Source organism: Corylus avellana, chromosome ca1 (genome assembly GCF_901000735.1).
Source record: "Corylus avellana chromosome ca1, CavTom2PMs-1.0".
Taxonomy (NCBI): Eukaryota; Viridiplantae; Streptophyta; class Magnoliopsida; order Fagales; family Betulaceae; genus Corylus; species Corylus avellana.
Window position 1 is genome coordinate 32,763,921 of NC_081541.1, and position 140,226 is coordinate 32,904,146.

General features: G+C 36.1%; 24 protein-coding genes, 1 non-coding gene and 1 pseudogene across 28 annotated transcripts in view; 14 read left to right on the plus strand and 12 right to left on the minus strand.

Moving 5' to 3' along the window:
• Nucleotides 1–278, plus strand: part of LOC132170192 (putative F-box protein At3g10240) — a 1,292-nt pseudogene extending 1,014 nt beyond the window's left edge.
• A 6,297-nt stretch (nucleotides 279–6,575) lies between these two features.
• On the minus strand, nucleotides 6,576–10,965 carry LOC132181906 (isoeugenol synthase 1-like). The gene is made up of 5 exons (XM_059595135.1): nucleotides 10,777–10,965; nucleotides 10,524–10,658; nucleotides 7,690–7,921; nucleotides 7,130–7,333; nucleotides 6,576–6,772 (listed from the first exon to the last, which is right to left on the minus strand). Exons 1-5 carry the CDS (start codon nucleotides 10,963–10,965, stop codon nucleotides 6,576–6,578), a joined length of 957 nt encoding a protein of 318 aa, XP_059451118.1.
• Nucleotides 10,966–25,125: 14,160 nt separating this feature from the next.
• Nucleotides 25,126–25,445, plus strand: LOC132182007 (auxin-responsive protein SAUR21-like). Its single transcript, XM_059595224.1, has one exon. It carries the CDS (start codon nucleotides 25,126–25,128, stop codon nucleotides 25,426–25,428), a length of 303 nt encoding a protein of 100 aa, XP_059451207.1. The 3' UTR covers nucleotides 25,429–25,445.
• Nucleotides 25,446–28,786: 3,341 nt separating this feature from the next.
• Nucleotides 28,787–29,226, minus strand: LOC132167913 (auxin-responsive protein SAUR21-like). Its single transcript, XM_059578958.1, has one exon. The coding sequence runs from the start codon at nucleotides 29,159–29,161 to the stop codon at nucleotides 28,856–28,858; it is 306 nt and encodes a 101-aa protein (XP_059434941.1). The 5' UTR covers nucleotides 29,162–29,226; the 3' UTR covers nucleotides 28,787–28,855.
• A 786-nt stretch (nucleotides 29,227–30,012) lies between these two features.
• LOC132167916 (auxin-responsive protein SAUR23-like) lies at nucleotides 30,013–30,330 on the plus strand. Its single transcript, XM_059578961.1, has one exon. It carries the CDS (start codon nucleotides 30,025–30,027, stop codon nucleotides 30,328–30,330), a length of 306 nt encoding a protein of 101 aa, XP_059434944.1. The 5' UTR covers nucleotides 30,013–30,024.
• A 2,269-nt stretch (nucleotides 30,331–32,599) lies between these two features.
• On the plus strand, nucleotides 32,600–32,976 carry LOC132167914 (auxin-responsive protein SAUR23-like). The gene has a single exon (XM_059578959.1). The coding sequence runs from the start codon at nucleotides 32,658–32,660 to the stop codon at nucleotides 32,961–32,963; it is 306 nt and encodes a 101-aa protein (XP_059434942.1). The 5' UTR covers nucleotides 32,600–32,657; the 3' UTR covers nucleotides 32,964–32,976.
• A 5,254-nt stretch (nucleotides 32,977–38,230) lies between these two features.
• LOC132167919 (auxin-responsive protein SAUR24-like) lies at nucleotides 38,231–38,873 on the minus strand. The gene has a single exon (XM_059578964.1). It carries the CDS (start codon nucleotides 38,871–38,873, stop codon nucleotides 38,571–38,573), a length of 303 nt encoding a protein of 100 aa, XP_059434947.1. The 3' UTR covers nucleotides 38,231–38,570.
• A 133-nt stretch (nucleotides 38,874–39,006) lies between these two features.
• On the plus strand, nucleotides 39,007–40,409 carry LOC132170201 (auxin-responsive protein SAUR23-like). The gene is made up of 2 exons (XM_059581092.1): nucleotides 39,007–39,129; nucleotides 40,098–40,409. Exons 1-2 carry the CDS (start codon nucleotides 39,007–39,009, stop codon nucleotides 40,407–40,409), a joined length of 435 nt encoding a protein of 144 aa, XP_059437075.1.
• Nucleotides 40,410–42,509: 2,100 nt separating this feature from the next.
• Nucleotides 42,510–43,027, minus strand: LOC132167912 (auxin-responsive protein SAUR21-like). The gene has a single exon (XM_059578957.1). The coding sequence runs from the start codon at nucleotides 42,893–42,895 to the stop codon at nucleotides 42,590–42,592; it is 306 nt and encodes a 101-aa protein (XP_059434940.1). The 5' UTR covers nucleotides 42,896–43,027; the 3' UTR covers nucleotides 42,510–42,589.
• A 708-nt stretch (nucleotides 43,028–43,735) lies between these two features.
• Nucleotides 43,736–44,233, plus strand: LOC132167910 (auxin-responsive protein SAUR24-like). Its single transcript, XM_059578955.1, has one exon. It carries the CDS (start codon nucleotides 43,824–43,826, stop codon nucleotides 44,127–44,129), a length of 306 nt encoding a protein of 101 aa, XP_059434938.1. The 5' UTR covers nucleotides 43,736–43,823; the 3' UTR covers nucleotides 44,130–44,233.
• A 3,184-nt stretch (nucleotides 44,234–47,417) lies between these two features.
• Nucleotides 47,418–48,074, minus strand: LOC132167918 (auxin-responsive protein SAUR24-like). Its single transcript, XM_059578963.1, has one exon. It carries the CDS (start codon nucleotides 48,072–48,074, stop codon nucleotides 47,772–47,774), a length of 303 nt encoding a protein of 100 aa, XP_059434946.1. The 3' UTR covers nucleotides 47,418–47,771.
• A 7,928-nt stretch (nucleotides 48,075–56,002) lies between these two features.
• LOC132167911 (auxin-responsive protein SAUR21-like) lies at nucleotides 56,003–56,424 on the minus strand. Its single transcript, XM_059578956.1, has one exon. It carries the CDS (start codon nucleotides 56,360–56,362, stop codon nucleotides 56,057–56,059), a length of 306 nt encoding a protein of 101 aa, XP_059434939.1. The 5' UTR covers nucleotides 56,363–56,424; the 3' UTR covers nucleotides 56,003–56,056.
• An 801-nt stretch (nucleotides 56,425–57,225) lies between these two features.
• LOC132167909 (auxin-responsive protein SAUR23-like) lies at nucleotides 57,226–57,674 on the plus strand. Its single transcript, XM_059578954.1, has one exon. It carries the CDS (start codon nucleotides 57,297–57,299, stop codon nucleotides 57,600–57,602), a length of 306 nt encoding a protein of 101 aa, XP_059434937.1. The 5' UTR covers nucleotides 57,226–57,296; the 3' UTR covers nucleotides 57,603–57,674.
• A 2,300-nt stretch (nucleotides 57,675–59,974) lies between these two features.
• LOC132167917 (auxin-responsive protein SAUR21-like) lies at nucleotides 59,975–60,768 on the minus strand. The gene has a single exon (XM_059578962.1). The coding sequence runs from the start codon at nucleotides 60,637–60,639 to the stop codon at nucleotides 60,337–60,339; it is 303 nt and encodes a 100-aa protein (XP_059434945.1). The 5' UTR covers nucleotides 60,640–60,768; the 3' UTR covers nucleotides 59,975–60,336.
• Nucleotides 60,769–66,589: 5,821 nt separating this feature from the next.
• On the minus strand, nucleotides 66,590–67,381 carry LOC132167920 (auxin-responsive protein SAUR21-like). Its single transcript, XM_059578965.1, has one exon. It carries the CDS (start codon nucleotides 67,297–67,299, stop codon nucleotides 67,018–67,020), a length of 282 nt encoding a protein of 93 aa, XP_059434948.1. The 5' UTR covers nucleotides 67,300–67,381; the 3' UTR covers nucleotides 66,590–67,017.
• Nucleotides 67,382–68,961: 1,580 nt separating this feature from the next.
• On the plus strand, nucleotides 68,962–69,376 carry LOC132167915 (auxin-responsive protein SAUR23-like). Its single transcript, XM_059578960.1, has one exon. It carries the CDS (start codon nucleotides 68,996–68,998, stop codon nucleotides 69,299–69,301), a length of 306 nt encoding a protein of 101 aa, XP_059434943.1. The 5' UTR covers nucleotides 68,962–68,995; the 3' UTR covers nucleotides 69,302–69,376.
• A 3,731-nt stretch (nucleotides 69,377–73,107) lies between these two features.
• LOC132167906 (DNA-directed RNA polymerase V subunit 7-like) lies at nucleotides 73,108–75,134 on the plus strand. 2 transcript variants are annotated; one of them, XM_059578951.1, is made up of 3 exons: nucleotides 73,195–73,209; nucleotides 73,274–73,350; nucleotides 74,269–75,134. In XM_059578951.1, exon 3 carries the CDS (start codon nucleotides 74,285–74,287, stop codon nucleotides 74,810–74,812), a length of 528 nt encoding a protein of 175 aa, XP_059434934.1. In that variant the 5' UTR covers nucleotides 73,195–73,209; nucleotides 73,274–73,350; nucleotides 74,269–74,284; the 3' UTR covers nucleotides 74,813–75,134. The 2 variants fall into 2 exon arrangements, with proteins under 2 accessions (XP_059434933.1, XP_059434934.1); XM_059578950.1 differs by having other exon boundaries at nucleotides 73,108–73,354.
• An 843-nt stretch (nucleotides 75,135–75,977) lies between these two features.
• Nucleotides 75,978–78,202, plus strand: LOC132167904 (pentatricopeptide repeat-containing protein At2g13600-like). The gene has a single exon (XM_059578946.1). The coding sequence runs from the start codon at nucleotides 76,003–76,005 to the stop codon at nucleotides 77,437–77,439; it is 1,437 nt and encodes a 478-aa protein (XP_059434929.1). The 5' UTR covers nucleotides 75,978–76,002; the 3' UTR covers nucleotides 77,440–78,202.
• Nucleotides 78,203–79,530: 1,328 nt separating this feature from the next.
• On the plus strand, nucleotides 79,531–83,224 carry LOC132167905 (transcription initiation factor TFIID subunit 14b-like). Of its 3 annotated transcripts, none has more exons than XM_059578947.1 (6): nucleotides 79,531–79,749; nucleotides 80,115–80,203; nucleotides 80,311–80,532; nucleotides 81,228–81,415; nucleotides 81,497–81,618; nucleotides 82,896–83,224. In XM_059578947.1, the coding sequence occupies exons 1-6, from the start codon at nucleotides 79,636–79,638 to the stop codon at nucleotides 82,983–82,985; spliced, it is 825 nt and encodes a 274-aa protein (XP_059434930.1). In that variant the 5' UTR covers nucleotides 79,531–79,635; the 3' UTR covers nucleotides 82,986–83,224. The 3 variants fall into 3 exon arrangements, with proteins under 3 accessions (XP_059434930.1, XP_059434931.1, XP_059434932.1); XM_059578948.1 differs by having other exon boundaries at nucleotides 81,503–81,618; XM_059578949.1 differs by lacking the exon at nucleotides 80,115–80,203 and having other exon boundaries at nucleotides 80,318–80,532.
• An 8,405-nt stretch (nucleotides 83,225–91,629) lies between these two features.
• Nucleotides 91,630–92,335, plus strand: LOC132167908 (protein SMALL AUXIN UP-REGULATED RNA 12-like). Its single transcript, XM_059578953.1, has one exon. It carries the CDS (start codon nucleotides 91,708–91,710, stop codon nucleotides 92,020–92,022), a length of 315 nt encoding a protein of 104 aa, XP_059434936.1. The 5' UTR covers nucleotides 91,630–91,707; the 3' UTR covers nucleotides 92,023–92,335.
• A 15,079-nt stretch (nucleotides 92,336–107,414) lies between these two features.
• On the minus strand, nucleotides 107,415–108,058 carry LOC132167907 (indole-3-acetic acid-induced protein ARG7-like). Its single transcript, XM_059578952.1, has one exon. It carries the CDS (start codon nucleotides 107,975–107,977, stop codon nucleotides 107,543–107,545), a length of 435 nt encoding a protein of 144 aa, XP_059434935.1. The 5' UTR covers nucleotides 107,978–108,058; the 3' UTR covers nucleotides 107,415–107,542.
• A 4,067-nt stretch (nucleotides 108,059–112,125) lies between these two features.
• Nucleotides 112,126–115,521, plus strand: LOC132162378 (probable ribosome-binding factor A, chloroplastic). The gene is made up of 4 exons (XM_059572616.1): nucleotides 112,126–112,663; nucleotides 113,584–113,757; nucleotides 114,282–114,491; nucleotides 115,143–115,521. The coding sequence occupies exons 1-3, from the start codon at nucleotides 112,319–112,321 to the stop codon at nucleotides 114,426–114,428; spliced, it is 666 nt and encodes a 221-aa protein (XP_059428599.1). The 5' UTR covers nucleotides 112,126–112,318; the 3' UTR covers nucleotides 114,429–114,491; nucleotides 115,143–115,521.
• Nucleotides 115,522–123,619: 8,098 nt separating this feature from the next.
• Nucleotides 123,620–125,865, plus strand: LOC132174721 (amidophosphoribosyltransferase, chloroplastic). Its single transcript, XM_059586373.1, has one exon. The coding sequence runs from the start codon at nucleotides 123,731–123,733 to the stop codon at nucleotides 125,474–125,476; it is 1,746 nt and encodes a 581-aa protein (XP_059442356.1). The 5' UTR covers nucleotides 123,620–123,730; the 3' UTR covers nucleotides 125,477–125,865.
• Nucleotides 125,866–128,117: 2,252 nt separating this feature from the next.
• LOC132174712 (tRNA-dihydrouridine(47) synthase [NAD(P)(+)]-like) lies at nucleotides 128,118–134,761 on the minus strand. Its single transcript, XM_059586361.1, has 10 exons — nucleotides 134,413–134,761; nucleotides 134,069–134,185; nucleotides 133,701–133,937; nucleotides 132,707–132,932; nucleotides 132,317–132,573; nucleotides 131,560–131,832; nucleotides 130,972–131,253; nucleotides 130,714–130,834; nucleotides 130,322–130,491; nucleotides 128,118–128,535 (listed from the first exon to the last, which is right to left on the minus strand). Exons 1-10 carry the CDS (start codon nucleotides 134,671–134,673, stop codon nucleotides 128,437–128,439), a joined length of 2,043 nt encoding a protein of 680 aa, XP_059442344.1. The 5' UTR covers nucleotides 134,674–134,761; the 3' UTR covers nucleotides 128,118–128,436.
• A 67-nt stretch (nucleotides 134,762–134,828) lies between these two features.
• TRNAL-CAA (transfer RNA leucine (anticodon CAA)) lies at nucleotides 134,829–134,912 on the minus strand. The gene has a single exon. It is a non-coding gene; the product is annotated as a tRNA-Leu (tRNA).
• Nucleotides 134,913–138,487: 3,575 nt separating this feature from the next.
• LOC132185736 (bZIP transcription factor 29) overlaps nucleotides 138,488–140,226 on the minus strand; it is a 4,266-nt gene continuing 2,527 nt past the window's right edge. Inside the window, exon 5 of the mRNA XM_059599515.1 lies at nucleotides 138,488–139,063. Coding sequence (XP_059455498.1) covers nucleotides 138,813–139,063 — 251 coding nt within the window. The 3' untranslated portion in view covers nucleotides 138,488–138,812. The remainder of the gene's footprint in view (nucleotides 139,064–140,226) is intronic.

Here is a 140,226-nt window from a genome sequence, read left to right on the forward strand (position 1 = left end):
GGATCTTGGAGGGGTTGGGTGAATCTTGGACAAAGCAACATAGTATCACAATGGGTTGCGTATTGGATATGGTTCCACTTTTGAGCTTAAGAATTAAAAAAGATATGATTTTCAAGAGGGACGAAGACGAATGGTTTTATGCTTATGACTTCCAGCTCCAAGTGATGAGAAAAATTGAGATAGAAAAGGGTTTTGTGCCATTGTCAAGTTCACTTCTACCTCATGTCAATAGCCTTGTTTCTTGGAGCAGGGAGAGTCGCCAGGATGTGTGTGATTGATCTGTTCTTCAATTGGTACAAAACTAGCAAAGTGATGCCATGTACTCATGCATAGGTGGTTGGAATGTAGTCTACCAATCTATTGTAGCTAACTTGATGCATATATTACATATATATGGTAGTATCTTTCTTTTGCGCAACTGCTCCTTAATTTCTGCTTGATTCCAGTACCTTTTCTTTTTCCTCTCCAAACTATCTTCTTCATTGGCAGGAGTTATTGTTAGACATGTGACTTGAAATCAAGTTTGTAGTGGGCCCCATTGTCTTTTATTCCTCTCAGGTGTTGGAGATTCCTTTTATGAGTGGTATTCGGAAATCTTTTTGGAAGTTGGACTCTTGTGTTGACCGACTTAGTTATTGAAGTCCCATGTGGACTTGGTTTCCGTGATATACTTTGAAGAGGAGAAGATCTACTTGTAGTAGGATTCTTTAACCGACTTAGTGCTCTTATATAAAGGAGCAACCCTTGAGTTTTTTGAAGTGTGCCAAAAACGTGAAGCACCAAAAGAGGGGAGAAAAACGTAAGTGCAATAGACACAACATAGGAGAGAATTTGAGAGGGATCAAAGTGTGTGCAAGGGTAGCAAGGGTGTTTTTCTTCTTAGTGGTTTTTGGGGGAGCCAAAAACGAGTGATTAGAAGAAAATGTGCTGCAAAGTGAGAGAAGAAAATAGAGATAAGCCGCCATCTGTTCCAGCAAAAGAAAAGTTTGTACATCTGTCTTTTGTATTCTATTTTAAGAATAATCTCTCTTGTGTGATAGTGAGATTTGGGTGTATTGGGGCTTTGGAATCTGAGTGATTTTCTTTCTACTATTTTTGTACTCCATTTTTTTATAGTGGATTTTCTTCGGGTCATCTTCGCCAGTGGATGTAGACTTGTTAAGCCGAACCACTTAAATTTTTGTGTCGTGTGTGATTGCTTATCTTTGTTATTCTGCATTCTTCTTATTTTTCGCATCTCACGGGTTTTGGGAAATATGATTAATTTCCTAACAACTGATATCAAAGTTTTTGGTTCGAGTGAGAGCAATGGCATGTAAAGAAGAAAATATGGGAATCGAGAAATTCGACGGCAAAGATTTTGGGTATTGGAAGGTACAAATTAAAGATATTCTTTATGGGAAGAATCTTCATCAACCTATTTTGGAAGAATAACCTGACGACATGTATGATAGCGAATGGGCTCTGCTTGATCGTAAAGCCCTAGCAGTTATCAGGTTATCACTGTCAAAATCAGTTGCACACAACTTTATAAAGTAGAAGACCACAGTAGGTCTAATGGCGGTTTTGTCAAGCATGAATGAGAAGCTGTCGGCTAACAAAAAGGTGCATCTGATGAAGAAATTGTTCAACCTAAAAATGACGGAAGGGGCTTCGGTGGCACATCATCTCAATGAGTTCAACACCATCACAAATCAATTGTCTTCGGTGGAACTTGATTTTGATGATGAGGTTCGCGCGTTGATCGTCTTGGCATCTTTACCAAATAGCTGGGAAGCAGTGAGGATGGCTGTGAGTAACTCTGTAGGAAAGAGTAAACTAAGCTATGAAGACATCAGAGATTTGATTCTCAGTGAAGAGGTTCGCAGAAGAGATGTAGGTGAAGCCTCTTGTTTTGGTGCTGCTTTAAACCTCGAAACTCGGGGTAGAGGACAAGACAGAAATTCCAGTCAAGGTAGATCAAATTCCAGAAAAGGGAGAAGCAAATCCAGATTTGGACAACAACCTGAGTGTTGGAATTGTGGCAAGACTGGCCACTACAAGAAGAATTGCAGGGAACTGCAAAAGGAGACTACGAATGATTATGCAACCGTAGTGACAGAAGAAATATATGATGCCCTACTTCTCTCTGTTGATAGTCCCCTTGATTCTTGGGTCTTAGACTCAGGAGTATCTTTTCATACGACAGCGATCCATAAAATTCTCGAGAACTATGTTGGTGGAGATTTTGGGAAAGTGTATTTGGCTGATGGATTGGCACTAGATATTGTGGGCATAGGCAATGTTCGCATTAGAGTTCACAGTGACTCAGTATGAAAGCTACAAAAGGTCAGGCATGTTCCGGAGCTGAAGAATAGTCTAATTTCAGTGGGACAGCTTGATGAGGAAGGGCATTCAATTCATTTCCACGATGGAAAGTGGAAGGTCAGCAAGGGAGCTAGGATTTTGGCTCGTGGTCATAAGACGGGTACTCTCTATATGACCATGAACAGCAAGGATACAATTGTTGTTGCACATACGGGTGCTGAATCAAAACTATGGCACCTAAGGCTTGGGCACATGAGCGAGAAAGAGATGAAGGTACTTATGTCAAAGGGGAAACTACCAGAGTTGAAGTCAGTTGAGTCTGATTTGTGTGAAGGTTGCATCCTAGGGAAGCAGAAGAAGGTGAGTTTCGCCGAAGTTGGCAAAGCACCTAAGCTTGGAAAGGTGGAGCTAGTACACACGGATTTGTGGGGTCCCGCACCAGTGGCATCTCTTGGAGGCTCGCAGTATTACATCACATTTATTGATGACTCAAGCAGGAAGGTATGGGTTTATTTCTTAAAAAGTAAATTTGATGTATTTGAGACTTTTAAGAAATGGAAGGCCATGGTTGAGACTGAAACTGGCTTGAAGCTCAAGCGTTTGAGATCAGACAATAGAGGAGAATACGAAGACAGTGGGTTTAAACAGTTTTGCGCAGTGAATGGGATTATGATAAGTGCTAAAATATTCATATTTTCAGCCCTTAACTTGCATGTTTTAATCCTTTGGTTTTGGTTAATTAGGCCATTTTACTTCATTTTTGTATTTTCTTTGCTTTTGTAGGCTTTTGGAAGAAAATGAAGTAAATCTGGAAGATTTGGGCTCAAAGAGAGATTTTTGGAAAAATTGGAGTTTCTGGTAGTGTGATTGATCGCACTGTGATCGATCGCACCTGTGCGCTGGAGAATTCTAGAAGCTGCGGACAGACTCCCTTTCCTTCCATATTAGGGTTTTCCAACTCCCAATTGTAATAGGATTAAAATCCTACGAAATCCCTAGGGTTTACTACTTTTTCAAGGACTTCTAAAGTCTATAAATAGACCTCTTAGCCTCTAGGAATAGTGTGGAGAAAAGAGGCACAAGCTCTGGAAAGGAACTGAAGGCTGAATCAAGAGGAGTTTGGGTTTTTCTTCTCTTCCACCATTTTTATCTTTATTATGTAGTTTATACTTTATTTAGGGCTAGATTGAAGCCCTAGTTATGTTAAATTAATATCTCAATATTGGCGCCTTGTGATGATCATGTTGTGCTATTTAACTTGACTAATACCTGCTTGCATGAATTCCTCATATGTGTATGCCTGATCAACATGTGCATGTGGTATGGACTTGTTAGTTAGATCAATTTGAATGGCCGAGTCCTGGGTTTAACTTAAGTAACAAAAGAATCCACACCGCGATTCTTGGGTTAATCAACATAGGGAACTAGGAGTATGTATCCATGCCCTAGGCCTTGTGTGTTTGTCGATTTCTATAGAACATATGCTTTTCTAAAGAACAACTTAGTATAGACATGCTAAATCCTTTAGGAAAGAAAAGAATTTGAGCATGGACCAAGTGGCCAATTCGTTGCTTAGGAAAATCAATAGCTTAAGGCATTAGAGTTTAACCCTTAGGTTGGCAAACATTAAATATGCATAACTTGATCAAAGTATTGGCATATTGATATACTAGTTTAACATAATTAGTGGTGGATATCATAGCCCTGCCTTTACCTTTACCTTTTCATTTATCTTTTTATTTCATTTTTCTCAATATCAAATCTGTGACAATTTGATATTTTTAATTAATTCTAAATAAAATCACAATCCTCGTGGGATCGATCCTGTACTTGCACCATATACTACTCTGTTGACCTTGTGCACTTGCAGGTAAAACGTACAATTATTTACCTATTAATTTATGTATATTTTTGCACAACAGATTAGAATGGAGAAAACTATCCCGAGAACACCGCAGCAGAATGGCGTGGCTGAGTGCATGAACAAGACTCTCAATGAGCGTGCCAGGAGTTTGAGATTGCATGCTGGGTTACCAAAGACTTTTTGGGCTGATACAGTGAGCACTGCTGCATACCTGATAAACAGGGGGCCTTCCGTTCCCCTGAGCCATATACTACCGGAAGAAGTCTGAAGTGGAAAAGAGGTAAATCTTTCACATCTGAAAGTTTTTGGTTGTACTTTGTATGTCCATGTTGAGTCTGATGCTATGAGTAAACTAGATGGTAAATTTAGTAAGTGTTTATTCATTGGATATGGAGATGAGGCCTTCGGTTATCGATTTTGGGATGATCAAAATTGGAAGAGTATTAGAAGTTAGAATGTGACTTTTAATGAGTGTGCTATGTACAAGGATAGGTCAAGGTGCAGAACCTGAAGTTATAGAGCATGAACCGAAGAAGTTTGAGTTTGTTAACTTAGAAAACCTTTCTGAAAGTACAGTGCAGAAAGAGAAACAATTTGTGGAGGTGGAGCTTGATAAAAAGTGTTCACTCACGGATGAATGTGATGACGGGAAATCTTCAAGAGACTCATAGCACCAGAAAGAATCTTATTCTTTAGCAAGAGGCAAAGAGAAACATGATCGAAAAGCAACAAAGAGGTATGGCTTTGAGGATGTGGTTTCTTTTGCTCTGACAGCTAGTAGTGGAGATCCATCATCTGTTCAGGATGGTATGCCGAAAGAGGTGGAGTCACTACGAAGAGATAAAGTTTGGGAATCGGCAGAATTACCCAAGGGAAAGAACGCTAAAGAGTGCAGATGGGTCTACAGGAAGAAAGAGTCATCAGAGAAAGCTGTATGGTCTATAGGATTGGTAGGAAAGCATGGTGTTATGTTTAAACCAGGTCCTATGCTTAAGTTCAAGAGGCGCTTGGACTTGAGAAACACTTGTGGAGTGTGATTGCCCTTAAGGGCTGAGGCGGAGACAACCGGAGAAGACACGTTTTGCGACTTGATGGGATTCAAGTCAAGGTGGAGATTGTTAGACATGTGACTTGAAATCAAGTTTGGAGTGGGCCCCATTGTCTATTATTCCTCTCAGGTGCTGGAGACTCCTTTTATGAGTGGTATTTGGAAATCCTTTTGGAAGTTGGACTCTTGTGTTGACCGACTTGGTTATTGAAGTCCCATGTGGACTTGGTTTCCGTGATATACTTTGAAGAGGAGAAAATCTACTTGTACTAGGATTTTTTAACCAAATTAGTGCTCTTATATAAAGGAGCAGCCCTTGAGTTTTTTGAAGTGTGCCAAAAATGTGAAGCACCAAAAGAGGGGAGAAAAATGTAAGTGCAATTGACACAACGTGGGAGAGAATTTGAGAGGAATCAAAGTGTGTGCAAGGGCAGCAAGGGTGTTTTTCTTCTTGGTGGTTTTTGGGGGAGCCAAAAACAAGTGATTAGAAGAAAAGGTGCTGCAAAGTGAGAGAAGAAAATAGAGATCAGTCGACATCTGTTCCAGGAAAAGAAGAGTTTGTACATCTATCTTTTATATTCTATTTTAGGAATAATCTCTCTTGTGTGATAGTGAGATTTGAGTGTTTTGGGGCATTGGAATCAAAGTGATTTTCTCTCTACTATTTTTGTACATCATTTTTTGATAGTGGATTTCCTCCAGGTCGTCTTCGCCAGTGGATGTAAGCTAGTTAAGCCGAACCACTTAAATCTTTGTGTCGTGTGTGATTGCTTATCTTTGTTATTCCGCATTCTTCTAATTTTTCGCATCTCAAGGGTCTTGGGAAATAGGATTAATTTCCTAACAGTTATAGCACTAACTTGTATGGATGGTGCCACGACAAGAATTTTTTTTTTTTTTTTTTTATGTACTTGTTTCAAGATTCGGATTTCCTATCAATTTGTTGCTATTTGGATTGCTTAGAAAATCCTTATGGGGCTTACTTGTTCAAACAAGTGGGTGGACAACTCAAGATTTGTTTGGGTAGATGGGCACCATATTAGCTCTTTCACATTTGCCGGGGATGCCCATTTTTTAGCATGGTTTCATATGGGTATGAGAATAAGTAGAACTAATAATGCATGCTTAAAAGAAAAATCTCTGTGTCTCATTGCCACATTGCATTGCGAGGCGATATCACAGATTTAATGGTAGATTTTTTAAAAAAACAAATGGACAAGAGATGTGTAAGAGAATGACACCAAACAATAGGAAATGATAAATTTAATAATTTAATTAATACTTTAACATTGTTCAACATCGAACAACCTCAAGAACTTATTCCTTCTCTCTCTCTTCTTCAAAGCGACTGAAAACTCATCCAAACGCAGCAGCTGCCGGCTTAGGGGGATGAACAAGAAAAATATCAAGAAGTTGATCGACGGTTGTGTATTCGTAATCCGGATATAGCCTTGAAGCCTCCATGTCATCCTCCCTCAATTCAAATACCGTCTGGCCTTTGATAAATACACTGTGAAGGATAGACACCGGTATGTCGTTTGGAGGTGGTATGGCTGCAACAAAGTTCACAAATTAAGTAAGTTTTGATTGATGATCAATAAAGAAAAACAATAATAATTAAGTAAACAAATACAAAGAAAGACATTTTGAAATTGTGAATTTTTTCACGTTTTCAAGTTGTACGTAAGGGGTGCTTTCTAAAAAAGAAAAATACGATTTTAGACATTGAACCACGATTTTACCAAAAGCATTAAATCAAAACTTGATATCACTTCTTTTTTTTTTTTTCTTTTTTTCACAAACAACGTGTTTTAAAATCGCTAAACCAAGCAAACACTTAGTAAAAATATATGTTGGATATGCACAATAAACTTCTTTGATAAGAAACTCTTCTAAGTGTAGATTCTTACTCTCAGAAAGCTTTACTATTTCTTCCTCCAAGACATGAATCCTATTGAAACATCGACCAGTCTTCCTCTCCCAAAGTGATATCAGCTCCAGTTGTGACAAGATGTTTTCTGGGGGCCGATAAATAACAATACGGTTGCATGTTCTAGGGTCAGTAGCCACTTTGATTGTGTACGTAGCAATATCCACTTCATAATTTAGCACCGCTAAATATAACAACAAACATTGCAAAAAATAAATAAATAAATTAGTGCATATAAATAAGAACAAAGTTTTCCTCCTAATTAATTGGAATAAATTTCTCCAATCTAGTCAATATTAACCTAACAATTATATTCTTAGAACATGGGATTATCACATGAAATTTTAATAGGATTAACAAATTACATGCATTTTCACAAGCATTTTAAAAATGCATGGCAGAATCACATGTTTAAAAACAGATATACATTTAATAAATTGCATTGAAACAAGTTTGAAAGAAAACTTTGTTCCACGTAACAATGGATTCATGTACATTTTAAAAATGTTTGGAGAAAGTGAAAGATAGCCATTGACATACCCTTTGCTTCACCACTTCCATATACGACAATGTTGTCGTCTGCTTTCTCATGTGGATGGAGCAAGTAATTAACAAAGTATGAAGCACAGCAATTTGCAGAAACAAATGTGTAAGGAATCCCAGCTGCTTCAACGACCCTCCTAATCTTTCTCTTTTTCTCTAGGAATGCTTCGAAAGGGGGTAAAGGGGTTATCCTGTCTTCTTCAGACCCAAATTCTGATGGAAGGAACCTCTTGGGAAGCCATTAAACAAAAATGTTCAAGATTGTGTGTTTATAGAATTAAATTAATTTCCATCTTAATTTAGTCGATTATTTAATATAAATGGTCAATGATAAATTGTGTTAAAAGCTAAGCTCTAAACATGAGAAAAGAAATGCTCGAATACCGTCGTTTTTTTTTTAGAAAAAATATTTAAAATTTTTGCAATGATTGAGGCATAGATATTTTTGCAAATACCGTTAAATTCACGGACAAACGCCTTAATATTTGCATTTTTTTTGTCCTAAAACAAATGTGGGTATTTTGGAAATTTTAACAACCCCTAGTTAAGAGTTAACAAAAATCCTAACGGAATGGTGACATTGAAATCAATTGAAATATGGATACACTTGTTGTAATATTTGTTACAAACATTCATTTTTTAGTCACTTGAAAATATTTTATCATTTGATATTATCTTCATGAGTTTTTATGATAAATAAAAATCATCTTAAACCATTTTGGTTTATAACCGTTTGTATTTATTACTTGGTTATGAGATAAAACTTTTATGACCGTTTGTATTTATTACTTGGTTATGAGTTAAATAAAAATTAGTTTTAATTGATTTTTATAGTTTTGAATGTTAGTCTTTAACAACTTTTATTATAGTTTGACCATTTGATTATTAACAAATGTTTTACCGTTTTTTGGTGTTATGTCATTAACCCATTGATTTCCTTACGTTTTATAACCGTTTGGAGTTAATATGTTTTATTGCATTTTATAACAAGTTTTATGCTTGGGAGGTTTTTTAACGTTTTGACCGTTTGTTCATTAGATTTCCTTTATGACATACTTTCCAATACTTGTATATATAGATATACTAATACATTGAAGGTAAGAACATATATGAGAGATAGAAGAAAAAAAAAACACTTCTTTTCTATCTAAGGCTAAGGTCATATAGTGTGTTGCAAAACACTTGTTTTATGGCATAAAGCCATATGCTATATTATTGGTTTTTTTTTCTATAAATAATATTCTGAAGTCCTTCACCAACTTTGATAATTGGGTTGTTCTATTACTCTTCGTTATTTGGAAGTGTGTCCTTAACGAAGGTAGACGCTATAGTCTAATCCTGAGAGGTTGCGTGTCAAAGGATCCGATCGCACCGAGTTATACACTCCGGGAAGCACGAATCAACATTTAAGGACAACGTTTTTGCGTGATTCTATAGCACATTGTGAGATCTTTCCATACTCTACTTTTCATCTCTTGTATTTTATTTATTTTATTGTTAATTTTTAGATTGCAATGATTTTATATCAATGAGAATTTGTGCACTATCCAAAATTATTTTCAACAACACTAAATTAAGAGAAACTAAATTTTAGAGGGAACATTGCAAAAGTGGAGATAATTTAGAAGGTTAAGTGCAGTTTTCCCTAAGTTTAATTGTTTAAAGTTAAATACAAAAACAAATAGTAGAATGAGAATTCACACTCATGATCATTACTATTATTTTGATGATAATGATAAATTGTCACTTATTTCAATTAAGCTTAAGTACAAAACTTAGCCTATCAAAACTAGGGTTAGAAGGAAAGTACTTGTGATCACATGTTCTCTCCTGAAACAACTCATCAAACGCTTAGAGAACTGAAATGTAAAGTGCTGAGCAGATAAACAGATATTGCACAATATACAAACATCAATAATCATTAAGAAGCAACCAATATTGGAATATGAAACATAATTCAAAACATAGATATGTTAAATAAAATTGTCTCAAAAATAGCCACAAAATACATCCATGTATAAAAAAAAATTATGTTTCGTAATTAGGGCCGTAAATGAACAAATCCGTTTGACAACCCGTTCATATAAGCTTGACTTGGTTCGTTTAATGAATGAGCCGACCTTAACCACAAAGGTAGGCTCGATTATTAGATAAGCTATATATACTCATATAAACTCAACTCAGTTCGTATAACTTCAGGAAAAAGACTGAAGGCATAATTTGTTGTCTTAAGTCAATTCGAGCTGCACTTGAAACGACAGAAAAAGAATAGAGACAAAATCGGCAGTCGCAAGTGGCAGTTCGAACTACACTTGAAATAGAGTCTTATTCTTACCAGTTTGTTGGTTACAACCAAATTATGTAAGGTGCATATTTTCTATTTCTACTAAATTTAGAAGTTTGTTGCCTTTAAATACATGTTATAGGTAACCTAAGAATGTAGCTTTGTTATATTTTATTAGTTTTTAATAAGGATTACTCAAAGTTTGAGTTTTTCTCCTATTTTCCTCAATTCCTGGATAGAATCCATTTTTTTTAGAAGAGTTGTACTTTGTGTTTTGCTTATCTTTGCAATCCCATCAAGGCCATTACCTTTGTTGATGCAGCTCGTTCGAACGAGCTGGGAACGAGCACTTAGAAGTTAGAACGAGTGTCTCGGTTCTTTAACAAAAATTATACGCTTAAAACTTGTCCAAGTACAATCAATTTCTGCGGTACACCAAATTGTTTTGAGCCACAAATTAGCCAACATAAAATTTAACACAACCAACAACCAACAACCAAAGACATTACAAAAAACAAAATAAACTAATAGATATCAGAGTGGTTACCTTTATATTACCAGCAACTTTGATGGCATCTATGATTTTGAGTTGGCCAAGAACTTGAGGGTATGCCAATGCAGAGATAACTATGTTCACTTCCCGAAGTGCTGATACAATCTTCTCATGCTCCTCTAGTTCTCCCTGCAGTCTCAAATGAACATACAACATATATCTATAGTTTCACTACAACATTTATATATATATATATATATATATATATAGAGAGAGAGAGAGAGAGAGAGAGAGAGAGAGAGAGAACCAGGACAAAGGTAGCTCCCATGGACTGCAACTCCTTGTGAAGCTCAACTTTGGAAGAAGTGGTTCGTGGGGTGATGGGACGAGCATACACAAAAGTTGGATGGCCCAACAACAAGCTGGCCTTGGCCAAGTGGTTCCCAATGTAGCCAGTTCCCCCAAATATAATTATCTTGCTCTTCTCATTCTCCATTTCTTCTCCCCTCTTCTCTTCTTTAGATCTTTTTCTATTAATGCTTATTGCCACTCTCCTCTCCCTCTAGATTGTGCTGTATTTATACTATTAATTCATGTATCACCACCTATACTCTTTTTTGTTTTTTTGTTTTTTTTAATGATATCTTCAGTCATCACAATTATTTGGTTTGAGACTTGAGTGCTATTGGGGTATTATTATGCAACTGCCACGTGAAAAATGAAAAAAATGTTACTACTATTTTCGAAATAAAAGATTTGAAAATTATAATACATGCATTTATAATACATGCATCACCTACTTTTTTTTTTAAAATATCATCACAAACATTTGGTTTGAGTGCTGCTAGGGTACCTTATACTTTATGAGAAATATTTGGGATACCAAATTTTTTACCAATTAAGAGAAATGTAACTGATACTAATAAACGAATTACACATCAGTTTAGTAAGATTTTCTTGGTAAAAAAATTGGTACCCTTAATATTTCTCATAATTTCATTTACAAATTAACTAGCATAACGGTAATAGTCATGTAATAGTTATATTTCATAAAAGATCAATTATTACATAAATTTCTAAAAAATAAAAATAAATAATACTGTAAAAACTGTAATATTCAAGTTCCAATCGAGTAATTGGTTAGTTCAATCCGATTTCATTGACGAACGAATAAGAGTTGAATTGCGGTTCCTACCGTCTAGGTCCCTTTTGTTCAGCTTCAAATGAGTAGGTGTTATTGTGGTCACGCCCAAATAAAACAGTCACAATTGATTTCCTTGGCCTACCATTTTTGCTCAAATAATAATAATAATAATAATAATAAGAAGAAGAAGAAGAAGAAGAGTAGAATAGAAAATATCCGGTTCAAGGTTTAACCAATTGAACCGAACAGTTTGGTGCAAATTTCAAAACAATGAATATACGACCTCATAGTACGTTTGTCTTTTGGGACAAAGGATAACCATAGTTTTATCTTTTACCCTTTAGCCTCTTTAATAACTACTTTCAACATGGCCTCATTTTTACATTAATTATTGTACGGACCCTTTGAATTATTGTCCGGTAGGGATTTTTCTTTAACATATTTCTTGCAATTTTCTTTTTTTTTTTTAAGCTGGGAAAGGGTAGAAAATCTTTGACTGGCATTTTTTTTTTTTTTATATGACATGGGAAAAAAAAATGAATTTGAACTAATGACCTTTATTTCATAAGGGCATTTTTTTTTTTTTTTTTTCAAATGAGGAAAAGGATTACAAATAAGGGTCTTTCTCATTTTTGATCGGAATGAAAGTAAGAATGAGAGACCAATTAAGAATGCTTCCAAACACGAGGTAGGAAGCAGCCCATCTAACTAAATAATGTGTACAAAAATTGACACACTTCGAAATTTTTACAGCTTTCTAAACAGGAAAAGGAAGCAAATTAAGTATAATATCAGCTACTACATAAGCAAAAATTTCAATCTCTAAACATACTTGGATTCTGGATAGCCAGATAGTGTTAATAGCCCTTTAAGGATAAGATTATCAACCCCCTATAAACTGGCTGCATGAGTTGCCAAAAGCCTCACCTACAACAGCATCATGTGTGAAAATCCTTTTTGTAGCAGCATGGATAATATCACCAGCATGATCACTAATCACCTTAATCTTTAGTTGTTCATCAACGTCCTCTATAATTGAGATTCCATCCTATTCTCGCTACTCTTTGTTATTGGACAAGGCCACAAAGGGATGTGGTCCTTGCTGCCTTGTTTTTCTGCTTGGGCAGATGAGCTTCTCTCACATTTTTTTGTAATTTTCCGTTCTCTTTGAATATGAGAATGACAGGAAATTTCCATCCGTTTAATTTTGGTGCTTTCCATGTGGCCAAATAGAGGTCACGTGGAAGTTGCCAACACACACCATTAAGAAACCAACTAAATTATTCAACCGGCCTAGATAGGGATGGTCCAATTTGCATAAGGTCAAATTGGATCAAGTATATTCCGCCAAGTATATGTAGTATTGTAAGGAGGGAAGAGATTCTTCCCACTTCTTGATCCTTTGGTTGCTTCGGTTTAAATGAGAACTAGCTTAGAGCCCGTGCTACGCGCCGGGTTTTTTATTTATTTTGTAATTTACTCAAAAATTCTTTAAAAGATTATCAACAACAATTTTTATTTTCTTCTCTTAATTAACTAATTAGCTACTAAAAATGACAAATGTTCATAAGATCCTTTTAAAACATAGTTTTACTCAATACACATCTAATAAATTTAAAAATTCATAAATTTTAGTTCTTATAAACTGAAACATATTAAATATTTGTTCCCATATATGTAGTTTAAAATGAAATATAAAGGAAAAAAAATTCAAAATAAAAACATAGATTAATCAATTATACAAAATGATTGATTAATCATTATATTCCAACAATGAAACCACTTCTCCTCCACTACACAATCCATTATGGTAAACTTTTGTCTTTCAGGAGTTGAACTTTCTCCTCATAAACAATTTTTTTGAGAAACTTTTCTATTACACTAACAAAAATAAAGAAGTGTTCTAAAATATATGAGCATATTGATATTTGATTACAGTTATGTTTACTAATTTTGTAAACAAAAGAATGTTGGTAGTTTAATTTTTCTTTTTAAAAATGAAAGAGATAAAAAACATTGGCAGGAATATTGACATAATCTAATTATACATCGTACCAAAAATAATGATAGGAAATTTTTTCACTATCATTTCCCTTAATTCAACGTGAAATTTACAAAAGAAAACTAATCAATTTGAAAAAATAATATATCAATTAGTATAAAATTTAAGGGAAAAAAATGGAAGAACATAACCAATTTTTTTTTTTTTTAACAGCCATCCTTCACATATATAAAGTAAATGAAACTAATTTTAAGACATACAGGAAAACAAAGACGAAAAAATCTACACAATGAACATTGACATAATCTAAAAAAGCATCCTACACCGTACCAAAAATAATGATAGGAAACTCTTTCACTATCATTTCCTAATTCAATGTGAAATTTACAAAAGAAAAATATTCAATTTGAATAAATAATATATAAATTAGTAGAAAATTTAAGGGATAACAATGGAAGAACATAAATACATTAAATAAAGATAAAATAAAAAACTAAAAACAAAATTTTAATATAATTGAAAGAATTGTCTTTTTCTACTGTATACGTTTCTCGATTCCAATGAAACCTTAAAAACCAATGTCATCCATTAATTAAGCATGTAAACAGATAAAAAAAATTAAATCACTCAATGAACGACAACATATACAAACTAAAAAATTATCAACCAAAAATAACGATAAGAAACTCTCTCTCATTATTGTTTCTTGAGTTCAATGTAAAATTTACCAAAGAAAAGTAATCATTTGAATAAAAAATAATATATAAATTAGGAAAAAAAAAATAAGGGACAAAGAAAAATGGAAGAACATAAACACCATAAATAAAGATAAAAAAAAATAAAATAAAAAAAAAAGGAAAAAAAATGAAAATACTAATTGAAAATAACTATTCTAGATAAAAAATTAAAAAATAAAATAAAATAAAATAAAAATAAAAACTGTTTTATAATTTTTCATTAAGAAACAACGATTGAAAAATTGAAAAGAACTGTTCTAGAAATATATATATATATATATAACCTGTAGTATAATTTTTCATTGAGAAACAACAATGCAAATCTCTCTCTCTCTCTTGTCTTTTTCTGAATTGATTGTGAAATTTACAAAGGAACATTGAGATATAAATTGAAAGTAAGAGAAGAAAAAAAATTAGAAAAAAATATAAGGGACAAAAACAAAACTGAAAGAACATAAGCACCGAAAATAAAGATAAAAAAAAAAACGAATAAAATGAAAATACTAATATAATTGAAAATAACTATTCTACTATTCATTGAGAATAGTATAATTTTTCATTGAGAAACAACGATTGAAAAATTGAAAAGAACTATTCTTGCAATAAAATAAAATAAAGAAAAGAAATCATTGAGAAACAACGATTAGAAACTCTCTCTACCTCTCTCTTGTAGTCTTGTCTTTTTCCTGATTTGAGTGTAAAATTGACAGGGGAATATTGAAATATAAATAGAAAGCAAGAGAAGAGAAAAAGAAAAATAAACAGAGAGAGAAAGAGAGAATTTGGAAACCTTTTGTTTTCTTCATTAAGACAATTAAATATATTACAAATAAAACTCATACATTTTAATTGTCTCATATTGAGATATAAACATAAAGCAAGAGAAGATAAAAAGAAAATTAAATAAAGAGAGAAAAATAGAGAATTTGAAAACATTTTGTTTTCTTCATTAAGACAATTCAATGCATTACAAATAAAAAATCAAAAAATCGGTTCAAACATAAATTATGGGAGAGAGAAAGATTTAAGACATTTAAGTGGAGATAGAGGGAGAGAGAGAGACCTACAAATTTATGGGGGAGAGAGTTAAGAGAAAAAAATTAAAAAAAAAGTTCAGGACACGTGTCACAATTCTACGCTCTCTTTGAGCCAAAACTCGGCTTTTATATATGATGATGATGAATATATATAATAATATATCTCACATTGAGATATATAACATAAAGGAAGAGAAGATAAAAAGAAAATTAAATAAAGAGAGAGAAATAGAGAATTTGAAAACCTTTTGTTTTCTTTATTAAGACAATTCAATGCATTACAAATAAAAAATTAAAAAATCGGTTCAAACATAAATTATGGGAGAGGGAGAGAGAGAGAGAGATTTAAGACATTTAAATTGAGACAGAGGGAGAGAGAGAGAGAGAGACCTACGGATTTATGGGAGAGAGAGTTAGAACAAAAAAAAAATGAAGTTAGAAGGACACATGTTGCAATTCTAAGCACTCCCTACGTCAAAACTCGGCTTTTATGGGAAAGTGAGAGTTAGCACAATTAATTAAAAATAAATAAATTTAGATATAAAATTATGGGAGAAAGATTTAAGACATTTAAGTGGAAATAGAGGAAGAGAGAGAGAGAGAGACAAAATTATGGGAGAGAGAAATAGTTAAGACACTTAAACCATATAATTAGTTTAGAGAGAGAAAAGAAAAGGTTCAAACATAAAATTATATTTTAAAAAAAACGGCTAAAACATAAATTATGGGAGAGTGAGAGATTATGGGAGAGTGAGAGTTAGCACAATTAATTTAAAAAAAAAAAAAAAGGAATTCAGATATAAAATTATGGGAGAGAGATTTAAGACAATTAAGTGGTGATAGAGGGAGAGAGAGAGAGAGAGAGAGAGAGAGACAAAAAAACGGTTGAAACACAAATTATGGGAGAGAGTTAGCACAATTAATTAAAAAAACGATTGAAACACAAATTATGGGAGAGTGAGAGTTGGCACAATTAATTGTCTTAAACCATAGAATTAGTTTAAGACATTTAAGTGGAGATAAAGGGAGAGAGAGAGAGACAAAAAACCGTTGAAACACAAATTATGGGAGAGTGAGAGTTAGCACAATTAATTAAATGTCTTAAACCATAGAATTAGTTTAAGACATTTAAGTTGAGATAGAGGGAGAGAGAGAGACGTGGGAGATGGAGTTAGGAGGACACGTGTCGCAATTCTAAGCATTCCCTACGTTAAAACTCGGCTTTTATATATATATATATATGATGACAACAATTCATGTAAGTGAGAAGTGAGATCAATGAAGAGGTCTTTGCTGCAGGGAATTGTGAGACCACCCAATGGATGATCAAATCCAAATTCTTCCTCAGCCTTGCCTGGCAACTGTTGGAATGAAGGATGGTTTAGAAGTGATACTGGAACTATGAATCACTTCATTTCGCTCTCTCCAACATATATAGCAAGGTGGCCTTTTGGAACATCTGTAAATGTGGAAGCTGCTCTCTTTGCAAATGAGTTTGATAGGCAGAGAATGTGCTTAGCATGTCTAATACCAGGCAAGCGAATAGCCATTGCTATCTGCCAAGAAAGATGATGAAGATCATAAATGAAAAGGGAGAAGAAAGTAAGGATTTGATAGCAGTGGATGTGAGGACTTGGTTTGGCAAAGGAATGATATGTGTATATATAGATGATTGATGTGTGAAAGTCTCTAAAATGTGCAAGTTATTAAGAGAGAGTGCAGAATAATTGCGCTCGATCGTAGATCGGTCGCAGTTCCAGGAAGTTATCTACATCCTAGTGCGCTCGAACGCCGATCGAGCGCACATCGAGCGCAGTTCCAGAAAAGAGCCTTTTATACACGTGAACAGTATTTCTTTGTTGTAAATGTGTTGGTGATTTGTTATAACCAGTTGGAGTTAGTTGTTAGTAGTTAGAAGACTTGTTAAACTTATAATCAAATGTATAAATACTGCTTCATGTATCTTGAAACAAATTGAGTTGAATATATCAGAGAATTGATTCACTCTCTGTTTTCCACTTGTTCTTGAGTTTTCTTCCTTTTTTTTGCATTCTTTTTGTTACGAATTGCAGACTTTGACAAAACAAATTCCAAACCTCAGTAAAACTCCTATCAGTACACAAACTGGAACTCAACAGGCCAACAAAGACTTTCACTGCAGCAAAGCACCCAACAGAAAAGGCTCCTGTCAAACCCTCAACTAACAGTATCTCTGCACAATACACGCTTGTGCCACCCCATAGCTTTGCACTACAAAACAACATGAAAATTCTAAATACGACTCCAAACGACACCTATTTAAATGTCTAGGTGATTCACAAATATTAAGCGGAATAAGATCTGACCTAACAATCAATAATCAACCAAATACAGATATGTAATGAAAATCAAGAACACAGATATTTGGTTACGAAGAGGAAACCATTTAGAGAACTCTCTAAATGTAAAACCTCTCCGGGGCAGCCAACCCCAAGAAATCAATCCACTATAAGAAGAATAGGGAATACAAGAAGAATTATAAAACCTTTGCAATCTACTCTTCCTTGTACACGACAAGCGACCCACTTGACTTCTACCGCAGTAGCCCTTTCCAGAACATCTGGCACAATTCTTCTATAAGATTTCCTTTCCTCGGAACTCCAATTGGCTTCACGTATTTAATCCCTTCTCAAATAAGCTAGAACAATATCTCTCTCTAAGCTCTCTGATTTTGCTCTCCAAAAATACGTACGTATAAATGTAGCAAAATCGTGTTTAAATAGAAAATAACCCTAATAAGTCAGCCAGGTCCGGACCCTGCAAATCTGAGGCCCGGACAGGCCTCATAAAATGAACTTTCGGGAAATGGGGTCCGGACCCTGCTTCTGGTGGTCCGGACCCCTCCTTCAAAAGACAGTTTCTGGAAATGGGGTCCGGACCCTGCTTCTGGCGGTCCGAACCTCTTCATAAAATTGTTTCTGGAAATCAGGTCCGGACCTGGCTTCTGGCTGTCCGACCGGCCCTTCTAAAATCAATTTTTCTGGACACTTTGAGATGCTTCATTTTCACCAACTTTACATGCAAACTGAATGAGCTAAAACATAACCCAACAAACTCCCCCTTTTGGCCATTCGGGGACAAAAACAATTTTTACATGAAAATGACACATCAAATCAACTCCCCCTTTTTTGTCTCAGAAGGACAAAAGGTCTTCATATTTCCTGAAACACTTCACAAAATACATCAAGGCATATGTGGAACAGGAGTATAGAAATAAAACTCATGATAAAAAAAATGACGTAGAATGCAAGATCATGAACACACATCATTAAAAACTCCCCCTCAACATATGATTCAATAAGCAACAAGAAGCAAAAAAAAAAACAAAAAAACAAAAAAACAAAACATGTTTCTCCCCCTCAAAAGTCAAATGAACACACATGATACACACATCAATGACTCATGTGTTGCACAACGAATATCCCAAACATGCTCCAAATATGCAAAATATATATGAGACTAGAGATGGCAAGAAACTCATATTGCTTAACCCAAGCAAAGAAAAATGTTCCATTCAACCCATGCTTGTGTAGTGTGTGTGTGTGTAAGCTATCCAAAGAGAAAAATTTTCAACTTACAAAATGAGGAGAAAGTTTCACCACCATGAGGTTTTGACAAGTATATCGAATCAAAAGTCAAACCTTATCATACTAGGGCCTAGCCACTCTCATCCTATACATTTCTCTTTGTAATACATTTTGCACAAGTTCGACACAGTGAAATAAATTCCTTTTGGAATATGATCTTTTGATTTTATTTGTTTCACTATCTTGTTTATTTTTCTCTTTGAGAAAGTGTCCTTAAACTTTTGGTGCTTATCACAAAAGAGAAAGCAGGAATTTTTAAGCCCTAGGTTCAACTGGCATATGGTCAATTTGAAAAATATGACTAGTCAAAAACCTCATATGGTTACCTAACAGACCTCACAAATAAAGTGAAACAAAACCTCAATTTAAGCTTAAATGTGCACAAAAGATAAAGCATAGGCAAAATGTACCACATAAGCTCAAGCTTTAGGTAACCACAAACACAAGTCCATTAACACAAATTTTCATCTCATGCATATTAAGAACATTCCAAGGCGCAAGGAATTAAATCCATAAAAAGCAACATGAGAAATTAATAGACTATCTAGGTGCATAAGACAAAAGAAATAAAAGAAAAACAATCAAAGTAACATATTTTTGTTTTTTTGAAATTTTTCACAAAAGAAATGTACATGAACGAAAACAAATGCAAAACAAACAAAAATACAATGCATAAAGAAAAAAAACAACATGCTTGAGTTGAGATTACAACAGGCAATACATGAATGTCCTTTAGCATTAAACTTTCATCACATCTTATAGGTCCTACTACAAAATAATGATTAAGTTTAATAACTACTTCTAGGTCTTCACAAGACATTACACATTCATGAACACTTGATTAGCAAGTAGACAAAAATCTTGGTGGTCCGCACACAACATCTTATCTATAAGCCTTTCAAAGATCATAACAAATGAATTTCTTGAAAAGTCCTTTATGAATATGCCTTATAACAAGAATCTCCACACAAACATGTATACACTCTTCACACAAAAAGTGTAACAAAAAAAAATTGCAATGCATAAACTAGAAAGCGAAAAACAAAAAAAAAATGCAAAGTAAAGAAAAACAACATGCTCTAGGATTTTAAAAAATAAGCAAAACAACAATTCCTAGATATGTTATTTACTCACCTAAATTTAGGTGAGATCACTACCATTCCCCCTCAATGGGTGAATGGTATCGACCTTCCTAACCCAAACCTTCTTAACCCTAGGTACAGATTTGTGACTCTTGTTAAACTCATCTAACCTAGATAACACTCATTTCATCATTATGCATAGCCCCTCAAAACCTTTCCTAGAATATGAATTCTCACTCTTATGCTCACGAGGTCTCAACTTAAAACAGTTAGGTCGAATATGACCAACTTTGCCACTATGATGGCAGGTATGGACAAATTTCGGAGAAGCTTGTCTCATATGAGGAGGGATATACATATACTTAGATCTAGACAAACATGACTCTACACCACCTTTTTCTTTCTTAGGAGCAACCTTTTTATTCCAAGGTCTTTGGGATTTCAACTTAGAACAATTTGGTCTAATATGACCAATAATCCCACAATGGTGGCATGTAGGAATGAACCTTTGAGAAGGTTGGTTCCTTGCAAGGTAAACAAAGTTGGAGTTGCTTCTAGGTAAAAAGTGCTCAACACAAGAGTACTTACCTTTCTTACCCTTCTTACCTCTTGAGGTCGCAGTAGTTGTTTTCTTCTTTTTCTTTAAGACTTCTTTTCCTCTTCTTCTTGAAGAGTGAACAGCAACTAGCTTATCTTTATCCAATGGCTCTTCCAAGTTTTCTGTTTCAACAAAAGCTTTCTTGGAAGAAGAAGCAAGGTTAGAAGAATGAGCAATAATCTTGTCAAAATCAATCCCAGGTTTATCACAAGTAGATTTTTGGGTATGCAAAATTTTGTCAAGATTATCTTTAGAGAATTTTTCCAATAGAGTTTTGGACTCCTTTAATTCATTCTCTAATGACTCAACTTTATTAGCAAGATCATGATTTTCAGATTTCAATGTTTTACACAAATCAAGAGAATCACTCAATTCACCAATTAGCTCATCTTTATCATGTTTAGCCTCTCTGAGTTTCTTTAGATTCTTGGAATTAATAACTTGTAGCTCAGAGAATTTCACAAACAACAAATTATAAGTCTCCTGAAGATCAATTTCATTATCAGAATCATAATCAGAATAATACTGTTTATCAGAAGACATAATAGTTTCAAAACAATCAAGAGTTTGGGACATCTAGAAAGTATATAGGATCACACTCAGGAATTTAATCCTTTGACAGAGTGAACCCGCTCTGATACCAATTGAAAATTCTAAATACGACTCCAAACGACACCTATTTAAATGTCTAGGTGATTCACAAATATTAAGCGGAATAAGATCTGACATAACAATCAATAATCAACCAAATACAGATATGTAATGAAAATCAAGAACACAGATATTTGGTTACGAAGAGGAAACCATTTAGAGAACTCTCTAAATGTAAAACCTCTCCGGGGCAGCCAAACCCAGGAAATCAATCCACTATAAGAAGAATAGGGAATACAAGAAGAATTACAAAACCTTTGCAATCTACTCTTCCTTGTACACGACAAGCGACCCACTTGACTTCTACCGCAGTAGCCCTTTCCAGAACATCTGGCACAATTCTTCTATAAGATTTCCTTTCCTCGGAACTCCAATTGGCTTCACGTATTTAATCCCTTCTCAAATAAGCTAGAACAATATCTCTCTCTAAGCTCTCTGATTTTGCTCTCCAAAAATACGTACGTATAAATGTAGCAAAATCGTGTTTAAATAGAAAATAACCCTAATAAGTCAGCCAGGTCCGGACCCTGCAAATCTGAGGCCCGGACAGGCCTCATAAAATGAACTTTCGGGAAATGGGGTCCGGACCCTGCTTCTGGTGGTCCGGACCCCTCCTTCAAAAGACAGTTTCTGGAAATGGGGTCCGGACCCTGCTTCTGGCGGTCCGAACCTCTTCATAAAATTGTTTCTGGAAATTTGGTCCGGACCTGGCTTCTGGCTGTCCGACCGGCCCTTCTAAAATCAATTTTTCTGGACACTTTGAGATGCTTCATTTTCACCAACTTTACATGCAAACCGAATGAGCCAAAACATAACCCAACACAACAGAACCAGCAATACTTCTTTATTCTGAAGCTCACAACCTTCATCTGCTGCAGAAACATAGCAGAGGAAGAGAAACCAAACCAGAAAAATTCCAACTACTCGAGAAAAGCAAAAAATTCATCTGCCTCCAAACAAACTATCCTACTGGCCCCAGCTGCAACATAATTCTTCATTTTCTCTGCTTCTCAGAAATCTACCATTAGACATGATCCGCATTCTAACATCCCAACTAATTTTCTGAATAAGTTTCTCCTCAGCTTGTATATGATTCCCATGCCTAATGTTATTTCTCTCCTTCCCTAAATTGTAAACAGAAGCACTCAAGCATTATCTGAACAAAACAGCTTTCAACCCTTCACCTTTCCATTCTTTGACTCCTCTCTCTATAATAACTTCCCATTCATTTGAAGGATCATCAATCAAACACTTCCTTCAATTTTCCAACCAAACTCTTTTGCAGAAACTACACTCAAAAAATAAATGACTTCTGTCTTCAATACACCTTCTGCAAGAGCACACTTGAAGAATAAGGAATTTCATTGAAAGGAAGGCTACCTCATTGTGCAACCCAAATAAATTTATTTTCACAACCCCATGCAAAATCTCTTGCACGTACATGTTTCTTGCTCATACCATAGATTCTGAATTAACATATTAACAGATGTTATAATTGGATGTGGTATCAAAGAGATTTAATCTTCATAACTTTAGACAGTACTGTTTTTCAATCAATTAATTAATAAATATTTTGAGATCTACAAGTACTGCGTACAAAAAACAAGGATCCAAAAGAAAATTTATGGAAAGATATAAGTGAACAAGTTAAAATTTTGAAAAGGTCTTAACTTTGTGTTTGGTTTTCCATTAAAAACTATACTTTTTCTAGTTGATTTCATTCAAATTTTCGAGAAGGTTGCTCATTCTTTTCAAGAAGACAAGATTGGAGCAGATAGTAGACAAACCACAAAAATCAATGGCTACATTAGATAGACTATCATCCATAGAAAAACATGTCAAATCAAACAAAATCAAAGGGGTTTGAAATATCACTGAATCTAAAGATCAACAATTTAAACCGAGGAGAATGTGAGAAGAGTGAAAGAGCAATCATTCGATTAGAAAAACTTAGGGTAGGTAGTCAATCCCCATCTCTTCTTCTGCTAAAAAAAATGAAGAATATACATGGATTTACAAAATTGTCACTGCTTGTTTATGTATTACAACAATTCGTGTAAGTGAGAAGTGAGATCAATGAAGAGGTCTTCACTGCAGGGAATTGTGAGACCACCCAATGGATGATCAAATCCAAATTCTTCCTCAGCCTTGCCTAGCAACTGTTGGAATGAAGGATGGTTTAGAAGTGATACTAGAACTATGAATCGCTTCTTTTCGCTCTCTCCAACATATATAGCAAGGTGACCTTTTGGAACATCCATAAATGTGGAAGCTGCTCTCTTTGCAAATGAGTTTGATCGGCGGAGAATGTGCTTAGCATGTATAATACCGAGCAAGCGAATAGCCATTGCTATGTGCCAAGAGAGATGGTGAAGATCACAAATGAAATATATGGGAGAAAAAAAAAAAAAAAAAAGGATTTGATAGCAGAGGATGTGAGGACTTGGTCTGACTAAGGAAAGATATGTGTATATATAGATGATTGGTGTATGAAGCATAACGATGAGATTTTTTTTGAAAGATATTAGCATTTGAAGGATCACATGGACCTGCCTTCCATCTCAACAACATGGTAGTCATAAAGGCTTTATATTTGTTGGAACAAGTTTGGACAAGCCTTTCTTGGAGAACAACCTACAAGGGCGCCAGCATATATGCACTTCTAGTGTAAGAGGTGAGCCAGTCGTACAGATTTTCTCCAATCCTCTTATCTTTGAGTTCAACTGGGGCCCTTTGTAGGTAGTTCTCCCAGAAAAGCATGCCCAAAATGGCTTCCAACTTTTAATGTCTGGATCACTAACAAGTCCTTGATGATGAGTTGGAAGACAGCTCCATGTGAACCTTCAAATGCTTATGTTTCACTGACCAAATAGGCTTCTATGATTGATCATTGTGGGTTAACTGGTACTGGTCCACCAATAGAAACTGCTGCACTGACCAAATAGAATGAAAAAACTTTCTTCAGCAGATACATAGCTCACTGAATTCTCTTCTTCGGTTAAGTTGCATGAGATGTTGGAGTCATCTACAGCATAAAAGGCTAGGGTGGTTAGGTTTTCCTATTCAGTCATCCTTTCAGATTTAGGGCCTACATATTTCCAGTCCAATTCTTCTGCTGTTTGTATTAAGCAACATCTTCACATGAAGTGATAAATTGTTTGTGTAATTTGAGATATACCTGATCTACATATATGTCCCTGCTAGTTTATATTTGCTCCAACATCTCTGTAGTTTGTTCTGTTATGTGACAGGCTGTGATTGATGAATACCAACATATAGATTAGAGCATGAAAATTAATGAAACTTAGAGAGAGGCAAAAGTATATGATCCATCTTGAAAAATGTCCTTTGATGGTACCCAATGTTAGATATATCTCTCTTTAAAACTTACTCCAATTGAGAATGCTGGCCACATAACATTAGAACTTCACAGGAGGATGCTCCTAGCCACATCTCTTAACTTCAAGTGGGGTCCCATGTTGGTTACCCTCCCAGACATAGTTGGACATAAGGTCTTCCTTGAAGTTCTATTCCAACCAGCACCAAGTTCTTGATGATGAGTTGGAAGACAAAAGCATGTGATCCTTCAAATGCCTGTCTTTCACCAATACCCCACAATACTCATACTCACATTTCAGAGATTTTCCCATCCCTCCTTTCATCTATATATAGACAAACATGTTATTCCAACAACCAAATCAAATCCACTTATCTCCACAAGTAAACATTTATCCACCTATTTCTCCAAATCCCTTTTTGAAGGTCAAGCTTTTACAGAAATGGCTATTCGAGTTCCTGCAACTATGCATGTTAAGCAGCTTCTCCGCTGGTCTTTTCTACGCGGCAAAGAAGCAGCTCTCTCAAATAAAATTGTTCCGAAAGGTTGCTTTGCAGTCTATGTTGGTGAGGACCAGAAGAAGCGATTCATTCTACCTATATCATACCTAAATGAGCCTTCATTTCAGAAATTGTTAAATGAGGCCACGGAAGAATTTGGGTTTGATCATCCAATGGGTGGTCTAACAATTCCTTGCATAGAAGACGTCCTTATTGATGTCATGTCTCGCTTAAACAGATTGTGATACATGGCACCGAGATCAATCTGCAAAACAGATTTGTAAACTCAAGCACTTCATCTCTTTCTGGAGAAGGATAGAGTGGGAAAATGTGCACTCGGTTCAGAAAGTTGCTATGCAGAAGGTAGAGCAGTATCTGAAGAACATATCCATTTGCCTTGGACTGTTCAAGCCAAGCAGATTTTCCAGCAGATGTGGAGGGCTCAAGAGGCCACATATGTAAAGGCAATGTGGAGAAGCTCAGCGGAGGTGCTTCATGGTTCCAAGAAAGATGATAGAAAAATTCTTCCTACGTGTGGTTCTCACAAAATTGCCTTTAAGCCTTCAGTGATCTACTTGTAATTTGGGTAGCTCAATAGAAAAAAGAAAGACATGATGATTAGTGTTGAGAACACCATTGACCCAAAAATCCATCTTTTCAATTTTGAATTAAGAGCATTGAGTTCTTTCACAAATCATTGTAAAATTATTTTTCTTTTATAACAAAATTTGGGAATCAAAGCTTTCCATGCAAGTATTTTGCATAGAAGTTCTTTTTTATGTATTGGTTAATCCCTTTGCTCCTTTGTCTCACATTGTGACCACGATAGTTGTTAGAATATTAATTAAATAATTAAATTAATTATTTTTATATTAACGTAAACGTTTGGAATAACTATAATTTAAAAATTAATATTAGGATTGAGAATGTAATTTCCAATATAAAACGCTAACAATTCGATCTAGGCTTACTTTTTTCAAAAACCACATGGTTATATATAATTGAATATAACAGCTTTGTGTCTATTAATGTGTTTTGATTGTGTCATTTGTTTTTTTTCTTTTTGAAAAAGTTTTGTGACGCAACATAAAGGTGAAAATTGTTTTTTTTTTTTTTTTTTTTTTATCAATACTTTGTGTTTCAGTTCTTCGTTAATATTTTTGTTTTGAGAAGAGAAAAAAAGATAGAAGTAAAATTTTTTAACAAATGGAGCCATTAATTCTTATCGTCGTCTTCTTCTTTTACTAATTGAATTCTCATTTTGCCTATTCACAAATACTAATTAACTAAGAGGAACCAACATTAATTTTCTAAAGTATTTGATCCCTTAATTAATGTGTTTTCACTTTCTAATGTTTCAATCTAGTTAAAAGAAGGATCACATGGAGCTGGCTTCCAACTCCATAACATAAGCATTTAATATGTTCGCTGGAAAAAGTTTTGGGCAAGCTTTTCTGGTGAGCAATCAACCTTCAAGGACCCCATTTGAATCAAAGATATGTGGATTTGTTAAAGCACAAGTCATATTGAAGTCAGACACCACATGTGATAATATTGAAGATCAAGATAAAGATGAAACTCTCGAGAGAAGATAAGAGTTAGAATCAAAGACTTAGTTATTGTGATAAGATTGTATTTATCTTGTAGATAACTCATCTGTAGAGAATAATTTAAATCTCTTTAATTCTGTACATGAGTTTGTATATAACTCAACTTCCTTTGATTCTATAAATATGAATGCAGATATCTCAACCAATTACGGTGAGAAAATAATCATCAGAGATATTCTTTAATCTTGTTAGGATTGCAGAGAACTCTCAACGACTGGCTGACCGCTTGCAATGGAGGACAGGTTTAGACATGTAGGCATATCAGCCTATTATTAATTTCTTGGTCAGAATTTACTACTGGGGTCCATATTATTCTACTACATGATAAACCTTTTGGATAAATCAATGATTATATTTATGGATGCTAGAATTAATTGGAACATCTTACCGTTTTGTGATCATTTTCCATTCACAGCAGGAATGAGAAATTTTAAGGAAGGAAAAGCTGTCTCATGTCCCTTGGAGTCGCCTCAACTTGTAGTTTGATGATAAGGTACAGCTCAAGTATTTGGGGTTTATCCGAACATTAGTGTAATATTTGGAATAAATAAAAGATAGAAGAAAATATAAATAATAGGCAAGAAAAATGAAAAATTGAGAAAACTTATTAAAAATTTAGGAAAATTTAGCATTCTCATTTGAAAGAGGAAGATCTCATGTGAACAAGGTGGAGTTCGTTCAAACGAGACAATATCTCATTCGAACGAGCTTGCCACATCAACAAAGTTGAGTGGCAGCACTACTACGTACATTAGCATACTACTTTGAGAAATGTTAAAATTCATTCTCCTAACTATCTATCCCCTATCTCTATATATTTTTTTAAAAAAATTTACTATTGAATATGTAGAACCCACATCTAGCATTTCTCTACTGCTATTAGTGTCATGTCATGCCATGTGTCAATCCAATTGCCACATCAACCACGTCAGTAGATAAAGTCAACATGCCACTTCATTTGTCATGCTAGCATCAAATGGTGTCCAACGCCACATGTCATATCAGAATGGGCCTGCCCAACGTAGGTGGCTCGTGCGGCCACCCCTCACCTCTAGAGGATAGCCCACAAGCAAACCCTAGCAATGATGGGTGGCTTACACCACTTTCACCCAAGGTTTTTTTTTTTTTTTTTTAGTATTTAATAATATAGAGAATTATTATTTCAATATGATGCGGCCAAAAAATGCTGACGTGATTTAATATGCATCACTTACTTGGACGGAAAACACAGGGAAGGACCAATTTGAAATCCACAATGAATTTAAACAATCAAATTCAAATTTTTAAACACTCAGAGAGTGATCGCAAAATGTACGTTTACTCATTAATTTATTGTACATTTACCATTAAAATTTTGTTTTGAACCTCCCCCCAAAAAGTTTTTGTTTTAGTTTTGCCCCCGCTGATGTTTTGGTTCACCCTCTGAGAATAAGGATGAATGTAGGATCATACACACCTAGTACAACTTAGCTTAACTTCATAGGCTGAGATGTGTAATTAACAATGTATACTTACTTTAGATGCACTTAGCTTGTGTAAATTATGGTTTAATTTCATAATAAATATGACTTAAAGCCCAACTATTGTCTTGCATACTTAAAGAAAGTAAAAGGAATTTTCCAATTCTTCAAGATCATTCAATAAAGGCAACGGCAACCTAATGAAGATAGGTTCAATAGAAAACCACATATTTATCTTACTATTCTGACTTGACAATAGCATTCCACCTTTCGATCAAATCTTTGTTAGTGGTGAAATAGAAGTGTAGTTTCTAACATTTCCTTTTTCCACGTTGTGAACGCAAAGTGAGGTGGTCCCCTTTCTCACATTATGGGCGAAAAAATAAAAATAAACACCATCTCTTAATTGGTAACAATCCCCATCTCTTTAATGTTTTATATGAACATAATGCCTCTTAATGTTTTAAAGATAGAAACAAATTGTGAAACTACAATAAATCTGGTTGTAAAATTTTTAATGGGTCACAATTCCCATCTCTTCTGCCAAAAAGAAAGAGAGAATATACATGGATTTACAAAAATTGGCACTGCTTGTTTATGTATTACAACAACTCTTGTAGTCGAGAAGTGAGATCAGTGAAGATGTCTTCGCTGCAGGGGATTGTGAGGCCCCCCATTGGATGATCAAATCCAAATTCTTCCTCAGCCTTGCCTAGCAATTGTTGGAATGAAGAGTGGCTCAGAAATGATACTGGAACAACGAACCGCTTCTTTTGGCCCTCTCCAACATATATAGCAAGGTGGCCTTTTGGAACATCAATAAATGCTGAAGCTGCTTTCTTTGCAAATGAGTTTGATCGGCGGAGAATGTTCTTAGCATTTGTAATACCAGGCAAACGAATGGCCATTGCTATCTATGTATGTTGTTTCTGGGAAAGATAGTGAAGATAAGAAAATAAAAGGGAGGAGAGAAAGTAAGGATTTGAAGACTTGTGTTTGGGTATGGAATGATGTGTTATGTGCATGTATATATAGATATGACTAGCTTGTGAAAGTCTCTGCAATGCGGAGTAGGACATAAGCATTTGAGGATCACATGGACTTGTCTTCCATCTCAACAACATGGTAGTGATTGAGGCTTTATATTTCTTGCAGAACAACCTACAAGGGACCCAATTGAAATCAAAGACATATGGATTGGATAAATCTCTGTACGATTGGCTGACAATACACTAGAAGATGATTACTGGAGATATATGTAGAAAGTGTTTTACAATCCCGATATGTCTTTCATTTCAACTGGGGCCCTTGTGGGTTGTTCACCCAGAAAAGATTGAGCAAAATGTGCTCCAACAGATATATCTCAACCACTGCCAAGTTCTTGGCAATGAGTTGGAGGACAGCTCCATGTGATCCTTCAAATATCCTGCCACCCGCATGTCTCAGCACCACTCACTCCACATTTTACAGACTTCAAATGCTTATCTCCACATGCCAGACGTTGAGAAGTTGCTCCAATCCACTTACATATATCTTTGATTTCAACTGGGGCCCTTTATTGGCTTTTCTCCTGGAAAAGCATACCTAAAATCTCATCCAGCAAGACAAGTCCATGTGATCCTTCAAATGCTTATACATATATATATATATATATATATATATATACATACACATATCATTGCATAGCCAAACCAAGTCCTCTGCTCTCAAATCCTTTACTTTCTTCACCCTTTTCATCTGTGATCTTCACCATCTTTCTGGGCAGATAGCAATGGCCATTCGCTTGCCTGGTGTTAAAAATGCTAAGAACATTCTCCGCCGATCAAACTCATTTGCAAAGAAAGCAGCTTCAGCTTTTATTGATGTTCCAAAAGGCCACGTTGCTATATATGTTGGAGAGAGCCAAAAGAAGCGGTTCGTAGTTCCAGTATCATTTCTGAACCACTCTTCATTTCAAGAACTACTAGGCAAAGCTGAGGAAGAATTTGGATTTGATCATCCAATGGGTGGTCTCACAATCCCCTGCAGTGAAAACATCTTCATTCATCTCACTTCTAGCTTACATGGGTTGTTGTAATATGCAGCACTAAAACAAACAAACGATCTAGCAGTGCCAATTTTTGTAAATTCATGTATATTCTTTCTTTCTTTTTGCCACAAGAGATGGGGATTGTTACCCATTAAAAATTTTACATCCAGATTTATTGCAGTTTCACCATTTGTTTCTATCTTTAAAACAACAAGAGCCATTATTTTCTTATATTGTCATTAGACAGATGGGGAATGTTACCCAGAGAGAGATGGGATTTATTTTTATTTTTTCACGGACAAATTTGCACCCACAATGTGGAAGAGGGGAAGGCTAGAAACCACACTTTTATTTTATGATTATTTTATTATGTTGACGTGACAGTGCCAGTTTGCCAAATTTTTTTTTCTTTTTTTTGGTAATAAGGATTGATAGAAAGGTGGAATGATACCGTTGAATTGGCATAGTAGGATAAATATGTGGTTTCTAACATAATTTGTGAAAAATGGGCACATGTGATAGGTTTAAAAATTTTGGGGAAACATGGGGGCTTGGGGGAAGCCCCCAAAAGCCCCCATGTAGTTCCACCCCTGTGCGTGATCTCTTTTGGGATGGATTCTCATCTCTTTTGTTCTTATGTGCAATCAATAACTTGAACTTCATCCAGTATCGATTATCCAAGCTTTTGCCATTATGCCCTAACTCCCTTCAAAGTAGGGTAGATCACCCACAAAATTGGGAAAATCCCTTACTTTCTTTTAGTATGCAAGACAATAGTTGGGCTTTAAGTCATATTTATTATGAAATTTAACCATAATTTACACAAGCTAAGTACATTTAAAGTGTACATAGTTAATTGTATATCTCAGCCTATGAAGTTAAGCAAAGTTGTACTAGGTGTGCATGATCCTACATTCATCCTTATTCTCAGAGGCTGAACCAGGGGCAAAACTAAGGCAACAACTAAAACAAAAACTTTTTGGGGGAGGTTCAAAACAAAATTTTAATGGTAAATGTAAAATAAATTCATGAGTAAACGTACTTTTGTGATTACTCCCTGAGTGTTTAAAAATTGAATTTAATTGTTTAAATTCGTTGTGGATTTCAAATGGGTCATTCCGTGTGTTATCCGTTCAATTAAGTGATGCATGCTAAATCACGTCAGCATTTTTTTGTCGCATCATATTGAAATAATAATTCTCTATATTATTAAATACTAAAAAAAAAAGAAAAAAACTAAAAAAAATACCTTGGGTAGGAGTGGGGTAAGCCACCCATCACTACTAGGGTTTGCTAGTGGGCCATCATCTAGAGGTGGGGGTGGCCACACGAGCCACCAACATTGGACAGGCCAATCCTGACATGACATGTGGCATCAGACACGCTTTGATGCTAGCATGACAAATGAAGTGACAGGTTGACTTTACGGCTTTCCCTATTGACGTGGTTGATATGGCAATTGGATTGACACATGGCATGACGTGACACTTAAAGCAGTATGCTAATGTGGTAGTGCTGCCACTCAATTTTGTTGATGTGGCAAGCTCGTTCAAACGGGATATTGTCTCGTTTGAACGAACTCCACCATGCTAAATTTTCCTAAATTTTTAATAAGTTTTCTCAAATTTTCATTTTTCTTGCCTATTATTTCTATTTTCTTCTATCTTTTATTTATTCCAAATATTACACTAATGTTCAGATAAACCCCAAATACATGAGCTGTGTCCCTTATCAAACTACAAGTTAAGGCAACTCCAAGGGACATGAGACAGCTTTTCCTTCCTTAAATTTCCTCATTCCTGCTGTGAATGGAAAATGAACACAAGACGGTAAGATGTTCCAATTCTAGCATCCATAAATATAATCATTTATTTATCCAAAAGGTTTATCATGTAGTAGAATAATATGGACCCCAGTAATTAATTCTGACCAATAAATAATCGGCTGCTATTCCTACATGTCTAAACCTGTCCTCCATTGCAAGCGGTCAGCCAGTGGTTCAGAGTTCTCTGCAATCCACATATCTTTGATTCAAATGGGGCCCTTGTAGGTTGATTGCTCACCCAGAAAAGCTTGCCCAAAACTTTTTCCAGCTAACATATTAAATGCTTATGTTATGTCCTTGACAATGGAGTTGGAAGATAGCTTCATGTGATCCTTCAAATGCTTATGTTATGTCTCCAACATATGATCCCCACCCAAATGGCTCTCCACCACACACTCCTCATTTCAGAGACTTCAAATGCTTATATATATACATATACATATCATTGCATGGCCAAACAAAGTCGATCTTCACATCCTCTGCTCTCAAATCCTTTACTTTCTTCACCCTTTTTATCTGTGATCTTCACCATCTTTCTGGGCATATAGCAATGGCTATTCGCTTGCCTGGTGTTATAAATGCTAAGTACATTCTCCGCCGATCAAACTCATTTGCTAAGAGAGCAGCTTCAGCATTTATGGATGTTCCAAAAGGCCACCTTGCTATATATGTTGGAGAGAGCCAAAAGAAGAGATTTGTAGTTCCAGTATCATTTCTGAACCACTCTTCATTTCAAGAATTGTTAGGCAAAGCTGAGGAAGAATTTGGATTTGATCATCCAATGGGTGGTCTCACAATCCCCTGTAGTGAAGACATCTTCATTCATCTCACTTCTCGCTTACATGAGTTGTTGTAATACATAGACAATCAGTGCCAATTTTGTAAATCCATGTATCTTCTTCATTTTTTTAGCAGAAGAAGAGACCCTGAGTTTTTCTAATCCAATGATTGCAGTTTCTCTTACACTCTTCTCACATTCTCCTCAGTTTAATTTTAAGCAAAAAATTAAAATAAAAAAGAAATAAAAGAATAACAAAAAGGTAATGAACCTACTTTTACTTATTCACCGTTAGGGTCCCCATGGGCCATAACGGTGTTGGTCAGGGTCAAATGCATGATGATGATCATGCCAACTATCACGAGAGTGAGCCACTAACTTTAAACAATAATCAGCTGTACGATCCGCATGATGACATCCAATATGTCCGACCCGACTTCGCACCAATCGAGGCGTATGTCATTCCATATATGAATTAAATATTTTACATTTATTGGTTTGTTGTTATTTATTAGTGCATTGATTGTTAATTTTTCGTCATATACATGGTGAATATTTCTTACACTATACACATAAATAATTGTTTGTGTGTTGTATTTCGCAGGTTGATATGAGTACTCGGGGGAAGTCAAAATGACGGTGGGGAGCTTCTTTTGGGTCGAGATCGCACCATGGCCTCACCGACAGTGAGTCGCAGGAAGCTGCTATGCTACTCCAGCAGCAATCAGGGTATTAGAGGGCACAATCTTCTGAGTCGAGATTGCGTCATGGCCTAATGGACAGTGAGTCGCAGGAAGCTGCTATGCTTCTCCAGTAGCAATCAGGGTATCAACCGATACTTCCGGAGCATGTGAAAGGGCAGATACCTGTGAGAGACGATTATGTCTTCGACATTCCCGGCACTTCGGCTGAGATAGCCCATATACTCGCGGAGCAATCCCGTCCGACAGGCCTTACCCAGTTTGGGTATCGATATGAGCCTAGTCCTCGCGACTATGAGGACTCCATGCGTTTGCCATCACCGCCACCCTCATTGACCCAGAGGGGTATATTGCCGCATGGCTTTTTTGATCAGCAGCCATACAGCGGGGCACCTGTGGATGATAGTGAGACACAGGCCACCGAAGACATAGATGATGGGACAGGTGACGCGCACAATGAGCAACACGATGACCCTGCTTGGCCAGTATTGTTTATTGACCAGGTTCACATGATAGGTATGTATGTATGCTATTCCGAACTATAAATATGTACATATTTACGCATGATGGTACATGTAGTTAATTAGTACATAAATTCAAATAATATATGTTTAACTATTTGTGTGTTAATATATACTTCATCATTGCTGATAGAGCAAGTAACTTTGAAGTTTTGACCGTAAATGACTCGCAAAAGTTGTGGGACATTCCTGATGGAAAAAGGGTTGTCATGGAGTATAATAGCGCGTGGCAGCCCGTAGGACAAAGCAGCAAAAAATTTAGACGGATTATGAGCAAGACTTGCAAGATCGGGTCTTTTATCAGGTTATCCAACAACTGGAAGGATGTACCAGAATAAAGTAAGGAGGATTTATTTGAGTCATTGATGGTAAGTGTAGATCAGATGTTCGTAATTTATGATTTGTAGCAGTTGTATATTAAATTTTATAAAACAACAAGCGCTTTAATACCCTAGTTTTTAATTGATGTAGCATTACTTCTACATCATGCCTGGGACGGATATGACGGAAATTAAAAAAGACGCTTTTAGAGACATGGGCGAGAAGCAGAAGCTTTTGAGGCACAAGTTAAGGAAAAAGCTCATGATTCAGAGCGACGACACTCCTGCGACAGTGGTGGCAAGGGTGGGCCAGACCATTTCAAAGTACAACCCCGCAGATGTAGAAATATTGTTGGTGAAATGGTGTGATCCCGCTTATCAAGTAGGTCATGACTTCAAACTATTTATGTTTCGTTAATTGTAACTGTTCGATGGCTTAGCGATTAATAATGTCTACATGTTGTGTTCGTAGGCTTATTGTGCGCACATGAAAGACATACGAGCACAGAATCAAACACCACACTACACTGGCTCGAAGAGCTTTGCAAGGGTCGCACATGAGGACGTACTACTCTAACTTACCATAACTATATATATTTGTCATGTATTGTGCAGTATATATACGAACGTTTAATTGATGGTTTGAATTTATTGCAGGTAATTAGTTCGGGCAAGGCTCCTACGCGAGTGAAGGCATATATCAAGACCCATACAAAGAAAGATGGTAGCTGCCCAAAATCCGGTGGCTGCAGCGAGAATTGTAAGTGGCAGACACCTTGTCATGAATTTTTATTTATGTATTAACTTATTGAGTCTTAACAATTATATATATAACAATGCTCATGTATAGGCACGGATGGAGAAGTTATTGGAAAATGACCCTGCGGAACAGGTAGAAGGGCCCTAGGGGACGATTAGGTGGACACCGAATGACACTTATGCTCTGGCGCATGACAATAAGCCTAAGTATGCGGGCCGTGTTCGAGGGGTCAGTAAGAATATTCTACCTGCAAGCGACACCATCTACTCATACTATACACTGTCCCAAGCACAGTCGCAGAACCGTAGTGGGACAATGGTCTCGCATGAAGAACTTGAAAGAGCCATTGAAGTTGAGAGGGAGAAGCACAAGGAGCAAATGGATGCGAGGCTGGCGCAGCAGAGTGAGGAGATTACTGCGGCGGTGACCGCGCGGGTGACTCAGCAGATGGTTGCTCAGATGGCGGCGTATGAGGCCCGGATTCGCAGCCTTGAGGGGTCGAGACGTATGGGGTCCGAGCCGGAGGTGACAACTATCAGGAATCTATAAGATGCAAATTCCCCAGCCCGAGTGATTGTGAGATCCTCAGTTGATAGCCGATCAGGTAACAATATATTTTTTTATTGTTTCTATTTGATTAACATGGTAATCTTACAAGATGAATATCATTTTAAGGGCTAATAATTTTGTTTGGTAAATAAACTTTGTTTGTATCTAACACAATTGCAATGTAATATGTGTAGATGACGTAAGAGTAGAAGCTGAGAACGATGATCACAATGAAACCCAACACTAGACACCGGCTAGACAGAAGTTTCGTTTGTCAAGACATTATACTCGTCGTTCAGGCACCTCGTGCGTGTATATATATATATATATATATATATATATATATATATATAAACTCAAGATAATCTACTTTGTTATTCCTAGTTGGTTTGGTTGTGATTTGAGCTTTGCATAGTTAATCTTACCATATTTGTTGAAGCCGTCTCATTGAATAAATGTATATGTAGATTATATGTGTTTGTATATAGGTCATGCAAATATGTATGTCGAGGTTGTATATGTGACAATTATTCGATTGTTACATCACTTACTTTGACATTGCTCATCTATTAGGAGTTTAAAATATTATATCACAAATGTCAATTAGTTGATTGATTGTTTGTTTTATATTTTGCAGTTAGTGCGGAGAAGTCGAGAAGACGTATGGGGTCACGATGATGCTCACTCAGCTTTGGTCGGAGTAGTGTTTGTTTAAGGCATATGTTTTTTGTATTTGTATATAACGTTAGTTGTATTGTATTTTACTATTTCCTACGTTGATGTGTATATATACACATTTAGAGTTGGATTATTTGTGGTAATTGGATTGTGGTTATATATTGTTGAATTGATAGATTATTGTTATTATATATCTATTTGATGTTGGATTAGATTATTAGATTGTCATTATATGTAACTCGTATATCAGGTGTTGAGCGAAGAAAATTTTAGTATAATGACCAGAGAAAATTAAAAAAAAAAATAAAAAAAAAAAAAAAAAGAAAAAATCTCTTTCAACTTTAGTAATGTGTCAGATTTTGACACATTACCATTTGGTAACGTGTCAGAATCTGACACGTTACAATTCCTTTGTAACGTGTGATATTCTGACACGTTACCATGTCAGAATCTAACACGTGACAAAAGTGAAATAGTTATGTCCAATTTCACAACCCGTCAGACACGTTATCATAGATAAGTTGCTAAACTTTAGTAACGTGTTAACACCATTTACACGTTACTAATGGTCCATGACCAAAAAAAATGATTCTTGTAGTGAGGTGGGGTTGGTGGGAGACATTAGCATTTGAAGGATCACATGGACCTGTTTTTCTACTCATCATGAAGAACTTGATAGTAATTGAGACTTTGGAAGACGCTGAGCACAAACATTTGCTGGGAGAACAACCTACAAGGGACCCAGTTTAAAGCAAAGACGTGGATTGGAGAACAATTTGAGCCTAATTCGTATCTTTACATCCAGTTTAACCTCAATAAAAACTGGATTCTGGAAAAAGAAAAGTAATCTGTATCAGCAAATACTCTGATTCTATGATATTCTCTTAATTCCCCTTGGTACATTGAGTTTCAGGACAAACCCCCGTGAAGAACACATGAAGTATGTCCTACAAGTACTCATAGCTGGAGCAACCCTACATATCTCAAACAAGTATTGCATTGTAAGTGAAGAAATTATTGCAAACTTTTGGTGCTGACTCCTGCCACAAAAGCTTCTTCTCTTTTTTCCCCATTTTCGTTCATTTTTGTTATGATCTCATAATCTGTTAGGATTGTTGAGAATTTGCTATTTAGTGAAAAGTAAGGAGAAAACTGAGAGAAAACACAGGGAATTCAATTATTAAAAGATGAAGACGGCGATAAGAATTAACGGCTCCATTTGTTAAAATGTTCTACCTCTATCTTTTATTTTCTCTTTTCAAAACAAAAATATTAACAAACAACCAAAATACAAAATACTCATAAGAACACCAAGAAAAAAAAAATCACCTTTATCTTGCATCATAACACTTTTTCAAATAAAAAACAACAGACACCACCAAAACACATCGACAAACAAAGCTGTTATACTCGATTGTTTATATCCGTGTTGTTTTTGAAAAAAGTAAGCCTTGATTGAATTGTTAGTGTTTCATAATGAAAATTACATTCACAATCCAAATGGTTATTGTTAAATCACCAATTATTCCAAAAATTTAAGCTAATAGAAAATAATTAATTTAATTATTTAGATAATATTCTAACAACCATGATAGTTCACGGTTACAATGTGAAACAAAGGAGCTAAGGCATTAACCAGTACATAAAAAAGAACTTCTATGCAAAATATTTGCATGGAAAGCATTGATTCCCAACTTTTGTTGTAAAAGAAAAAGAATTTTACAATGATTCGTGATAGAATACAATGCTCTTAATTCAAAATTGAAAACATTTACTTTTGGGTCAATGGTGTTCTTAACACTACTCATTATCATGTCTTTCATTTCTCTATTGAGCTACCCAGATTACAAGTAAATCACTGAAGGCTTCTCTGCTTGGGATTTTGTGAGATATTTCGGGTATAAAGTTGGAACCATGAAGCATCTCCTCTGAGTTTCTCCACATTGCTATCAAATCTGGGGCCTCTTTCGCTCTCCATATCTGCTGGAAAATCTTCTTGGCCTGAGTAGTCCAAGCAAGGCAAAGGGATATGTTCTTCAGATGCTGCAGTACCTTCTTCCTAGCAACTTTCTCCATCGAGTGTACATTTGCCACCTTATCCTTATCAAGAAAGAGGTAACGTGCATGAGTTTACTAGTCTGTTTTGCTGACACGTATCACAATCTCTTTAAGCGAGAAGTGAGATCAATAAGAACCTCTTCTCTGCAAGGAATTGTTAGACCACCCATTGGATGATCAAACCCAAATTCTTCCGTGGCCTCATTTAACAAGTTCTGAAATGAAGGCTCATTTAGGTATGATATAGGTAGAATGAATCGCTTCTTCTGGTCCTCACCAACATAGACTGCAAAGCAACCCTTTGGAACAATTTTATTTGAGAAAGCTGCTTCTTTGCCGCTTAGAAAAGACCAGCGCAGAAGCTGCTTAACATGCATAATTGCAGGAACTCGAATAGCCATTTCTGTAAAAGCTTGACCTTCAAAAAGGGCTTTGGAGAAATAGGTGGATAAATGTTTACTTGTGGAGATAAGTGGACTTGATTTGGGTGTTGGAATAACATGCATGTGTGTATACATATAGATGAAAGGAGGGATGGGAAAATCTCTGAAATGTGAGTATGAGTATTGTGGGGGCATTGGTGAAAGACAGGCATTGGAAGGATCACATGGCTCTGTCTTCCAACTCATCATAAAGAACTTGGTGCTGGTTGGAATAGTACTTCAAGGAAGACCTTATGTCTAACAAATTCTGGGGTGATAACCAACATGGGACCCCACTTGAAGTTAAGAGATGTGGCTAGGAGAAACCTCCTGTGGAGTTCTAATGTTATGTGGCCAGCATTCTCAATTGGAGTAACTCTTAAAGAGAGAGCTATCTAACATTGGGGACCATCAACGGACTTTTTTTAAGAGGGATCATATGGTTTTGCCTCTCTCTATGTGAAAGGATGATTGAATAGGAAAACCAAACCACTCTAGCATGTTATGTTGTACATGATTCTAACATCTCAATCCAACTTAACCGAATAACAAAATTCAGTGAATTATGTATCTGCAGAAGAAAGTTATGTCATTTTATTTGGTCAGTGCTGTAGTTTCTATTGGTGGACCACTACTAGATAACCCACAATGATCAATTATAGCAGCCTATTTGGTCAGTGAAACATAAGCATTTGAAGGATCACATGGAGATGTCTTCCAACTCATCTTCAAGGACATGTTAGTGATCATGACATTAAAAGTTGGAAGACATTTTGGGCATGCTTTTCTGGGAGAGCAACCTACAAAGGGCCCCAGTTGAAATCAAAGATGAATGGATTTGAGAAAATCTGTACGACTGGCTCACCTCTTACACTAGAAGTGCATATATGCTGGGGCCCTTGTAGGTTGTTCTCCAAGAAAGGATTTGCGCAAACTTGTTCCAAAAATACAAAGCCTCAATCACTACCATGTTGTTGAAATGGAAGACAGGTCCATCTGATCCTTCAAATGCTTATCTCTTGCAACAAAAATCTCACTATTATGCTTCTGCGCCACACTTCACATTTTAGAGACTTTCACATTTCAATCATCTATATATACACATATCATTCCTTAGTCAAATCAAGTCCTCACATCCTCTGCTATCAAATCCTTACTTTCTTCTCTCCTTTCATTTGTGATCTTCACCATCTTTCTTGGCAGATAGGAATGGCTATTCGCTTGCCTGGTATTATACATGCTAAGCACATTCTCTGCCAATCAAACTCATTTGCAAAGAGAGGAGCTTCCACATTTTCGGATGTTCCAAAAGGCCACCTTGCTATATATGTTGGGGAGAGCGAAATGAAGCGATTCATAGTTCCAGTATCACTTCTAAACCATCCTTCATTCCAACTGTTGCTAGGCAAGGCTGAGGAAGAATTTGGATTTGATCATCCATTGGGTGGTCACACAATTCCCTGCAGCGAAGACCTCTTCATTGATCTCACTTCTCACTTACATGAATTGTTGTAATACATAAACAAGCAATGACAATTTTGTAAATCCATGTATATTCTTCATTTTTTTTAGCAGAAGAAGAGATGGGAATTGAATACCTACTCTTAAGTTTTTCTAAGCGAATGATTGCGGTCTCTCTTACACTCTCTCACATTCTCCTCAGCTTAAATTGATCTTTTTAGATTCTGTTATATTTCAAGCCCCTTAGATTTTGTTTGATTTGACTTGTTTTTCTATGGATGATAGTCAATCTATTGTAGGCATTGGAGCTAATCTCAGAAATTGAGGTGCAATCTGTTCTGAAACACAAGTTCGATCTCCTTGAGTTATCAATGAACTCTATAGCATTTAACAGTTACTAATCATAGCTGAGTAATCCATAAGCCTATAGTTTAGCCTTTGGATAAGCCAATAAATAGAATTTGTAAACAACTTCCTAGCACAAAAATTGATAGACACTAATTTCAAATTTGTTATGATTTGGTGTGGTGCAAACCAAAACCTGGCTCAGCTTTGATGATTTCGCCATTTCGTCATAAGAAAGCTGCATAACTTATCCTCCATAGAAAAAAATGCAAAATTAATCTTCTCTGCTGCAATGGTGAAATCTGCTCAAGCAATCAAGGATGTTTTGGCTTATTTTGCTGATATTTTGGGTTTGAAGGCTAACCCAAGTAAGAGTTATGTTCTTTTCTGGTCTGTCTGCTACCGAGAAGGAACTTCTGCTTGATTGTCTTCAAATGAAGGAGGCAAATCTTCCTGTGCCCTACTTGGCGGGGTCCCTCTAATATCCAAAAAATTGTCAGCAGCGGATTGTGGTGTTTTCCTTGAGGAAGTTTCAGCAAACATCAACTCTTGGTTGTTCAAGAAATTAACTTTTGATGGCAGGTTATCTTGTGTACTGATCATCTATTTTTATCCTCCCTAAACAGATTATTAGACTTTTGGAGCAAAAGTTCAACAGATTCCTTTGGTCGGGGACTGATGATGTCAACTCTAGAGAAAGGAAGGTTGGAGCTTGATATGTGTACCTTAGGAGGGAGGTTTGGGAATTAAAAGATCGGAGGATTGGAACAAGGCTTCCACGTAGAGGCACTTTTGGAATCTTTTTGCAAGGGCTAGCTCTTTGTGGGTTGCATCGATGAAAGAGTACTTGCTAAAAGGTAAGAGCTTTTGGCAAGTGAAAATCCCTCAAGTGTGCTATTGGAGTTGGAGGAAACTCTTGAAGTTGCCTAACATTGCTAGACAATTCATTTTGTTTAAGGTTGGGAATGATAGGAGTTTTACTGAGATTTGGAATTTGTTTCCTTTCCTGTGTGGTGTAATGCGGTATAGAAAAGCTGAGAAACTCTGGTTGTCTTGCATACTTATGGAGGTAAGGAATTTTCTCAATTCCTCAAGATCATTCCATAAAGGCTACTGTAACATAACCAAGATAGGTTCAATAGAAAATCTTAAGGGTTTTATAGAAAATGTCGCCAATACAGAGGCTCAAAGGTATAAGAGACGGCAATAACAATGGTGGAGAGCATAATCCTTGTGCTGATGAACATACTCTGAACCACCAGGAATGCTTAGATACCGCTCGGATGTTGGCAACAGCTTTGCTCAATGTTGTGTGCCAAGCATAGAATATGGGAAATCAAAATGAAAAGAGTAGATGCTCATTCCAAGACTTTTGTGGGCATCACTACCCCACTTTGATTCAAGTTAGGGCCCCATAATGGTAGAAACTTGGAAAACCGATATTGGATTATTGTTCAGAGTTATTGGTTGCACAGAAGAACAAAAGAGACAAGGCCTCATGAGTAATGCTAGAAACCACTACTTTATCATACTATGTTATGCGGACTGGCACTGTCACGTTAACATAATAAAATAGTGGTGAAATAGAAGTGTAGTTTCTAACATTCCCTATTTCCACATTGTGAGCACAAAGTGAGGTGGTCTGCTTTCTCACATTATGGGCAAAAAAATAAAAATAAACATCATCTCTTCATAGATAACAATCCCCATCTCTTTGATGTTTTTTATGAACAGAATGGCTCTTAATGTTTTAAAGATAGAAACAAATTGTGAAACTGCAATAAATCTGGTTGTCACATTTATAATGGGTAACAATCCCCATCTCTTCTGCCAAAACGAAAGAGAGAATATACATGGATTTACAAAAATTGGCACTGCTTGTTTATGTACTACAACAACTCTTGTAAGCGAGAAGTGAGATCAGTGAAGATGTCTTCGCTGCAGGGGATTGTGAGGCCCCCCATTGGATGATCAAATCCAAACTCTTCCTCAGCCTTGCCTAGCAATTGTTGGAATGAAGAGTGGTTCAGAAAAGATACCGGAACAACGAACCGCTTCTTATGGCCCTCTCCAACATATATAGCAAGGTGGCCTTTTGGAACATCAATAAATGCTGAAGCTGCTTTCTTTGCAAATGAGTTTGATCGGCGGAGAATGTTCTTAGCATTTGTAATACCAGGCAAGCGAATAGCCATTGCTATCTGCTCAGAAAGATGGTGAAGATTACAGATGAAAAGGGAGAAAAAAGTAAAGGATTTGAAAACAGAGGATGTGAGGACTTGGTTTGGCTATGCAATGATATGCGTATGTATATATAAGCATTTGAGGTCTCTGAACTGAGGAGTGAGTGGTGCAGAGGCATTCGGGTGGGGATCATTTGTTCGAAACATAAGCATTTGAAGGATCACATGGACTTGTCTTCAAACTCATCGTCAAGGACATTAAAAGTTGGAAGACATTTTAGGCATGCTTTTCTAGGTGAACAACCTACAAGGGCCCTAGTTGAAATCAAAGATATATAAGTGGATTGGAGCAACTTCTCAACGTCTGGCATGTGGAGATAAGCATTTGAAGTCTGTGAAATGTGGAGTGAGTGGTGCTGAGGCATGCGGGTGGCAGGATGTTTGAAGGATCACATGGAGCTGTCCTCCAACTCATTGCCAAGAACTTGGCAGTGGTTGAGCTATATCTGTTGGAGCACATTTTGCGCAATCTTTTCTAGGAGAACAACCCACAAGGGCCCCAGTTGAAATCATAGATATATTGGGATTGTAAAACACTTTCAACATATTTGTCAAGTATCCTCTTCTAGTGTATTGTCAGCCAGTCGTACAGAGATTTATCCAATCCATATGTCTTTAATTTCAACTGGGTCCCTTGTACGTTGTTATGCAAGAAATATAAAACCTCAATCACTACCATGTTGTTGAGATGGAAGACAAGTCCATGTGATCCTTCAAATACTTATGTCCTACTCCACATTGCAGAGACAAGCTAGTCATATCTATATATAAATGCACATAACACATCATTGCATACCCAAACACAAGTCTTCAAATCCTCTGCCCCCTTTTAGTTTCTGATCTTCACTATCTTTCCCAGAAACAACATACATATAAAGCAATGGCTATTCGCTTGCCCGGTATTACAAATGCTAAGAACATTCTCCGCGGATCAAACTCATTTGCAAAGAAAGCAACTTCAGCATTTATGGATGTTCCAAAAGGCCACCTTGCTATATATGTTGGAGAGAGCCAAAAGAAGCGGTTTGTCGTTCCAGTATCATTTCTAAACCACTCTTCATTCCAAGAATTGCTAGGCAAGGCTGAGGAAGAATTTGGATTTGATCATCCAATGGGTGGCCTCACAATCCCCTGCAGTGAAGACATCTTCATTCATCTCACTTCTCGCTTACATGAGTTGTTGTAATACATAAACAAGCAGTGCCAATTTTGTAAATCCGTGTATATTCTTCATTTTTTTTAACAGAAGAAGAGATGGGGTTTGACTACCTACCCTGATTTTTTCTAATCGAATGATTGCACTTTCTCTTACACTCTCCTCACATTCTCAGTTTAATTGATTCTGTAATATTTCAAGCCCCTTTGGTTTTGTTTGATTTGGCATGTTTTTCCATGGATATTTGTAAATTCCAGTCAATTTAAATTGGTAAAATATTTTCAGTTAATTGATAAAAAAATTTATGGTCTTAGTGATTGAGAAAAAAATCGTGTCTACATCAGAAGAAACAAAGAATTATGGAAAAAAATGAATTTGTTAAAATTTTTGTTTTTTCTTCTCAAAACAAAAACATTATCAAATAACGCAGAACATGTTTGTGAGTATACCATGACAGCTTGATAAGTGGTATGCTCATTTCGTTTTTCTTGGTTTTTCTAGGATTCAGATATCATACTGATTTAGAGTCATTTCATCAATATTTGTCTTGTGACTTGAATCTTCCAAATTAGCAGTTATACAAAAAATTTAACTAGGTCAAAAGATTATCTGCATATCTTCTGTGTGGCTCTCGTTTATTTTTTCTTTGATACCACATTCAATTATAACATCTGTTCAGAATCAATTGTATGAACAAGAAACATGTGCAAGAGATTTGCATAGGAGGAGTGCAAATAATATTATGCTATGAACAATGACCAAAGTTAAACTTTGAATGATCCTACATGTAGGTAAATTTCTTTGGGTTGCAAAAATGTGGTAGCCTTCATTTGCCTTAAATTCCTTATACCTCATGTGAACAGGAATAAATCATAAATCTCTAGGATAACATAAAAACATTTTACCAATCACGGTAACTACAGACATCTTTAGAGTCTAATTCGGTCCCAGCAACATATTTCTTGTGACTAATCTCAGAAATTGAGTTATCAATTAACTTTATAGCATTTACTAATCAAAGTGGAGTAATCCATAAGCCTACCAACTCATGGGATGGTGACACATCATTTGGAAACCAACTTTTGGAACAATAATATGGAATGTTTATCATTTCTCATAGTTTAGAGCCTTGGAATAAGCCAATAAATAGAATTTTGAAACACCTTCCTAACAAAAAATTGATCGACATTAATTTCAAATTTGTTTATGATTGAGTGTGGTGCAGACACACCTTGCTCAGTTTGATGATTTCTTCATTTGGTTTTAATTGAACTCTGTGTACAATGGAAAAACTTTCTCAATACTTAAAAAAAATGTTCTGATATACCACTGTAGTTTGAAGATGACCTTGACATAAGAAAGCTGCATAGACTATCATCCATAGAAAAACGTGCAAAATTAAATTAAATAAAAGGGCCTAGAAATATCACAGAATCTTAAGAGGATCAATTCAATCTTAAAGGTAATCTCAGTATTACATTTGTTAGGAGAATGTGAAAGAAACTGCAAGAATTGTATTTGTAACATGTTTGGGTAATCAACCCCCCATCACTTCATCTGACTATAATAAATAAAGAATATGCATGGATTTACAAAACTGTCTCTGCTATTTTCTTTTAGTGTCGCGTATCAGAATTCATCTAAGCGAGAAGTGAGATCAATGAAGATGTCTTCACTGCAGGGAATTGTGAGGCCACTCATTGGATGATGGAATCCAAATTCTTCCTCAGCCTTGTTTAACAAATCTTGAAATGAAGGCTGGTTCAAGAATGATATGGGAACTACAAATCGCTTCTTTTCACTCTCTCCAACATATACTGCTAGGTAGCCTTTTGGAACATGTGCAAATGTTGAAGCTGCTTGCTTTGTAAATGAGTTTGATCGGCAGAAATGTGCTTAGCATGCATAATAGCAGGTAAACGAATTGCCATTGCTATCTATCTGTATTATTGCTCAGAAAGATGGTGAAGATCACAAATGAGAACTGAAAAGGGAGAAGAAAGTAAGGATTTGATATCAGAGGATCTGAAGACTTGATCTTGCTGTGAAAGGATTTCTTCAGACTTCATATATATAATTATAGATGAGTGGTGCAGAGGGATCCAGGTGGGGTTGGTGGGAGACATTAGCATTTGAAGGATCACATGGACCTGTTTTTCTACTCATCATGAAGAACTTGATAGTAATTGTGACTTTGGAAGACGCTGAGCACAAACATTTGCTGGGAGAACAACCTACAAGGGACCCAGTTTAAAGCAAAGACGTGGATTGGGGAACAATTTGAGCCTAATTCGTATCTTTACATCCAGTTTAACCTCAATAAAAACATGATACTGGGAAAAGAAAAGTAATCTGTATCAGCAAATACTCTGAGTCTATGATATTCTCTTAATTTGCCTTGGTACATTGAGTTTCAGGACAAACCCCCGTGAAGAGCACATGAAGTATGTCCTACAAGTACTCATAGCTGGAGCAACCCTACATATCTCAAACAAGTATTGCATTGGAAGTGAAGAAATTATTGCAAACTTTTGGTGCTGACTCCTACCACAAAAGCTTCTTCTCTTTTTCCCCCATTTTCGTTCACTTTTGTTATGATCTCATAATCTGTTAGGATTGTTGAGAATTTGCTATTTAGTGAAAAGTAAGGAGAAAATTGAGAGAAAACACAGGGAATTCAATTTAAAAGAAGAAGACGGTGATAAGAATTACCGGCTCCATTTGTTAAAATGTTCTACATCTATCTTTTACTTTCTCTTTTCAAAACAAAAATATTAACAAACAACCAAAACACAAAATACTCATAAGAACACCAAGAAGAAAAAAAAATCACCTTTATCTTGCATCATAACACTTTTTCAAATAAAAAACAACAGACACCACCAAAACACATTGACAAACAAAGCTGTTATACTCAATTGTTTATAACCATGTCGTTTTTGAAAAAAGTAAGCCTTGATTGAATTGTTAGTGTTTCATAATGAAAATTACATTCACAATCCGAATGGTTATTGTTAAATCACAAATTATCCCAAAAATTTAAGCTAATAAAAAATGATTAATTTAATTATTTAGATAATATTCTAACAACCATGATAGTTCACGGTTACAATGTGAAACAAAGGAGCTAAGGCATTAACCAGTACATAAAAAAGAACTTCTATGCAAAATATTTGCATGGAAAGCTTTGATTCCCAACTTTTGATATAAAAGAAAAAGAATTTTACAATGATGTGTGATAGAAGCCAATGCTCTTAATTCAAAATTGAAAACATGGATTTTTGGGTCAATGTTGTTCTCAACACTACTCATTCTCATGTCTTTCATTTCTCTATTGAGCCACCCAGATTACAAGTAGATCACTGAAGGCTTCTCTACATGGGATTTTGTGAGATACTCCGGGTATAAAGTTGGAACCATGAAGCACCTCCTCTGGTTTCTCCACATTGCCTTCAAATCTGGCTCCTCTTGCACTCTCCATATCAGCTGGAAAATCTGCTTGGCCTGAGTAGTCCAAGCAAGGCGAAGGGATATGTTCTTCAGATGCTGCAGGACCTTCTTCTTAACAACTTTCTCAATCGAGTGTACATTTGCCACCTTATCCTTCTCCAGAAAGAGATAAAGTGCATGAGTTTAGAAATCTGTTTTGCTGATTGATCTTGCTGCCATGCATCACAATCTGTTTAAGCGAGAAGTGAGATCAATAAGGACATCTTCTCTGCAAGGAATTGTTAGACCACCCATTGGATGATCAAACCCAAATTCTTCCGAGGCCTCGTTTAACAAGTTCTGAAATGAAGGCTCATTTAGCAATGATATAGGTAGAATGAATCGCTTCTTCTGGTCCTCACCAACATAGACTGAAAAGAACCCTTTCGGAACAATTTTATTTGAGAACGCTGCTTCTTTGCCACTTAGAAAAGACCAGCGGAGAAGCTGCTTAACATGCATAATTGCTGGAACTCGAATAGCCATTTCTTTAAAAGCTTGAACTTCAAAAAGGGCTTTGGAGAAAAAGGTGGATAAATGTTTACTTGTGGAGATAAGTGAACTTGATTTGGGTGTTAGAATAACATGTATGTGTGTATATATAGATGAAAGGAGGGATGGGAAAATCTGTGAAATGTGAGTATGAGTATTGTGGGGTATTGATGAAAGACATTGGCATTTGAAGCATCACATGCTTTTGTCTTCCAACTCATCATCAAGAACTTGGTGCTGGTTGAAATAGTCCAACAATTTATGGGAGGGTAGCCTACATGGGACCCCATTGAAGATAAGAGATGTGGCTAGGAGAAACCTCCTGTGGAGTTCTAATGTTATGTGGCCAGCATCTCAATTGGAGTAAGTCTTAAAGAGAGATTTATCTAACATTGGGGACCATCAAAGGACTTTCTTTAAGAGGGATCATATGGTTTTGCCTCTCTCTATGTGAAAGGATGATTGAATAGGAAAACCAAACCACCCTAGCATGTTATGTTGTAGATGATTCTAACATCTCAATCCAACTTAACCGAATAACAAAACTCAGTGAATTATGTATCTGCTGAAGAAAGTTATGTCATTTTATTTGGTCAGTGCTGTAGTTTCTATTGGTGGACCACCACTAGATAACCCACAATGATCAGTTATAGCAGCCTATTTGGTCAGTGAAACATAAGCATTTGAAGGATCACATGGAAATGTCTTCCAACTCATCGTCAAGGACATGTTAGTGATTGAGACATGAAAAGTTGGAAGACATTTTGGGCATGCTTTTCTGGGAGAGCAACCTACAAAGGGCCCCAGTTGAAATCAAAGATGAATGGATTTGAAAAAATCTGTACGACTGGCTCACCTCTTACACTAGAAGTGCATATATGCTGGGGCCCTTGTAGGTTGTTCTCAAAGAAAGGATTGTGCAAACTTGTTCCAAAAAATACAAAGCCTCAACCACTACCATGTTGTTGAGATGGAAGACGGGTCCATGTGATCCTTCAAATGCTTATCTCTTGCAACAAAAATCTCACTGTTATGCTTCTGCGCCACACTTCACATTTTAGAGACTTTCACATTTCAATCATCTATATATACACATATCATTCCTTAGTCAAATCAAGTCCTCACTGTTAGGTGTGACTTGCCACCCATCACACGTGGGCCCCAATAGTTCTCTACTCCTTTTGGGTTTAGGAGACTTTTGTCCAAGTTTGTTTTGGAGTCGTTCTCCTATGTATAATTGGACTCCTTGTTTGACTTATAGTAAAAGTCCTAAACCAACATGTAAAATGAGAGTTAAGCTTCTATATAAGAAACAAAGCACAAGGTGAATGTGTGTGTGCCAAAAACGTGAAGCACCAAAGGGAGGAGAAAAAAGAGAGAATTTGAGAGAAGGAGATACAAGGGCAGCAAGGGTGTTTTCTTCTTGGTGGTTTTTGGAGGAGCCAAAAACAAGTGATTAGAAGAAAAAGGGTGCTGCAGAGTGAGAGAAGAAAATAGAGATCAGCCGCCATCCGTTCCAGCAAAAGAAGAGTTTGTACATCTGTCTTTTGTATTCTATTTTGGGAATAATCTTTCTTGTGTGATAGTGAGATTTGGGTGTATTGGGGCTTTGGGATCTGAGTGATTTTCTCTCTACTATTCTTGTACTCATCTTTTGACATTGAATTTTCTCTGGGTCGTCTCCGCCAGTGGATGTAGGCTTGTTAAGCCGAACCACTTAAATCTTTGTGTCGTGTGTGATTTGATTGCCTAATCTTTGTTATTCCGCATTCTTCTTATTTTTTCGCATCTCACGGGTCTTGGGAAATAGGATTAATTTCCTAACAACTGGTATCAGAGCTTTTGGTTCGAGTGGGAGCGATGGCAGGTGAAGAAGGAAAGATGGGAATCGAGAAATTCGACGGCAAAGATTTTGGGTTTTGGAAGGTACAGATTGAAGATATTCTTTACGGGAAGGATCTTCATCAACCTCTTTTGGAAGAACAACCTGACGACATGGATGATAGCGAGTGGGCTTTGCTTGATCGTAAAGCCCTAGCAGTTATCAGGTTATCACTGTCAAAATCAGTTGCACACAACGTTGTAAAGGAGAAGACCGCAGCAGATCTAATGAAGGCTTTGTCAAGCATGTATGAGAAGCCATCGGCTAACAACAAGGTGCATCTGATGAAGAAATTGTTCAACCTAAAGATGGCGGAAGGAGCTTCGGTGGCACATCATCTCAATGAGTCCAACACCATCACAAATCAATTGTCCTCGGTGGAAATTAATTTTGATGATGAGGTTCGCGCGTTGATCGTCTTGGCATCTTTGCCCAATAGCTGGGAAGCAGTGAGGATGGCTGTGAGTAACTCTGTAGGAAAGAGTAAACTAAGCTATGAAGACGTCAGGGATTTGATTCTTAATGAAGAGGTTCGCAGAAGAGATGCGGGTGAAGCCTCTTGTTCTGGTGCTGCTTTAAACCTCGAGACTCGGGGCAGAGGACAAGACAGAAACTCTGGTCAAGGCAGATCAAATTCCAGAAAAGGGAGAAGCAAATCTAGATTCAGACAACAACCTGAGTGTTGGAACTGTGGCAAGACTGGCCACTACAAGAAGAATTGCAGGGAACTGCGGAAGGAGACTGAGAATGATTATGCAAACGTAGTGACAGAAGAAGTATATGATGCCCTACTTCTTTCAGTTGACAGTCCCCTTGATTCTTGGGTCTTAGACTCAGGAGTATCTTTTCATACGACAGCGATCCGTGAAATTCTCGAGAACTATATTGGTGGAGATTTCGGGAAGGTGTATTTGGCTGACGGAACGGCGCTCGATGTTGTGGGCTTAGGCGATGTTCGCATTAGAGTTCACCATGACTCGATATGGAAGTTGCAGAAGGTCAGGCATGTTCCGGAACTGAAGAAGAATCTGATCTCAGTGGGACAGCTTGATGAGGAAGGGCATTCAATTCATTTCCACGGTGGAAAGTGGAAGGTCAGCAAGGGAGCCATGATTTTGGCTAATGGTCATAAGATGGGTACTCTCTATATGACGACGAACAACAAGGATACAGTTGCTGTTGCAGATACGGGGGCTGACTCAAAACTATGGCACCTAAGGCTTGGGCACATGAGCAAGAAAGAGATGAAGGTACTTATGTCAAAAGGGAAACTACCGGGGTTAAAGTCAGTTGAGTCTGATTTGTGTGAAGGCTGCATCCTAGGGAAGCAGAAGAAGGTGAGTTTCGCAGAAGTTGGCAAAGCACCTAAGCTTGGAAAGCTGGAGTTGGTACAGACGGATTTGTGGGGTCCCGCACCAATGGCATCTCTTGGAGGCTCACGGTATTACATCACATTTATTGATGACTCAAGCAGGAAGGTATGGGTTTATTTCTTGAAAAGTAAATTTGATGTATTTGAGACTTTTAAGAAATGGAAGGCCATGGTTGAGACTGAAACAGGCTTGAAGCTCAAGCGTTTGAGATCTGACAATGGAGGAGAATACGAAGACAGGGGGTTTAAACAGTTTTGTGCAGTGAATGGGATTAGAATGGAGAAAACTATCCCGGGAACACCACAGCAGAATGGCGTGGCTGAGCGCATAAACCTGATCCTCAATGAGCATGCTCGAAGTATGATGTTGCATACTGGGTTACCAAAGACTTTCTGGGCTGATGCAGTTAGCACTGCTGCATACTTGATAAATAGGGGGTCTTCCGTTCCCTTGAGCCATAGACTACCAGAAGAAGTCTGGAGTGGAAAAGAGGTAAATCTTTCACATCTGAAAGTTTTTGGTTGTGCTTCGTATGTCCATGTTGAGTCTGATGCTATGAGTAAACTAGATGGTAAATCTAGTAAGTGTTTCTTCATTGGATATGGAGATGAGGCCTTTGGTTATCGATTTTGGGATGATCAAAATGGGAAGATCATTAGAAGTCGGAATGTGACTTTTAATGAGTGTGCTATGTACAAGGATGAGTCAAGTGCAGAACCTGAAGTTACAGAGCATGAACCGAAGAAGTCTGAGTTTGTTAACTTAGAATAGCTTTCTGAAAATACAGTGCAGAAAGAGAAACAATTCGTGGAGGTGGAGCTTGATGAACAGTGTTCACTCACGAATGAATGTGATGACAGAGATTCTTCAAGAAACTTACAGCACCGGGAAGAGTCTTATTCTTTAGCAAGAGGCAAAGAGAAACGTGATCGAAAAGCAACAAAGAGGTATGGCTTTGAGGATATGGTTTCTTTTGCTCTAGCAGCTAGTAGTGGAGATCCATCATCTGTTCAAGATGGTATGCTGAAAGAGGTGGAGTTACTACGGAAAGGTAAAGCTTGGGAATCAGCAGGATTACCCAAGGGAAAGAAGGCTAAAGGGTGCATATGGGTCTACAGGAAGAAAGAGTCATCGGATAAAGCTGTACGGTCGACGGGACAAATAGGGAGGCATGGTGTTATGTCTAAATCAGGTCCTACGCTCAAGTTCAAGAGGCGCTTGGACTTGAGGGACACTTGTAGAGTGTGATTGCCCTTGGGGGCTGAGGCGGAGACATCTGGAGGAGACACCTTTTGGTAGACTTGATGGGATTCAAGTCAAGGTGGAGATTGTTAGGTGTGACTTGCCACCCATCACACGTGGGCCCCAATAGTTCTCTACTCCTTTTGGGTTTAGGAGACTTTTGTCCAAGTTTGTTTTGGAGTCGTTCTCCTATGTATAATTGGACTCCTTGTTTGACTTATAGTAAAAGTCTTAAACCAACATGTAAAATGAGAGTTAAGCTTCTATATAAGAAACAAAGCACAAGGTGAATGTGTGTGTGCCAAAAACGTGAAGCACCAAAGGGAGGAGAAAAAAGAGAGAATTTGAGAGAAGGAGATACAAGGGCAGCAAGGGTGTTTTCTTCTTGGTGGTTTTTGGAGGAGCCAAAAACAAGTGATTAGAAGAAAAAGGGTGCTGCAGAGTGAGAGAAGAAAATAGAGATCAGCCGCCATCCGTTCCAACAAAAGAAGAGTTTGTACATCTGTCTTTTGTATTCTATTTTGGGAATAATCTTTCTTGTGTGATAGTGAGATTTGGGTGTATTGGGGCTTTGGGATCTGAGTGATTTTCTCTCTACTATTCTTGTACTCATCTTTTGATATTGAATTTTCTCTGGGTCGTCTCCGCCAGTGGATGTAGGCTTGTTAAGCCGAACCACTATCTTTGTGTCGTGTGTGATTTGATTGCCTAATCTTTGTTATTCCGCATTCTTCTTATTTTTTCGCATCTCATGGGTCTTGGGAAATAGGATTAATTTCCTAACACTCACATCCTCTGCTATCAAATCGTTACTTTCTTCTCTCTTTTCATTTGTGATCTTCACCATCTTTCTTGGCAGATAGCAATGGCTATTCACTTGCCTGGTATTATACATGCTAAGCACATTCTCCGCTGATCAAACTCATTTGCAAAGAGAGCAGCTTCCACATTTTCGGATGTTCCAAAAGGCCACCTTGCTATATATGTTGGAGAGAGCGAAATGAAGCGATTCATAGTTCCAGTATCACTTCTAAACCATCCTTCATTCCAACAGTTGCTAGGCAAGGCTGAGGAAGAATTTGGTTTTGATCATCCATTGGGTGGTCTCACAATTCCCTGCAGCAAAGACCTCTTCATTGATCTCACTTCTCACTTACATGAATTGTTGTAATACATAAACAAGCAGTGACAATTTTGTAAATCCATGAATATTCTTCATTTTTTTTAGCAGAAGAAGAGATGGGGATTGAATACCTACTCTTAAGTTTTTCTAAACGAATGATTGCGGTCTCTCTTACACTCTCTCACATTCTCTCACATTCTCCTCAGCTTTAATTGATCTTTAGATTCTGTGATATTTCAAGCCCCTTTGATTTTGTTTGATTTGACTTGTTTTTCTTTGAATGATAGTCAATCTATTGTAGGCATTGGTTTTCGAGAGTCTAATTTGGTCCACAGTAACATAGTTCTTGTGAATAATTTCCTCACAAGAATATATAGCTAGGGTCCAAGCTAATCTCAGAAATTGAGGTGCATTCTGTTCTGAAATGCAAGTTCGATCTCCTTGAGTTATCAATGAACTATATAGCATTCAACAGTTACTAATCATAGTTGAGTAATGCATAAGCCTATAGTTTAGCCTTTGGATAAGCCATTAAATAGAACTTGGAAACAACTTCCTAGCACAAAAATTGATAGACACTAATTTCAAATTTGTTATGATTTGGTGTGGTGCAAACCAAAACCTGGCTCAGTTTTGATGATTTCGTCATTTCGTCATAAGAAAGCTGCATAACTTATACTCCATAGAAAAAAATTGCAAAATTAATCTTCTCTGCTGCAATGGTGAAATCTGCTCAAGCAATCAAGGATGTTTTGGCTTATTTTGCTGATATTTTGGGTTGGAAGGCTAACCCAAGTAAGAGTTGTGTTCTTTTCTGGCCTGTCTGCTACCGAGAAGGAACTTCTGCTTGATTGTCTTCAAATGAAGGAAGCAAATCTTCCTGTACGCTACTTGGGGGTCCCTCTAATATCCAAAAAATTGTCAGCAGCGGATTGTGGTGTTTTCCTTGAGGAGGTTTCAGCAAACATCAACTCTTGGTTGTCCAAGAAATTAACTTTTGATGGCAGGTTATCTTGTGTACTGATCATCTATTTTTATCCTCCCTAAACAGATTATTAGACTTTTGGGGCAAAAGTTCAACAGATTCCTTTGGTTAGGGACTGATGATGTCAACTCTAGAGAAAGGAAGGTTGGAGCTTGATATGTGTACCCAAGGAGGAGGGAGGTTTGGGAATTAAAAGATTGGAGGATTGGAACAAGGCTTCCATGTTGAGGCACTTTTGGAATCTTTTTGCAAGGGCTAGCTCTTTGTGGGTTGCATGGGTGAAACAGTACTTGCTAAAAGGTAAGAGCTTTTGGCAAGTGAAAATCCCTCAAGTGTGCTTTTGGAGTTGGAGGAAACTCTTGAAGTTGCCTAACAGTGCTAGACAATTCATTTTGTTTAAGGTTGGGAATGATAGGAGTTTTACTGAGATTTGGAATTTGTTTCCTTTCCTGTGTGGTGTAATGCAGTATAGAAAAGCTGAGAAACTCTGGTTGTCTTGCATACTTATGGAGGTAAGGGATTTTCTCAATTCCTCAAGATCATTCCATAAAGGCTACTGTAACAGAACCAAGATAGGTTCAATAGAAAATCTTAAGGGTTCAAGATGACTGCTTTTTATAGAAAATGTCGCCAATAGAGAGGCTCGAAGGTATAAGAGACGGCAATAACAATGGAGGAGAGAAATGTGCTGATGAACATACTCCAAACCACCAGGAATGCTTAGATACCGCTCGGATGTTGGCAACAGCTTTGCTCAATGTTGTGTGCCAAGCATAGAATATGGGAAATCAAAATGAAAAGAGTAGATGCTCATTCTGAGATTTTTGTGGAATTCACTATCCCACTTTGTTGGAAGTTAGGGCCCCATAATGGTAGAAACTTGGAAAACCAATATTGGATGATTGTTCAGAGTTATTGGTTGCACAATAGAACAAAAGAGACGATGCCTCAAAAAAGAGAGCACGAGTGCCCATTTTTTCATGAGTAATGCTAGAAATCGCTGCTTTATCATACTGTGTTATGCAGACTGGCATTGTCACGTCAACATAATAAAGTAGTGGTGAAATAGAAGTGTAGTTTCTAACATTCCCTATTTCCACATTGTGAGCGTAAAGTGAGGTGGTCCGCTTTCTCACATTATGGGCGAAAAAATAAAAATAAACACAATCTCGTAATAGGTAACAATCCCCATCTCTTTAATGTTTTATATGAACATAATGGCTCTTAATGTTTTAAAGATAGAAACAAATTGTGAAACTGCAATAAATCTGGTTGTCAAATTTATAATGGGTAACAATCCCCGTCTATTCTGCCAAAACGAAAGAGAGAATATACATGGATTTACAAAAATTTGCACTGCTTGTTTATGTACTACAACAACTCTTGTAAGCGAGAAGTGAGATCAGTGAAGATGTCTTCGCTGCAGGGGATTGTGAGGCCCCCCATTGGATGATCAAATCCAAATTCTTCCTCAGCCTTGCCTAGCAATTGTTGGAATGAAGAGTGGTTCAGAAATGATACCGGAACAACGAACCGCTTCTTTTGGCCCTCTCCAACATATATAGCAAGGTGGCCCTTTGGAACATCCATAAATGCTGAAGCTGCTTTCTTTGCAAATGAGTTTGATCGGCGGAGAATGTTCTTAGCATTTGTAATACCAGGCAAGCGAATAGCCATTGCTATCTGCTCAGAAAGATGGTGAAGATTACAGATGAAAAGGGAGAAAAAAGTAAAGGATTTGAAAGCAGAGGATGTGAGGACTTGGTTTGGCTATGCAATGATATGCGTATGAATTTATAAGCATTTGAGGTCTCTGAAATGAGGAGTGAATGGTGCAGAGGCATTCGGGTGGGGATCATTTGTTCGAAACATAAGCATTTGAAGGATCACATGGACTTGTCTTCAAACTCATCGTCTAGGACATTAAAAGTTGGGAGACATTTTAGGCATGCTTTTCTGGGTGAACAACCAACAAGGGCCCCAGTTGAAATCAAAGATATATAAGTGGATTGGAACAACTTCCCAACGTCTGGCATGTGGAGATAAGCATTTGAAGTCTGTGAAATGTGGAGTGAGTGGTGCTGAGGCATGCGGGTAGCAGGATGTTTGAAGGATCACATGGAGCTGTCCTCCAACTCATTGCAAAGAACTTGGCAGTGGTTGAGATATATCTGTTGGAGCACATTTTGCGCAATCTTTTCTGGGAGAACAACCCACAAGGGCCCCAGTTGAAATCAAAGACATATTGGGATTGTAAAACACTTTCAACATATATGTCAAGTATCCTCTTCTAGTGTATTGTCAACCAGTCGTACAGAGATTTATCCAATCCATATGTCTTTGATTTCAACTGGGTCCCTTGTAGGTTGTTCTGCAAGAAATATAAAGCCTCAATCACTACCATGTTGTTGAGATGGAAGACAAGTTCATGTGATCCTTCAAATGCTTATGTCCTATTCCACAATGCAGAGACTTTCACAAGCTAGTCATATCTATATATACATGCACATAACACATCATTCCCTACCCAAACACAAGTCTTCAAATCCTCTGCCCCCTTTTAGTTTCTGATCTTCACTATCTTTCCCAGAAACAACATACATATAAAGCAATGGCTATTCGCTTGCCCGGTATTACAAACGCTAAGAACATTCTCCGCCGGTCAAACTCATTTGCAAAGAAAGCAGCTTCAGCATTTATGGATGTTCCAAAGGGCCACCTTGCTATATATGTTGGAGAGAGCCAAAAGAAGCGGTTCGTCGTTCCAGTATCATTTCTGAACCACTCTTCATTCCAAGAATTGCTAGGCAAGGCTGAGGAAGAATTTGGATTTGATCATCCAATGGGTGGCCTCACAATCCCCTGCAGTGAAGACATCTTCATTCATCTCACTTCTCGCTTACATGAGTTGTTGTAATACATAAACAAGCAGTGCCTATTTTGTAAATCCATGTATATTCTTCATTTTTTTAACAGAAGAAGAGATGGGGTTTGACTACCTACCCTGAGTTTTTCTAATCGAATGATTGCACTTTCTCTTACACTCTCCTCATATTCTCAGTTTAATTGATTCTGTAATATTTCAAGCCCCTTTGGTTTCGTTTGATTTGGCATGTTTTTCCATGGATATTTGTAAATTCCAGTCAATTTAAATTGGTAAAATCTTTTCAGTTAATTGATAAAAAAAAATTTCAAAAATCGTGACTACATCAGAAGAAAGAAAGAATTATGGAAAAAGATGAATTTGTTAAAATTTTTGTTTTTTACTCTCAAAACAAAAACATTATCAAATAACGCAGAACATGTTTGTGAGTATACCATGACGGCTTGATTTGATATCACAAATGAAAACTGAAAAGGGAGAAGAAAGTAAGGATTTGATATCAGAGGATCTGAAGACTTGATCTTGCTGTGAAAGGATTTCTTCAGACTTCATATATATAATTATAGATGAGTGGTGTAGAGGGATCCAGGTGGGGTTGGTGGGAGACATTAGCATTTGAAGGATCACATGGACCTGTTTTTCTACTCATCATGAAGAACTTGATAGCAATTGAGACTTTGGAACACGCTGAGCACAAGCATTTGCCTGGAGAACAACCTACAAGGGACCCAGTTTAAAGGAAAGACATGTGGATTGGAGAAAAATTTGAACTAACTGGCTGACCTCTTGCTATGGAGGACAAGATTAGACATATATGTCGATCTTGCAAACTTAACTCGTATCTTTACAACAAGTTTAACCTCAATGAAATCTAGATGCTAGAAACAGAAAAGTTATCTGTATCAGCAAAATACTCTGATTCTATGACATTCTCTTAATTTGCCTTAGTATCAGAAAAGTTATCTGTATCAGAAAAGTTACAATGAGTTTGAGGACAAACCCCCGTGGAGAGCACATGAAGTATGTCCTACAAGTAGTCATAGCTGGAGCAACCCTACATATCTCAAACAAGTACTGCATTGTAAGTGATGAAATTATTGGAAGCCACTGTAAGAATCATCAGTAGAAGCATCAAAATTTAGGTGCTGACTAATGGAACAACAAGTTTCTTTTCTTTTCTTCCCATTTTTGTTCACTTTTGTTATGATCTCATAATTTGTTAGGATTGTCGAGACTATGTGATTTAGTGAAAAAGTACAGATCAAAATGGAGAGAAAACAAGCAGGAATTCATGTGGTTCGACAAGAACGAGTTGCTAATTTCACTTCTCGACTCAGCCTATGTGGCCTTTACACTAAGAGTCTTGCTATTTGGCCACTAAGAGTCAGACAAGTGTCTACCAAAGTCTGACATGACTTTATTAAAAAAAAAAAAAAAATTGTAAAAATCTCTCTCTCTTCCCCCATTTCGTTTTTTTTTTTTTTTTTGTTAGTTAAATTTTTATGAATTAATATTTAATTTCTAATGCCTCAAAACTTGTTTTTGAATTCAAAACTAAAACTTAGAGGCGAAAAGTTAACCCCTTAAAGATGATATCACCCAAAAGGAATTCAATCATCCTAAATTTGGTACTAATGTCTCAAATTTGGTGCTAATATCTCAAATTTGAATTCCCCTTTAATGTTTATCTTCTTTAATTAAAAAAATAAAAATAAATAAAATTTGTAAATGTCTGAAGCTTGAGGCAGCCGTAAATCTCTACTCTTACACTAAAGCTCAGTGTTATTTTAGAATATTAGCCATCATTTCTAATATAATCAATGTAAGAGATAGTAACAACCTTGGCCTTATAAGATTAAGTTCCTCTAGTCATTTACAAGTAGGGCTTCCAAGGGTATTTAATGCGCATCTAAAATTAAACAAAAATATTAGCAAACAACCAAAACACCAAAAACTAATAAAAATACAAAAACAGTTTTCACCTTTAAATCAAAAACAAAAAACAATGCCGAAACACATTAACAAACAAAGCCATTATATTCAATGGTAAATAACCATGTGGTTTTTGAAAAAAGTAAGTTTTGATCGAATTGTTAGTTTCATAATGGCAATTACATTCACAATTCCAATGGTTATTGTCAAATCACAACTTATCTCAAACTTTTGAGCTTTTAATAAACTGGTTGATTTAATTAATTTTCTTACTGTTATCATAGTTGGTGGTTACAATGTGAAACAAAGGAGCTAAGGCATTAACCAATACATAAAGAAGGACTTATATGAAATAGATTTGCATGGAATGTTTTGATTCCCAAATTTTCATATAAAAGACAAAGAATTTTACAATGATTTGTGAAATAACCCAATGCTCTTAATTCAAAATTGAAAAGATGGATTTTTGGGTCAATGGTGTTCTCAACACTACTCATTATCATGTCTTTCATTTCTCTATTGAGCCACCCAGATTACAAGTAGATCACAGAAGGCTTCTCTGCGTGGAATTTTGTGAGATATTTCGGGTATAAAGTTGGAACCATGAAGCACCTCCTCTGAGTTTCTCCACATTGCCTTCAAATCTGTGGCCTCTTGAACTCCCCACATCTTCTGGAAAATCTGCTTGCCCTGAGCAGTCCAAGGCAAAGGGATATGTTCTTCAGATACTGCAGTACCTTCTGCTTAGCAACATTCACAACCTTATCCTTCTCCAGAAAGAGATAAAGTGCATGAGTTTACAAATCTGTTTGCTGATTAATCTTGCTGCCATGTATCACAATCTGTTTAAGCGAGAAGTGAGATCAATAAGGACATCTTCTCTGCAAGGAATTGTTAGACCACCCATTGGATGATCAAACCCAAATTCTTCTGCAGCCTCATTTAACAAGTTCTGAAATGAAGGCTCATTTAGGTATGATATAGGTAGAATGAACCGCCTCTTCTGGCCCTCACCAACATAGACTGCAAAGTAACCTTTCGGAACAATTTTAGTTGTGAAAGCTGCTTCTTTGCCGCTTAGAAAAGACCCACGGAGAAACTGCTTAACATGCATAATTGCAGGAACTCGAATAGCCATTTCTGTAAAAGCTTGACCTTCAGAAACAACTTTGGAGAAAAAGGTGGATAAATGTTTACTTGTGGAGATAAGTGGACTTGGTTTGGCTGTTGGAATAGCATGTATGTGTATATATAGATGAAAGGAGGGATAGAAGAATTTCTGAAATGTGAGTATGAGTATTGTGGGGTATTGGTGAAAGACATAGGCATTTGAAGGATCACATGCTTTTGTCTTCCAACTCATCATCAATAACTTGGTGTTGGTTGAAACAGTACTTCAAGGAAGACCTTATGTCCAACAATTTCTGGGGTGGTAACGAACATGGGACCCCACTTGAAGTTAAGAGATGTGGCTAGGAGAAACCTCCTGTGGAGTTCTAATGTTATGTGGCCAGCATTCTCAATTGGAGTAGGTCTTAAAGAGAGATATATCTAACATTGGGGACCATCAAAGGACATTTTTCAAGAGGGATCATATGCTTTTGTCTCTCTGTATTTTCATTACTTTTAATGCTCTAATCTATATGTTATTCATCAATCATAGCCAGTCACATAACAGAGCAAACTACAGAGCCCACATTCTCTATTTACACTCCATACAGATTAAACGAACCAACCTTGTTAAGAATATTACTTGTTATTTACTTCTTTAGGTATTATTAGTCTACTAGGTTTACCTTTTCTTATTCTACTAGGTTTACCTTTCCTTATTCTACTAGGTTTACCTTTCCTTAATCTATTAGGTTACTTGCCTCTCTATAAATAGAGGCCTCTGTATTCATTATTATTATCAGAGTCAATACAATGTAGTCCATTGTGTGCTTTCGCTCTCTCTCTCTTCTCTCTCTCCGCTTCTAATATATTATCTAATATATTTAACATGGTATCAGAGCCACCTTTCTGTGGCCTCCAATAAACGTCTTTGACGTTTTTCGGCGCCGCCAGTGTTATCCGGCAAATCATTCTCTCTGCTCCTCACGGTTCTCTATCTTCTCCTCGAGGTTTTCAGTGTATCACTATACCGCTTGAAAACCTGGAAGACAACCGTCCCAGAGCCGCCGCACACAGTCCCATCGAAGCTTCCACGCGCCCTCACGCGCCGCCCAAATTTTTGGCAATTCCGCCACTGCCCTTCCGCCACCAGCCGCCACGGTGGTCCGATCACTTCTCCAAGGCCACCGATCAATAGCTTTCATCTCGGTGATTCCAGAACAAGTCCCATATCCTCCATACGACGCTCCACGCGCTCCCACGCGCCCCCAGAAGTTTCGCGCCTCAGATCCACACGCCAGTACACGCCTACCACACACGCCATCGCACCCACGTGCCACGCCATCCTTGCCACGTCAGCCCTAATTTCCACGTCAGCATAGCCACGCCAGCCCTACGTGTCACGTCATCAGTGCCACGTCAGCCTGTGTGCCACGTCATCAGTATCAAGTCAGACCTTACCACGTCATTAGTGCCACGTCAGCGTTGACTTTTCAATCGTTGACCGTTGACTTTGACTTTGACCACTGAAAAAGTTGACCAGGTGTTTCCTACTCAATTTTTCGTCCTGATTTCAAATTTGTGGTCTATTTTTGCTTTTGGCATCTCTATATGGCAGAAAACAAGACTCTTCTTCAAATTTAGGCGTTTGTTTTATGCGGTTCAAGTTGGGTTATGCTTGTTCAATTCGGTTTTATAGCCTGTTCTTTGGCGCAATTCAATCCGGTTCATTCTTCTTGCGGATGGCACTCTCGGGTCAGACCAATCTTTCCTTAGGTCCATGGGTTTTCGGGCTAAAGAAGCCCCTTTCAACCGGCCCACTTATGCCTTGTCAAATGCCGCCATCACCGGTCACTGAATAGCCTCTTCAACCGGCCATTTTTCTCCTTACTTAGCTCAGCCGGATAGGCGAGACGGTCTACTAGTTAGATGGGCCAGACTTTAGTTTAGCCGACAAGGCGAGACGGTCCAAGGGTTTCAGGCATGATTAGCCTCTTCAACCGGCCCTGCTTATCTCAGCCGACCAGGCGAGACGGTCTACTAGTTAGACTTTAGTTCAGCCGACAAGGCGAGACGGTCCAAGGGTTTCAGACATGATTAGCCTCTTCAATCGGGCCTACTTATCTCAGCCGACTAGGCGAGACGGTCCAAGGGTTTCAGACATGATTAGCCTCTTCAACCGGCCCTACTTATCTCAACCGACCAGGCGAGACGGTCTACTAGCTAGAATTTTTTTTGGGACAGACTTTAGCTCAGGCGAGACGGTTCAAGGGTTACGAGCCAAACAAGCCCCTTTTAACCGAACCTACTTTTCTCAGCCGACCAGGCGAGCTACTTCATTACTAGTATATGGTTTTCAAGTCAAATTATAACCAAGTGAACCAAGCTCCAGCTTAAATGCATTGCTCAAATTCAGGCAGAATCCACGGGTCTCTAACAACTTTTATGGCGTTACTTCGGCAATTGTTTCGGCACAAGCAGCTTTTTCGGCGAATTCCTTTTTCTTTCCCTTTTCGTTTATCCAAACTCAAGTTTACACATTGAGTTTGAGGGGGGATGTTAAGAATATTACTTGTTATTTACTTCTTTAGGTATTATTAGTCTACTAGGTTTACCTTTTCTTATTCTACTAGGTTTACCTTTCCTTATTCTACTAGGTTTACCTTTCCTTAATCTATTAGGTTACTTGCCTCTCTATAAATAGAGGCCTCTGTATTCATTATTATTATCAGAGTCAATACAATGTAGTCCATTGTGTGCTTTCGCTCTCTCTCTCTTCTCTCTCTTTCTTCCGCTTCTAATATATTATCCAATATATTTAACAAACCTGTTGGACCAAATATTAACTAGTAGGGACAAAAATGTGGACCAGGTACATTACAAATTACACACAAACAAGTTATCACTTCATGTGAACATGTTGCTTAATACAAAATGCAGAAGAATTGGAGAGGAAATGAGTGGACCCTGAACCTGAAAGGTTGATCAAATAGGAAAACCAAACCACTCTAGAATCTAAAAGGATGAAGAAAGTTTTTAATTTTATTTGGTCAATGCAGGAGTCTCTATTGGTGGACCATAACCAGATAATCCACAATGATCAACTATAGCAGCCTTCACCTTCAAGATATATATTGCATGCCTAGGATGTATGATTTTAATGATTGGATTGAGTGCTAAGTGATGACCAATGGCTAGTTTATATGAAAAAGTTCCTAGACCATCACATATTGTCCATTGGCTAAGTGATGACCAATGGACATTATCAGTTGTGAGTCATTCATGTTTTTTCCTTCAAAACACAATGCTAATTATAAACCGCTTGGTCCAACTAAGGGGGAAATTCAAAATTGCACAGGAAATTGGAAAGAAACTTAGAAAAGACTATGTAAAGGGGAAAAAGAAAGAAAGAAAGAAATATGCGATAATCATGCACTAAATTTAGTCCAGAGCATCATTTCAATGTTTATAACTATCATGATTCCACCTTCCTATACTTGTTGACAATGAAGATGACCATCATTTTGTTCTGTATTTAAGAACACATGAAAATGCGGATTGAGATATCAGCCTCTTTAAGGCCTCAGCACCGACTAGTTTCTGATAAATATCTTAAAGATCGATAAAAGTTTTTGGCTCATCATGTTTTTGACCACCTTAAATACAGATGAAAGGTATTCTGAATCCTCTAGCTTCATTCTTGTTCCAGTTATGTACTTCATGAACATGAACATTTCTAAGCTCAATCTTCGAACACCATGCTACCAAATGAGTTGTAAGAGTCAAATGTCAGTGAATAGAGACTATTTATCCTTTCCCTTAGCAACTAATAACAACAGGCCATAGCATCACTTGTGCCTCAAAATTTCAAATTAAGGCCATCAGGGTTATCTTTAAATTGCATACAGAGTCATCCCTCTTAACTGTTTCCTTTTCACTGTTAATTTTCATCCAATTTAACTTGTGGTTTCCATCCAACTAAATAAAAAATATTTCTCTCACCCTCCTTTCTACAACTCGCTCAGCTGTCCAATCACATCCCACAAGCTAAGCCTAGCTTTTGAATTTGATAACATAATACATATACCAACATTCTTAGGATCCAGCTCAAGTGCTCCAAGCAGCCAATTTCTGCAACCCAAAATTCCCATAATCTGCCCATCTCCCTTATATAGCGTCTCATTCATTAGCTTTCATGCCTTACCAATGTCCATTTTCTTCACATGCTGCTATATATAATAGAAAGACATCATTTTCGACTGATTGACAGATGATATAATAGAAAAACATATGATGTTCTGACTAGGCAAGCTTGGAGCTTTGTTTAATTGAAATCAAATTGTTAGGACCTCTGCTTTATACTATGTTTAATTACCACTTATCCCAAAGCTTAAACTAATAGGAAATTGTGTTTTAATTATTTATGTAATACTTTAACAAAAAATAAAAAATAGACACTGATTATGTAAAAGAAAAAAAGCAATGATTCTATTTAACAGTTTCTTCAAATGGAGAGATCCTTTTTTTCTGCCAAATAGCAGAAAACCAGAAAGAAAAAGAAAAAGAAAAAATTGATTTACAATGTATTGGCAAGATTTTAATTATGAACTACTCAAGCGAGAAGTGACATCAATGAAAGTATCTACTCTGCATGGAATTGTCAAACCACCAGTGGGATGATTAAACCCGAATTCTTCTTCAGCCTTTCTTAGCAAATCTTGAAATGAAGGCTGGTTTAAGTAGGACACGGGAACCACAAATCTTTGCTTCTGCTTCTCTCCAACATAAACTGCAAAGAAGCCTCTTGGTACATCTGATGATGTTGAAGCTGCTCTAGATGCAGTCAAAGCAGACCTGCGTACAATTTGCTTAGCAAGAGCAACAACCGGCAAACGAACTCCCATGCTTTTGTTTTTATATGTATTTTCAGAAAAGAGTGAAGAAAGAGATCCAAGAGGATTTGTTCTTTCAAGAAAGCTATCAATAGAGAATGTGAAGGCTTGAGTTTGTTGAGACCATAGATATGTGTGTATTTATAGATGGAAATGGTATGTGAAAAATCCTGCAAGTGGTCAAGAGGAATTTCCTGGGATATATCTCATGAAGGTATCACATGGTTTGGTCTTCCAACTAATCAGCAAAGGTTGGCGTGCAAAATTTTTTGTGTTTATATGTTGATAAACACTATGCCCTACAACTTTCAAGATAAGCCAATGAAGGACCAGCAAGAGATTGGAAGATAAGCAGGATACTTATGTTGATATGAGAGAAAAACTAAGCGACTGTTGGACAGAAGACAAGCTTAAGACAAGTGGTCATTTTTTAAGGAGAAATAAAGCTTTGAAGAGGAGTTTAAGGGGGGAAGTTCAAGAAAGCCATGGGTGTTGTTGAACCACCTATACCCATTTGTAAGCTTTCCCTCACAAGATTCACTTCACCCAATTTCAGATGATGATCTCTGTCCAAATGATCCGACTTCAACATCTCTTCCTGCTGCTTCTCATCCCACAAACCAAAGCTAGGATGTAAACTAAGAAAGAAGAATGCATTCTACTCAAGGCCTATTTCAGTCATATAAACCAATGACAATGTCAGTTAACAATATCTCCTATCCTTGTTCAACCACAAAATTCTATGTTAGAATATTAGTTAAATGATAAAATTTATCATTTATTATCCGCTTAAGCTGTTGGAATAAGTGGGAATATAATATAATATCAGAGTAAAGGTTCTGACTTAACACTCTAAGATGTGTAGTCTTCCATTCTGAACCACACTCTTTGTCCAATGTCCAAATATTAATGCATTAGCTCCTCTGCATTATACAATTGAAGCCATTGTGAAAGGTTGTATGACATTTTTCGTTGAAGAGAACAAATTATATATAAGAAAGAAAGATATTCAATTTTATATATTTGCATGGTAAGTTTGCTACTGAATTTCATTGCTGACAAATGCAAAATTTTACAATGCATAATGAAATAACTCAAATCTCTTCATTCAAAACTGAAGAGACAGCTTTGGGTCAATGGTGTCAAACAGTTCATGTTTAACAGACCAGCCATTTTCATGTCCATCTCGCTTGTGAGCCATTACCAGTAAGGTTAATCAATGTCTGAAAATAAAAGATGCTTATAAAATTGGAATTACTCCTGGTGGGCTTCTCCAATGTGAACAGCATTGGCCTTCTGATAGATCATGACCTTGTGTCATCTGCACTCATTGGAGATATGCTTAACTTGAATGATCCTCGGCGAATGGCTTCCCAAACCGTCATTTTCTTGAGAAACTTCAGTGATTTCTGTCATGTGGGTAGACATTTCCTGCTATGTCCCTTCTGCCACAGAGAAGAAATGCCCATGAATGTACAAATGTGTCAGTCTGATCAAGCTTAGTGCGCCCTTCACTAAAATGCATTTAAGCAAGAAGTGAGATTGATGAAGATGTCTTCTCTGCAAGGAATTGTGAGACCACCCATTGGATGATCAAACCCAAATTCTTCCTCAGCCTTGCTTAGCAGTTCTTGAACTGAAGGCTCATTCAGGTATGATATGGGTACCACAAATCGCTTCTTCTGGTCCTCTCCAACATATACTGCAAAATAGCCTTTTGGAACACTTTTAGCAAGACCAGAAACAGACCTGCTGACAATCTTCTTAGCGTGCATTATACGAGGCAGAAGAGCCATTTGTGTTTGTATTATGATTTTGGAAGAGGCTGTAGTTCACAAATGACTTGGGAGAAGGAAGAAAATATTTGCTACAAAAGATACTGAGGATATGATTTGGCTGTGAAATATGTCTAAATAATCGTGTCTATATTTATAGATGGAAGGTTGTCTAAGAAAATCTCTGAAATTTGTGTGAGTGGTGTGGAGGCAATCTGGTGGGAATTAGTAAGAGAAACAAGCACTCCAGGGATCACATGGTGATGTCCTCAAAATCATCATAGAGAATTGGTAGTGAATGAGACTGTATAGTTGGTGGAGGACATTATAACCAACCATCAATTTCTTTTAGAACAAATCACATCGGACCCACTCGAAATCAAAGAGATATCAGATATGAACCAAGGAAAATTCTTGTGGACACAATTGGATATGGAAGCCTTCGAAGGACATGCTTGAGACATGTAGGTCTTTTATTTCTTGACAGAAATATACTAGAGACTTTTTTGGTTGCTTTAGTACATTGACCGCACGGGATACCCATGTGAAGAGCATGCATGTGTTGCTTCTGTACTACGACACACCCCTGTGAAGAGCACAAGGAGTGTGTCCTACAGGTAGTCCTCATAGAAAACCAAACCATTCAAAATACACAACCAAATTTCCATTGAAGTGGGGAAATTATTGCAAACACGATAGGCAGACATCTCAAACTTTGAAGGCGGGAAATGCCATCAGCAAAGCCAAGGCCATTGACCCCTTTTCTTGCTTCTGATTTGAATTTATGTTAAGAAGCTGTCAATCAATCACTTATGGCTCAAACATTTGAGATTTAGACCAATTTTGATAGTTTTAAGTTTGTCTTAGAATATTGTCCCACAAGCTAAGCCTAGCTTTTGATTTTGATAACATAATATATATACCAACATTCTGAGAATCCAGCTCGAGTGCTCTAAGCAGTCAATTTCTCCAACCCAATATTTCCATAATCCATGCAAGCATTATCCAAATTAGCCTCCACATGGAGAGACTGCATCTGCCCATCTCCCTTACAGAGCTTCTCAATTCATTAGTTTCCATGCCTAAGAGCACTTCTAGTGAACTCAATAAAACAGTCTCTTAGCCAAATTTCAGCTAGCCCCTTTAAAATGACCCCTACAGTGAACTCACCTATGCTAGATCACCACCTAGAAGACCAATTGCAGCTTGTTGGAATACATAAATGTTGGTAATCATTTATCCAAAAGGCATATCATAGAAGAGCCCCACTTTCATATTCTTGCCAAGAAAATAATTGACATATATGCTCAACCTGTCATAAGAGGTGAGCCAGTCGTTGAGAAGTTGCTCCAATCCACTTATCTTTGATTTCAACTGGGACCCTTCTGTAGGCTGCTCTCCCAGAAAAGCATACCCAAAATGTCTTCCAACTTTTAATGTCTACATCACTAACATGTCCTTGACGATGAGTTGGAAGACATATCCATGTGATCCTTTAAATGCTTATGTTTCGAACAAATTATCCCCACCCAAATGCCTCTGCACCACTCACTCCTCATTTCAATTCAGAGATTTTCACACACTAACCAATCATCTATATATACACATACACATATCATTCCATAGCCAAACCAACTCCTCAAGTCCTCTGCTCTCAAATTCTTTACTTTCTCACCCTTTCATCTGTGATCTTAACCATCTTTCTGGGCAGATAGCAATGGCCATTCGCTTGCCTGGTATTACAAACGCTAAGAACATTCTCCGTCGATCAAACTCATTTGCAAAGAAAGCAGCTTCATCATTTGTAGATGTTCCAAAAGGCCACCTTGCTATATATGTTGGCGAGAGCCAAAAGAAGAGATTTGTAGTTCCAGTATCATTTCTGAACCACTCTTCATTTCAAGAATTGCTAGGCAAGGCTGAGGAAGAATTTGGATTTGATCATCCAATGGGTGGTCTCACAATCCCCTGCAGCGAAGACATCTTCATTCATCTCACTTCTCGCTTACATGAATTGTTATAAACGTGCAGTGACAATTTTGTAACCATGTATATTCTTTATCTCTTTTTGGTAGATGTACAAGTGGGGATTCTACCCACAAAAAGTTTTACTACAAGAAATCAATGCAGTTTCTCTCACATTCTCTTACATTATGTAAAACAGAGGATACCTTTCGGTTTAAATTTTTCTTCTTTGGATTGATTCTATGATATTTCATTATTTCTAGTCCCTTCTATTTCATTTACCTGTTATACTTGTAAAAAAAAAAAAATCCAAAATTTGCTTCCGAAATGATGTGTATAGACTCACGAGCCTATGTAATTTATTATTTTAAGAAATGTGTCACCATCTTATGAGATTGTGACACATTATGTAGAAAGCAAATTTTGAAATTCCTTTTAAAAAGTATAGCATTCCTCTTATATCACTTGTCAATATCAGGCAATATCAATACCAAACACCAAAAAACCCAAAATAAATCAGCCTATACATTAACATATCGACTGATATTTAATAAATTGTTTTAATTAGAAGAAACTTCACTTAACTCCGCGAATTGTCACCACTTTTACGATGTCTTTCCTAAAGTTCAATTAATTTCTCTCAATTTAGTGTATTCATCTTTTGCAATGTCCCCTTCCGTTAGAATTTTCTATTAAATCCTAAAAGAGGGGTTCGAGATATTGTTTTGCACAACTACATTTTAATGGCTGTAATTTGACATTGTGTGTTGAAATCCTTAGGTGGGTTGGCTGAAAAAGATATTGTTTTTCATCTTTTCTTTGCTCACATCTACATTTTAATGGCTGTAATTTGACATTGTATGTTGAAATCCTTAGGTGGGTTGGCTGAAAATCTGAGTCTGCCGCTCAATAGGCTTGTGCAAGGAACAAGTGTACAAGTATAGCTCAGAGAGGTAATTGCATATATATGTAGGGATTGATTCCGTCTTCTACTGGAACTTGAAGAAGAGGGAACTAACGGTAATAGGAAGTATGGATATCATGGAGGTTTTGTTCAATTGCGCCAAATTGGTTATGAACATCTTTTGTACGTAAAGCTAGCAAAGAAAGAAGAAGAGGACATTGAAGAGCTTGCTGAGACAACAAAAAAAAAAAAACGAGTGAAAGAGAAGCCACATGCCTGTTAAAATAGGACAAAATTCAGTACCTTTTCTCCAACCTAACATGTATAGAAATGCATCCAACTAAAACCTTGAAATATTCAGTAAGAAACGATTTTTTTTTTTTTTTCCAACTAAAATTTAAAATTTGAAAATCCTATCAATTACACGTTCAATTTCTTAGAAAGGGTTCTTATATGTCTTGTGTTTGAGCCTTTAAGTTATGCTATAAGGAGGATTAGAGTCCTTCCAAATGTAATGTGGCTTTTAAAATTACTAATAGATTCAAATGTGATAATTTCATATTCAATGGTAATTTTAAAAGTCACATCACATTTGAGAGAACTCTAACCCGAGTAATAACTTTTAGCATTACTCGTCTAGTTCTCCTTATAGCATTACTCCATTATTGGGACATGCGTGTTGCATGTGGCCCATTTTTCTGTAAGATTTATGAAAAAATTTTATCCTGGGGGTAAAGCGAAAGGGTTTAGTTTTCCTTAAAAAGAAAGGGGTTAGTGTTATTTGTTTGGAAAGATTTCATGAGAAAAGAGTGAGGGAAAGGGAAAGAAAGCAAGGGAAAGTTTAGTAGCTTGATATTATTTGGCTGCCTCTGAATATCTTTGATTCAAATGGGACCCTTGTAGGTTGTTCACCCACAAAAGCTTGCACCGAAACTTTTTCCAGCAAAAATATCAAGTTCTTGACAATGGGTTGGAGGACACCTCCATGTGATCCTTCAGCTGCTTATGTCTCCCTCCACACTACTCACTCCTCATTTCAGAGACTTCAAATGCTTATATATATACATACATACACATATCATTCCATAGCCAATCCAAGCCATCTGCTCTCAAATCCTTTATTTTCTTCACCCTTTTCATTTCTTTCTTAGCAGATTGTGATGGCTATTCGTTTGCCTGGTATTAAGAACATTCTCAGGCGATCAAACACATTTGCAAAGAAAGCATTTATTATGGATGTTCCAAAAGGCCACCTTGCTATATATGTTGGAGAGAGCCAAAAGAAGCGATTTGTAGTTCCAGTTTCGTTTCTGAACCAGCCTTCATTTCAAGAACTGCTAGGCAAGGCTGAGGAAGAATTTGGATTTGATCATCCAATGGGTGGCCTCACAATCCCCTGCAGTGAAGACATTTTCATTCATCTCACTTCTCGCTTACATCAATTGGTGTAATATGGGACAATAACAATGTTGTATGTTGTAACCATGCATATATTATATTCTCTCTCTTGTCGGTAGATGTAGAAGTGGGGATTAGACCCACAAAAAGCTTTAACTTCAAGAATCAATGCAGTTTCTCTTGCATTTTCTTAATACACTTAGGATCACAATATACCGTCACACTTTGTAACTGACGTCCACGACAGTCCATGACTCAAATATGTAATGTGGTGCTTGCTGCTGATATCAAATGATATAATCTTCAAATATAAATTCATTCTTGAAAACTGGCTTCCAAGGGAAAGTGTTCAAAAGTTTATATACACATGGTTAAGAATCTCAAAACGGTACTTAAGTCATGTAGGACACTTAATATCATAACTTACCACAACATTTCTGAATCTAACGTCCATAATGGCTCACTCTATTTCATAAGTCACCTTCTTTTTTATTCAAATCCGAGGCGTGGTGCCTAACTTTGATGCCAAATGATCCAAACTTTGAATAGAATTCATTATTAAAAATCGACTTATAAAAAATATATGCCTAAGAACTTATATACACGTGATTAAAATTATAGTCGTGTGAAATACTTAAAATTGGTTGCACATTTCATCAAACACTATAGCTTCGGGACGATGTAAAGTGAGGAGGAAATCAAAGAAACAGATCCTCTATGGGGAACAAAAATATCCTTCTTAGGGCTGGGTATCGATCGGTTCGGACCGGTTAATGGGCTTATCGGTCGGTTAACCGATAAGCTATCGGTTAACTAAATCATAACCGATTACCGACCGATAAGAAGTGTTAACTGAAAATTATCTGTCATATCGGTAACCTGTTAATGTTAAATCGGTTTGGGCTTTTGTGGGCTTTTTATTAGGCTTTTACTGGTTGCTAATTTGGCTAAAAATTAATTATTTTTTAGGCTCAAATACATTTTGTTGGGCTAAAGCCTAAAATAGCTTATTAAAAATTAGTTATTTTAGAATAGATTTTTGGCTAGTCAATAGACAAAAGTAAAACCAAAACGATGTTGTTTTAGTTTCAATCGTTTTGATTTCAATAATAAATATAAAATTCTAAAAAATTAAAAATTAAAATAGCTTATCGGTCATATTGGTTTTTCGATAAAAAAATTTTAACCAACCGATAACTATCGGTTACGATTAATATCGATTCGGTTAAAGTCGATAATCGGTAATCAGTAATCGGTTATTAGTTAATCTACCTACTCTTAATCCTTCTAATAGAATTAACTAAATATTATCCTGTTGAAATAAGCGGGAGCGAAAATAAATGGATAGTAATGACATGGATTTGGAGTTCACGTGGTTGAATTTTATCACAGACCTTTAACTACTGAAAGAAAACATTTGACTTTTATTCTGACCGTTGACGAGTTTCTTCTTTGGAAACAGCTGTGACTGTGAACTAAAGAGCTGTGCTATGCTGCAACAGATAGCCAAACTCTTTTAAGCATATTCTCCGAATCGACGGTCATGTTTCAGTAGTAGATCACGCCTGTCATTTGTTAAGCACTCGTGAAACAGACTAGTACCCCCAAAATTCATTCTCCCGCCGTAGCCCTAATTTACACAACCACCATTCTCAGGCGACCCGTCAAACCCAGGAGGCTACGCCGCCGTCTACTGCACACCAACGGAGGTCGGAAGCCTCTCACCCACGGGCATTCTTGAGACTCGCCGATTCTCGGCCCCGATCCGCGCTAAGGCCTACACCGACGAACTCGTCCAAACCGCAGTGAGTCATATCTTTTTCCTATCACCTATTCGTAGGCGTTTGGGTTTCAATCATTGCATTTCCGCCATCTGTTTCTGGTTTCCTGGGTTTAAATCGTTGCATTTTTTTGGCTGTTTCTTGTCTTGATGGCGAATGTGTTGAAAAAACGACAATCAACACACACATAAACCGACAACTCCCTTTAAGTCCTCTCTCTCGCACTGTCGCACACACACTAGTTTACTGTGATTTTGTTGGGTTTGTTTGATGAAAGCTCCCCTTCGAAAGTGTGATATGGTGTGCTAATTACTTGTCTGGTATTCAAGGTGTAATTTTTGTTTTGTGTCTGTGATAAGTTATTGTAGAGCAGAGTTTTCTGATGTTTATTTGTTGGGGTTTGGCTGGTGACTGCAGGAGGTATTTTAGTTTCTTTTTTCACTTTTTTTTTAAGAAAAAAAAAATTCAAGAAACATAAACGTTTTCTGGAAAATGTAATATTCTAATAATTAGTAGGACTAGCAATTTTATATTGCTAGTAATTTATGAAATTAGCATTAAGGCTACACTGATAATATCATAATACACTGTTAAAGCTGTTGTGTTACTTGTGTATACACTATATATTGTATGGTGAGGCACATTTGTTGGGCCATGCTTCTGCTTCTAAAATGCTGAAAATTTTATATGATAGTAACTGATGAAAGATATATGGTTAAATGATGCATAAGGTTCACAATTATTTGCAGAGCTTTGTTCTAGCTATTGTTTGTTTGTTTATAACCTTGTGGTGTTTTTCTATACAATTATTTAGAATCTTGAATATGATGGTTTATTTTAGCTGACTGTATGGTTCATCCTCTAAACTTTTCATATGGATGACTAACACTCAGAAGGTAAGAACACTCAGGGTTGCTGTCTTATTCTTTTGGTTTATGACAGGTGGAGGAAAAACAAAATGTTTCTCAAAGTAAAGTTGCCCTGGAATGTCACAATCCCTGCTGAAAACCTGGATGCAGAAGGATTGATGCTTCAAACATCAATCGTTATTCGCCTGTTGGGTGACTTTGCTGCCAGAAAGGCTTCTAAGGATCTTGGATATTATCTTGCTGTCACAACTCTGGAGAGCATAGGAGAGGGGAGAGTCAAACAGCTAACGGGAGATGTTATCTTCCCAGTTGTGTTTAGCGCCCTCACATTCAATCTGTACAGAGGAGAGATTGCAGAGGGGGTTGTCCACAGGGTACTCAAGCTCGGGGTCTTTTTGAGATGTGGGCCAATCGAAAAAATTTATCTTGCTCATTTGAAAATGCCAGGTTACTGCTTCGAGGGTGGGGAGAGTCCATTGTTCCGGGACAAGCAGTCGAAGATCGAAAATAATGTCGTCGTCCGTTTCATTGTGATTGGAACAATGTGGATGGAGGCAGAAAGGGAATTTCAAGCACTGGCCAGTTTGGAGGGTGATTATCTAGGACCAATTTCGTAGTGCTAGGATTATTCAGCAATCTTAAGGCATTAAGACTTACTGCTGAATACAATGAGAGCTCCTACGAAGTCCGCCCTCCCTCAAAGCCCAAGCTGATTCCAAGAAAGAAATATGCCTTCAAGAACAAAGCCTCCAAGAGAGAGAAAAGGTTGCACATCCATGACTGATATGGATGGTGATGCTTTTACTTGAGAATATCTAAAGTCGAGTGTTGTTGAATATCTAAGGGCACTCAAATTTTGTGATACATTTTATTGGGTATCATGTACTAAATGAACGGTACTTTAATTTCTTAAAATTAGTGCAGTTTCAGATTAATTTCTAGGAAGCTTTTATTTGTTCCCTAAGATGCATACTGATTTTATTTGAATGCATCTTCATTTGCTTCCTTGGAAGCCTTTCGTCCTTGCTTCTGGTTTTTCAACTTTAGTATGGATGATATTAATTGATTATTTGCCCCTTAATTCATTTACCCTTTCTCTCTTATCTACCAAGAACAAAGAAATAATAAATAAAAATAAAAAATAAAAAAAAAACATTTAACTAAAAATTAAATTAATAATAAAAAAAAAAATGTAAAGAATTCGATGTATGGTTATTTTAAAAGTGGCTCTTTGACTAAAATTTGGGTAAAGTTGACTTTTAGTTGGTATAAACATTGGGAAAAAGTACACTTTTTCACGTTTGGAGCAATTTTTAATTCGACTTATAATATTTCAATTTTGATAATGTACCTTCCTAAACTTTCAAATTTTTGCAATTTGACCAATTATATTTCAAACTTCACATATTGTCCCTAATTTTTAATTTTTTATTAAAAAAAAAAAAAATCGAGGTGGCTACATCTAGCCATTTTTGCACCACCAAAATTATTTTTTTCTTTTTTTTTTAATAAAAAAATTAAAATTAAAATTAAAAATTATGGGCAATATGAGAATTTTGGAATAACATTGGTCGAATTGTAAAAATTTAAAAGTTTGAGAAAATACATTGTCAAAATTAAAATTTTGGAAGCCAAACTAAAAAACACCCTCAACTTCGGGGTAAAGTGTAATTTTTCATATAAACATCTAAACAAATCAAAAGAATCCGCTTCAAAGTTTTGACAGTAAATAACTGACATTTCAAAACAGCGCTAAAAACTGTACATTGTTACATCAAACGCCTAGACCTCGTAGCCTCCAGTTTCTATGACCGACCAATCCTACTTCCACAGCACCAGAAGCTTAGATTCTATCACTGGCTTCTTAAACCATTGTTCTCAAAGCAAGAATCTTGGAGCCATTAAGAAGCTGCACGCTCGCCTACTTAGAACAGGCTTGCTCTTTATCTCCCTCAATTTTCACACTAAACTCATCGTTTTATACACCACATGCCATCGCAAAAACAACCTTCAAACCTTGACCAATTTCTTCAGGTTCATGAACCCCAGAAACCCACTACATTTTAATGCAATTTTATCTGAGTTTAGTCGAAATGGGTTGGCACTTAATGCACTAAAAACCTTTTCTTTCATGCAAATTAATGGAGTACCTATAGACTCGTACACTTTGTGTAGCTCTTTAACAGCTTCGTCGTCTATCAGAAATGTTAGAGTTGGTAAGCAGGTACATGCCCTTGTGGCCAAATCAGGCTGGTCATCCAGTGTTTTTGTGGGAAGCGCTCTAGTTGATTTGTATGCGAAGTCGTTGGTTATCGATGATGCAGAAGTGATGTTTGATGAAATTCCTGTAAAAAACACGGTGTGTGCTAATGCACTCTTATCAGGTTATGGTGAGGCTAAGATGTGGCTTGAGGGACTTGACCTGGTTCGCAAGATGCCTGTGATGAATTTGGATTATGATCACTTCACAATGTCAGCAATATTACGTGCATGTGCTGGGCTATCTGCATTTGAATTTGGGATGCAGGTGCATGCTTATTTGATTCGGACAGTATATGATGTGGGAAAGGATGTGTTTCTGCAGAGTTCATTGATTGAAATGTATGGCAAGTGTGGCCTAGTGGGGAAGGCGTGGCAAGTCTTTAATTTGGCAGGAATTGGAAAAGGAGGAGGGTGTCAAAGGGATGTTGTTTTATGGACTTCAATGCTTGGAATTTATGGAAGAAATGGACACTCTAAAGAAGTTATTAGATTATACCAAGAGATGTTAAAGGAAGGGATTAAGCCAGATGAGGTCGCATTTGTGACAGTCCTTTCTGCTTGTGGTCACACTGGCCAAGTGAACCTTGGGGTCGAGTTTTTTGAATCCATGACTCGTGACTTCGCGTTGGACCCTGGCCCAGAGCACTACGGTTGTCTGATTGACTTGCTTTGCAGGGCTGGTCAGTTGGAAAGGGCATGGAAGCTGGTGAATGAGATGCTCTGTAAAGGAGATGGCAGCTGCAGTGTTTCCATGTGGGGGGCTTTACTTAGTGCCTGCAAGGATTGCGGAAATATAGAGTTGGGTAAGTTGGCTGCTCAAAAGGCACTTGACTTGGATCCTCAGAATGTTGGGGTTTATGTTATGTTATCAAATTTATATGCTAAGTTTGGTATGTGGGATGAGATTGAGCAGTTGAGGGAGTTGATGAAGGAGAGAGGGTTAAAGAAAGACGTTGGATGTAGTTGGATTGAGGTCACATAATTCTGAAAGAGAAACAAATAGGGCATCTGAGGTTTTGAATTATGAGGAGATGACTCAATGCGAAATTTAAAGATGGGCCTCTAAACTTAAATTCTGATATTGCAAGTGGTCAAATGGTAGCATCTAATAGAAAGTTGAAACAGGAAGTGACAAGGAGAAAAGAGGTAAGCAGCCCTGGGTTTTGTGGCACCTCTGAGGCCGAGGTCTGAAATTGACAAGTTCATGGAGTGTCAACCCAGAACAAAAGTGAAGCTAGAACCTTCATGAGAGACTTTTCTGTTCTCATAGATGAATGACAACCTCTCTGGCCCAAAAAAAAAAAAAAAACTTCATTCAGCGCTGGTGTCTTTAGTAGGCTGATTTTGCTGAATGCAGCTGCTGCAGGTTGGCACATACAGGCAGTAGATATGTGTTTTAGGATGCTCTCAACCAACAACGCTCTGCACAAGACTCAGACTGGTAACCTGAAAACAAATGCATCAATCAAGTTTCCTCTGGGATTTTTGTTTATCTTTCTGCAAGAAATGGTTGGGTGATTCACCACTTGGCTTTTCCTTTTCCAGTTTTGTTATGCAACTCAAATAAAGATTTTCAGTAATTTTACTGCTTGGATTATTCGCAATTCGGACAGCAAATTACTGAAAATCCAGATCTAAGTGACTTGGCATTGGTGATCGTATAGTTTTTTGTGCGCATATATATAGGCATACCCTCCATCATTGTTCTAGTTACTTGGATGAAAGGGAAACACCTCAGTTTTGTGAATTGAAGTAATAAAATGACCAAGTTTCTATGATTTCCTTCTTCAATCACTTTCTCTAGCATTTACTTCAGAATTCCGAAACACCATTCTAGTTGTGGCAAATTGGGAAATTCTTGTCTTGGTGATACTTTAATTTCTCTCAGTTTTTAACCATTTTTCAATGATCAACTTTCTTCTAGAGGATGCCTAAAAACTTAATCTTGAACTGATTATACCAAAATGTATGCATAATGCATCCCCATCTCTATGATATGACTAATTCAAACCATGTAAACATCTCCGGGGCCCGCTTCTTTTTCATCACACCATCACTTTTTGAGCAGAGCAACTTTCCAATCTAACATCTTCAAGAGGATGCAGGGATGATGGTTCACAGTTGACATTGCTGAGTATTTAATCTCCAATTATAATTATCAAATGAAAGTACTTAAATATCAATATTTAACTTTAATTTTATTCATCAGGGTAGCAACTGAGAGACAAGACAATTCCATTTGTCATGCTGTTCATCTTACTTCTCAACTACTAAACCATGAGGCATTTTTGCTAAAATTTTAATTAAATGATTAAATTTATTATTTTTTACGGCTTAAGATTTTTAGATAACTAGTGATTTAAAATAGCATCAGAGCAAAAAATTTGAGTTCAAACTTTATTCTACAATTTATCCAATTTTAGTTAAATATTATGCGTATTGGGTCTCACTTGTTGAGTAAAAAATGTTAGAATATTAATTGAATATTTAGATTCGGGTGAGAGTATAAAAGATAATCTTGTGGTTGAGCACGGGCATGAATATAAACAAAAAAAATAGTAATGTTTTATACTACATTTTTATCCTATAGTTATTTCACAATTCTGACGTATCAATTTCAACTAATCTTTATTTATTTATTTTTTTTTAATAACAATGATTGATTTAAAGATCGAGAAAAGACTATCACGCCAGCATTTTAAGTCTGATAGTTGTAAAATAAAATAAATAAATAAATAAATAAATAAAGTGAACAATTGGGTGAAAAGCTAAGTGGTTTAGAAAGTTGGGTGAAAAGTCAAAACTCTCCAAAGCATAAGGGCATCACTGCAAGACAACGTACGGAGGTAGATTTAAGCCATACCCGACTACCCGTCATCTTAACGGTAAAAGAAATAGCAGAGGTTCACATTGGCGGGCTCACCTAGACAAGCAATTCAGAGTTGCGCCACAACACTAAAGTAAGGGTAATTGAGTCATTTACTACGAAATAGTTTCGGTGTTGATGTGGTGGCACAATTCGATTGGCTTTGTGTAACACACATACGAAACCTCGTTGCAGGCGATCATTCTAGAGGCCCTAGTGGCTTCGAGACCATACTCTGTAACTTTGCAGGGAAAAACCCTAATTTCTTGGTTTCGAACTTGGATTTCCAAGAAGGAGGAGCTGTTTCAAGATATGACAAGCAGTTCGTCTTCGAAAAAGCTCGTTCCAGATCAGCCAGAGATAAGTGGGTCCACAACCAAATCACTGCGCACCAAAATGATCAAATCCGAAGACAGTGAAAAGAGGGTAATGGTTCTTTGTTCGATTCAAATTTGGACGATTACCCATTTTCTGAATCACCAAAGCAATGCTACCCAGAAGCTCAGAAAATGTTTTTGAAAATATTTTGAATCTCAAAGCCAAGAACTTGTTTTCAGTTTTCTTTTGTTTAGTAAATTATTGATTTTCATTGTAGTTTTTCTTCGTAAGCTTAGTGTTAAAACCAAATTTGAATCATTACCCATTGTTTTAACTTCCATGAGAATGTTTCCCACGAATCCAAAAATAGCTTTTGGGCACATTGAGACTGTTTTAGAACTTGCGTTATCTCTGTATATACAAAGATATTATAGTTAATGGGTTTTTTTTTTTTTTTTTTTTTTTTTTGGTAGATTTTGAATAAGAAACTCAAGGATGTTGAGATAAGCCTTCCCATTGTGTATGGTAACATCTCATTCTGGCTTGGTAAAAAGGCAAGCGAGTAAGTACTATTTAGGTGTTGTTTTGGTAGCTTTATAGCTTCTTCAATTAGTTGCTTTACATATTGAGTAAAATGCTTGTTCTTTACATTCTCTAGTTTTTAATAAGGTACCAGTCGCATAAGTGGACTGTGTATGTTCGCGGGGCATCGAATGAGGATCTGGGAGTGGTGGTAAAACGCGCTGTTTTTCAGCTACATTCCAGTTTCAATAATCCCACAAGGGTTTTGGAGTCGCCACCTTTCGAGGTATCGGAAGCTGGATGGGGTGAATTTGAGATTGCTATTACACTTTATTTCCATAGCGATGTTTGTGACAAGCCATTGAACTTGTAAGTTGCTTTGCGCGTGTTGTCTGGTTCTGATTTATCTGTTATTTGGCCTAAACTATAATTGAATACTAGGTGTATTTTCGAGTATAGAGCAAAGAGCCATATGGTGATCAAATTAGAATAATAGTACTAAATCGAACAATAATACTACATTAAGTTTGATACAACTCTTACTTGGTTTTAAATTCCACAATAAGATCGTGGTGGCAAACCTGCCATGGGCAACTACCTGTATCCTCTAGCTACAAATCCTGCTACATTAATGCTCTATTGCCATAGATATCAGACCAAAAATCACCTTCTGATGGGTTAGTGGTTGAACCCTGTTTAACAAAGATGATTTCAATTACATAAGTTTTTTAACCATGTATTTTCATATTTTTCAATTACTTAAGTTTTTTAACCATGTATTTTCATATGTTTCATCTCCAAAGATTTTGAATGGAATCAAACAGCTGAAGAGACCAAAGTAGGTGGGCTGACTTTTACCATGTATTGTGTGCCAAGTGCTACCCATCAAATATTTGTCCGATACTTTTTGTGTTTAAGCAAAAGGATCTCATCAAATAATCGTCCTGATCCTTTGTGTGTTTAAATGAAATATATGAGATACAGGCAATAATGTGCAGGCCCAATATGTAAAGAACATATGAACTCTTAGGCTTTCGGTGTATTGAATATAATTATATTCACAGATATCATCATTTGAAGTTGTACCCAGAAGATGAATCTGGTCCCATGTCCACTAAGAAGCCCGTTGTTGTGGAATCCTATGATGAGGTTGTGTTCCCTGAGCCTTCAGAGGGCTTTTTAGCTCGTGTGCAGAATCATCCAGCTGTAACCTTGCCCAGATTACCTGCTGGCTTTACTTTGCCTCCTCCTGGTTTGTTTCCTAACTGATTGTCTGTAATTTTGCTCTTGGCCATGCTTTCTACGAATAAATATGCCTTTTAATTTCATGTAGTACCAGTTGAGGATGCAATTAGAAAGAAGCGAGGTGACACTAAAGATCACCCCCTAAGTCAATGGTTCATGAATTTCTCAGAAGCAGATGAGTTATTACAACTTGCTGCAGCTCGTCAACAGGTCAGCACAAATTCTTCTAATCTTTAGTGAGAGTTGTTGCTATTATGCATGGCATTACCACCCAACTAAGTACATCCTTGCTTCCTTGAAAGCATGTATGCTGCCTGTGTTGTAACCATTCTTGTTGAAGAATATTATCATCCAAGTCATCAACATTATAAATGTAAAAAAACTATATCTACATCGAGCATGGCCCCCAATTCTAACTTCAAATTATTTATACCACCCCAGTGTGTATTTACTATAATTGATGGATTTTGGTGTTTGTTAGATCAAATTTAACGTTTCTTATCTACATCTTTTTTTTTCTTTGTTACGCATTGTATGAAACTCATACAATGAAAGCTCAAACTCACCAATGATGATTAAGAAAAATGCATCGCCATAGCCATGTTTGTTGAAGTTAGTTTTGTTCATGATATTCCTCTGCTTGTGGTGAAGGGTTTTGCATGAAATGGAGAAGAGCTTTCTAATGCATGACAATAACCTCAACAGTCACAGGGCTTGTCTTTGGGTTCCTTTTTATTTAAATAGTACTGCTTAATTGTGACCTGCAACAAAAGGTTAGGCTAACTTGAACTAGGAGGTGTCTTTTTCTGGTCATCCTCCCCACAACAATACCAATGTAGGAGCCTCAAGAAGAATGACAAAGTCGAATCCTAACATCGAGATGTGGTTAGGATCATTTACAAAGATCTATTCAGGCCTTCGGAATGGATGGAACAACAGCATTAGTGCTCAAACCAAATAGTTGGGGCTAAATGATTTTCCCGATGATGCCTCTTCCGTATAATGTACCAAACCAACCTCCTTGACTTTTCTCTGTATCAGTTAGTATAGCATCAGTCAAACCGTGCTTTATTTCTCTTCCCAATTCATTTGCTTTAATGGCTAGTTGCTCATGCTGAGTTATTGACATATCATGTTGGACATCATTATCTAAGACCCACCCAACATGTCATGGATTTCAGTTTCACAAACTGGCTAGGCTGCATAGACCTGATTGACCAGTTCAGGGGACTTACTAGGATCGGGACTTTCTCTGAATATGTTTTGAATCCCATATTTCGGAGTTAACAGTGGGATGGATTTCATGTCAGTAGAGATTATGGAAGAAATTGAACCTCTGTATACTTTTAGCTTGAGTAATGCATTACGTAGTTGCACTTAAGCTTGTTGTTGACATATCTTAATCTAGATATTTTGTTTGAATTTCATTCAGAAGAAGTGTACAAGCCAAGTATTTTGACAGTTTGATTTTGCTCTAATTGTATTAGGTTCAAGCTCATATTGCTAAACTCAGGCGACAAATTAGTGTGGTTGATGGGCCGCATCAACAACAGTTGAAATCTCTCTCTGACCAGTGAATATACATCTGATCCTGCAGATTTTGATACTCTACTTCAAATTGGTTTCTCAGCATATACAGTTATTGACATAATCTGATGCTCTGATATTCTCAGCTGTGGAGTATTTTTTTTTTTGTCGGTTTTGGTTCTTGCCTTTTTCCTTTCTTTTATTTTTTTTGTCATTTGAGTATGTATCAAGGGAAGGAGGAAAAAAGATATGTATCATCAGATAAATAAAAGGTTAAAAGTTAAATTTATTTGTTATTGTGTATCATTGAGCAAAATAGCTAGTCTTTTATTTCCGCACCGAAAAAAATACATTCCTCTTTTTATTTCTTTTTTCTCTTTACAAACTTGTTCTGTTGATTTGACTGAAAGCCATTTTTTTTTTTTTTTAGAGAGGGGAGGGGAGAATAAGGAGGGAATACAGCCCGAGAAAACTCATGCCGCGGTCCTATATGCCACATGATGGGCATAGAAATTTGCACTTCTATTAACTTTTCTGGCTTCCCAAATAGAAGAGGCTGGAAAAAGTGATAAAGTTTCAAAAATTACATGTTCAATATGCTAATCCAAAACATTAGATGGATTCTATAAAGATAAAATAACAATAGAGGAGTCCCCTTCTAGAATGAATTTATCAAGGTGCAAGGAAGCTGCCAGGAAACCAGCCAAGAGGGCTGCTTGAGCTTCTCCACACGAGGGACTACAAGTAGGCCTAACTTGGGAGAGGATTTTGATGATCTGGCCTTTGGAGTCTCTAAAGACAGCTGTTTGAATAGATAAGTTATATGTGGCCTGAATTGTTTTAGTAGTTATGTAAATTCCGATTGATGAATACTTTTCTTAAATCCTTTATTTCACTCCAATAGTAACATGTATAATAAATCAATGCAAAGGAAACGAATGCATTTCCATACGATTAAGGGGAAGTCAATGAAACACAAGTCTGGATTATGCTTATATCACAAAACAGGATCTTCTAGAATTCCACAACTCTCAACAATTGATTTTAAATTAAATGGTTAAGATTTTGTCATATCAGTATTAGTTAAATTTAAATATGGTAAATGCTAGTGTGATAAATATTGAATTGGTACAGGTGATAAATAGAGATAAAATCTATACAATTTAATCTGAACAGAATTTTACTAGATCTTATGGAACGCGGTTGTTGCAACAAAGACACAAGTTGTTCCAAAAGGTGTTTCCTTTCATAGTTTATTGGGTTTAAGGTGGCTTGCAAGGGATATACCCTTTAATATTTATTTGTTAAGAAACCCGATGGAACTAGTTAACCTGTTTGAATGAAAGACTTATGAAGTTATGAGAGGCCAGGAGGTCACATGATGATGCTATTAGCAAAAGAGGAATTGTTATGCACACTTTCACTCCAACACTCTCAAATGCACATTTTCTGACGTAGCACTAAAAATTGTCATTGGATCTAAGATAGATCACTGTTGAATTTTGGATCCAATAGTGATTTTTTATGTCATATTAGAACATGTGCACTTAGGAGTGTGAGAGTGAGAGTGTGTATAGCATTTCTCTTATAACAATATTGGGTTTAGTTATTCTATGTTTGGATGATACACTGCATTGAAGTATTGTGAAATTGCTGCCTGAGAGTCTCAACAGTTTTGCTGCTATCTCTTTGCAAAATGTGTGTTATGGATTATGTTGTCATCTGAATTTAAGTTTTAGTACTGCTATGTATTTTTCAGTAACTTAGCTTATAGTCAGCCTTCTCTTTATTTGCACCTAAATTAAGCTTGCTTAGTTGAATTTTCCTTCCATAGTTTTCTGGTTTCTGCAGAGCACATGATCCAGCATCAAAATTCACATGATGAATTTAATATGCAGTATACATCAATTCAGCTGAGGGCCCTCCCCTCTAGTACTTCTGTTGGTCCTTCAAATGCTTATAGACGGTTAATGGGAATCGGACCATCCACACTAGCTTTCAGATGGGTCCTGCATGTGCTGCCCTCGTTAGTACACTTTACACGTTTGAGCCTATCCTTAGATCTCAGAAATCCTATTAATTTTGAAGTAGGTTCAAGTGAACAATGATCTCCGAGTAACGCTATTCTTTACACCTATTTATCACACTCATTTCATATAGGTCAACGTTGCGTGTTTTATGTAGCTTTTCTTTGTGTGATAGATGAGTATGAAGCTTATCATTATTCATTATTGGAGCCTTTTCTTTTGACCATTTCCCTTAATGCCCAGTACTCTCCATTACTAATTTGCTTGTTTACATTTCTATGGCATCACCATGGTTATGTGATCATGTTGCTCTGTCTCTACTCAAAGTATTTAGTAGATATGATTGGCGCCATGTTTTGAAGGTATACTCAACTAATCTTGTTTCTACATAATTTTAAGCATCTAATGAGTTGTTTGTTAATGGTTTTGAGGGGTGTGTTTTGTTTTTGGTTTGAAAAGGTGTTATAATATGGCCAAAACTTTTTTTATGTTTTTATGAGTATTGTATGTTTAGATTTGTTTGTTAATGTATTTATCTTGATAACATAAAACAAACAAATGGCTATGATCCCTAACCCAATCCCCACAATGTTAAGCAGAGAAACAAGTTTTATGTCTGAAAATGTTGTTTGTTAATGCATTTATCAAAAATAAAAGAGGCGGCGAAAACTTTTTTTATGTTTTTATGAGTATTGTATGTTTAGATTTGTTTGTTAGTATTTGTCCCCACAATGTTAAGCAGAGAAACAAGTATCAAAAATAAAAGAGACGGAGCCAGGGAGGGGCGTGAGATTTTTACTTTTTAATTTATGAATTTGAAATAACAAACTCTCAAGCACCTCTAGTTCCGCCATATATTTTATCCTTTGCCTGTAGTTTATAAAGCTTTAGACCTGCTTTTGAGTGAGCGATGTGGGACTAATTCCTTAATTTGTTTGAACCAAGTAGAGAGAAACAAAAACTTGCTTAGAAAGAAGTACTAGAGAAACAAATTTTGAGAGAAGTTGTCAAGATTTAAGAAGAAGAGAGAACTGATTTTCAAAAGTTAGCCAAAAAGCTCTCTACTGCACAACTGCCTCTGTATTCTGACAACATCATATTTGAGTTCCATCATGGATGTCTCATGTCTACACTTTGATTCAAGCATTCCCTTACAAACCCACATGGGTGTGAATGGTGTTTGTTTATCTACCCTGATGAATATATCATCTGCATAATAAAAGGTTAATTAATGCCATCACAAACCTGCAGTCATTTTTGTATTACCATATGACATAAATCGTACCTCAGATCGAACTCACCAACTTTTCAACAAGAACCAGTAAAGGAAGAAGGTGATTGATTAATTCAAGAAAAGGGTTTTCACAAAACCAGATGATTCATAAATAAATAAATAAATGAAAAAAGATTCCAACTTCCAAGCAGGCAGTTACAGTCTGTTTGAGTGATTTCTCGTATAAAAAAAAAACAGGGTAAGAAAAGATAGCGGTTTGAAGCAGTTGGAATGATCTCATATTCCGACCTTACTATGTTGTCTTTACTGCAGGGTCTGGGGGCAAGAGTAACATGGCCATCATGTGCTAAACCTAAAGGTGTAGAGTCACCATCAACCTTAAAAGAAAATCCTTATAATAATTAAGGGTCTATTTGCTCTGCGGGGCACCGCATTTCCGTGAGAATGGTGGGCCTTTCTAGTCCCCCTCTCCTGTTTTTCCTCCGGACCAATCTCTTTCACAGAACATGGGGGGAGCTGCTTCCATAGACGCCGACGTACACGTACAATTATTATTTACTTTTCTTTTCTGCTTCTTCAATTCCACTTTTACCCTCTACGGACAAGATTTACTTCGGTAACTTTTTCTATAAGTAAGAGAGAAAAAAATTCTTTTTTTTTTTTTTTTTCAAAATTTCCTACTTAATGATATGCCACAATCACATATTCACGTACATGATATGATGATGCTACATTTTCTAAAATAATATATTACATATAGGAGCGTGATACATCATTTGAGAAGCAAAATTTGAAATTAAAAAAAAAAAAAAAAAAAAAATGAGATGTGTAGCAGTTCTTAAAACACAAAGCAAAGCTAGTCAGGAGGATCTTTCCTACTGTTTCCTACTGTTGATCTGATGGAGAGGACTCTATCAAACACAGGATTTGAAGGGTAAAAGTGTGCATACCCTTTTTATTCAAAGAATGTTGCCTTAAATAAGGCTCAATCATGCATAAAAGATTATGAATTCCTACCCAATAACAATTACCTGCATAAGAGCAGTCTTAGCAGTCTCACCAAATTTTACTCACAAAAATAATCAAAAGTACTTCTTTTTTTTTTTTTTAATTTTAAAAAGTCACTTTTTTAGAGCATCCCAAACAGCCTCACTATTTTAACAATCCACTTTCACTATTCCATTTAAATATTCTTTTTCAAAGATTTATTTATTATTATTATTAATTATTAGAGTAGAAAAGAGAAACATAAGAGAAAGGGGGAGAGAAAAACTATTTTTTATTCAATTTGTGAGTGAATAGTACTCACTATTAATAGTGAGTATTGTTCACTCGCCATTGTATTTTGGTTAAAATGGTGTGTCTGAAAAATAAAGATTTAAACTAATTTTATTAAATTGTCTCACCAAAATAACCAAAAAAAAATAGCTTAGATGAAGCTGTTAGAAGTGCTCTAAGAGATATAACAACTAAAACAATGTATGATCACAAAGACCGAAGATAGACTCATTAATTATTCTTTCATAAGTAACACTAATATAGACTCCTTATTTAAGGGATCATTCGATGTACTGAAAGATAAGATAAAGAAGAGATGCTTCTTGAAATATCCTCCTACTTCACCTCGTCGTGTGTGCCCCGTGACACCAAGTCTAGAGGCGGTGCATTTTGGACATTAATGGTAGCATAATTCTTTGTCTACAGTCTAGCTACAAGTTGATGAGCTCTTTTTTAGGAGTTGGAGGGACCTAGCTAGCTAGTTATGCATTTGGATAAATGGGTTTAGAACTAGCTAAGATATTGTGTTTCAGAAGTTAGGCTTTGGTACGTACCAATTAAGGACAACTTTATGAAGGATTTGTAGGGCTTCATGTTTGTGGGGGGATCTGTACTGCTAAGGACTCTTTGAGGTTTGAGAAAAACAAAAAGGGAAGACAGAAATGGACATTGCAGCATCACAGGCACTAAATATATGTTTTGAATATCACTTTCCTGAGCCTTGGAACATGGGGAGAAAACTTTGCTGAATGTAGCCAAGCTAGGGAAGATATCAGTGGTGTACATTTAGAGCAGATTTATGTCTGATCACAACATCCTATTTCGTGGTTGTGGTTTCAGCAGGACCACATGGGAGGCCCTTCGTTTTGGGGACACTTCTTTCTAGCTAGCTAGCTAGCTTCAAATGCTGCACTTATGGATAATCTGATCATTTGTTTTTGGGGCTTCAACAACAAGTACAATTCCTTTCATTGTAAATTTTGTTACAAGGAATCTGCTTTTCTTTCTCCTTTTCCTCAAGTTGTGTGGAAACAACAGCTGATCATTTGAATTACAACCACTTAGAACAGGCCCATTGACAACTGGCAAACATCAAATCTTATTAACATACTTAGCATTATTCAAATATTAGGTGAAAGATCTTTCTTCTCCACTACTCCATTCTTTGGATTTTAGAGATCTCATACATGGGTACCCATCAAATAATTGTTTTTGCTCTCTCAAATTTACCCCGCCATTACATGTAACAACCGGAAAAACTGTTAATCATATTTGTACATTATTTCAAAATGACTAATCAAATTATAATCATAGTTTCTTTAAATCACTTGTGAGATTAACTTTTTGGGAAAACTTCACTAAGGACCCTCAAACTTTCACCCGTTTTGAAATATCCCCCTGAACTTCAAAATCTCTCAATTTAGTCCCCTAAACTTTCAATTGCTTTCAATTTGGACCCCTCCGTCAGATTTTAAACGTCACATAACATTTATACCCCTGACTTTTGTATAAAATTTCAACTTCTAAAACGTTTTTTTATTTAAAACAAAAAAAACAAAAACAAAAACAAAAATCATGGATATTTTGGTCTTTTTTTGAATTTTTAACAGCTAAAATTAACGGAATGGTCCAAATTGAGAGCAATTGAAAGTTCAGGGAACTAAATTGAGAGATTTTGAAGTTCAGATGAGATATTTCAAAACGGGTGAAAGTTTGGTGGTCCTTACTAAAGTTTCCCCTAACTTTTTTCTGTCACATTACAACATAGGCTCGTGCGTGCACACGAGGAAACAAAGTTAAGATACTAGTGAATATGCAAATATGTAGTCCTTGAACTTGAGAGTGTAAAATTAGAGTTTCTATTCTTTTCACATTCGTTTATTACATAAATTTCACACCGGTTGACGTGATCCGTCGGCCAATATAAATGCAGATAATAAATAAACCTGAAAAGTATAAATTTAAGTTAAAAATATTGGAGCCATGCAAGTAAGAAAAGTTTTCAGCCACTGGCATTAATGTGGTTATATATCACTCCCAGGGGCTATGACCATTTGAGGATAAAGGTATTGTGGTCAAAAGGTGCAGAGAGAGCAGTAAGTTACACACATGGGTTTCTGCATAATTTGTTTGTGGACTTTGAGAAACTGTTGTTTTATGTCACTGAGTCCACAGAATCACGAACCCAACAATTAGAAAAGGCCAAACCATCAACAGGATTTGTACTGGAGAGTACACATTACTGTCCGTGATTTCAGGTAGGTGAGAAACACAAGTCTCTTCAAGTAATTATTTATTTAATCACCACATTTTGAAATATGGGAAAGATTTACTTTCTGTTAAAAGAGTGGAAACTTTGGGTTGCCACCCACTTGCCCCATTTCAGAAAATTCTCTAACAAATCAATCACCTGATGTTAAGGGTAAAGGGATTATGGACTTCTTATTTGAAATATGATATACATTCTCTTTCAGTTCTTCTCTTATTCTCTCAAATTTTAAAATTATCTTTGGATCTATGAGGTTTATGTAAATTCTGCACATGAGTTTACAGATCTAATAATAATTTTAAAAATGGAGAAACATATAAAATTTGCTGATCAAGACTGGAATACTGCCCTGCAATTACTTTTGATGTAGTAGGGGATGTAAATGTAGAAGGAAATTTTTTTCATGCATGAAAAAAAAAAATGTTCTTTAACACCAAAGAAGAAGGTACAGGATTGGATCCCCTTTTATTAGGAATTTCACTTAAATTTGAATAGTTGAAGAGATGGGTTTTGCATAACTCGCCTGTCTCGAGCAAGTGAGTCTCGCATTTTAAGTTACTCAGAATAAATAGGTGCCATAACCTTTCTCTTAAACTGCTCAAATTTTTATAAAATTTGACGAGCATACTAATAACGTATTTAGATTTTACTGATCAGCGAGCGAACCGCTCGAAATTTACTTGGACTATTCTGAAATTCTTGCAAATTTACTGTTCAAATTGCTAGTCATTTGAACGACAGAATTACTGGAAATCTCTGTTCACTCCTAAAAGAAAATTCTGACCCGAAAGTACAACTTGAGGCAGCAGCCAAGAACACCTGAACTTGCAAGTATAAAACAGAGTGGCGGTGAAATTGAAGTGTAGCCACTGGGCAGGTCAATTAAGCATTAAGAGTGGTGTCCTTCAAACCTGGACCAAAATGACCCACAGAATATATATTTAAAGGAGAGCACAAAAAATTAAAATATTAGTCAATTCTAAACATTAATTTGTACTGAAAGTGGAAAAGAACCTTGAGAATTATAGCAACCTACTTTTCAAAGAGAGAGAGAGAGAGAGGGGTCCATGGTGTCAATAAGAGGACTAACACACAAGAAAAACCCCAATGGGCATGGCTCCCACCATGTCCTTTTTTTTTTCTTTTTTTTTTAATAAATAAGTAATAACAAATACAATAAACAAAAAATTACACAATTCAAATATAAAAGATTGAAAAGAAAAAGGTAAAAATGTAAAATTGGTCCTTGTAATTTACCTCATTTATAATTAGCTTCATATGGTATTAAAATGAGCTCAAATGTCCTTGAGATATGCCAAAAAAATAATTTAGTCCCTATAATCAAATTCCGTCAACTAATCTAACATATTCTGTTAATGTGACATTGAATTAAATAATACAAGTATCACAAGTTTATTAAGTCTAACGTTTCACGTTATTAGAATCTGTTAAGTTAGTGAACGAAATTTGACTGTAGAGACTAAATTATTTTTTTGGCATACTAATGACTTTTGAGTTTATTTTTGATACCACAATAAATTAATTAATTGCAAATCAGATAAACGACATAAACTGATTTTACATTTTTTCCAAAATAAAAATTGAATCTTGACATCAATCTGATCATAATTTGAGTCGGGAATCCTCGACCATAAAAACAAGCGATCGTAAAAAGAGTTATCAACAAAAAAAAGTTGGTTGTAACGACTCATGATGAACGGTGACCGGTATCAATTTGTAGAGGCTCCCACCATGTCCTTGCACACATACACATACCCCAAAACACCCGTGGTCTGTCCTTTGCTCCCACACGCCACATGACCCCTCAAGGCGCTCTCTCTCTCTCCTCAACCTTCATCATAAATACCCCCATCACCACCACCTACACTTCACAGTTCACACTCTTATTATCCCTCCTTCCTCCCATAACCTCCATATCTCCTCTGCTGCAACTAGTTCCAAAAATGGCCATCAGAAAATCAAACAAACTCCCTCAAACCGCAGTTCTCAAGCAAATCCTCAAAAGATGCTCGAGCTTGGGAAAGAAGCACGACTACGACGAGGATGGGCTTCCCCTGGACGTCCCAAAGGGTCATTTTGCAGTCTATGTCGGTGAAAAGAGAAGTAGGTACATCGTCCCGATTTCCTTCTTGACTCACCCCGAGTTCCAATGCCTCCTCCGCCAAGCCGAGGAAGAATTTGGGTTCGATCACGACATGGGTCTCACCATTCCCTGTGAAGAAGTCGTCTTCCAGTCCCTAACCTCCATGCTCAGATGAAAAAGAAGGTCAAGAAATTGATGGGTTCTCTTGGAGAAGATGGCTAAGATGAAGCAGCACATTTGCTTCTCTTTTTTTCACATCTTTCTTCATTTGTCATTCTTGATCCTTTCTTTCTTTTTCTTTTCTTTTTTGGCTTTTTTTGTTGGAGGCCCATTTTGGGTTTTTTATGTTTAATGACTCTAACTTGAAAGTTGAAACCCAAAGACATATTGTGGGTTAAAAATGTATAAAGCTTGAGATTTTCCTCATAGAGGTGTTTGTTTACACCCTTTGAGAGAAGTTTATGTTTAACCCATTCAAATCTCTCTCATCACTTTTTCGGATCGGATTCGCAAATTCAACATGAAATTAAACTTAACTTAATTTATTCTACATGATCCGAACCCGATTTTATCTTAATTACGCTTTGTTTTTGCACATACTTTGGCAAAACGAGATCATGGGTCAACCCAAATCAAAGTGCATTTAAAAAATTATAATAAAAAGGTGTATCCAAAAGGAGAGCACTCGAGCAGCATAGCTTGTCTGTCAGAGAATGTGGGGGTACTTAGGAGTGTACGGATCATCAGATTATTATTAGTTTTTTCTCTTCTTTTTTTTTTTTGGCTGAATAAAAGAGTAAAAAATAGATATAAATCATTTATTTAAAACGCCTTTGCATGATAATATGATAAGGTTAAGAGATAAAAAGGATTATCGGCTGAGGTCACTAGTTCGAATTCTCATCTTCCTCTTATGCGAATATTTCAAAAAAGAAAGGATTATCCTGAAGTTGAGAAATATATGACATACAATTTATAAAGTTGCATTTTTTAAATTATTTAAACCTTGATTTTCCATTTTCTTTGAACTTATAATGCATGCAGCTGGTTTGTACACTTAAATGTACTTTGTTCATTGTACTAATTGTGTACCTAAAAGAGTTTAAAAGTAAGGAGAGCCACGTACATTTGAGTGAGGGTACGTACGTAATTGCCTTAATTGAATTTATTAAAAAAAAAAAATTAAGGGCTATATAGTTCAAAATTTTAGGGAAGAACAAAAAAAAAATTGATAGTTATCTAATTGCACCCACTTAAATAATATATCAATTTAAGATATACTTAAAATAAAAGATAATGTTGTAATTAAATCAAGAGCCCTCTAGCATACTTTATTTTCAATATTTTTGTCAATTAATCAAGCCACATGACATGATCACCAGTTACTTCATTGACTACAAGTCCTCTCTCTCTCTCTCTCTCTCTCTCTCTCTCTATATATATATATATATATATATATGTGGCTTAATTTTCTTTGGTGCTTTCTTTTTGGGACAAATGGAAAAGGAAAGGCATGCATGATGCATGGATTACAAGTTGCATGATACCCCTATGAGCTCTCTCTATCCAAGCTAACTGACAATTTGGAAACAAAGGCTCCAAAGCATCATCAAGCCATTGATTTTCTTTTGATTTGGTGTAGCTTTTATTATAGTAACTGCTTTTTTCATGCAGTAGGACCAGCAGGGGAAGCAAAGGCTGCATCTGGCTAGCTGGTCCCTTCCCTTCATTATTAATGATGTTTTGTTTTCTTTTCCTTTCACCCACTAATTAACTCTTCTGCCACCCACACCTCTCCAATATAACTGCTTCTCCAACTCCCATAGCCCCCCCTAAATAAATATCTTCCTCTGTTGTTGTCCTAAAACGACCCATTTTTCAGAAAAATATTATTGTCGGCCCATTATTGAATATTTAATTAAAATGTAAGATAAATAACAGAGACAACATTCAAATTCAGAACCTCGATCTGTTTTGATAAGCTTATAAAAAGAACGGACTTGAAATGAGTTAGATAAGCGATATGCTATGACCATGAGTAAAATTTCACAACTTCGGGTACTTAATTTTCCCTTGAAAGCTCATACTATAGCTAATCATGGGTCCTAGTCGGCATGCACTGATCCTAATACATGAACATCTCACTTGAAACACGCGGGTGTATGCAAGGGTCGGAGTTGTCTGTATTGCATGTATGAGAGAGCATTCAGGCTCATTTGATTTGGACAGGTGATCAAAAAGTCTGAGAAGATATTATTCAAAAGCTTTATCCGAACGGGTAAAATGCAACTGCTCTTTCGCATGAATCTACTCATTGCACCATATATATCAATATGATCTTCAAGTGTCCTTACCGTTATAATGGTAGCTAGTTAATTATTATTCCTTGACTATTCAGATTATTAAGCATGCTGAGAAAACGATACCTTATTGGAACTTCTTTTCTTTTTTTTTTTCTTTCCCTTTTCTCTAGCATTGTTCATGATTTAATGCCCTAATCATAACAAGTGGACCCATTTGATGAAAACGGGGACAAAATTCACATGTAGAAAGAAAGAGGATGACTGATGAAGAAGTGATTGTCTTTCACTTCAATCTGAAAGAAGGAGCTGGGGAGATTTTACATGATCTACACGTACCACTTCACAGTTGGCCTCATGTTCTTTTTCTGCATTTTGGTCCCAAATGTCCCACGTACCCACGTTCTTCGTAATTTCTTCGAAGGAGCCTTGTCTCTCAACCATTACTTCTTCGTCTCCAAATCAAACAATAAATATGTTATTATATCTATATATATTCACTGTAAATGTATAATGCATATATATATATATATATATATAGATCATATCGGAAAATAATTTTTATTGATGTACAATTGAGAACGTTTCAAAACATTGGAAGGCAAAGAATTTTGAGATGTCTTGTCGGTGTCTGCAACCACGATATTGTAATCTTTATAAGACTATTTGCATCTGCTTTTTAAAATTTATATCTGAAAATAGTTTATTCATAATTTCATACGGGTATTATTATTATTATTTTTTTTTTTTTTTTATTAGAAGTCCCACATTGTTTGGGTATTAATTAGGAGATGGGTCATTTATAAGGGTGATGGAAAACCTTAACTCTTGAGCTAGCTTTTGAGTTGACTTATGCCTAAGACTCATTTCTAACATGCATCCAGGTTATGGCCCCCATTCGTCCTATGGTAAGACCTGATACCATGACAAACATGCAATCAACAAGATGTATATTAGAAATGGGTCTTGGACCTAAGTCAACCCAAAAGCTAGCTCAAAAGTTAAGGTTTCTTCTCACCCTTATAAATGGTCCATCTCCTTAATACCCAGCAATGTGAGATTGGACTAGGCTTTGACACCATGAAGAAATTCGCGGGTCTAACTCATCTGATAAAACCAGTTCAATAAGAAATGGTTGCCCACCCAATATTCCTTATAAACATGCTCAAGATTTTGTCCACAAATAATGTAGGACTATTTCTCAACATTTTTTTATAATTAATTAATTCTTTAAAAGTGTAATATATTTTTTAACATCATATACTTTTTACGTGCTCAAAAACCACATAACACTTTTTTAAAAATTGAACTAATCAAAATTCTTTGACCCAATTTAAAGAAAATTTATAGCCAATTATCTCATAAATCGCCATCCACAATTAAAGGAAAAGAAACAAACATGTCGATTGTTTTGTCCCGCAGAACTTGGACGATCACGTGGTTTAATGATTTTAATATGTCCTGCTTAATTATATTCAGGAACCCACACGCTAAATTAGGGGATTAATTGAGTTGACCAAGCCGGCAGAGATAAAGTGCAATGTCTAATAATGATCACTCTTTGAGGATAAGCTAGCTAGCTAGCCATGGTCTTCTTTAAACATGATTTGATATGATAGAGCAAGCACACCTTCCTTTCTTGACTAATAATCTCTTATTTTCCATGGACTTTTGCAAGCCAATATCAACATAATTAAAATAAAAACAATATAGATTACTCATCTACAGAAATTCCCAGCAAAGAACATGGCAAATGGATACTTCCCTATGGCTAGTGTGGGAACAAATAGCTTATATTTTTTCAGTCACAGACAATAATATTGAAATACTAGTATAGTTGGCTGAGTAGTTGGAACGGAGTGGAGACTATTTTGGTAGAGTACAGGGTATTTTGAAATTTTTCGAAATACATCCGTACAATTAGGATTTTTCTATAAGTATGTTATATTGTAACCCTAAATTATTAATAGTGAAATACAGTTACACTCTCCTGTAAATGTAGGTACATTGTCGAACTAAGTAAATATGTGTCTCGCTTTTCTCTTGCTCTCTCTTTCTTCGATTCTGTATTATTTATCATTGTTGTATACGGTAATAACATATATAAATTTAGTAGTAAATCAGGCTGAAATAGACAGAGGAATGAATTAATGAATAACCAATAGTACTACCTCATATTATCTATTTCATGATCTGAATTTAAAGTTAGTGTATGTAAAAGTGTATATAAAGTCAAAACTAACACGTCTTTTTAAAAATTTAAATAATATAAAATAATGTACATCAACTATTGAATCTTTATCTCTATTTATCAGCTTTCATATGCCCTTTCACCTTCTCATACTAATAACCGACATGAAAGCTATCACCATGCATGAATATTGTAGGGTGCAAGGATGTCCATTGTTGTTATGGTGTGATGATCACTCTTTTACACTATCAATATCACACGTTTTACTTAATATATGTCGGGGATTGAAGATCTTGATTGAATATCAACGTACGTACATTTAAGTTCTTTGAAAAAAGAAGTATATTAGCTTGCATGGGATTCATAGAATTAATGGAAAATTACATATCTACTCTCACAAATTACCATTATTAATTAAAGAACCTCATCTGGAGTTGTCTCCTCTCAGATCCCACTCCATGGCCAACAATGTAATTTTGGATAATAAACTCCAAACATGGACGACGATATAACATGTAGTTATGGATAAGATATATACTATCATATTTATATTATATTAATACGAGCACCGAATTCTTTTATGTTCTTTCGCTGTTAATGCATGTGTTGGTGTTTTTGTTGTTGTTAATGTTGTCATGCATCTCTAATTAATTAATTAATTGTATTCATCTTTTATGGTTTTTATTATTATTTTTTTGTTCTCTCAAGTAGTTGTGTTTTAAACTGTTTATTTGAATTGGTAGAAGGACAGGGGAAAGCAACTTGTGAGGACGAGGTGGAGACTGGGGAAGACATGCTGGGGATCCCCGGGGCTCCATGTATATCTACAGCTAGCGTGTGTTGTCGGATAATTTCTTCATGTCTTTTCAACATTTTGCATGCATTTCTCCTCTCCACAAATAGTACTCTCACCCAATTGAACCAACATTTTCTTTACAAAAAAATAAAAAACCTCTCTATCGGATACTTCCTTCATGTTTCCTCTCTACCATATATAGTGTCTTTCAACTATATATGTCAGAGTAGGGTCTCCAAGGAACGTCGGTTGTCAAATAATGTCATGGATGACATATGATATATCCACCAAATTCAAGTTTAATTCTTCCTATAAGCTTCAACATTGTATGTCTCTTCCTGCAGCTAGCAAGTCCTTAATTATACATTAATATGATCATTATCTACCTTTGACCTATTAATTTTGATTTAGTTGCTCTTCGTACAATCAGATTCAGTCAATAAACACCTGCAAAACGAGCAGATAAGACTATCGGAAACTTGCCAGCCAAGGGTTATTTGTGAAGAAATTCTTTGATGCTTAAGTTAGCAACGAAATTTATTATCGCTCTTTTGCCCTCTACCTCGACCCCTTCAATAGTGAAGGTCTCTTTTGAGCCACTCAGTGACGGAGCCTGGCCCCTCCCCCCTCCCCTCCCAAAATTACAAGAAAAAATATTTTAAAGGTAAAAAAAAATTAAATTATGGATTCTTTTTTTTTTTTTTTTTTTTTGTGGTAATGGGCCCTTATCAGCTAAATTTTTTAGCCATGGCCCCTGCCCATTTTCAGAGCTGGCTCCGTCCCTGGAGCCACTGGCCTTCAAAGAATCCATGTAGCATTCCTAAGTCATTATTTGATCTCCTTTCACTTCTCTCACTTTATACTCGATTGGAAACTTCATATTTAGGTGATAAGTGGAAGGAGATTACCTTCATCTTATTCAACATTGATTGGCCTATATGATCGCTGGTAGGCTAATAGGAAGTCTATCACCAAGAAGCTCACTATTGCTGTGATTTGCCTGGGACTAGTTCATGTTGTGAAAAGGAAGTGATCGAGCCTACGTACACGGTGCCTTGTCACCTATAAATCCGACTAGGGGCAAGTTGACTAGTTGCAACCTTTCCTGCTTTAGAGTATGTTGGCCAAGCTCCCATTGTCTACCAGGATCCTTCATCCTTATGATTTGGTAATTGGTGACCAACATCGTGGTGATAAACTAATAGTGGCAGTGAAAATGGAGCTCCAATGGTCACGGTGAAAATAGGGGTCGACGGCTAGAAAGAGAGAAAACAGTCCTTTAATGACATGGATTTGGTCTTTTATTCGAAATGAACGATCTGATAAATTAAAGTTATTGTATATATATAGAAATTCATTCTCAAAAAAGTTATCCTAATTATTAATAAACAATCCAAATTAAAGCTAATGCACTTGATTATTTTAAGGCTATTCAATTGCTATTTCCTTTTCCCTTCTTCCGTTTTTAACTAAAGTTATTCATTTTCTTAATGAAATAATCGTTCTCGGTCAATCCAAAATGACTTTGTCTAGAGCCCATTTACCAAGTTGCCCTTCAAACTTCATTTTCAAAATAGGAATATTCTTTTCCCCTTTTGCCAAAGATGTCCCAAACCATTTTTATGTGGTTAGGACTGCTTTAAGAGCCAGACTGAACCAGGGATATATGTCTTACTACAATAGTACGAATCTGTACTGGAATGGTGCCTATCCTTCTTCAGCAACCCTTTTTTTTTTTCTTTTTTTTTTTTTGGTCAGGGAATGATAATCTCACCTGCTTTCCCATCGATTAAAAAAAAAAACACGAAAGCGACGGACGAGAATATTGTTGTAAATCTATTGGACCGCAGATTTCTAGTGTGGGTCCCGATTGCATGCATGAGTGTTACTGGGGATGGGTAGCACGTGAGTTGTGCCCCACACGGGCCCACACTCTATCAAAAACATAAGCAGAACGTATCATCTGTAACCACGTCAGCCTTGTCGGGACCCTGTGTGATGTGGATATATGGAAATATCAAATATGGTTACAAGTATTATGTTCTAAAGCAGTGGCAAAGGTCATAAATTATTTTCAAATGAGACCAAGACATACATTGATACGAGAATGTTGGCATTTTAGCCTATTTTTGATGGATCAAAGTGTTTTCTTTAAATTGGGTCAAAGAAAATCTCTCTAACGTAATTTATTAAATTAACATATATTTTTAAAGTATGTGATTTTTATATGGATTTAAAAAATAAAATAATACTAGAAATCACGCCACTATCCTACAACTATCTCTCAACCGAATGATGTTTCAGATTCTAATAGCCAATGGATAAGCGGTTGTTAAAAAAAAAAAAATTCTAAAAGTTACTAGACTTTATCACGTTAGTATAGTGAAATAGTTGTTGGATAGTAATGTAATTTTTAACATTTTTCTTTAAAAAATACAAGTGAAAATCACATGTTCTACGAATAGATGTTAGTTTAATAAACCAAATTGGGGAAAGTTTGAATGAAAATTTTGTCAATTTTAATGTTCCATGGTAAAAATAAGTTGAGAAACATCACAAGCTGATATAATCCGATATACTTATTGCATAAGTAAGTATGAGATTAATGGATATTATGCATAAATGTACATGATATACTTATAAGTTAATATAACATAAAATTGTAATACTATAAGAATAATCCCCAATTCCCTCCACCATTGTTTTAAGGGTTCAATGGGTAAAAAAATTCAACAAAAAATTCATGCATGAATGCCAAGTAAAATTTATCAGATTTGGATCAGGTGCAATAACCAGATCGTTCATGTAACATAGCCGAATGAAGTTTCTTCGGGACTATAAATAAAGAAGGGTTAATTCTCGGAGAAACCAACTAAAGATTTTACCGTCCAGCCAATGAAAACTAACACCTACCTAATGCCGAAAAGTTTGAACCGAAAAATCCCATGTGCTCGAGTGGGTGTTTGGACAATTTGAGCCGCGAAAAGGCACACTCTCCCATGAAATGCAAATCTTTATACAAACCAAACCCATCAATATCCACATATATGCATTTATGCAAAAGATGATTTACTTTTATGTTATTAAAGCTTTTTGGGATAAAAAAGAACACCTGTCTGACTAGACTTAAAAGGGCCGTACAGATGGTCTTTAAGAAAAGCTGGCCCCCAACCATGTGGAGGGCCTAATATAATATGTATTTAGTACCTACATCAAAAGTCAATAAAGAACATACTCTGCTTTCCAGCCTAGTCTTCGGCCCAATTAACGTTTGTCCCAGCTGACTGCTGATTTGCGGAAGGTGATTATTTGAAAAAAAAAAAAAAAAAAAAAAATTGGCAATTAGAAAAATTAGTTCCATCAAACTTAAAAGTTCATCCCTTGCTAAATTGGGTTTCAGTTTTCACGGCCTACTTGTTTTTTTATTTTTTATTTTTTAGATTTTATAAATAGATGGAAGATGACCATTTATTAAAGTTGCAATTTTTGACACGACTCGGGAACTCAACACGAAATTAAAGAATTAAGGTTGATGAGTATAACTTGTATAATCTTATATTCATATTTCTATTATAACAAATAAGAGTCTAAATAGAAAAAGAAAATAGATGAAACATAAAGATTTTAAGTGGTTGGGCCTATGACTTACGTCCACAAATTAAAGCCCTTTTCTTGGTTACAACTTTTCTTTGACTTAATCATTTGATTGTATATGAATATTACATATCTCTTTTACTTCTACATTAATAACTATAATTGAAACTCTTATCACTTGATTTTCTGTAACTATGGTCTCTTAAGCACTGGTAAATATTGTCTTTTGAGTTCTTATAGCAATTGTCTTAATAGTTTCGACACGACCCAAACTCGACACGGAATGGCAGACAATTTTTGACATGACTCACGAACCTACAAAATTAGAGAGTTAGGATTAAGAGATTTGACCCGTTTAATTAAATTGGTCAAGTTAAGGTAAACATATATAGTCTTATACAAATGCCTCAACACAACTCAAACCCGACACTCAAATACGAATTACCACCCCTACCACCTATGAAACTAGGGATAGAGATTCTCAACAATTATTTTTGTCTAGATTACTAATAATTCAAACAGCAAATAAAAAAATAAAATAAAAAATAAAAAATTCATGAGACTTACCTGTCCAAACAAGTTTCGGACAATCTGACCACTTATTTTAGTGGTGAGTCCCATTAAAATTATTTCATATTCGTTGCCCAAATAAATTGCTTGTAGTTCAAGCTAGCTATTGAATGTTCGAGTCCTTAAAGCTAGTGCTCCTGGCCTACTTGGTTACTATTTGCTGAACAATGCCATGTACTCTGGGTGGAACTCGTGGCTCCTCAAAAAGCTTCTCTATAATAAAGTCGATGACAAAGATGCCTACATCTAAATCACTCTTTTCCAAGCTTATCTCGTAATTAATAATGTCACAATCTCTTTAACAACTTGTATAATCTTCTTTTCAGCATTTATATTTTCAGTGCTCTCGTTAATCCAAAAGTGCATAAAGTTTGGTTTTGGGTTCCACCATGATGTTCCTATGTCTGAGATTGGAAAATGATGTCGGAATGATCAAATTAAGTGAACCATTGAACCACCAAGACACGTGAACAATTCAACCATTGAATTAACAAATGAAAACTTTGTTATAAATTATACATATTCTTTATTTAAATCGGAACTAATAAAGATGGCAAGTACAACAAACATCCATCTCCTTCGTATTTTGGATGCCGGTATAACGATCAAAGCCAGTTCGTCAATTTCGATTATACTCATAACGACAAACATCCATCCCCGCTCATTCGCTTACACTCTGTTCATATGGTCTTTATACTAGAAACCATTATGAGCCACCATGTATAACACACTTGGAAGTATTAGGTTGAATTCATCTTCTGCACATATATTGACTAGTTTAGTTCAACTAGAACGTAAGTGACTTATGATAGTTAAAGAGCCTGTTTGGGATTGTGTTAAAAAATAAAATTTTTAAAACCAGAAAGAGCTATTTAGATTAAGTTTTATAAAGTGCGTTTTTGGTTTTTTTAATAGCAAAAGTGTCGAAAAAGTATTTTACTTTTCGATTTTTTTACCAAATGAACCGGCTTTTTTTGAAGTCTAGCTTTTTATTTTTAAAACTCCTTAACGCAATTTCAAACTAACTCTAAATTTCAATCCATGTTAAAAGGAAGAAAGCCTACCCTTCTATTAGGATGGAAAGTATATGAATCTGCCTTTCTTTAGAGTAAATAATTACCCATATGAAATGCTAGGGCTTGAGCTCGGGTACCTTACCATAACTTGGGCTCCTCTTGCATGGCATTAAATGGGCACTTTTGAGCTCTATTCATCCACAAAGCCCAAGTAGCTAGGGAAAATCGACATGATATCAATAAAAGAAACAATCCCAACTTAAGTTAACAAATGTAGTAGTCTTTTCTTGGAAATATGTAAATTTCTTTTAAACTACATCGGTGTTTTTTTAACATGTGAGAAGCACATGCTAGGATCAAGCTTTAGCCCCTCCAAATTTTTTAAGAAATTCCTTAAAACATATATATTTTATGAGTTGGACATTTCAAAATTAATTTTTTACCCTCCCCAAAAAATTTTCCTTTTAACTTTTAAGTTTTGTCCCTACTTAAAATTCTAATCTCGCTCCTCTGAATAATGTAAATGCTTTCGCTTTGGTCAGCAGATACAACCCATCTAGCAAGATTACACGCAAACCAATCAAAAATGACCACTTGCGAGTTGCAGAATTTTCATGATATATCCATTGCTCTTGTTTCTTATGCCATGCTTTCCTTCAAAAAAAAAAAAAAGAAAAATGACTAAGACATCAAAGTGTGCCTTCATCTAAGTTGGAAGATTAGAGAAGCAAAGGAGGATAATGACTTCTTCTATCCCACTAATGCATGTCAGCTAGCTCTTGTTTCTTATGCCTCTTTTCCACAGATATCAATTATCCTCCAGAATATGACAAAGACATCAAATTCTGCCTTCATCAAGTTGGAAGATGAGAGCTAGATGGAAACTTCTCAATCTCACCAATCTCACAGAACCAAAGAAAAAAGAAAACTATGGGTTGCGCGCATCCCTTTATGATTTTTCAGAGCAACTTTGGCTCTGATTGGATCTTCTAGAATTTTAGATTACGGCAGAAATCTCATCACCAACATTGAAATAAAATGAAATATATCCAGAAAGATATATTTTTGCTGATTGGTGGGTTGTTTGACTGAAAACAAAACAAAGAACCATGCATGCATCATGCATGTTACATCCATCAATTATATCAAAGTTACGTCCAACATGCACTTACTCTGTAAATGACCAGCTTTTGTCTCTTACGGCGGGCGCCGGTGATGATTTACACTGAGACCACTCAATTTAAAAGCTTTAAATTTGTACTTTTTAGCCTAACGATATTATAGTAATTACCCAATGTAACGCCACAATTACTTATTTATTAGCAAAACTAAATTGTAAGATCTGAAACTTCAATGGATTATAAAGGAATTAACATGATACAAATATTATAATAATAAAAGCTTCGTACTGCAATTTTAGGTAGGTTGTACTCCTTTATATTTTTCTCTTGTTAGATAGGATTTGGGTGGGCATAATAAAATTCTACTCGTAGAGATCTAGTGGGCTCACATTCTTGACACTAGACTTGAGTAGATCAACCACCCGTTTTTGTTAATTAATAGATTTTCCATGGATCAACTGTTTTTGGGGTTTTTTTTGGGTAAGACCATGTGGGATAACATGGTCTTACCCATTAAGAGTAGAAAAAAAAAAGAGTAAGTTAATTTGTCTCTACGCAGTATGGAATACCCTAATTGAGGGACATTCTGATAGTACGGAATCCCTTTCGAGAATGCATAGATGTAGGGCACGGATATGGGTAGTGGCCAATAAATATTCCCTTTTGCAGGCAAGTTTTAAATTTGTCTCTACGTAGTAGGCCGTTATGGTGCCGTGACAAGCACATGGATTCCTTGCTACGCAGTTACTACCAAACGTTTGAAGAGTCGTTGGACTCTGAGTTGACTTGGAACACGTCAAGCAGCCTACGGACCCATTCACAAGGCAAGCCCAATGTGACCCGAGGGCTTAAGGGTGATCCACCAATCGGTTGTGGGCCTTCTCTTCGGGCAGGCCCAGCTCGATATGAAGGTTAAATAGGCCTTCAATAAACTAGTCCACCAACTTCTCTCTAATATGAAATTAACTTAATAAATTAACTTAATTCTTTCTCGAAGATTCATGTACATTTCAACAATCTTATTCATCTATGAGTTTATTACCACATATATTAAATTTCCACTCAAGTGGAAATCTTAATTTACGAAGTGTCACACGGCATCTCTAAGAGTTCAATGTTCATACACTACGCATGTAAAGAATTTCAAACCTAGGATTGTTGAATTGTGCAAGTCAAGGCTTCTCTACTCCATCTTACCCTAACCTAAGGAAGAAAAGTTCAAAAACCTCATACGGTCAACCCTACTATAAGTTAGGAAGGTTCTAAAATCCCTTGAAAGTCCAATATACAAATCATGTATTTTACAGTCGTCCTACTAAATCATTTGTTTTGATATTATTGTTAAAATTCGAAGAAAAATGCACCAAAAAATATCACACAAAAAAAAAATCAAAACACTAGAATTTAACATCCACGGATAACATCAATGTTTCTTCTTTATTAATATTAGGGTCATGTGGTTCCTACCGTCTAAGCCCCTTCTGTGTGGCTCCCACCGGGTAGGTGCTATTACGGTCACGCTCAAATAGGATAGCCACAATTGGTCTCCCCGACCCTACCCTTTTAATTAGAAAATAATAATAATAATAATAATAATAATTTAGGAAAAATAGTACAATAGTCTTCAACATCTCTTTTTCTCTCTCTCTCCCAAATCTTAAATTAATTTGAGATATAATACAAAAGCATATGAACATTGGTTTTATTTATAGGGGTAAATATATTCCTATAAAAACTATGATACACAAATAGAAAAATAAATATGACTCACAATCCCGGAAGGATTTACAATTCTATGAAGAAATGACTCGGATTAATCCATTTTTAAAATAACTTGGATTCTACTATTCTCTCACTTAAAGACTAGTTTAAAAAAATAACACAAACTAGCCTCCGCATTAGGGTTGGAAGAACTAAGAGTCCCTCCAAAACTCAAAATGTTCTCCAGTTTTTTTATAAAATATTCGTATTAATCCTTATTTCCGCTCTCTCAATTTGTATCACGTAACAAAAAATCCCGAGAGAAGCTCTAACCATACTAAAGCTTTTTTTTAACTATAAGTTTCATTGTCCCTACGAGGTACTTCAATGGGCTGGAGACCACGTTTTATAAAGCAAATGTCACTAGTTTGAATCATCATCCCCCTTTCTCTCCCCTTTACGAACGTGTCCAAAAAAAAAACTGTAAATTTCATCAAAATATCTACAATCTTCATGTGGATTTTTTTTACGGAACTTGAAGTCCTTTAGTACTCATTTTTCTATTGTAGCATCGTGTTCTTGTGTGGTACGAGTTATTTTCGTCTTTGCCACCTCCGATGCCCACTTTTAGATATTTTTGGCATGAAAAGCCTAGTATAGAACTCACTAATTGATGCTTATTAATAAATAAAAAGGGAAAGCATCTCATTACTAAGTTTAACATTTACTCTTTTTCAAAAAAGGTATGGGGGTGTATTAGATTATTCATTAGTGATGGGTTATTTTAAAAGTTCGTGTAGACAACTTTTATCATTGTAGTAGTGAAGCATCTCATCCTCAAACATAGTATGGAATCATGGTGCACTGAGGAATGAAAATGATGAAAGAAAAATTAAACCACACCCACAATGGACAGCACCAGCCACAAAGCATGTCGCATGACGATAAAAGTAACCTCAATCATGGTGTTAAAGTTAAAGTACCCGCAATTCCTCCCTTTTCTATGCTTCTTTTTTCATACCAAGGACCACGTTTTGACTTGACAAATCCAGCTTGTCTAAAGCTAAATCATAATTCCCAACGGCTACAATCAAATCCGATATCAAACTTTAAAATCCAAAGAGATTTACTTGTTGGAGTAGATTTGGGAATAGCCGCCCACCTATTTAAATATAAGGAAATTATTTTTGTCCTTAAGAACTATAATTATTTGACACTTTTTTCTCATAAATTGCCAACTATATTACTTTGTCTCCATGAACTATAATTTTGTGTTCAAAACTTCCTTCCGTCCGTCAAAATCGTTAACTCAGACGATCAAAGTGACAATGCGTTGTAATTTATGGAGGCAAAATGACAATATGTTGTAATTCATGGGGGGCAAAGTGACGGATTGACCGTCTAAGTTAACAGCTTTGACTGATGAAATGAAATTTTGAGAACAAAATGATAATTCATGGGGACAAAATAATACAATTGACAGTTTATGAAAAGAAAGTACCAAAGCGTTATAGTTTATTAGGCCAAAAAGTAGTTTCTCCTTAAATACATATGGCTTCTATAAGAGCCTTTCATATTTAAATAACAAAAGTAATAATGTTATATACCACATTACATTACAAATTTATCATTAATTTATTCTTTTCCTTCTAATACGGGTTGATCTAATAGTAGATTTACATTGTTATGTTACAATAGTAAATAGTAGTATGGGATATAGCATTACTCTTATATGAAAATAATGCAACTTTCCATTCTTGATACAGTCCTTAGTTATGCTTATTATATTTCAAATTAGTATTTTCTAGATTTTGCATACTTGTTAATTTAATAGATTAGAATTTTTTTTTTTTTTAAAAAAAAAAAAAATCATTCAAATTAGAAGGAAACTTTATAATTATTATTAGAAGTAATCAAATTCAGATTTCCGATTATTAATTAACCAAAAACAAAAATACCCACAAAGCATGCAATATAATTATATATTTTTTAGATTCCTCAATGGAAATTCTAATGATATTTCTGAGTTGAATAAATTCAGATTTTGCAATCCGAATATTTATCATGTAATATATTAAAAATAATTAAAAATTTGAACGAAGAAACTGAACGGATTATACCTTCAGAATTGAAGATTAACACTTGCTAACTAAAAATACTCAAAATAATTATATTTTTGGGCAAGCACACAAAATAGCCAATACATAAATAATTTTTAAAAAAAAAAAATTGTTACATCTCTGCAATTCCTACAATTAGTCATCGAAGTCTTTACAACTAACATAAGTAATCAGATAATAATCCTCTTCAATCTTCATCCATACAAACACAAGGACTAAAAATCCCAAACGATTTTTCAAAAATCGGTCAGTGACTCAGTCCACTCGACTCGGAAACTCTGCCAATTCAGCAGATCGATTTCTCAGAAGTCGTGTGAAGCAACGGCCAGGACTCACCCAGAAGGTCGAGACGGCTCCGGATGTCCACGTGGCAGCGACTCTGGAAATCTTCGAGAGTCGAGAACCGGGCGGAGTTGCTCGAAACGACTCGTAGGACCTCCTCGAAAAACGACTCGTCGCACGGGATCGCCAGCGGGCCCTGGTTCGCGAACCCGTACTCCTCTTCGGCTTTTACGAGGAGCCGCTTGAAGATGGGGTGGTTCAGGTGCGTCGCTCGCACGATGAACCTCTTGCAGCTGGCTCCCACGCATACCGCCACGTGTCCGGCGGGAACATCGGACGGCGCGCGCGAGGCGGATACGCGGGCCTTCTTACGCCACCGCTGGACCATCTGTCGGATCCTGACAATGCGGCGGATGTGATTGGATTTTCCCGGTGACATTTTCTCGGGAGAGTGACGGACGGAGTGGGAAAGTGAGTGTGAGGGAAATAGAAACTGGTTTGAGTTTGAGAGAAATAATACGAGAGAAAAGGGTATTTATATATGGGCATGGAGGGGACGAGTGCCCTTGGAGTTGGAGATTATTACGAGATTTTGCCTGTTCTGCCTGTAGTTAGCAAACCCATGTGCTAATCTGCACGCTGAAGACTTATTATTACATGGGATTAGTGTACTAATTACTCTTTGTTTCTCGATAAATGTGTATTTTATTATTATTTATATTAAAGTATTGCAATTCTTTTACAATAGAGCAAATTGTGCCAATAAATGGTCATAGGATTCTTGTTTATATACCAACCTAGCATTTACCATATCATTGAGAACTTAATTCAATTGAAAACGGTTAGGGTACTACAACTTTTATTATAATTTTTTATAAATTTACTTGGCCTATTATATGACATTCTATATTTTAGTGGTTGACGTAATAAGTGTCATGAAAACTGTCACATTAATTTGTAAAAGACTTGTAGTAAAAATTGCAAAAACCGTAACAACATTCTAATACTGCGTATCCCAAAAGATTGGGTGAAATGTAACATTAGAAGAAGGATGAGTAATGCTGTCTATCATCATTTTATCCTCTTAAAATTAATGTGATTTTTAAAATTGACTCTGACGTAGCATTACTCAAGAACGATATATATGATTGTATTTTTCTTTGACTTGTCAATTTTTTATTTAAATATTATTATTATTATTATTTTTGGGTGAGTAGACTCTTGTCATTTTCAGATAGGTCTTATCTTAAAAAATTTCAAATCAATATGAACTCTTTGAAAATTTTGTGCAACCTCTTGTCAAGTGCTGATTGGTTGCACTCTCTCTATCTTTGCCTGCCCTTCTCATTATTTGTTTGGGTCAATCAATGCTCTTTTAGTGTGTTTTTAGTTCTAAGTAAAAATTATTTTTAACAAAAACCAAAATTAAAGTGGCTCCACCGGATCCCCAATGAGTAGCTCAATCGGCTGGAGACCACGCCTTATGAAACGGAAGTCACTAGTTCGAATCCTCCTCTTATATGGACATGTTAAAAAAAAAAAGTAGCCCCACCAATTTATTTCTCTCACCCGGTTCTCCAATCTACAATTTAATTTTAATTTTCGTTCTCCTTTCTTGCTGCCTTTCTCCAATATTATTAGGTCAATTCTCTGTGTGTGTGTGGAATCAGCCCAATGTCGTCGACTAGAGCTACAATAAAAGAACCAAGCTATTATTCTCTCTATTATTTTGCCTCCTTTTTCTCCTTTCATTCTTTCTTTCTTTTCTTGTGCCTTTTTTGTTTTCTCTTGAATTATCATGTTATTTTTTTGCAATTGTAATTTTGATTGATTATGACAGCATTTTTCTCCTCATTCGTTGTATTATACATTAAATCACCACTTTTCTCGAGACTTAAATTTAAAATTTGAATTCAAAATCTCTAATTTAATATTTAAAATATTAAAATTGATATAATAAATTTAATAATTTAATTAATAGGGGAAACTTCACTTACCCCCCTATACTTTCGCGCTTTTTGCAGACACCCCTCCATTGTTCAAAACCTCTCACTTTGGTGTATCAAACTTTTGTTTCCATTCAAATACCCTCCTACCGTTAGCTTTTGACCTTTCTACCCCTAATTTTAAAAAAAAATATATTTTTTTTTAAGAAAAAATAAGGGCACGATTGTAATTTTTCACCCTTTCCGTTAGGATTTAACAGAAAATCCTAACGGAAGGGGCAAAGTGAAAGGAAACGAAAGTTGGATACATCAAAGTGAGAGGTTTTGAACAATGGGGGAGTGTCTGCAAAAAGCGCGAAAGTATAGGGGGGTAAGTAAAGTTCCCCCTAATTAATATTTAAAGGTAACAACAATAATAGCCCACATGCTATGAGAACCCTATAACTACTTGTACACCGCCCTAGTGGCCTACCATTAAACTCTTGGACATCAACTTCATGGCTACCTCACCTTAGCTGCCAGAAAGAAGAGGGGAAGCTCATGAATCATTTTCATTTAAAGAAATTAAGTACATGGCTATGAACCAGGCTCTCCCTAGAAGGCTATAACCATCACTACCATTGATCAACTTGGTGGATAAAATGAACAAGAAAGTGTTGGGTGGTCCAAGAGAAGAGGGGAAGCTCATGAATCATTTTCATTTAAAGAAATTAAGTACACGGCTATGAACTAGGCTCTCCCTTGAAGGCTATAACCATCACTACCATTGATCAACTTGGTGGATAAAATGTACCAGAAAGTGTTGGGTGGTCCAAGAGAAGAGGGAAGCTCATGAATCATTTTCATTTAAAGATATTAATTAGTACATGGCTATGAACTAGGCTCTCCCTATAAGGCTATAACCATCACTACCATTGATCAACTTGGTGGATAAAATGTACAAGAAAGTGTTGGGTGGTCCAAGAGAAGAGGGAAGCTCATGAATCATTTTCGTTTAAAGATATTAATTAGTACATGGCTATGAACTAGGCTCTCCCTATAAGGCTATACCCATCACTACCATTGATCAACTTGGTGGATAAAATGTACAAGAAAGTGTTGGGTGGTCCAAGTACTTGAGAGAGATAAGAAAGAAAGAAGAAAGAAAAAAAAAAGGTACTAAAAGACTTAGAGCGTGTTTGGAATTGTCTTTGAAAAATAGAGTTTTTAAGTCAAAAAACGTTTATTGGCCTTTTTTTTTTTTGACTTTTTGGACTCTTAAAATAGCGTTTACAAATTTTTTACCAAACGAGTACTATTTTCTTCATATGAACTTTTTCAGTGATAAACACATTTTTAGGTCACTCAAACGCACACTCATTAATGGGGGATCCCTAATTTTAATTATTAGTACATATGAATGACAGCAAAGATGGTACCAGTACCCAACAACAGTAAAAGGATTGGGATTTCGTGTAATGGGGTTGTGTCGTCTCTGTTCAGGCACATGCAGTAAACAACCTTATTGTACTGGATTGAGAGGATTTCGTGTAATGGGGCTATGCCGTCTCTGTTTGGGCACGTGCAGTAAACAACCTTATTGTACTGGATCCCTTTCGGTCGATAAGAAACAACATCAATTAGGTTGAATTTACTGTTTCCATGAATGCTCAAGTAGGCAACAAAGTTAAAGATGAAAGGGACAGATGCATAATATATTTTCTGTTGTTGCAGTTATTTCTGATCCCATGATCTCTTGTCCCCCAGCAGTTTATTAACATAGTAATCCTGATTAAAATAGAAAAGATTTGGGAGATTTAAGGAATATTTGCTAGAGACCTGCTCAATTTGATTAGGAGGGTGGGGGGCAAATATGGATCTGGGGATATTTTTGGACTCAAATTATTGAAGTCCTCTAATCGAGGAAGTGATGTTGCTTGGGCCAAAGTGATACATTAATTCATACTAAATCTAGCCAAGTTAAAAAAGGGAATCAAAATCACTTGCTTCTCTAAAAAAGGAACCAAAAACCTTCTATTTCACCGATTTAATAATAATTTTAAAAAGTTGAAGAATCAAAAGAAAAAAAATCACGGAATGATGTAAAGATATCTCACGTCTTTTAAAAATACGTTTTTTTTTAATAGTATGAACAAAGTTGGAAGAAATTTTATTAAAAAAACATGTGTTTCTCGCATGTTATTTTAAAAAGGATGTACGTTTTTTAACATACAATGTGACATTTATACATTGAATTGAAAAAACGTCCTCCGACCCAATTTGAAGTAAATCTTTATCCTTAAGTTTAACCGTCCAACTAAAGTGGTCTTCATTTTCTTTTAAAGTTACAATGATAGCCATCATAGCCATATTTAAAAGTTTGGCTCTTTTGAAATTGAGGAGGATTTGGTCAATCAATTTTTGCCTTAAAAAGAGTCATACCCTAATTTTTTATGCAGTATATATAACTTAGCAGTACAAATGAAAGCCCTACACTAAGCATATGTCTTGTACAAAGCATGACCCATGAAATTATTGGGCCTCCCTTCTAAGAAGTGATTGGGCCCATTGGGCCAAATATTACAATTTGTGCAAAATCAAGAAACCAGTTCCAAAACATTATGAACCTTTTTTTCTAAAAATCTAAGAAAAATGTTAGTTTACTAAAACACCCATATGGATATTCTTGAATCTTGACAACCATTTTCCCTCTTTCTCCCTCGACTCTGCAACTGCAAGGCCACTCTCAAATCTCAATCCCCATATCCGCAAAAGGGCAAAATCCAGTGATTAATTAAAACCCAAAAAGGAAAGAAAACAAAGAAGAGGAAGAGGAGCTAGGACTCAGTACAGCAATGCCACACCTGCTCTTCAACGCCCAGTATCCACCACTCACGCCACCCTTATCCCATCACCGCCGTCCACCGTTTCGCACCCAGAATCCAACGGCATGGATTCACTCAGCAAGGCCCATAGGCCTGCCTTCTTTGCAGCCCACAGTTGGCTCTACGATACGGTGCATGGCGAACCCGCGGAGAGTGAAGATGGTGGCCAAGCAGATACAAAGAGAGCTCTCCGACATGCTCCTCACTGACAAGGTCTTGCAGTACGCTATTCTCCCTGAAGCTTCTTTGGGAGCCGACCGGTACCTCTCTTCCCTCACCACCATTAGTGATGTTGAAGTCTCAGGTGATTTGCAGGTATTCCCATATGAGTATGCCTTTTCATTTATATGTTTGTTTTTGTGGGTATTCTTGAGTTTGAGTTATAAGTTTTTGTGGGTTGTGTTTGAATTGCAAAGTTTTAATTTTTATTGCTATGGCAGTGTGCATTTGTGGATGTTCTAAGAATTAGAATGTTTAACTGTAATTTTTATTTAGATTGACCCCCCCTAATGTGTATTAGAGGCATCTGGGCTGTTGGGAGAAGTAAATAATTGGATTATGTTTTGCTTAATTGTGATAGAATTAACTAAGTGAAGTTGTGTTTGTTTCGAGATAAAAAGCCGTAAACTTGGAATTGATACACTGAGTGTAAAGTCTGAATAATGAATATTGTTGAGGTAAATTGTGATGAATGATTGCCTCACTGCTACTTCTAGTCATGCTTCTTGTCTGAATATAGAGGACAATTGATTACTGGGGAGATAACACAGTGATTGGAGGTAGCTGATTTGCACTCATATCCTTTATTTTGTTCGTACCTTTACATATAATGAATCATCATATACAAAAGAATGTGTTGCTGATAGATACATTGGGTATGGCATCTGTAATTCTTTTTCGAACTGAGAAAACTTTCGTATACAAGCTTTTAAAATGGTCAGGAACAATCCTTTAGCGGATATAATTCTGCTGAAATCCTTTTGGTCTACTATGCCCGAAGGCCTTCTGTGTGTTATGGGTTATGTTTATTTCCACATTATATGTAGTTGAAGTATATATATTTGCTTCTAGGGGTGCACATTCTTTGCGGTGGGGGGCCTTCTTTGAGCATTGCACATTCAGAGGATTAGAAACTGCATATGACTGTTCTTGTGTCTCTGCAATGCTGATGATGCTGCTTATGATTGAACAGCTTTATGGTTGTTTGTAATTATTGTTTATTTCTATGTTTGTAGGTGGTTAAAGTGTATGTATCTGTATTCGGTGATGAAAGAGGGAAGGAGCTTGCCATTGCTGGTTTGAAGGCAAAAGCTAAGTATGTCCGAAGTGAGTTGGGGAGACGTATGAAGTTGCGGCTAACTCCTGAGATAAGATTTATAGAAGATGAGTCAATAGAGAGAGGAAGCAGGGTAAATCTTTTGATAACATTGTCATCCTATAGTCCTGAACACAATTTTTAGTTTCCTCTTGCATTTTTACTTATCAAAAAAAAAAAAGTTTCCTCTTGCATTTTTCTTCCATATTTGAAGTCATGAGCCAAGGCTTATTGTTCTTCTCACTCAATCACTCAAGGCCATGATTGTGACTTTGTCTGCAATGAGAAACTATGTCTCCTCTGCATACAAAATTTTAAAGACACATGCAGTTTATGGAGCTTGGATATCATCCTACTGAAAATTCCTTGAGTCTCCCGATTTCCAATCTCTAATTTTTTTTTTCTGAGTTCTCTTTATAGATGCTGAAAAGAGAAAAATGAATCAGAAAGAACTTTTATCATGATAGGAAGAAACATTGCTGAGCATTTGCCTATGATCATACCTTCATTTCTCTTTTTTAATTAAAACTTGGTCGTCTTGCTTAAGTTTTAGCTTAGGATTACTACATCTAAAGGAGGATCTCAAAAAATTACTGATTTTGAGATTAACCTTTTCAGGTAATTGCAATATTGGACAAGTTAAAGAATGAGAAAAAGACCAAAGACAGCCAAGATGAAGAGCAATTTAATTCACCTGATGTGTCTCAAGAGGACGGAGACTGGGAAGGTGATGACCCTGATGAAGACATTATTTACGTAAACTAGTATCTCCATAGCTGCTCAACAACGAGAGCTTTGTGAAATGGAGTATGGCTATGCTGTTCACAGGTTAGTTTATCTTCATGAATTCATAGTGAACAACATCCCTGGGTGTTTTTTCTTTCTTTTTTTTTTTTTTTTTGTTTTTGTTTTGTTTTGTTTTTTTTTTTTGAGGGGGGTTTTTTTTTCTATTATTATTATTATTATTATCATCATCATCATCATTGGTTGAGTTTTAGCTTTCCTCATACAAAAAGATAGTCAAATATCTACATAACAGTTGCTCTTTGGTGTGAAGTCACTATTTACTTGGGTAATACCAACAGAAGGCTTATAGCTAGGGGGCAACTATTACCATTATTCATCACTCAAAACTTATGCAATACCACTTCCTCACTAAATTTGAGGGAGGTGCAAGATTAGTCTAAAGATGTTTCTTTTATAGCTAGGTATAACCATGCTTCCCCAAGTTTATGTTTACAATTTTTTTGGCATTGTGTGCATTTTTTGTGATGGTTTGTGAAGCAAACTACCTTGCCAAATATAGTTCATCTGAAATGTAGGATTGCTGTAATGAAACCATTGAATAGCTTAAAGAGGTATTATTTTGTAGTGATGACTGATGTTCTCATGGCTTTTTGCCCTTTTGGGACTGCTTGTGATATGCCACGATATGCACAAATGACAGCCTCTGATTATAAACTGCTATATATTGGGCAGGATGAGGACTTCAGTCATTCGCTAAGAAGCTGGACAGAAGCAATATATTGCATGAATCCCCGGCATCTGAATTGCTTGACATCAACCAACCATGTGAAATTATCCCCAACTTTGTTTTGCTGCTCATCTGGAATAGTTAGTGTTTTATATGATCTTCTGATTGACTTGTTTACAATGAGTGCAAGCATTTTGCTGCGAAGTGGTGTTCATAGCATACAAAAGTTGTAAAAATGTTTGTCACATCCCTCCTATGTCTTATAGCTTGTTGCTAATTTTGTAAACTAAGATTTGAATTTCTGATTGACTCAACTCATATTCAGTTGGGCTAAGGTGCTTCTGCTCCCTAACTTGAGTATAAAAACAAACTTCACTTGGGATCTATTTGTTTCAGAGAAAAATAATGTTGAAAATATTTTCAAAATGGTTATTTTATATTATTTGTTTGCAACCTTATAAATGGTTCAAAAAACATTTTTTTGGCTTTTGGGTTGTATGAAAAATTGTCAATTATTTCTTACATTTTCATATTTGAGACAGTGAAGTGGAGCTGCAAAGAGGTTGAAAATACAAGGCCTTCAAGAGTGTAATTGAGATTCAATGCAATTGTTTGTAATTTAAGCAAGCAATTGTGAAAGGACTCTTGTGGAACCCACTTGCCCGGACAAGTGTTTAGGCAATCCAAAACCTACTTGAGCAGCAAAAAATTGTTAAAGCAAACGAGAAGCGTAAATTATTTTACACCTCATGGCTTGTTAAGGTTATTTAAAACATTTTCAAGTTAACCAATATTTATCCGTACCAATCACTAATAAATAGGGAAAGCTTTAATTGTTCACAGCTCTGCTGAAATCGATAAGAAACTCTCTCTCTTTCTCTCTCACACACGTGGATGCGTGATTGAGATGTTCAATCGGACAATCCTGTGAACAAGTCTGTTACAATTGGATAGACAACCTGATCTTGGAAGCATTGCAATTCCGGAAATAAATCATAGCCATGGATGCACTTTAGGTTTGTCTTCCTGAGCAGTTCCACGGTCTAGATGAAACTACAATCATATAGCTGATAGACTACTAACTGCATTAGTGTCTTGTTTTTGGTCAGGAACATTTAAGGTAAATCCCTTCTACTATCTCTCCAAGGTAAGCCTGCAATGTCACTTTAAAGATATGCCTGGCTGCAATATCACCTTAATTCATAACATTTAAGGTAATCCCTTCTACTTTCTACATTGTTTTGTGAGAACATTCCTGTTACCAATAATATCTATATGTCTATTAGACAAGCAGTCTAATTCTTTCATCACAGAATATAATGACTTTGTTAAATCATTCTCTTTCTCACTTTTGTTTTCTGTTTTCAAAACAAAAACATTAATAAACAACCTAAAACACAAAAGACTTAAAATTGTTTGAACGGAAGTGTACTTGGGTCATCATTATCTATAAGACTCACTTTTCATAATGGAAGCAGAGTTCCAAGAACATCATACGCTCAAAACTCTACTTGCTTCACAAAAGCACAAGCACTAAAGATCTGATATTGAAGAACAATTTTGGTCAATCACAACCAAGAAGCCTAATGAAAGAAACCAAGGTATTCTCCATACAAATAAAAGTTTTCACATCATTTAAAAATAAAGTCCGACTGCAACAAGAGTATCGAGGTACTTCTGAATTTTGTAGAATATTAGCCGTTTTAACCGCAGATCAACAAGAATCATTACTAGTTACATCACAAAGATCAATACCACAAGTAAATCCCTAGAGAGTTAAGTATGTATGAAACACTGCAGAAACCATGCAATAGGGCTTCAGCCAAAAACAATAATTATTCAAGTAAAGGGAAGAAACCATCTTCTAACATTTTTCCCATGGTGCACAAAGCAATAGAAACTGAAACACCATCCCTATTGCCAAGGCGAACCAAGTAAAGAAATCTCAAGAGGACTAAGTTAACAATTCTCGTAGAAACCTCAGCAGCTATAAGCTGTCCACCATAATCCAAATGTTTCTAAGCAAATATGAAAAAATTGGTACAGTCCATCATTATGCATTATTTCTACTCCCAATGGAGCACATACCTCAATTCCAACAATAAAAAGAGCCCACTCCCTTCAGTGATGAGCCTTTGCTTCAGCTTTCTTTTGAGAGTTAGCCTTTGCCTGAAGGTGAAAAAATAAAAATATATACATAAACAATATAAGGCATATGTAAATGCACTTTGTGATATTGTGTAGACATAAAGAAACACGGCAAAGAAGCACAAGATTGACTCAAAAAGAAGCACAAGATTGTCGTTCCATAAAGCACAACAATAGATTATCATTCCATATAGCCCAGCAATGACTTTGAACTCAAGTGAAACTGAACCAAAGGCGAACAAATTTACACAAGAATGCATAAAGCAACTAAAAAAAAAAAAATCAGCAAGGAAATTGCTTTATCGTGATAAGATTAGAGAGTGACAGAGAATACAAAGGAAAGGGAAAGCCACAAAAATATCCTTCATAAAAAATCACCATATTAGTGCCTCATAATCGCTTGTGAATTCTAGACAAAAGTTTCATATTGAGCTTCCGGTATTACTGCTTTAGAGCAACCCATCAACCAATTGATAATAATAACTTGATTTGCAAATGGGAAGTTGTAATCAACAAGTTTTAGCATAATAGAACCAAATTGGACCCAAAATGTACAATGAGAGACTGGTACGCACAACACAAAAGATGATTAAAATTGAACTATCAACTACGGATTGAATCTACATTTAGTGATCGAGATCTTAACTCTAAAACTAAGAAATCTGATGCCAATGAAATTGATTGCCCACAAACAATTCAGGCTTATCCAACCGAAAGATAGCATTTTTTGCTTAAAGAATAAGAAGCAAATGATGGGGTACTATACCTTGAGGTACTTGAGCTTGAGGCCACCGTAAACGAGTCCAATAGAGAAGGCCGAAGCACGAGCCACCTATTAAGCCAAACCCCATAAAGATTTAGAAAAGTTTCAGAGATTCAAGATTTTGACTTTTTCTTTTCTCGGAAACCAAACAGAGTGAGACAGAAATGGATTTACCAAAGCGAGGGTGCTAGTCCCGGAATAGGGTCCTGGAGGCGGCGCCATCGGAAGTTTCTTCTTCTTCTTCTTCTTCTTCAGGTTTGTGCGTCAGTGCGTGGGTGGGAGGACCTAAGAATTGTAGCGCTGGCTCATATATCAATTGGTTGTTTTGGCCCTGACCAACTAGAAAACGCTTTTTCAGACGGCGCCTTTGGTTGTAACCAATGGGCGAGCGTCAGTTTAGGTCGTATTATATAAGTTAACTATAACTTAGTATTTAATTATACGGCTTAAATCTCACAATCTTAATTCTCTAATTTTGTATAAGGTTTATATCGGGTTTATATACTATGTCAAAAGTTGTTATTCATTATGTCGTATTTCAGGTTTTGGTTATGTTGATGCCTTGCAGTGGCAAAACTAGGATTTATGATGTAGGGGGACGGATTTTTTTTTTTTTTTTATATGGACAAACTTATATAAATACAAAAGCACATAGATACATATAATCTCTTTATATGCGAGTTTGTGCGTGTTTATATAAAATAAAAGCATAGAAGTATTACATTTAATCTCATAGCATCACAAACACACAATATTATAAATAACTAGCAAAATAAACAAGAAAAGCAATACATTTGAGTGTATATTCTTTTTTTCTAACAATTTCCTGAAGCTCCAAATAACAATACTAAGAGTCGAGTCAAACAATGGTAACTGATTGTTGGTTAAAAGCCACTCAAAGAACCCAAACCATTTTAACTTTTCTTTTTATATATTCAATCAGAATCTCAAACCAAATTGAGCTTCTAGTTAGAAGCGAACTAGAATATGAAAGGAAACAAAATGAATGGGGTATTTTAGGTTTTTTATGTTGAAAGAGGGGGTAAACTAAAAAAAAGAATTAAAAGGGGACACAATTTTTTTTTTTGCGGGCTCAAAGGAATAAATAATGGGTTCACAAATTATTTTTGGGACATGGATTTTTTTGGGGAAGTATGGTATATTTTAGGCAAATTTGTAAAAAATTTGGGGGGACAAACCATGGCTGTAGATTTGTCCCTGATGCCTTGATATATGACTATTTAAGTCGATCATAGTCCGATTCATTTAATTAAACAGGTCAAACTCATCAACTCTATTCTTTTAATTTCATATTAGGTTCATATTGATTACATAAAAATTGCCAACCATAACTAAACACAATGTTTTTAAATCGAGCCTTTGACTGTTTTAAATAGAATTTTATGAAAAATTATATATATATATATATATATATATATATCAATTTTATTACACTATACTAAAACATGGCAGAGTGTTGTAAGTTGTAACCCTTTAATCTGCCATAGTTTTATATATATAAAAGATTGAAGATTAAATTAATATATAAAAAAAATTAAACTGGTGTCTATTCAGTATTAACAAAAAAATAAACAAAATATATTAATTTAATCTTTTTAATATATAAATTTAACAATTTAATCGATATTCCAACATAATTTGTATTTATATTGTGAGTATATGCAAGATTGGATATATATATATATATATATATATGGGATGGGACGAAAAACACCTAGCTCGTATGTGGATAAATCAAAAGGGAGTTCATGTGGGGGCTCAAACATGTGTCGCCTTAATTTGTACCATTTTTGCTTGTGTAACTACCTTGTGCGGCCATTTGAAAGGATCAGGTCATTTGTTTGACCAATTTCCTATTTTATGTAATTATTTGTTCACTATTTTAGTTTGTTTTTGGTTTATTATTGAGAAACCCACCTTTTTCCGATTTTAAGATCACCTACTCTTTCTTCCTTTGATTCCTTTCGGATCAAAAGTAGTAAGAATGTTATCTTGTAACCTTTTTCCTTGTTCAATTGGGTCAAGATGGAACCATTTTAATTTAATAGTTTACAAGTTAGCAAGATGGACAATACGTGGCCCACGAGGGTAGTCAAGTTGGTAAGTGGGCATGCTCCATCCCTATATTGATAGTGTGGTTTCAAATTTTCGAATTCAACTTGTACTTTTTTTATATTTTTATATTGAATAACTAATTAAAAATTACTTTTTTATTTATTTTATTTTAGCTAATAACTTTTTTAAATGTACTATACATTTAATTATTATTTCTTTTATTTTATCTTTCAAACCAAACATTCCCGTGATATTTGATGAAAGAGGGAGGAAAAGAGAATAAAGAAAGAAAGAGTGGAAGAGATGAAAGCATTAGAATTTATGCATTGATGCAAATTACTTTTCCACATTTGGAGAAGCATTGTAACTCAAATACAAAATGCATTTGATTTAAAGAATCAAATTAACATGTTTTTTAGGCTTTTAGTTAGCCATGTTACATACAACTCTAAGGACTTATTTGGGTGTGTTTGAGAAGTCTAAAAGTACGTTTAACACTCAAAGTCCGTTTGAAGAAAAAATATATATATATATATTTGGTAAAAAAAAATTGAAAACGCTTTTAAGAGTTCAAAAATGACAAAAACACATTTTTGACAAATGCATTAAAATGTAGATTTTGCTAAAAAGTGTTTTTTGATTTAAAAGCTCTATTTCTCAAATACAATCTTAAACATGCTCTAAACCAGAGTGTTCGTGACTTATTGCATTGAATTTTTTTATTAGGAAAATGAAGGATAATACATAGAATCTCTCATTATTTGATAAATAAAATCACATCAAAAGATGGTTGTGTGAATTTGTATTTTTGTGCAACATGTCATAAGATGGAGAAGATAGTTGGGAGAAGAGTAAAGGTATTGAAGATGGAGAGATGGGGATAGGGGTGTTGGCTGCATAAAAGATCTTTTTTTCTTCTAATTTGGCCATAAAAAAAAAAAAAGGGGAACCTTTATATTGTGTTTGAGGGTGTGGTGGTGGTGCATCCTTTGTCATCCCTATGTTTATTAGCCATTTCTATTGGCCCATGGGATTTTAGGGTTCACTTTCGATAGCTGCACAGAAATTTCATCAAACTTGTACAACCACCTCTTTAGCCAGCCTGTTTATGCAAGTGTACCATACAATTCCTTGTTTGGCAAATCACTGTTGCCTTGTATAAAGTTTTAAATTTTTTGTATTAAAAAATGAAAAAAAAAAATTATTATTTTTATAATAATTTTTTGATAAAAAAATTAATGATTTGTGATATAAATAAAATAAAATAAAATAAAGTTACCAAACGGGCCACTCTTTCATACCATCCAAAATCGCATTTAGAATATATTACTATATAGCACCACAATGTTGACCATAAATATACCTAAAATCCTATCACCAGATTCAGTTCTACCCTTTTTGACTTAGTCCTTGGGATAGAAAGAAAATATCTGAGGTGACATTTATTCAAAAAATAACTTTTGATTTACTCCTCCTTTTGAGAAAAAAGATTGAAGGAGTTTGATGCCAATTTAATCACATATATGCATGAAGATAGAAAGATTTCAAGCAATTATATTATTTGGATTAATAGCAATTTAGATAATAAATATGAAACGGCCTCTATGAGGTCTACTTGTCCAAGCTAATTTTGGCAAACCCGCCCCCTATTCAGACAAGCGAGCCTTATACAAAACTTTATTATATTTGCTATTTATGTTATTAACAATTTGAGCAGTAAAATTGCTGGATATCCGAATCCAAAAAAGACATAGAGTCTAATAATTATAATTGGGCAGGCTAACTCCAAATTTACTTAACTAATGTTAAACCATCAACTGCAAAAATGATGTAAAGGACATTTCCTTTGATTGGACGAGGAACCTAAAAAATCTATTTGAATATTCCAAGGCAGGCTCCACTTGCTTTGATAGATTTAATAGATTCCATCTCGACAAATGAAACTCATTAGGAGCGATAATTTGTGTTTTTGTGTCGAGTTTAAATTAGATTAAGAGATAAATATAAAATTATATAAATTAATCATCATCTGACCCATTTAATTAATCAAATCAAATTTCTTTATCACAATATGTTACTTTCATATGTTTCGTGTCGAGTTTACAAATTCTATAAAAAATTATTTTTTTCTGGATCTTAACTCTCTCACGTAAGACAACCCTATTGAAGTATTCTAGAAGAAATTTCATTTTCTTCTCCTCACCTTGATCTTTGGCTACTTTTGTCGCAAAAGTCCTCCTCTAACCCCTCTTATTTCTTATCACCTATATATATATATATTTATATGAAAGGGGTAATCCATTTATTCACACAAAAGAATTAAAAAATAAAAGGCAAAAAATCAGCATGCCCGTTAACATCACAACTCATCACAAGCGTGTGAGATGAGATGGTCTGCTTGCTCACGGTGACAGCATCGGACCATCGTACGACCGCCTCATTCTAAAGTGTTGGACCTGCCGAGTGCCGACCACCCATAAAGTCAAGGTTTGACTAAGAAAACTCCAACCCCACTGTAAATATTTATTATTTATTTATTTATTTATATACAAAAGGTCACCGAAAGCCACCCTCTTTTTTTTTTTCTTTTTTTTTTTTAAGTTTTAATTTTTAATTTTTAATTTTTTTATCAGTTTTCCTTTCCTCTTCTGGCCCTCAACAATCACAAATTCACAACATATCATGAGCATAACCAAATTAGCATTAGCTGTTAAAATAGAAAAGATTTTTTATTCTTAGGAATTAATTATTCTGCGTATCTCAAAATTCTTGTGGTATAACTGAAATAGAGAGGATTTATTTTATAAATTTAGTAGTTCATATGTTGACATGTAAGTCATTATATATATATATATATATATATATATACATTATATCTTACCCATTTCAATATTTGAAACAGGCCATCAATGATGATGATTCAATGACCCAATGAAATTTTTAATTGATCAGAACATGTACTAGGGCTGTTGGTTTAAATTTTCGCAATAAAAAATTCTCACATATGTTTAATTAGTATTAGCCGCTATTAATTCTCATTGATGCCTTGGTAGGGTTGGGTCAAGATATGGCTCAGTCGGACTCTTATGCAGCTCTCAACGGGTAGGTGCTACAATCGTTACGTCCAGTTAGGAGCCACAATTGGTCTCACCAGCCTACTATTTTTTTTAAAAAAAAAAAAATTTAAAAAAATATTTGAAACAGAGACAATATTATCATATCTTAATAAGGATTTTTAGGAGATATAAAAATACTAATTTAAAAGAGAAAAAAGAAAAAAAAATGTAATTTTTATTGAAAATTTTTTCTAAATCAGTTTTAAGGAAATATTTTTCAACCCATTAAAAATAATATCAAATATCTATAAATATTTAAAACGCACTTACACTATTTTAAATAAATTGAAAAATATTTTCTCATCAGAAAATTTTTATTTTTATCTCACAGTCCAATTGCGTTTATTCAGTGCAAAACAACCACCGCTTTTGATTCTAATTTCCCTCAAACTCTTGAAACCTAGAACATATTAACTTCAAACTATTTTTCTATCACTGCTTTAAAAACTCTCTCCCTCTTCTCCTTCTCCAAGCTCTGTTACTGACTACCATGGCCGCCACCAATTTTTCCCCCGTCTCTTCCTCTCTGTCACAACCCACTCCTCTCTCTCGAAACCTACCACATACTTATCTCTCTCTGCCCTCCAAAACCCTCCCAAAACCCTCGTTCCCTCTCAAACCGCACTTTTACCAATACCCCACCGCCTCTCACCCCCACAAAGCCCCTCTCACGGCCTCATCAAAAAACCCTATCTCCGACTTTTTCCCCTCAAATAAACCGTACCCAGATGACCATTCTGTGGATTTCGATGACGACGATAAGCCGCGCGAAGAGTGCGGCGTCGTTGGCATTTTTGGCGATCCAGAGGCCGCTCGGCTCAGCTACTTGGCTCTCCACGCGCTCCAGCACCGTGGCCAGGAAGGCGCCGGCATCGTCGCGGTGGATAACGACGTGCTTCATTCGGTTACCGGGGTGGGATTAGTCTCCGACGTGTTCAGCGAGTCGAAACTCGATCAGTTGCCTGGAGATTTGGCTATCGGTCACGTCCGGTACTCGACGGCCGGTTCGTCTATGCTCAAGAACGTGCAGCCCTTTGTTGCAGGGTACAGGTTTGGCTCTGTTGGGGTTGCCCACAATGGTAATTTGGTAAATTACCGTTCTCTTCGTGCTAATCTCGAAGACACTGGTTCAATTTTTAATACTAGCTCTGATACTGAGGTTGTGCTTCATCTTATTGCTATTTCAAAAGCGAGGCCTTTTGTTATGAGGATTGTTGACGCGTGTGAGAAGCTTGAGGGGGCTTATTCAATGGTTTTCTTGACCAATGATAAGCTGGTTGCGGTGCGAGACCCTTATGGGTTTAGGCCTTTGGTTATGGGAAGGAGGAGCAATGGTGCTGTAGTGTTTGCATCTGAGACTTGTGCGCTTGATTTGATTGAAGCCACATATGAGAGGGAGGTCTTTCCTGGTGAAGTTGTGGTGGTTGACAAAACTGGGATTTACTCACTCTGCCTAATGCCTCATCCTGAACCGAAGCAGTGTATCTTTGAGCATATATACTTTGCTTTGCCCAATTCGATTATTTTCGGGCGGTCTGTGTATGATTCTCGCCGGAGGTTTGGTGAGATACTTGCAACTGAGTCCCCAGTTGACTGTGATGTTGTGATAGCGGTGCCGGATTCCGGGGTAGTGGCTGCACTTGGTTACGCTGCAAAAGCTGGAGTCCCATTTCAGCAGGGTTTGATAAGGTCACACTATGTTGGCAGGACTTTCATTGAACCATCACAGAAGATAAGGGACTTTGGTGTGAAGCTTAAGTTGTCACCTGTGCGAGCAGTGTTGGAGGGGAAGAGGGTTGTGGTTGTGGATGACTCAATTGTGAGGGGAACAACTTCTTCAAAGATTGTTAGGTTGATAAAGGAGGCAGGAGCTAAGGAAGTTCACATGAGGATTGCAAGCCCACCAATTATCGGGTCTTGCTATTATGGAGTGGATACACCTAGTTCGGAGGAGTTGATTTCCAATAGGATGAGTGTGGAGGAGATTAAGGAGTATATTGGGTCAGATTCACTTGCTTTTCTGCCAATGGATAGCTTGACGAAGTTGTTGGGTGATGATTCTCCCAACTTTTGTTATGCTTGCTTCTCTGGGAAGTATCCTGTTGAGCCAACAGAGCTTAAGGTGAAAAGGGTTGGTGATTTTGTCGATGATGGAATAACTGGGAGTCTAGAATCCATTGATGGTGGTTGGGTAAAAGCAAAACCAAAGTCAGAATTGGAGGTTGGCAGTGCCTAATGGCTGCTATACATTGACGGTTTTGTTCGTCGCAATTTGTCGGCTTTACAGTATAGATGCTTTTTGTGATCCCCAGTGCAGGATGTAGGGCTATCAGATATGAGATGTGGTGAGTGATAGATGTCTCCACTGATCTCTAATTATAGTACTATGCGCTTCCTCAAATGATATTTGGATTCTTAAAGCTAAGGCTTATACAATTTTGTTAGTCGTACTATTCAGTTTTGCATCTGACTTTTATTTGGTTTTTGATTTCTTGTTGATAGACAATGTTCTTTGACCTTACTAGATTTCTCTTGACATGGTTTTGTTATAAAAGGTTAAATCTTCCGTATCGAGATGTGCTCTGATATCAAGAGTTTTTAACTAAATCTTTCTAGTTCTTCCTACTACTGTCTTTTCTTTTGGTACAGATCTTTTTCAGCATTTTGTCATGGATCACTCGCTTTATGTTAGTAGGATAGAAACTTTATGTTATGAAACATGTATCTTTCAGTATCCTTGTAAATTATGGTCTTCTGTTGCAAAAGACTTGGTTTAAGCGATAAAAGGTTGAACCATGTGAGCCTATAAATATAAGAATGGAATCATACATCATTAGGAGACTTTGATGGAGCCATTGTTTTGGATGTGGCAAATACAGTCTCCTTTTTGGCCTCATCCGCATCAAAATCTAGCTTTGCATGAGTGCTCCAATTTCAAATTTCTGACGGCTTCCATCTTCCATATGATTTCCCTTTTCGTGAGATTAAACTCAACAATTTGAATTATTTCATTTTCATTGTCTTGATGGAGCTGTTGCATTGAATGTACAAGTTATCTGAGCTGTTTTTATAGATCATCAAAAGGTTGGTTCAGATCTGTTCACTGAAAAGTTTGGCACCAGGCAAAAATCTAAGAAACCATTTTAATTTTAATTTTATTTTAATTTTATTATTATTATTTTTTTGAAATGGATGATTTGGAGGGATTGCAAGATGGTTTCTTGCAGGTAATGAACCTGTTGAAAGAAAAGACACTCTTGTTAAGAGAGGATCCAAGATGAACATCCTGCCATCAAGATGTAGACATGGAAATCGACAATGATAATTGCACGAGCGTGCAAAGTAAACAAAATGATTTTGTGCAGTACGTGACAACAATGCACTAGTTAATTGCAGAGTAATGCTATATATTACCCCACATCTCCTTTCTATTTCTCAAAGTTTATGCGGCGTAGTCTTTTATAGCATTTAGTACATGGATATTAGTTTTTTAGTCAGAGGAATGATGCCTCATGAGTTTTTGGATGATGAGAGGAAGTTGAGGGGAGAAGGTGGTGAATAGAATTACTAGTTCATTGTCCCCTAGCCAAATAGCCATAATGTTGCAATCAGAGGTCAGTATTTTGACCGTCGAACAACATCGAAAGTGACTAAGAAACCGAGTATCCCGATAATGGCAATCCATGAGCCATATTGTTCGGTTTTCATCGCTCTAGAAAGCCAAATGTTAACTTGAAGTTTTATGTGATCAAGATACTAGTTTCCCAGCCTTCTTAATTATGAGGAAGCTATAGCAGTTCCCCTAGCGGTTTTCCTCGATCTGGATTCCTTTATCTCATAAGCTAACTCCAAATAGTCATCTTCGCTCATCAACAACCCTGTTTATCTCAAGATTCGAGGATCTCTCTTATCATCTCCGACATTCTTGACTCAATTTTAACTTCTTCCTCTTAGGAAGCAAGGAAAGTCAATAGAAGTACAAACTTCTGCACTTATTATGTTGCAAAATAGGCTGTAGCTAAATGTTCATCTAGCAGCATTCCGATCTCTTCCCTCACCCTCGGGGCTCCATCAATTCTGATTGTTAGTGAGAAAGACCTTCTTGTAGTTGTAGTTGTTCTTGATTGACTTTATTTTTCAGTTTTATTTACATGTCGTTTATCGCTTTATTTGTAATCGTCGTTTTTGTAATAAGAAAAGAAGAAAAAAAAAATACTAGTTTCCTAATACATGAAAATTTCTTAAACTCAATTTATTAAATATATTAAATAGACGTTTGTTTTAATATGATTAAAAGTTGTGAGAAACTTTGCCCATTAGTATATTTCATATTCCATTGATTTGACAAATAAATCTTTGCTTATTCTTCCATTGATGTAACAAATAGATCTTGGCTTATTCTAGCGATGCTCATAAGCCATTTACACCCTTTATGTCGACATGTCAACTCTAAGTAGGCATAAATATAAGATCATATAAGTCAATTATAAATCAACCTATTGAATTATAATCAAACCCATTTAATAATAAACTTTCAGTTGCTAATTTCGTGTTGACTTTATTTTAGATTTGCTTGTCATAAAAAAAAAAAAAATTGTCAACCCTTATGTCAAATGTCGAATAAGTCAATTATAATTTAACTAATTTAATTAAACAGATAAAACTTCTTAATTTTAAATCGCTAATTTCGTGTTAGGTCCATATCAAATATCAAATTTTTAAGTCATACAAAAAAAAAAAAAAAAGGCCCACTTTTTCATGTGGCAGGTTGAGCAACGTCACCTAATTGATCCGCATGCTAGACAACTAGAGTTCACAGGCGTCGGTTATATTGACTGGTAAGCATAAAAGTCACCCAAAAGGGCCAAAACAGAAGAGAAATCTAATCCAGTAGCGTTATACTAATTCAACTCAAGAAAATTGCATGTTATTGTCTCCCGACAAAGTTACAACGTTGTCACATGACCAATTAAAGAGCTTCAAAATTTAGGTAGCCAATTGACGAACAGCCTTCAAATTATTGTACAGATATGTCAACAAAACTTAGTAGGTTACATGCTCACCTTCTTTTCCCTATTATTCAAACACTGAGCAGTAAGTGCAAGATTTCTTTCAAGTATATGCCATCACCTGGTTCTAACACCGGCATCCAGAAAATAAATAAAAAAAAACACCCATGGTGTTGAAAGTAAAAAGTCAGCCGTTTTCCGCCCGGTCATAAGCATTAGATTTATGCTTTGCTGCAAATGTGAAGCCATCCGGAACCTTGCCGAGCAACATCTCGGATATCCGAATCTGCACAAATGAAAAGGAAACGTAACCAAACTTGTAAGGGGGTCAAATCGCCCGTTAACCGCTAACCGCTATAATCGTTAACCACTTAACCACTTAACCGTATTAACCGCTAACTGCCTAACCGCTATAACCGCCTAGCGGTTAGCGGTTAGAGGTTATTGGGTTTACAACGCTAATCGCATTTTTATATAATATATTTTTATAATTATAATTATAATAATATCCATACATATAACATAATCACTTGATCATTAAATCACTTTTTTTTTTTTTTTGATAATTAAATCACAATTTGAGTATTAATATATTATCACTATAATTTATATGATTATATCACATGATCAATTGATCATTAAATCATTTGATTATATAATAATAAATTATACATATATAATATGACATAACTCATAAGTATACTAATTCATACTAATACAACAATTAAGTATCTAGAGACTTAGTTCCAATGTATGTTATAAACTTATAAGTCTATATATGTTATAAATTATAATTATACATATATGCATATGAATAATATAAATGTATAAGATCAATACTTAATCATATGATTCAATGACAATTCAAATACTTTATTCAAATTAATCATATTATTAATGTACAATAATAATGTGATTCGTATAATATCAAATTAAGTAATTGACATTAGATTCAATAATGTGTTACTTATAACCACAATTGAAGTATTAATGTATTATCATTCTAATTTATATGATTATATAATAACAAATTATACATATATAATATGACATAAGTCATAAGTATACCGATTCATACTAATACAACAATTAAGTACCTAGAGGCTTAATTCCAATGTATGTTATAAACTTACAAGTCTATATATGTTATAAATTATAATTATACATATATGCATATGAATAATATAAATGTAAAATATCAATACTTAATCATATGATTCAATGACAATTCAAATACTTTATTCAAGTGAATCATGTTATTAATGTACAATGATAATGTGATTCGTATAATATCAAATTAAGTAATTGACATTTGATTAAACAATGTGTTACTTATAAACACAATTGAAGTATTAATGTATTATCATTCTAATTTTAGTAATATTATCACTATAATTGATATGATTATATCACATGATAAATTGATCATTAAATCATATGATTATATAATAATAAATAATACATATAATCATATATAATATGACATATAATCGTATATATCATATGTTTATTTGAACTTCTTTGATATGTTGTGTTGAACTTTTTTAATATTTTTTTTTATATGTTGTGACAGTTGTGTGAACTTTTTTTATATGTTGTGTTGAATTTTTTTTTTTTTTTTTTTTTTTTAAGTTAACCAATTATAATTTAATATTTAAGGAATTTGTTTTTAAAGTACAAGTAAATGTAAATTTGGAGTCAAATATTTTTGATTTTTCAATACGAGCTCTTTTTATAGCAATTGAGCCTAAGAAAACACTAAAAATACAAAAAACAAATAAGGGTAAAAAATGGTACAGTAAAAAAAAAGCCCAAACACTCCCAAAAAAAGCCCAATTTTGAAAAAGCGGTTAGCAGGTAGTTACTTATTTTACTAACCGCTAATCGGCGGTTAATAGCGGTTAGCGGTTGCAATTAGTGAAATCTACTAATCGCTAAGGCAGTTACGGTTAGTAGTTATTGCTAACTGTAACCGCAATAACCGCTAACCGCTAACCATATTGACACCCCTACAAACTTGAATGTCTAGATGGTTAATTGTGAAACAAATGAGCAATTGTAGAAGTGCATACCCAGTCGGCTGCAGAATCTGAGGCCATTAATGTCTCAAGGTCATCACGACCGGAGAAGGAGGGTGGGCGCCAGTTCAGTTGTTGAGGGACGACATCTAAAAGACCAACAGGTATGTACCTACAAGTATAGCTAAGCCATTCCAATAAGAAACGCCTTGTCGTCTCCACTCCTGCAGACAGAAGACCCGGCAAATAAAGACCAAATCTAATTTCATAGAGGAGCTGCACTCTCTGATATTTCTTTTTAGGTACACGGGAGATGTATTGTTAAGAGCAACTAAATCTACCTTTGGGGCCAATCAATATTACTATATGACAAATCAGGATTACAACTCCATTTAGTGCATCAACAAGATAGAACTATTACTGCCAATTCGAGAAATAAGATATACCTTTCATGTCAGAACCCCAATGTTCAAGGCCAACACGTACAAAATCCTTCAAAATATTTAATCGTTCCCCAGAACTAATGTCCCAGTGCCTCTGTTCCTTGATTTCAGTAAATATCCAAGGCTGCAAAGCACAAAGTTTCATATTTACATTTTTTAAGTCAACTTTCTTGAAAGAAAACATAAAATTCAGCTAGCTTCCAGATGTTCGTGTGTGTTAGGTTGGGGGGGAGGGGAGTCAAAGCTTAAAAATATGCAAACCTTAATGAGTGCTCCTCGAGCAATCATGCATGTAGCGAGCTCAGGACAGTCAGCTTTGTGCCTGTTCCAGTCTAAATATGAGAGAACATCCCCATTTCCCAGGACAGGCAAAACAGCAGGAGCCTTTCTAGCACACTGGTATATGTAGTCCCAGTTAGCAAGTTTGCTGTACCGTTGCTGACGTGATCGACCATGTATTGTTACCGCGCTAGCTCCCCAGTTGCCAAGTTCTGTTATTAGTGAATCAATGCGATTTTTTCCTTCAAAAAAACCAGTTCGCACCTGGAGCAACCAGGAAAAAAAAATAGTATAATGCATCTTGGACAAGCTTGATGAGGGAAAAAAACAATAAAAGAAAGTTTAAATCAGTTCAGCAAACTCCAGGTAGTAGAAGGGAGCATTGGCCATCACAAGCAATTTATAATTTTAGAAGCAGAGAAGAAAGAAACAAATTGTTAACGCATTTTCCAGCTAAGAGATGCTAAAACGGGTATGTTTATTTCTCTACGGAAACTAACACAGGCAACTTGATTCACATTTACAACAAGAAAAGAGAGGGGAAAAACTACATAAATCTTAAACCAGCACCTTGAGAGTTATAGGTTTGTCCACTGTGCCAGAAGCTGCTTCCATAATGCTTTTTATCCGCATTGGTTTATTAAGAAGAGCAGATCCAGCACCCTTGTCCACTACAATATCAATTGGGCACCCCATGTTTATATCAATAAAGTCCACCGTGCATTCCTGATCTATAAGTTCAATGACCCGTGCCACTGTGTCTGGATATGCCCCACATATCTGTACGCCAAACAAATCCTCAGAAGAATGTCTCCTCAGCAGGGCCCATTCTGAAGCTTGACCCTATTCCACAAGAAAAATGCAACCAAAACATAAAAATGGGTCATGTCAAAGTTCAAGTATGAAACACAGAATATAATACGCCATGAATCTGAGTGGAACCCTAAACAAAAATGAGAAGAAAAAGGGGGAAGAAGGGGAAGGACTATGCCAAGTTCTTAATGCAAACTAAATATTTTCCTGCAGAATAGAAGTTGGAGAAAACAGCTCTGATTTCCTATACTGGGAATTCTATGTTGACAATCAATACTCTGGCTACTTGTCATGGCAGAATGACAAAACTTCAGACGTATACCTAAGCATCCCTTAACAGATAAAGGACAAAAATTAAGATTTTCAGTACCACTTAAAACTGCATTAATATTCCATATAAAATTTAGGAAGAAATAATTCACTAGGGTGTCAACCCCTAGTGACAAGATTTGTTCATTTTGAAGTGATATAAGCAATTAAGCAGCAAAATCAGAAGCCAGAGCAATATAGAGACCTGCAAAAGATTTGTACACATTGCCATTTCACCGCATGTTACATCCGCTCCTAACACTTTGCAAACCCTTCGGAAAGGAAGATTCCCAACAGTGGTTAAAGGTGCAAGATACAGCTTGTCTCTAAAATCGATAAGCTTCTTTTCACGTGGGTTTAATTTCATGCTTCTATCAGCTTCTGGTGGTATAATATCAGTGCTAGCTTCTGGTTCAGTTTGTGTATTGCTTACACCAATCAATTTCTCCATGGAAGTCACATCTGTTGCAACATATTTAAGCTAAGTCACCTAGATCTTAGATGAAGTATATTAAACACTGGAAATGATTTTTTCAAAAAAGTAGGAGATAAAAGAAACAAATAAACAAGTGAACTACTGGAATAAAAGCTAAACCTCCAGTGTTGGCTTCAGCAGAGCTACAGTTTTCATCAATTACAGATTTTTGTTTCTTCAGGGGTTGTTCATGAGATTCAATTGTTCCAGCTACACCGTCCAATTTAGTATCTGGGACACCGTTCGCTTCACTACAGCCATTTCCATCAGTCACATGACAAGCACTTGTAACAGTTTCGTCAACCTTCTCATTTTCCAGCACTTTTATTTTTGACTTCGCCTTTACCTGCAAGACATTTCAAGGATAATGTCTTAAAATGAAATGCACTGAAATTATACATCTATTTGTTCTTATCAAAAAAAAGTAAAGAAATTATACATCTATTTCTACCATAAATTTTACGCCAACCAATGAAGTGTTCAGCATAAGGAAAAACCAGAAATAAAAAGGACATCAAGAATTTACTCAAAAACATTAACACAAGTAAACCCAACCAAGCAAAATGAATCTTCTCTCTTTCAAGTAGCATTTTCGTAGTCCATTCTTCTCTGGTCAAACTCCTTAAATGAAGGAATTTAGATTTATGGCCATGTCACCAGCCCTTTCTGTAGCCTTGGTGGTCATTGGTCATGGGACGACTCTCAACGTCAGAAGTTCAAGGATGGGTAAAAATGATGTCCAAAGATTCTGAATCTATTTTAATGATTTGTGCTGATGTCTACAAGAAGGCAGTCGAATGATTCAATTGTCCATGACATTTTTCAGTGACCCCTAGGCCCATCAACGAATTATGTTTCAACTCCAACTCAAAAAAAATAATAATAATAATAAGAGACGATTGATAGAAAGATACCAAATAAAACACAAGATAAGCAACCAAGGAAATCAAAGTACTACATACAAAAGAGAACCAGAAAGCACATAACTGGTTTAGAAAGAAGATAAGCTTCTTCAAATGGTTTATATCCTATGAAGTAATTACATGCTTGCACACAAACACGCACGTGGAGAGACAGACAGACAGATAGATGCACGGATAGTGACTATCAATACCAGGAGCCCAAGAGCTTTAAGTTTGGCATCCGCCTTAGGAAAGCTCATTTTATTTTTCCACAAGAGCCTTTGAATATCTTTGTTCAATCCATTGACCTCGAAGTTTTTCTTCCGAGCATCCGAACCTCCAGCGAGAACACCATCTTTATGTGTTCCCGAAAACCTACATGCCAAACCATAGGGGCACGGCTCTTCAGCATTCACGAAAGGACATTCTCCCTCAAGATCAGCCGGTTTCTGCATTCAACAACACCCCATTGAATCAACAATCCATCATAAGGGTGAAAAATTACAAATCGAGACCACAGACAACTAACACAACTGCAATCAACTCAAAATCGAAATGCGCATTCTACAAATTCTACTACCTGGTCCTTAAACCCCTGTAAGTCGTGGCTGAAGCGGCAGCTATCGTTATACGGACACGAACTAACATCTCCGGTCTTCGCTATTAGAGGACAGATACTTCGCGTGGATTTTTGTTCCTGCAAAGGTTCGGACACATCTCTATTGTAGTCAGGTAATAATTCCGTTTCTTTTCTTTTTTCTTTTCTTTCCAAACAGTCAATGATATGCGTAATCTCAAAGCATACACATAGTTTATACACGCGCGCACACAACCATTAGCTCCCATACATCTTGGATTCATCGCATTTCAATTCAGAAACTTGAAACACACACAAATACAGAGAGCGAGAGAAAGAGAGAGGACCTGATGGCGTTCACGTTTGAGCTGGCGTTTGGATTTCTTCTCCTTGGCGGAAACGACTTTAGTTTGGGAACCGGTGTTGTTTTGGAGACCGGTAGAGGTGGAGGAAAGTCTGGGAGGTGGAGGACGAAGGAACTCTTTCTTCACGGGAGCTATGGCCTTGGCCGCCAGCTCTTCTGGCGTTGGCTGAGAACCGTTAGAAAGCGGTGGCTGCGTCGAGAGCTTCACCGCGTCCACGACGAGCTCCGCCGGGGACTCGTCCATGGCGTGGTCGAGTCGACTTGGAGCTCAGTTGCTATGTGTGAGAGTAGACCGTTCGTGCGTCACTCTGTTCTGCGTACTGGGAAGGAGGATTAAAATGATAAAATTATTAGGGTTCTTAGGTTTTAAACGACGACGTAAAGAAGCAAAAATAAAAATGTCAGAAGTGGGATTTGAACCCACGCCCTCTCACGAGGACCAGAACTTGAGTCTGGCGCCTTAGACCACTCGGCCATCCTGACTGCTCAATGAGTTTTTTATCCACTTATAGTATTTTAAAGATATTCGTAAAACCACACTTTATCCTCTTAGGATCTTACAATCATGCCTAGCTGATGGGTAATTAGTTCTTGATTCTTTTTTTTTTTTTTTTTAAGGAGTAATGTTCCTAATAAAATTATTTGGGAAAAAATAATAATAAATGTGATATATGATTGGTCATATAATCGTGGTTACATAGATAATTTTTATGAAATATTCTTAACTAATGGTATAAGAGGATTAGCTCAATTAATTTATTTTTTTAATAGATGGACGGTAGTTGGAGTCGGCGGTTCTCCTAGGAATTCCTGGGGAAGAGGATCAAGTTGGCCCTTGAGAACAACTTAATGCACCATCTCCCTTCAACCCTTTAAGCAAAATGCGACAAAAGGAAGGAAAATTCATGGACCAACCACATCGTCTCCACCTGGGTTGATGGGCACAACTACATCAACCTAGTAGGATGGCGTTAGACAAGGGCATAATATGTAGGGGTGAAAAGATGGTTATAATATCATACTACACATGACATTGTTTCTATATATATATATAGGCGGTTAGCGGCGTGGTTAATAACCGCCCGCCTTTTCACCCCTAATAATATCTGGCATTACTCTATTTCTTTAACAATGACTGATTCAAGTATTCATAGGCATTATTACGTCAGCAACATGGAATATTGGTATAATAAAAATGTGGTTTTAAAATTAAGGGCCCGTTTAGTTTGCGGAATAGACCCCTGGAATGGAATGACTATTCCTATGGAATAACCATTCTTTTGTTTGGTAAGTGTGTATTCATAGGAGTTATTATCATGAAAATCACTAATCCCTTACACACATGAATAGTCATTCCTCTAAAAACTGAGAGGAATAGCTATTCCTCAAAGAATGGACAAAGTTTTCCAAAAAAAATCATTTTTTTTAAAAAAAAAATTTCTCTCTAACTTAAAAAGAAAAAGAAATTTTTTTAAAAAAAAAATTGTGGGTGGCCGGCCACCCACATGAGGAACAGGGGGTGGCGTGAGGCCCTCGACATGGCCCTCTGGGGGTGGCCACCAATAAGGTTTTTTTTTTTTTTTGGTTGAAAAAATTAGATATTATTTGAGTTTTTTAGTAATTTTGGTTTAATTCCAATAATGAAATATGTGTTGCTATCAAACAAAAGAATTAAAATAATTATTTCATTTCGACATCTTCTATTCCCAGTAATACCTATTTCTTTTTCTACTGGAATACTTATTCCACAAACCAAACAGGGCCTACGATTCTAGATTACTCCATAATTTGGGCACAACCCAACATGGGTGCTAATGATCCAAGTTTTAAGTCCAAGACCCAACCCAATGTCACATGACCATTAATGTTAGTTTGAACTTACAAGGAATGTAGAAATGTTTGGTCATTGGTCGTTTTTCATGGTTACAAACTTATAAGAGTGGCCAAGGGTGGCCAAGGAATGAGAGCGAAAAAGAATTGATTGAAGCTGGACTCATGAAACTCTAAATGTTTTAGTCTCTCTGAAATTTAAAGGCACCAGGAGATTATAATAGGCACAAAATTTGCTTTGACAAGTTTCTAAATAAAATCTTCCTGACACCCTTTGGTTGGGTGAAGTTGGCCATAACATTACAGACGTAATGGTGAAAATTGTTTTTAAAAATGTTCTCATCGAGTCTATATTTTGAGAAAATATTTTTTAAAAAAAGTACACATTTATTTTGAAAAAGTTGAACGGATATAGAGCCTTATTTCTAAATAAAAATTAAAGAAAAAATTTAAGGGTGCCAACGCGATCACCCCTCCTCCACGGCCACCCTAATATGTTTTTTTCTTTAATTTTCATAATAAATTAGCTCTTACATTTGTAAAAATTAACCACCTATTTTATCAAAATATTTCCGCAACAAGAAAGATTACAGATTTTTATTTTGTATTTTGAGTTGTTTATTATTATTATATATATAAAACATAAAAACAAGGGTTAAATACTAAATACCCCCTTAGGTTTCGAAACTTTATTTTTACCTCCCTAGGGTTTCATTTTTATCACAGGAGATTCTTATGGTTTTGATAATAGACCAAGTTAGTCTTCCGTCAGTTGACCGTTAGTTGATTTAACGGAAAACTACGTGGATTAATCAAATGTTGACACGTGACACCTACTTAATTTTTTTTTTAATTAAAAAAAATGTATTTAAAAAAACAAAGAACAAAAAAATTGGGGGTGGCCAAAACCACCCCTAGTACCCATTGGGGGTGGTTTCGCCCAACCCCTTGGTGCCGGCCACCCCCTTGGAGCCAAGGGAGTGGCTTCGGCCACCCCCAACCACCATTGGGGATGGTTTCGGCCACCCCCAAAGCTCCATGGGAGTGGCCGAGCCACCCCCAAATGGCCAAGAGCCACCCCCAATTTTTTTTTTTAAATACATTATTTTTAATTTTTTTTTTTAAATTAAGTAAGTGCCACAAGTTAACATTTGATTGGTCCACATGATTTTTCGTTAAGTCAACTAACGAATGAGTAACTTGGTCTATTATAAAAACCACATGGACCTCTTATCATAAAAATAAAACCCTTAGAGAGTAAAAATAAAGTTTATAAAGCAATTTTAACTCTAAAAACAAAACACAAACTTTAACAACACTTCTCGGCAGTTTGTCTTATCTAAAACTTTGATTGCAGTTTCAGTCTTTTTTGTAGAGGTGTCAACCCGGTCCGGTTTTCCAGTTTTTGGCCAAAACCGGAACCGGAACCAGGGTACCCCGGTTCTCAATTTTGAGAAACCGGAACCGGAACCGGGACCCGGCCGGTTCCGATATTACCCGGTCCGGTAACCGGTTTTTTTTAAAAATTGATTTTTGGGCTTATTTTAGGTATTGGGCCTAAAATAAGCTAATTTTCTTTTTATAGGTTGGCCCATTTTTAAAAAAATCTATTAGTTTATTTGTCTAAATTAAAAGGACTTTGTTAATAATTAAAAAATAAACCTTAAAAAGTCCAAAAATCCTAAAAAATCATTGTTTTTGCCTATTTGGGCCTCGGAAATAAAAATTTAATTTTTTAAAATACCCTAAACCTAAACGTAAAAAATATTAATATATATATAAAATGGAAACCCGGTTCCGGTATTCCCGGTAAAAATCAGGTACCAAAAACCGGTACCGGAACTGGGGTACCCGGTTTTTAGATTTTTCAAACCGGAACCGGAACCGGGACCCCGGTTTCCGGTTTCCCGGTTTTCCGGTTCCGGTACCCCGGTATTTTTTGACACCCCTACTTTTTTGAGGATAGTCAAGAAGGTTGCCGAGAAAAGGTCAAAAGAGAAGCCCGTGATTGGATGACTTGATTAATACGCAATGGTCAGTTACTGAGGCATCAATCAATCATAAGCAAGAAAGAAGACGAAAATTCAACATTTTGAATTTTAATTTCCTCGCAAATGAATGGCCTCCACTTGGCCATTATAACCTTTCATTGGAGATTCATTTGTATTGCATATCTATCAAGTTTTGCTTATATCAGTAAAAGCTTATCCCAATGAGTAGAAAAAAGGTAATAAAAAAGAAACATCATATTCTTTCCTGAAAGAAACGAAGAGTGAAGAGTTTTTAACTCTTCTAATGTCTTACATTCCAAGGTATCTTCCAGAAATAAAACATACAGATTAGTGTTGAGACTTGTATATATGATTTCATAACATAGTCCGAGATGGACACACATTGCAGGTTGAATACATGATTAACAAACCTTAAAGACGTCTGTTGAAGACAAGTATGATAATGAATGAATGCATTGAGCAACAATTACTGAATATTAAAGGCTAATAATTTGATAAAGATAAAGAGCCACCCAACTGACAGAAACCCATATTTCACAACCTATTGAAGAGACTCAGGTTTTGAGGTTGTGCCACCATTCTGCTTCTGTGACTGAGGCTGCTGCTGCTGCTGCTGTTGCAACTGATGAATGTTGAGCTGGCTAGACTGCTGCTGCTGCTGCTGCATCAACTGGAACATTTGAGGGTTAACGGAAAGCTGTGGAACCATGCACTTAGAAGGGTGCTCCCCACTCAACTCTGCTGTTGCAATCTTCAACCGTTGGACCTCCGCCGTCAAGGCTTCATTTAAAGCTGTCCGATTACACCACAAGCAGGAAAAGTAACATAAGCAGTCTATATAAATGCAGCAAGTTTGGTGCTGATGCAAATTGCATACTGAAAAATAAAATTTTGACATCAAGGGTAGAAGAGAACTGAAAATGGAGATTCAGAAAGAAAACTAAAAAAATAAAAGACACCCACGACCGCTTTCTAACCAAGTCAACTGATTCAGCAGACTGTTGGCCATTCTCAACATACAATACTATATTGAAAGCTTAAAACAAAGAATGCACATAGAAAGCAAATCTTTTTCCTTGGTTACATAAGCATTAGGATGTTTGCAGAAGGATGAAAAGTAATGGCTCTTCAAGCGACTGATGTATACTTTTAAATTATTCCAAAAATCTAGCTTAATATGACAATTTACTCTGTCTAAACAACCTGGGACATGCTACATGAACGTTCATACCATCCAAGTTTATCTAGGGTCAAAAATATCAACTCGTCTAAGCCTTAATCTCAATTGATTTCAGGTAGACGTATCGACGGTAATATCTAAATTATAAAAATTAAGCCCTCGTGTGTTTTTCTGCAATCTCAACAAATGCTCTTTCTAGTTTTTCTCTTGTCATCCTAATACCATCACCTTGAGCCAAGTAATCCAATTCCCAGTTGCACTAGTTTTTCTTACTCATGACTAAACCATGTTTAGATGATTCTCTGTTCTTGTTTCGCATAGGTCCTATCCCATGCTTCTAACAATTATAACCACTTTCTTATGTTTTCTAGTTTCCTAACTATATCCAACGTAGTGCTCACTTTTGCTACATCAATTTTAATACTTCTTTCAAGCATATAAATAGTTCATCCTAGAGATTTCTTTCAGAACACCAACTTTTACATAAACATTCCGGTATCTCGCTTTCCAGAGACCTCATGTTTTCTTATTAATTACTTACCAATTAAAAATGACCCCATTATCAATTTTTCATTTCAAGCTCATTTCTTCCTTATATTTAAGTATCTAGGGGGGGTGGTTCAGGTCCACGTACATTAAAGTCAAGTTGGTTGCATCAAGGAATAGAGGAACTGATGGATCAGAATTTGACACGGTTAGACTTTCTATATGGCTGAAGTGCCATGAAAAATCTGATAGATCTTGCTGAAATGAACCAAATAACAGAAATGAAAAA

What these genes read in the sequence shown, in the direction of transcription:
- LOC132170201 (XM_059581092.1), top strand. Translation starts at nt 39,007, where the DNA reads ATGGGAAAATCTCTGAAATGTGAGTATGAGTATTGTGGGGGCATTGGT. An exon ending in ACTTGGTGCTGGTTGGAATA is followed by an intron (nt 39,130 to 40,097) that starts GTACTTCAAGGA and finishes CTTTCTTGGCAG; the next exon opens with ATAGGAATGGCTATTCGCTT.
- LOC132167917 (XM_059578962.1), bottom strand. Translation starts at nt 60,639, where the DNA reads ATGGCTATTCGAGTTCCTGCAATTATGCATGTTAAGCAGTTTCTCCGT.
- LOC132167906 (XM_059578950.1), top strand. Translation starts at nt 74,285, where the DNA reads ATGTTTCTCAAAGTAAAGTTGCCCTGGAATGTCACAATCCCTGCTGAA.
- LOC132167904 (XM_059578946.1), top strand. Translation starts at nt 76,003, where the DNA reads ATGACCGACCAATCCTACTTCCACAGCACCAGAAGCTTAGATTCTATC.
- LOC132167907 (XM_059578952.1), bottom strand. Translation starts at nt 107,977, where the DNA reads ATGTCACCGGGAAAATCCAATCACATCCGCCGCATTGTCAGGATCCGA.
- LOC132182007 (XM_059595224.1), top strand. Translation starts at nt 25,126, where the DNA reads ATGGCTATTCGAGTTCCTGCAACTATGCATGTTAAGCAGCTTCTCCGC.
- LOC132162378 (XM_059572616.1), top strand. Translation starts at nt 112,319, where the DNA reads ATGCCACACCTGCTCTTCAACGCCCAGTATCCACCACTCACGCCACCC. An exon ending in AAGTCTCAGGTGATTTGCAG is followed by an intron (nt 112,664 to 113,583) that starts GTATTCCCATAT and finishes CTATGTTTGTAG; the next exon opens with GTGGTTAAAGTGTATGTATC. An exon ending in CAATAGAGAGAGGAAGCAGG is followed by an intron (nt 113,758 to 114,281) that starts GTAAATCTTTTG and finishes TAACCTTTTCAG; the next exon opens with GTAATTGCAATATTGGACAA.
- LOC132174712 (XM_059586361.1), bottom strand. Translation starts at nt 134,673, where the DNA reads ATGGACGAGTCCCCGGCGGAGCTCGTCGTGGACGCGGTGAAGCTCTCG. An exon ending in TACAGGGGTTTAAGGACCAG is followed by an intron (nt 133,938 to 134,068) that starts GTAGTAGAATTT and finishes TGTTGAATGCAG; the next exon opens with AAACCGGCTGATCTTGAGGG. An exon ending in TTGGGGTTCTGACATGAAAG is followed by an intron (nt 130,492 to 130,713) that starts GTATATCTTATT and finishes TTCTGTCTGCAG; the next exon opens with GAGTGGAGACGACAAGGCGT.
- LOC132167908 (XM_059578953.1), top strand. Translation starts at nt 91,708, where the DNA reads ATGGCCATCAGAAAATCAAACAAACTCCCTCAAACCGCAGTTCTCAAG.
- LOC132167910 (XM_059578955.1), top strand. Translation starts at nt 43,824, where the DNA reads ATGGCTATTCGCTTGCCCGGTATTACAAATGCTAAGAACATTCTCCGC.
- LOC132167911 (XM_059578956.1), bottom strand. Translation starts at nt 56,362, where the DNA reads ATGGCTATTCGCTTGCCTGGTATTACAAATGCTAAGAACATTCTCCGC.
- LOC132167914 (XM_059578959.1), top strand. Translation starts at nt 32,658, where the DNA reads ATGGCTATTCGCTTGCCTGGTGTTATAAATGCTAAGTACATTCTCCGC.
- LOC132167918 (XM_059578963.1), bottom strand. Translation starts at nt 48,074, where the DNA reads ATGGCTATTCGAGTTCCAGCAATTATGCATGTTAAGCAGCTTCTCCGC.
- LOC132167909 (XM_059578954.1), top strand. Translation starts at nt 57,297, where the DNA reads ATGGCTATTCGCTTGCCCGGTATTACAAACGCTAAGAACATTCTCCGC.
- LOC132181906 (XM_059595135.1), bottom strand. Translation starts at nt 10,965, where the DNA reads ATGGAGAATGAGAAGAGCAAGATAATTATATTTGGGGGAACTGGCTAC. An exon ending in TGGGAGCTACCTTTGTCCTG is followed by an intron (nt 10,659 to 10,776) that starts GTTCTCTCTCTC and finishes TTGAGACTGCAG; the next exon opens with GGAGAACTAGAGGAGCATGA. An exon ending in AATAGTAAAGCTTTCTGAGA is followed by an intron (nt 6,773 to 7,129) that starts GTAAGAATCTAC and finishes ACTTTGTTGCAG; the next exon opens with CCATACCACCTCCAAACGAC.
- LOC132167905 (XM_059578947.1), top strand. Translation starts at nt 79,636, where the DNA reads ATGACAAGCAGTTCGTCTTCGAAAAAGCTCGTTCCAGATCAGCCAGAG. An exon ending in CTTGGTAAAAAGGCAAGCGA is followed by an intron (nt 80,204 to 80,310) that starts GTAAGTACTATT and finishes GTTTTTAATAAG; the next exon opens with GTACCAGTCGCATAAGTGGA. An exon ending in TGTGACAAGCCATTGAACTT is followed by an intron (nt 80,533 to 81,227) that starts GTAAGTTGCTTT and finishes TTATATTCACAG; the next exon opens with ATATCATCATTTGAAGTTGT.
- LOC132167920 (XM_059578965.1), bottom strand. Translation starts at nt 67,299, where the DNA reads ATGGCTCTTCTGCCTCGTATAATGCACGCTAAGAAGATTGTCAGCAGG.
- LOC132167912 (XM_059578957.1), bottom strand. Translation starts at nt 42,895, where the DNA reads ATGGCTATTCGCTTGCCTGGTATTACAAATGCTAAGAACATTCTCCGC.
- LOC132174721 (XM_059586373.1), top strand. Translation starts at nt 123,731, where the DNA reads ATGGCCGCCACCAATTTTTCCCCCGTCTCTTCCTCTCTGTCACAACCC.
- LOC132167913 (XM_059578958.1), bottom strand. Translation starts at nt 29,161, where the DNA reads ATGGCCATTCGTTTGCCTGGTATTACAAATGCTAAGAACATTCTCCGC.
- LOC132167915 (XM_059578960.1), top strand. Translation starts at nt 68,996, where the DNA reads ATGGCCATTCGCTTGCCTGGTATTACAAACGCTAAGAACATTCTCCGT.
- LOC132167916 (XM_059578961.1), top strand. Translation starts at nt 30,025, where the DNA reads ATGGCCATTCGCTTGCCTGGTGTTAAAAATGCTAAGAACATTCTCCGC.
- LOC132167919 (XM_059578964.1), bottom strand. Translation starts at nt 38,873, where the DNA reads ATGGCTATTCGAGTTCCTGCAATTATGCATGTTAAGCAGCTTCTGCGC.